General features: G+C 32.4%; 9 protein-coding genes across 15 annotated transcripts; 5 read left to right on the forward strand and 4 right to left on the reverse strand.

The window, feature by feature from the left end:
* Positions 1–15,571: 15,571 nt before the first annotated feature.
* Positions 15,572–21,153, reverse strand: LOC100305907 (uncharacterized). Of its 4 annotated transcripts, none has more exons than XM_041015963.1 (3): positions 21,096–21,153; positions 20,923–20,986; positions 15,572–16,623 (listed from the first exon to the last, which is right to left on the reverse strand). In XM_041015963.1, the coding sequence occupies exons 2-3, from the start codon at positions 20,942–20,944 to the stop codon at positions 15,815–15,817; spliced, it is 831 nt and encodes a 276-aa protein (XP_040871897.1). In that variant the 5' UTR covers positions 20,945–20,986; positions 21,096–21,153; the 3' UTR covers positions 15,572–15,814. The 4 variants fall into 4 exon arrangements, with proteins under 4 accessions (XP_040871897.1, XP_025984462.1, NP_001339485.1 ...); NM_001352556.1 differs by lacking the exon at positions 21,096–21,153 and adding an exon at positions 20,716–20,823 and having other exon boundaries at positions 15,755–16,623; positions 20,923–21,020; XM_026128677.2 differs by lacking the exons at positions 20,923–20,986; positions 21,096–21,153 and adding an exon at positions 17,499–20,393.
* A 17,263-nt stretch (positions 21,154–38,416) lies between these two features.
* On the forward strand, positions 38,417–41,672 carry LOC100803855 (expansin-A12). Its single transcript, XM_003526023.4, has 3 exons — positions 38,417–38,648; positions 39,582–39,891; positions 41,044–41,672. The coding sequence occupies exons 1-3, from the start codon at positions 38,498–38,500 to the stop codon at positions 41,354–41,356; spliced, it is 774 nt and encodes a 257-aa protein (XP_003526071.1). The 5' UTR covers positions 38,417–38,497; the 3' UTR covers positions 41,357–41,672.
* Positions 41,673–43,874: 2,202 nt separating this feature from the next.
* On the forward strand, positions 43,875–47,540 carry LOC100804385 (pentatricopeptide repeat-containing protein At4g21705, mitochondrial). The gene is made up of 2 exons (XM_003526024.5): positions 43,875–44,257; positions 45,722–47,540. Exons 1-2 carry the CDS (start codon positions 44,003–44,005, stop codon positions 46,943–46,945), a joined length of 1,479 nt encoding a protein of 492 aa, XP_003526072.1. The 5' UTR covers positions 43,875–44,002; the 3' UTR covers positions 46,946–47,540.
* Positions 47,541–57,914: 10,374 nt separating this feature from the next.
* Positions 57,915–65,222, forward strand: LOC100803501 (choline transporter protein 1). Its single transcript, XM_003527211.5, has 10 exons — positions 57,915–58,328; positions 58,912–59,270; positions 59,470–59,615; positions 60,159–60,342; positions 61,092–61,165; positions 61,248–61,361; positions 62,004–62,360; positions 63,048–63,308; positions 63,879–64,106; positions 64,791–65,222. Exons 1-10 carry the CDS (start codon positions 58,144–58,146, stop codon positions 64,980–64,982), a joined length of 2,100 nt encoding a protein of 699 aa, XP_003527259.1. The 5' UTR covers positions 57,915–58,143; the 3' UTR covers positions 64,983–65,222.
* Positions 65,223–66,586: 1,364 nt separating this feature from the next.
* On the forward strand, positions 66,587–69,722 carry LOC100804039 (uncharacterized). Of its 2 annotated transcripts, none has more exons than XM_003527212.5 (3): positions 66,587–66,765; positions 69,077–69,181; positions 69,344–69,722. In XM_003527212.5, exons 2-3 carry the CDS (start codon positions 69,106–69,108, stop codon positions 69,448–69,450), a joined length of 183 nt encoding a protein of 60 aa, XP_003527260.1. In that variant the 5' UTR covers positions 66,587–66,765; positions 69,077–69,105; the 3' UTR covers positions 69,451–69,722. The 2 variants fall into 2 exon arrangements, with proteins under 2 accessions (XP_003527260.1, XP_006582179.1); XM_006582116.4 differs by lacking the exon at positions 66,587–66,765 and adding an exon at positions 66,813–68,014.
* Positions 69,723–70,126: 404 nt separating this feature from the next.
* On the reverse strand, positions 70,127–75,526 carry LOC100804916 (MLO-like protein 11). Its single transcript, XM_014776706.3, has 13 exons — positions 75,293–75,526; positions 75,081–75,197; positions 74,666–74,723; positions 73,857–73,951; positions 73,142–73,216; positions 72,628–72,713; positions 72,210–72,259; positions 72,066–72,106; positions 71,647–71,817; positions 71,513–71,548; positions 71,104–71,171; positions 70,956–71,016; positions 70,127–70,637 (listed from the first exon to the last, which is right to left on the reverse strand). Exons 1-13 carry the CDS (start codon positions 75,524–75,526, stop codon positions 70,374–70,376), a joined length of 1,356 nt encoding a protein of 451 aa, XP_014632192.3. The 3' UTR covers positions 70,127–70,373.
* Positions 75,527–98,868: 23,342 nt separating this feature from the next.
* On the reverse strand, positions 98,869–101,943 carry LOC100804565 (protochlorophyllide reductase, chloroplastic). 2 transcript variants are annotated; one of them, XR_005891845.1, is made up of 6 exons: positions 101,783–101,943; positions 101,587–101,685; positions 100,333–100,864; positions 99,617–99,975; positions 98,944–99,281; positions 98,869–98,913 (listed from the first exon to the last, which is right to left on the reverse strand). XR_005891845.1 is itself a non-coding variant. In XM_003527213.5 (5 exons), exons 1-5 carry the CDS (start codon positions 101,834–101,836, stop codon positions 99,126–99,128), a joined length of 1,200 nt encoding a protein of 399 aa, XP_003527261.1. In that variant the 5' UTR covers positions 101,837–101,943; the 3' UTR covers positions 98,869–99,125. The 2 variants fall into 2 exon arrangements, 1 of the variants encoding a protein (XP_003527261.1); XM_003527213.5 differs by having other exon boundaries at positions 98,869–99,281.
* A 5,105-nt stretch (positions 101,944–107,048) lies between these two features.
* Positions 107,049–114,392, reverse strand: LOC100806518 (WD repeat-containing protein 44). 2 transcript variants are annotated; one of them, XM_003526027.5, is made up of 7 exons: positions 112,632–114,391; positions 110,533–110,623; positions 109,504–109,661; positions 109,384–109,435; positions 109,199–109,281; positions 108,941–109,034; positions 107,049–108,121 (listed from the first exon to the last, which is right to left on the reverse strand). In XM_003526027.5, the coding sequence occupies exons 1-7, from the start codon at positions 114,141–114,143 to the stop codon at positions 107,520–107,522; spliced, it is 2,592 nt and encodes an 863-aa protein (XP_003526075.1). In that variant the 5' UTR covers positions 114,144–114,391; the 3' UTR covers positions 107,049–107,519. The 2 variants fall into 2 exon arrangements, with proteins under 2 accessions (XP_003526075.1, XP_006582180.1); XM_006582117.4 differs by having other exon boundaries at positions 109,199–109,435; positions 112,632–114,392.
* A 1,390-nt stretch (positions 114,393–115,782) lies between these two features.
* Positions 115,783–116,564, forward strand: LOC102666140 (aspartate, glycine, lysine and serine-rich protein-like). The gene is made up of 3 exons (XM_006582619.1): positions 115,783–115,811; positions 116,036–116,101; positions 116,318–116,564. Exons 1-3 carry the CDS (start codon positions 115,783–115,785, stop codon positions 116,562–116,564), a joined length of 342 nt encoding a protein of 113 aa, XP_006582682.1.
* Positions 116,565–125,161: the final 8,597 nt, after the last annotated feature.

Consider the following 125,161-nt stretch of genomic DNA (forward strand, 5'->3'; position numbering starts at 1 on the left):
CATTCTCGCAAAACATCGTGACCCTGACTGGTCTCCCTATGATCTTACTTAGTGAAAGTGACCTGACAAACTCATTGTGTGGTGTGTCTTGTTATGTACTCCTAAGCACCCCAAGGTGGTTTTTCACTGACATGGTACCACATTGCATATAGGCTTGAGTCTTAGCATAACTGTCTCATGCGTTTGCTAATTGTTTATTATGAAATTGATGTGTTATTATGTCTTGATCAGAGCGTGTGATTCTTGTGTAATGTGATTGATGATTGAAAAGTGTGATTGATGGATGAAAAGTGAACTTTGAATGACAAAGTGGTGGAATTATGTGAATTACGTGTAAGTAAGTTTTATTTGGTTTATATGATATGCATATCTAGTTATCTTGTTTTTCTATTAGTTAGGAATGTGATAACTCACTCCCCATGTGTTGTTTGTGTTTGGATCCTGTGATGATCTTGAACTTTGTGTTCAGGGGAGCAGATGACTAGGTGAATTGCTTTAAGGAACATTGTGCTGAAGGACGTCGGGACACAACGCTCTGATAGGATGTGACAGTGGGACATAAGTTTTTATATTAATTGCATGATGTTAGTCTATTTTATTTTATTTCACTGATTTAACAAAATATCTACGTAAATTTTGACAGCCTTATTTTGAGCCGAATATGTTTTAATAAGTTTTAATTGATAATAGTGAAGTGAATGTGAACCTTTTACCCGTGTGAATTTGGTTACCGATATTTTTATATATTTTGTTTATTTATATATATGTCGAGGTAGAGGGTGTCACAAAGAATGTACAATAACGTTAGAAAATGTAGCACTTCATCTAGGACTACATGTGCATGGAAAACCAATGACTACACCAACTTATTTTGACTATAAAGACATGTGTCATACTTATCTAGGAGTTGCTCCACTAAGAGGTGATGCAATAGTAGGGTCGGTGATCAAACTAAAATCCTTACATGACAATATGTAACCTTTATCACAACAACTAACACGGCAACAATTAGAAGTTCATTGTAGAGCATACATTCTTGGATTAATTGTGGGGGGTATTGATGTCTGATAAAACAGGTAACAATGTTCACCTAATGTACTTAACTCTTTTAACAAATCTTACGTGTGTTGGCAGATATAGTTGGGGCTCCACTTTTTTAGATACACTGTATAGAGAAATGTGTCGGGCAACAAAAGTCAATGTTAAATGCTTGGTGGGTGTACATCATTTTTATAGTCTTAGGGATGGTATCGCATTCCATTGGTTCATTTAGTTGCATCATAATGCAACAGTCAACCAACGTATCCACTAGTAGTTTAGTGGAGCAGGGGTGAGTTACATTTTGTTGGAACTCCTCACACTGACGTTATTGGTTTGAGAGTAAGAATTGATAACATGAAGCATGATCAGGTATAATTATGACAAATAGTTATAAATTAATATTATAGAAATTAATGAAGTTTCATACATTGTAATAATTTTATTTAATATTATAGTTTCTTTGGATGCCATATCTTCTTTATGTCCAAACAATGCCACCACAAGCATTTAACGATTCACACATATGGACTGCATTGGTTCATTATGCAGTGGTCGTCTACAACAGACAGACCAGGTGAAGCTCTACTGAAAAAACTGGGAAGAAAAACATGCTAAGTGGATAAGGTTTTGGAATAAAAGACAAGAAAAAGTCTTGGTAAGGCAACATGTGCAAGGACTTCTACATCAGACCCCTAAATACCTTCAATGGTACCATATTAATTCGGTACAGCCAAGGAACATAACTCCACAACCCAACAACAATGGTCCGTACGACATGTTGAATGAAGACCTTGAAGCACATCATCATCAACAATAGTGTGCATGAACGTGCAAAGCACGTCCATAACGGAGTACATTTGTGATAGACACCATGCCCAATTATGACATGGAGCCACCTAGTCAATGGTTCGCATTGTCTTCATCTGAACAACAACCATATGCAACACTTGAAAATGATCCAAAATCATTTGCATCCACAACTACAAAATTCTACAATAATTTGTTTGGTGTAAATCTAGGAACCCCTTAGTCAGTTGTTGTATATATGCAAACATTGCATCCGCATAACAAGGGTGGTAATTCATCATTGAATGAGAGATGTGAGTTTTACTCTACCATCATTTAGTTTAAATATCACTCAGGATTTTGGTCAACCTCATGATGAACTTGTTCACAGTGGACTACAACCAGAACATCAACAAAAATAACCCCTCCAACATCAGCATCGTATGAGAAAGCCAAGACATTGTGGACTGGATCCCACTTTAGTGATTAATTATGTATTTTGCTTTTGTTTTTAGCAACTAGTGTATTAAAAAATAATTGTCAGTATTTTGTGTTTATGTAATTTACTTATGTTAATATGATAATTTTTCATTATTCAAAATTTATTGGCAAAGTTTCACAACACTTATTTGAACCATTTGCAGGAAAAAAATCACCTTTGCTTCAAAATTTCATTCCATTAGGATAATTTTTGGCACTTGCGTGATTATGTGTATTAGTTATTTTGGTTCAAATAATGATTCATTCTCGTAGATTCCATATCGATGAAGCCGATAATTCAACTCTCAGAACTCTAATCAACCTAAAAATGCATCAGAAAAATGCTCAAAAACAACAAAAACAATCACCTTTACTTCAAAATTTCATTCCATGAGAGCAACTTTTGACATCTATATGATTATGTGTATCAATTATTTTGGTTCAAATAATTATTAATTCTCATATTTTTCATGTCGATGAAGCCAATAATAAAACTCTCTGGACTCCAATTGGCCTAAAAATGCATCAAAAAGGTGCCCAAAACAAGAAAAAAAAAATCACCATTGCTTCAAAATTCCATTCCATGAGGGAAACTTTTGGTACTTGTCTAGTTATTGTTAAACAAATGGTCTCAGATATCTTAAGAAGGAGGGTTGAATTAAGATATCACAAACTATTCCCTAATTAAAAATTCTATTTTGATTTTAACCCAAATCCCAAGATTCCTTTTAAAATGAATTCCTAAATAATTATTCAAATTAAACTTACTGAATAGAAGCAATAAGCAATAATAAATAAAAGAGTTTAAGGGAAGAGAAAGTGCAAACTCAGTTTTATATTGGTTCGGTCACACCCTTGTGCCTACGTCCAATCCCCAAGCAACCCGCTTGAGAGTTCCACTAACTTGCAAAAACCCTTTACAAGTTCTGAACCACACAAGGACAACCCTTCCTTTGTGTTCATATTGCTTTACAACAAGAGACCCTCGGTCTCTTAATCCATTTTCAGAAGTAAGAAGAAAAGAAGAAGAAATCTCTCTTGAAAGAGATAGATTGAACGATGAAGCACTCAAATAATTCCTTATTGAATTGCAAGTGTATTGGCCAAGGAATTTTTAAGAGGATAAGACAATTTTTGCTTTTGAGAGAATAAGATTTTTTGTTCTGAAAAACTCTAAACAAATTCGTGTTCCAAGTCACATATAAATAGACCTTAGATGGCCATTCAAAAACCATTTGAACAGATATGACTCTTGGAAATTATTTTCTGAAAATCTCCTCTGGTAATCGATTACAGGACTTGTATAATCGATTACAGGCTTTAAAATTTGAATTAAAACGTTCAATAACTGCTGGTAATCGATTACCATCCAAGTGTAATCGATTACACATTGTAAAATTTGAATTCAAATTTATAATAGCTGTTTTAAATAGTTTTAAATCATTTTGGCCACTGGTAATCGATTACATCCTCTGGTAATCGATTACCAGAGAGTAAATCTCTTGTAAAAACATTTTAACTCATATTCTTTGGCCAAACCTCTTGTTGTTTCAACTTGGAATTCCATTCCTAAGTCTCTAGAGATTATCTTCATCATATATCTTGAATTTCTTGGATTCTTGTCTTGAATTAAACTTGAGAAGCGTATGATCCTCTTGAATTAAACTTGAGAAGCGCATGATCCTTTGACATCATCAAAACATCAAAGTCTTTGCTTCTACAGTTATGTGTATCAATTATTTTGATTCAAATAGTAATTCATTCTCATAGTTTTCATATTGATGAAGTCAATCATAGAACTCCGAGGACACCAATCAGTCTAAAAATTCATTAAAAAAGTACCCAAAACAAGAAAAACAAAATCACCATTTGGTTCAAAATCTCATTCCATGAGGGCAACTTTCTAGTATGGTTATGTGTATAAGTTATTTTCATTTAAATAATTATTCATTCTCATAGTTTTCATGTCGATGAAGTTGATAATTCAACACTCGAGATTTCAATCGGCTTAAAAATGCATTAGAAAAGTTCTCAAAAACAAGGAAAAAAACACCTTTGCTTCAAAATTTCATTTTATGAGGACAACTTTTGGCACTTGTCTGGTTATGTGTGTCAGTTATTTTGGTTGAAATAGTAATTCATTCTCATAGTTTTCATATCGATGAAATCAATAATAGAATTCTTGGGACTCCATGAATTAGCCTAAAAATGCATTAAAAATGTACCCAAAACAAGAAGAAAAAAAAACCTTTTGGTTAAAAATCTCATTCCATGAAAGCAACTTATTTGTATGGTTATGTGTATCAGTTATTTTGGTTCAACTAATGATTCATTCTCATATTTTTTATGTCAATAAAGCCGATAATTCAACTCTCAGAACTTCAATCGGCCTAACAATTCATTAGAAAAGTACTCAAAAACAAGAAAAATACACATTTGCTTCAAAATTACATTTCATGAGGGCAACTTTTGACACCTATATGATTATGTGTATCATATTTTTTGTTCAAATAATGATTAATTCTCACATCTTTCATATCGATGAAGCCAATAATAGACCTTTCAAGACTCTAAACGACCTAAAAATGCAACAAAAAAGTACCCAAAACAAGAAAAAATCACCTTTGCTTCAAATTTCATTCAATTAAGGTAAATTTTGGCACTTGTTTGGTTATGCATATCAGTTATTTTGGTTCAAATAGTAATTCATTCTCATAGTTTTCATATCGATGAAGTCAATAATAGAACTCTCAGTACTCCAATCAGCTTAAAAATGCATTTAAAAAGTACCCAAAATAAGAAAAAAAATCACCTTTTGGTTCAAAATCTAATTCCATAAGGGCAACTTACTTGTATGGCTATGTGTATTTGTTATTTTGGTTCAAAGAATGATTCATTCTCATACTTTTCATATAGGTGAAGCCGATAATCTAACTCTCAGGACTACAATTGGCCTAAAAATGCATTAAAAAAGTGCTCGAAAACAAGAAAAAAAACAACTTTGCTTCAAAATAGCAACTTTTGGCACCTATATGATTATGTGTATCAGTTATTTTGGTTCAAATAATGATTAATTCTCATTTTTTTCATGTCGATGAAGCCAATAATGGAACTCTCAAGACTTCGATTGGCCTAAAAATGCATCCAAAAAGTTCCTAAAACAAGAAAAAAAAAATCACCTTTGCTTCAAAATTTCATTCCATGAGGGCAACTTTTGGCACTTGTCTAGTTATGTGTGTCAGTTATTTTGGTTGAAATAGTAATTCATTCTCATAGTTTTCATATCGATGAAATCAATAATAGAATTCTTGGGACTCCATGAATCAGCCCAAAAATGCATTAAAAATGTACCCAAAACAAGAAAAAGTTACCTTTTGGTTCAAAATTTCATTCCATAAGGGCAATTATTTTGGTTCAATTAATGATTCATTCTCATAGTTTTTATGTCGATGAAGCTGATAATTCAACTCTCAGGACTTCAATCGGCCTAAAAATTCATTAGAAAAGTGCTCAAAAACAAGAAAAAAATACTTTTGCTTCAAAAGTTCATTTCATGAGGGCAACTTTTGGCACCTATATTGATGCAAGCTCCATTGGAGCTTGTAGGCCTAGGATCTTCTTCATCAATGGATTCCTTTGCTTCTTCGAAGATGAATGGCAGCGGAATGGAGAAAGGAAGAGAGAGAGGAGACGCCACTTCAAGGAGAAGATGAGTCTAGAAGAAGCTCACCACCATAGGAGGTCATGGATAAGAGCTTGGAGGAAGAAGGAGATGAATGAAGGGAGAGGGAGAGAAGAGCACGAAATTTTGTGCTCTAAATGAGCTTTGAAATCTGAAGTTTAATATTCAAATGATCAAAGTTGAAAAAAATGCACACACATGACCTCTATTTATAGCCTAAGTGTCACACAAAATTGGAGGGAAATTCAAATTTCACTTGAATTTGAAATCGAATTTGTGGAGCCAAAATTTCACTAATTATGATTAGTGAATTTTAGTTATGGTTCATCCCACTAATCCAAGATCAATTCCAAGATTCTCCACTAAGTGTGCTTAGGTGTCATGAGGCATGAAAAGCATGAAGGACATGCACAAAGTGTGACTATATGATGTGGCAATGGGGTGTAGTAAGCAAATGCTCACCTCCCCCTCTAAAATTTAATTGGATTGGGCTTCTACCAATTCAATTAAATTTATTTCCAACCACACACATCAAATATCCACTTAGTGCATGTGAAATTACAAAACTACCCCTAATACAAAAACTAGTCTAGGTGCCCTAAAATACAAGGGCTGAAAAATCCTATATTTCTAGGGTACCCTACCTACATTATGGAGCCCTAAATACAAGGCCCAAAAATAATGAAACCTTAATCTAATATTTACAAAGATAAGTGGGCTCGTACTTAGCCCATCGGCCAGAAATCTACCCTAAGGCTTATAAGAACCCTAGGGCCTTCTCTTGCATCTCTGGCCCAATCTACTTGGAGTTTTCTATCCAATGCCCTTGCGGGGTAGGATTGCATTATATGTATTAGTTTTTTTGGTTCAAATAATGATTAATTCTCATATCTTTCCTATCAATGAATCCAATAATAAAACTCCCAGGACTCCAAATGACCTAAAAATACATCAAAAAAGTGTCCAAAACAAGAAAAAAAAATCACCTTTGCTTCAAAATTTCATTCCATGAGGGTAACTTTTGACACTTGTAAGGTTATATGTATCAGTTATTTTGGTTCAAATAGTAATTGGTTGTGATATATTTCATATCAATGAAGTCAATAATAGAACTCTCACGAGTCCAATCAGCCTAAAATTGCAATAAAAAAAAGTACCCAAAACAAGAAAAAATCACCTTTTGGTTCAAAATCGCATTCCATGAGGGCAACTTACTTGTATGGTTATGTGTATCAGTTATTTTTGTTCAATTAATGATTCATCTTCATAATTTTCATGTCAATGAAGTCAATAATTCCACACTCAAGACTTCAATCGGCTTAAAAATGCATTAGGACAATGTTCAAAAACAAGAAGAAAAAAACACCTTTGCTTCAAAATTTCATTTCATGAGGACAACTTTTGGCACTTATATGATTATGTGTATCGGTTATTTTGGTTCAAATAATAATTAATTATCATAGTTTTCTTTTCGATGAAGCCAATAATAGAACTCTCAGGACTCCAATTGGCCTAAAAATGCATCAAAAAAGTGCCCAAAACAAGAAAAAAAATCATCTTTACTTCAAAATTTCATTCCATGAGGGAAACTTTCGACCCTTGTATGGTTGTGAGTATGAGTTATTTTGGTTCAAATAATTATTCATTCTCGTATTTTTCATGTTGATGAAGTTGATAATAGAACTCTCAGGACTCCAATTGGCCTAAAAATGCATCAAAAAAGTGCCCAAAGCAAAAAAAATATCACCTTTGCTTTGTCTTTTGTGGTAGAAAAGGAGCGATTGAGATAACACTAATGACAATCAACAATTGGTAATGCATTGATGTGAACAAGGTTACAGTTCACCTATCAGAATCCTTCAAAGGTTCATCTTTTGTGGTAGAAAAGGAGCGATCGAGATAGCACTGACAATAATCAATGACTCATAATGCATTGATGTGAACGAGGTTTCTGTTCACCTATCAAGAATCCTGCATAGCTTCGTCTTTTGTGGCAGAAAAGAATCAATTCCTATAACATTGACAACAATCAATGACCATTAATACATTGATTGTGAACGAGATTATTGGTCATCCATCAGGAATCCAGCAGAGCTTCATCTTTTATGGTAGAAAAGTAGTGGCCAAGATAGCATCGACAAAAATCAATAGCCCATAATGCATTGATGTGAACGAGGTTATTGTTCACCTGTCAGGAATCCTACAGAGCTTCGTCTTTATTGGCAAAAAAAGAGCAATCAAGATAGCACCAATGACAGTCAATGACCCATAATGCATTGATGTGAACAAGATTATTGTTCACCCGTTAGGAATCTTGCGTATCTTCAACTTTTGTTCCATAAAAGTAGTGACCAATATAGCATCGACAACAATCAATGATCCATAGCGCATTGATGTAAACGAGGTTACTGTTCACTTATTAAGAATCCTACAGGGCTTCGACTTTTGTCCCACAATAGACGAGTGACTGAGATAGCAATGGAAGAAAATGCTCGACAACATATTTCATTTAATCTATGTTATCTCTTCCATTCAAAGCTCAACTCATTTATTTGTATAAATATGGGTAATGTATGAATGTAAACTTCAATATCTCATCATCTTCAAACTATTTATTTTTCTCACAAAGTCTCATTCATCACAAGGTCATCTACCGTAAAACATTTATTGTATTTGATACACTTAAATCTTCAATTGATTGTTGAATTTGTATGATTGTAGGATTGGTAAATGTTGATGACACACCTCACCATACACTGTTAGGGTCCATTGATTATACTTTTGATTTTGTACCATTAACAATTTTCATTGTCAAAATTTATACCCCCAATGATATGGGAGACATAAGAGTTACCCTCAAGATAGTCAAGTTTAATTTGGTCTCTAATGATTATATTTTTATTTTTGGGTTTAATTTCAGGATCATATAGGAACTATTGATGTCACTATGAAACATACAATCATAGAAGGTCAAGATTTTAGCCCATATATGACGGACATTCACATTGGTTCTGTCTTAGTTTTGCAAGAAATAAGTTTCTTATTCTTGTTAATTTCTTATTTTTTATGTTGTATAGAGTTTATTTTTTTATTGAACTAAATTATATACTCTAGAGGTGGTTATGTTTTGTCCCTTTCTTCCTCACTCTAAATGTTATTTGAATATTACACTACACAATATTTTCAAGGAAATGTTTTTGCATTTTAGGTTACCAATAATTTTGGTATTCACATATTAGCATTGTATGCTCATATGTTGTTAATATGTGACACAAGTGTTTTCAAAGGAGAATTGACCTCATGTTAAGAAGTATGTATTTCATGCATGCAACTTGTCACGAAGTGTGATAAATAATACTCCAACAATATGTTCGGACAATAGCTTTCCCATTTGTTTGTTTTGTATGATCCAAACTATGTTTATTTTAGAAATTTCATATGTAATCTTCTTATTGAAATACAATAATTAAAAATTATTACTAATTACTTAAAAAATTTACAAAATAAAAATAATGAGAACAAAAAGAAAAAATCGTTCAAAATTCTTCGGGTTTGGGATACCAAATTCAAAAACAAGGTCTGTAAAAAGTAAAACAAAAAAGTGTGAATTTTGTGCTGAGGATAATAAATGGGGTCTGCAGAAAGTAAAATTGAAAATAAACAAAAAAAAGAAGTTTTCCATTTAGAATTTGCCTTTGGGTCCGAATTCTAAACGAGAACTAAGAAAATTAAAAATAATATAAGATGTGAATTCGGAATTAAGGCCTGAATCCTCACTATAAATAATAATATGGAATAGTTACGTTAATAATTAAAAAAAAGAAATAATTGGATATATAAAAAAAATCAAAAGGTATAATTGGATAAAAAAAAACCCAACTGTTCACAATTAGTTTCAAGTCTTCTATCAACAATTCAACTTGTCTTTTTTTTTTTTTCAAGTCTTGTCAACATCTCTAGATAGAGGATAATGTTCCCATCGCAACATTGGGGTTCTTATTCTAGGGATCCGTCTGTTTTGAAGTTTTTTTTTTAAAGTTAAGTTGAATCGATTTTTATATAAATTAATTTAAAAGTATACATAATAAAACATGTATTTTTTAATAAAAAAAATAAAATTTCAAGTTTCAACCCAAATAAAAAAACGGTGGCAAGGCTCCATGCGATACACAACCTATACCCAAAGTACCTCTTTTTAAATAAAAAAATAATTAAATGATTGCACGTTACTCGTGTAAGACAATCACACAAGAGTACCCTACGCACGTTCCTACCTATTTATATGTACTTATCTTTGAGTACACAAAGGTGCCAAGGTCATTTACGGGTAAAAGCACCAGTTTGGGTCGTTTTACAAATTATTTATCAAAAGGGAGCCGTTTTGAAACTATTTATCGAGGGTATTTGTTTTTATTTGTATTGCACCAAAGGCAGGGGCATAATTCAACGGGGAGCTGACATGTGACATTGAGTTGTTGTGCCAAAAGTTTTGCGCAATGGATTGCTACAATTGCAGTGGCGTAACCACTTTTGGACAGGCTATGTCAGCGTGTGTTGACTGCCAGTGTTGACTGCTTTCGGCAGCGTGTGACCAGTGAAAAGGTATTGTGCCATGTCAATTGGAGCAACCCTTTGCTCAAATTACCTAAGTACAACGTATTGCGTCATTACTACCGGCGCAATACATGCCTATATAAACCCTCGTTCCCCTTCCATCCAGACACACTTTCTAGTACATTTTTGCATCTCTCCAATTTTCTTTCTCTCTATATTACAACTTTGTTGATATTTCTTCTGTGGGGTGAAAATCAGTAATATATTTATTAATTTGTATTATTTTTTGATGTTATTATTGTTAATGAAAATTATTGATGACATTATTGATTTATTTTGTAGGTTTTATTATAAAAATGAGTTCTTCAATTATTGTTCTGGTTTATTTGAATGGAAGAATATTTCAAAGTGACGACGACATCAGATTTGAAGGCCCTAAAAAGGCTATTCAAATTAAACGTGGTGTAACTTTTGATGGGTTAAAAAAAAGAATTCGTGATAAGGTAAAATTAGATAAAAATAAAAGTATATCTACTATAACTTGTCGATTTTTAGTTGCAGGTAAATATATTGCATTGCAAATTTGTGACGATGAAGATGTTGAAACAATGATTGAAAGTTTTCAACAACAACAAGAAATGGGTGTCATTGAATTGTGTGTTGAAGTAGATGTTGTCGGTGCTTCTGCGTTGAATGTGACAAATTCACTATTATCATGTGGGAATAATATAGCTGGCAATGAATCAAAAGTTCAAAGATTTGCAATAAATTTAGATGACGATTCTAACGATGATGATTACATGATATCTAATTCATATGTTGAGGACTCGTTGGATGAGGAGGAAGATATCGATGATATATCTGACATAGATGAAGAAGGTATATTTAATTAAATAATATTGTAATCTTATAATATTTTAATCTTATAATAAGTTTTCGTAAATAGTATACAGAAGAGGCTCGTATTGGTATATAGTTTTAAACCAGTAATGGACATTAAATAGCACTAAAAGAGGCCTATTTTCATAAATACTTTTGAGAAAAAACCGTATATTAAGATTTATTTGCAGGTGGAAGTGAGACTGCATTTTGGGAATCTGCTTCTAGTTATAGTAACATTAAATGGAGTCATCCGAATGAAGAAGACATTTGTGGTTTCGATATGAGATCAACCTTCAATATTGTCCAAGAATTATTTGTTGGCATGGAATTTGAAAGCAAAAATGCATTAAAAAATGCACTGCAAAAGTATGTTATGAAGGTGCACCAAACTTTTAAAGTTGTTGAATCAAAATCACAAAAATATTTTGTTTGTTGCGTAAATCGAAATGATGACATCCCATGCCCTTTTTATATGAGGGCAATTGTATCTAAAAAAACTTATACATGGAAAGTTATGGAGTGGGGGGGACCGCACACATGTTTGAATATAACACAAAACCATGACAAGCTTGATTCTGATTTGATTGCTACGTGAGTAGTAGGTATGATTTTAACTATTTTAATTATTCGTGTTTGTTTATCATTGATTTGGTTTATGTTGATAATTAATTTTTGTTATAATTATTTTCATAGGGATGATTAAAGAAGATCCGTCATTGAAAATTTCTTTGATTCAAGAAAGGATCAATGGTATGTTTAACTATAAAATTTCATACAGAAAGGCCTGGAAGGCTAAACAAAAGGCCATTATGATTGAGTATGGTGATTGGGATGAATCTTATGGCCAACTTTTGTCATGGCTGACGCACATGCAAAATCATTGTCCAGGATCGTATTATCAAATATGTGACGATGATTTTGTAGTTGGCAATACGGTGAGTCGTGAATACCGTCAGTTCCATCGAGTATTTTGGACTTTCGGTCAATGTAAAGAGTCTTTCAAGTATTGCAAGTCAATCATACAAGTCGACGGTACATTCTTGTATGGAAAATATCGTGGGACGCTGATAATGGCAACAACACAAGATGGAAATGGCCATGTTCTTCCGCTCGCATTTGTTGTGGTTGAGGGAGAAACATTAACAGCATGGTCATGGTTTTTGGCACACTTGCGTGAACATGTCACAGATAAAGATGGTATATGTCTCATTTCTGATCGTCATGCAAGTATAAAGTCAGTCGTTGCTAATGAAGCACTTGGGTGGCAACCTCCCCATGCTTATCATGTTTACTGCGTGCGATATATCACAAGCAATTTCAACCACAAGTTCAAGAATGAGAAACAAAAACAAATGTTGAAAAAATTAGGTAAGATTTGACTTATAATATATCTTTTTTTTTATGATAATTTTACTGAAATTGGTAATGGCTAATGTGCATGATACACTCCTTGCAAGCATATATTCGATAGGAATTTTGATAAATTTTGTGATTTGAGTCCTGCCATAAAAACATGGATCGACAAGATTTCAAAAGAAAAATGGACCATGGCATATGACAGAGGAGGGCGTAGGTACGGTCATATGACAACTAATCTATCTGAATGTGTAAATAAAGTTTTTAGAGGTTGCTGCAACATACCAATAACTGCCCTTGTGAAGTCAACATACAGTAGATGTCGACAATATTTTGTAGACCGCGGTTGTAAAGCTCAAAGAGAATTACAAAGCTGTCAGATTTATTGCTCGAAGGTTATGAAAGAGATTCAGAAAAATCAAGAAAAGGCTTGTTCTCACATTGTCCGCATTTATGATATTCAGAGAACAATGTTTGAAGTTGAGGAGGCTTGCAATCCTATGTCTCAACGAGGTGGACAAAAGTGGTCAGTTAACTTAAACGACAATTACTGCCAATGCGGTCAATTTAGTACTTACCATTATCCATGTTCCCATATTATCGTTGTGTGTGGTGTTGTCAGCATCAACTTCTATCAATACATAGATGTTGTATACACAAATGATCACATCTTACGTGCTTACTCTCCACCATGGTGACCCCTGGGGAACGAGGATGCGATTCCTCCATCTGATGCATCATGGACACTTGTGCCTGATCCAAGTTTTAATCGTATGAAAGGAAGGTCAAGATCAACACAATTAAGGAATGAGATGGATTGGAGGGAACTTTCTCAAACTCGTCAAAAATGTGGTAGATGTGGTGTACAAGGACACAACCGACGCAATTGTCCTCTACAATCTAATCAAGGTAGTTGTTAACGTCATGGTCTGCATGTGACTAGTTATCATTGTCCGATTCAATTCATGATTTTTATTGATGTTGTTTGCTCAATTTTGTTATGCACATCTTCTAATTAATTCAAACAATTTAAAATAAAACTAATCAATCATCATCAACAACAACATCATGTGTGTTATGGCGGGAGGACATCCCACATGGTCGCTCCCATCTCCGAGCTTGTCGGTCTGAATTCCTTCTCCTATCGCCCCTCCTTTCATCAGTCTCAGCAGAAAATTGATTACCTAAATCTACCCCTAATAAATCAGTAATGTTAGAAATGTTTCTCGACACACTCCATGGAGGATCCATTGGGGCATTAGGCATTGATATCTGACAACCATGTGCAAATGAAGGGGTTCCCGCAGGAGAAGGAGACCCAAATAAGTCAGCCATAACATATCCTGGTTGTAGCGGAGGTTGCGTTCCCATAAAATATGCATCTACATATCACAATATATAACATAATAAATAAACAGTAAATTAAATAAAAATACAATATTAATGGACATTATAAATTAAATTAACACAAAAACTGCGTACCTGATGAAGTTCCGCTTTGATATGGGTACGGATACAAGGGCGACATTTGAGACGACTCTTAGGTGAACTGATCAGGTGTGTAATTATTCTGAACACTATCCACTACTCCCTTTTTATCACTTTTTTTCTTCTCATTTTCTATTTATCTTTCTCTTTTATTGTATTTTATTTTATAAAAAATGTAGAGACACAAACGTAATTTTCCCTAGGCTCTCTAGATGTGAAATAAAATTAAAAATAAAGTAAAAACGTGTTATGGGAAATCATGCATGTCATAAGGTAAAATTATATTTAACTTTTAATTTTATAACGTTAGTATTATATCTAATAATAAAAAAAACATTGAAAAAATTGAGGGGGGCTAGCGTGCCCCTGAACATGTCGTACTCATTAAATATTTTAAATATACACATAATATCACATATTTTAATATATGTAAGTGTCATTAGCAATAATAAAAAATATGAAATAAAATTATTGTGAGAGACAGAACAAACTACAAGAGAAAGAGAGCAAGTTGGGATGAAAGGGGCAAAAAATACTTACCGGGAAGAAGGAAGCTACTGGAAGAGGGGGGTCTTTGGTGCAAGTGAGGGAACAACATGTATTTTTAGTTTATAAGTGGGGAAGGAGTAAGGAGTATTACATCAAGAGGGTTGGCGCACCACTGTTCCCTGTGTAGCACCTGCGCCCTACCCTATGTTTATGTTAACCAAAAGTGGTTGCGTCACTGCAACTATAGCAACCTATTGCGCAAAGCTTTTGGCACAACAGTTCAATGCCACATGTTAGCTCTCCGTTGAATTGTGTCCCTGCTTTTGGCGCAATGCAAATAAAAATAGACCCTCTCGATAAATAATTTCAAAACAGTCCCTTTTGATAAATAGTTTGGAAAAGGATGCCAAACTAGTGCCTTTGTCCCATTTACGTGCCTGCTTTGTACTTTTAGAGAGAAAATGTGTTAATAGTGAAGTTTTGTTTGTTTAAACTTTAAAAAAGAATTATAAAAAAATTATTTTTTAAGTATATAGAATTTGTTTAGTAAAACAATAAAAAAAATTATCTTTTAAAGCAAAAATAGTTTGAACAAAAAAAAAACTGTTTATTTTATTTAGAAAAAAAAAAGGTTTTTTTAACAAACAAATTTAAACAAACGGGCCCTAAGTCTCGAGAGTAGTTAAATGGTTAATAAATGATTGTTGGTACAACTCAATAGAGGCAATGTGTTCATAACTTAGATAAGCACATGGATTATAAAATAAGTATCCATCATCCAGTCCAGACTTCTCACTGTAAGAAACAAGGTCATAAAATAAGCACTAATTTCATGTATGTCCTGTTTTCACAATCCATATCACAGGTGGTTTTGTATTAGAGCAGAAGAGGGTCCTATATTGCAAAGATACCTCAGGGCCTCGTCATTGTTCCGAATAAAAATAAATTTAACTAACAAGCAAAAAAGGCTTTTAACTTCTAAATACTAATGCTAATACTTGAAAGTAACATAATTTAACAGAACAATCTTCACCAGAGTTAAAAAATCAGAGAACTCTAGACATTTTTATTTAATGATAAGTCAGCAATGCCAGCAATAAGATCATCGAGTGAGCTATCCTTCAACTTCAATGAATCATCAAAAGATGGTGGCACTGTTTGAAAGGAATTCTCTGATAGGGCTTTGTCCAACTGTTTAACCAGTTCACCTTCCTCAGATTGAATATCAAAATCCCAGATTTTGAAGATATTCTCGGCAAGGTGCTCCATCTCATAAGAGGAAGAATCCAGATTAAGTCCAGAATCAATGGTTTCATTCTCCTCCTTCAGGTGTTCCTTATAAGTTGGCAGAAAAGGATTGATAGATGGCAAAGTACCAGTCTTTTCATCATCTGGAATTTCATCGGTGCTTGTCTCTACTGCCATCAGTAATGAATTAACATTATAAGTTGAAGAAGGCTCAGATAAGTGTTTCCCATCAGAAGTTGAAGATTGCAGAATAAGTTTCTCATCAGAAGTTGAAGATTGCAGAATAATAAGTTTCTCATCAGAAGTTGAAGATTGCAGATTAAGTTTCTCATCAGAAGTTGTTGCAGTATTAGCATATTCAGAACTAATAATGTAGGGAGGAATTTTAACGTCTTCTCCTTCAGTGCTGAAAGATTGAGGTTGGGAGCTGATAATATCTAATAAAGCATTTTTCAAAGGGATCCAATCAGTGTCTGAAATATCAGAATCTTTAACTAGGCAGGATTCAACCCAAGCAAGATCTTCTGGAGAAAGAACTTCATTCTGCCGAGATGCTATCGAATTGAGAATAGCAGATGAAACTGAAACTTCATTCTCTGCATCTTCGACATCCATTGCTACAAGTCCATAGAGATATATACAACCAAAATAAGAAGAAAGAGTAACTCCATGTGTGGATGAAACTCAATCAATGAAAAACAATACAGTAACTTGTTTCATAAATATGGCAATCTAGATCATGCTTTTAAAGTTATGGATGACTAGAAAGATATAAAAAAATATTTTCATGTTCCACATCCAATGCATGCATTCATCAATGCAATCTGGCCAGGAAATCCATAGAACAAACAACCTCACATCACTCCCACAATTGATAAATCACAAACAGGATGCTAGGTTTTCTATTGACTGAACTAGCATTTTAACACGTTGAAGGATAAAAAAATACAAAAAATAAAATAATCCATTGATCTTCATAAATTCACACATATAGCAAAGAAAAAAAGGTCACATGACTGTGCAAGATCTTCCAAAAAGACAAAAAATTATATATAAAAGATATACATGTAATAAAAAAAAGACACTGGTAAGGAAAATCTTGTAATTCATGAACATGGAACTAAACGGAATATTCATATTCATAAATTTATAACAAACAGGTCCAAAACAACTCAAAATCAATCACATAATACAAAACATAAGAAACTATATTAAAAAGACAAAGTAAAACATTTTTACATTTCAATTTCAATACTATATTAAAATGAGAAAGGCAGAACACGAATATCGATAAAAATTTATGATTTTGGGTAGATAGAAAAAGAATTAATAAGTGGTAGAGAACACAGACCATGAAGCTCAACATGACAAACAGAAGCAGAACATGAATTATTTAAATTAAAAATTGGAGAATTTAAAATCAGGGGAACAAAAACGAAAAAGGGGCAAGCTTGAGGGGAACAAGGTCGAATCAAAAAATCGAAAAACTTACTGAGATGAAGAATAGGGCACTTGAGAGTTGAGATCTCAATTTTAGACGAAAAACACAAGAAGCTAGGCAAGACGAAGAACAGGGGAAGAACAAACCCTAGGGATGAAGGAGAGCTGAACAAGAATGACTGAAATCCGAAGTTATGTTTTTTTCTAGGCTTAATTACACTTTTACTTCCAACTTTTTCATTTTTGGCAAATTTTATCCCAACTTTTTAATTTGACACATTTTACTCCCAATTTTAAGAAAATTGCAAATTTCACCCCTAACTATTTTTTCATTAATAAGCACAAAAATTGGGAATAAAATTGGGGGTAAAATTTGCCAAAAAGATAAAAAATTCAGTGTAAAATTTGCAAAAAAATAAAAAATTGAGGATAAAAAGTACAATTATATTAGAAGTAAAATGACAAAGGGTAAAATCTAAAAGTTTCTTAAAAGTTGGAGATAAAATGCACCAAATTAATTTGTTGGGAATAAAATGCGCCAAAAATTAAAAAGTTGTGGGTAAAAAATGTAATTAAACCTTTTTTCAACCTTGCAAACTGGGCCAGATCAGCAAATATGGGTTTTGAACTGAAACCCGACCAAGAAATCCAGCACTCAAACCCACCTCTGAACATTGAAAAACTGCAGAATGGACAAATTTTCAAGCGGAAGATTGCTATTTGATACAATCCGCAACAAGCTATGATCTTCAATGCGAGTCAGCACGGTATTTACTAGACAAATTGCAAGATTATGCGATTATACAATCTTTCTCACAATTTTAGCAACCTTGACTGCTATTCTAAATGTTATAATACAAACTAAATAGTATATACTACGCATAAATACTCAAAAACAAAACCAAATCCCCAAAATAAAAGAAATTTATGATTGTATTAACTCACAATTTACACACAATCGTCACCAATGATCAATCTAGGAGCAATAAGAACATGGTAATGAAGCCAAAAATTGAGATATGATTGTGAAATTAATGAAAAAGAATATAACAAATTAGATTTAAAAAAAAGTGAACTGGGGAAGTCTAAAGGAGGAAGAAAGAGCAGAACACAAAAAAAATCTTATAAAATGTGAAAAAGAGAGCTCCAAATAGAGGTAACTTTTTGTAGAATATTATAGCCAAAAAAACCCAAACAAGTGTTCCAGGGGGTAAAAATTGATTTTTGAAGGCTATATCATGGTAGTTCCACTATAGCCGCAAGAAGCTGCTATTTTGATGGCCACTAGTGAAAACTTCTCCGCTATTTGAATCCTACAGCAGTCTGGCACTGCTCTGATCCGCTATAGAGCACTATTGAATACTATGCATATATCAATAAAAATCATGCACAAAATACATTGTCAAACCAAAATCTCTATTTTTGGATGATGGAATGCAATATGAAACAGGATGAAATAAAGGATTGAACAAGTGCAAATTATACTCTTATTCAAACCCAGATCTCCAATTGAATAAAGAAAGAAATACTAATTATGACCATATAACTACATCATAGGAATAATATCATAGTTCTTCAAAGATATAACCAAAAAGGCTATTGGTTATAAGACATTACAATAGATCAAATTACAATAGTGATCATAAATCAAACCTTCAACAAATCCATTTAGAACAAGGACTTTTTAAATAGAGGCATTACAATCAGCAAACAAAGATAACAGAATTTCACAGTCAAAACTAAATCTTTGGCCTTTCAGATTCATGCTAAGTTGCTAGCCAACTCTGGTTAAATGGAAGCCACAAGAAATCTCCCTTAGAATCTACTATTGCACAAAAACACAATTTGCAGCAGAGTCATTGTCATGAAGTGCCCTGTGGTAGTACCTTTTTTTTTATCAGCCAAAACAAACTCGTATATAATTAAAAAGAAAGCGGTACCAGCAGTACCAACCCAATTACATGAGAAGGAAAGCAAGTTATCTTAAAAGAAAGAAACTACTAGCAGATCCCTTTCCCAATATAACTTGATCATAAAAAAGATATATACGACAGACATGCTACCCCCAAAGAAATGTTCCCCTTCCAGCACTTAAAATCCCCACCACAAACAAACTAAATTGCCTTGTAGCCTATAACATGTTATCAGAAACTCCACAAAACCACAACCTCCCAAATACACAAACATTTAACGATATCAGCACCTATTGAAAGAGAAACAAAACAACAAATCAGTGTACTCCTTTACCCCCACTATGTTGTATATGTACATCCTTCCACTGTCAAAAAACCATTTGTAAATTATAACAGCTAGAATGAAAGCATTCCCCACATTGTTAGCCGCCCTTATATCAACTGTAAACAAGTCGTAGTTGTTCTGTGCCAACAACAGAAAAACATCATCAAGGCAAAAACTGTACCCTCCAATAATGATATAGTTCCTAACAGCATCTCATTACTTCTATCTACCAACATAGTCCAATATACCAGCTTAGATTCAATCCACCCCTACAGGCATCGTAACCACAAACATACACTTCAAACATTTAACATCAAAACATCCTCAAAGACCCAACAAATTCCAGACTGATCCTCAACCCAAAATAGCTTCCATAAGCTTTATACCTGTTAACTTCCCTTCAAACAGTTAGGTAAAAAAATTTGACCATTCATGGACTGAGTATCTAAAAGAACCTAGTTTGGAAGATAGCCAAATCCAGGACTTGAATTTCATAGTCTCAACTACCTTCTCAGCCTCAACATTGTCATGCTTAAACACTACTTCATTGCGGAACAACCAAATTGTCCATATAGTAGCAAACCAAACCACTTGTCATCTGACAAATGAAGAAAGTTTTCTACGCCTTTCAAAAATTCAAAAGGGAATGAGACATCCCCCCTCCCCCAATGCCTAAGCTCAATCTCCTCCATCTTTGTTCCTTATCCTTCACATTATTATCTTAATAAAACAGTAGCTACAACACTTAAAATTTACAGAAAGCAATCTCCCCCCACCCCCCTCCCCTAAAATTGAAAGCACTTCAATGTCACAATTTCTCTAGTAATTCCTATTCAATACCAAATTTCACAAACAAAAATCATCACACAATATAATAAAAAATAAAAATTTAAACATTTGAAGATAAGCAAACTTGAACCCCACCCCACCACCACCACCAAAAGGGGGGTTAAGGGAAATTAAACAAATTTTAAATTCAATTCCAACATTTTATAGAAAAAATAAAGAGGGAAAGAAACATAGAAGCCCACCTCTTACTGTTTTTGTTCTCAATAACACAATAATCAGTAGTAGACGCTAAACCAATTTACGCCAGCAACATTGAAGAAACAGCAAATTACGCACAAAAAATTAAAACTCTGAAACAAAAATTTCAAACACAGATAAAATAAATAAATAAGAAAACATAGAGACACACACAGAAAGAGACAGAGAGAGAGGGAGGGAGGGAGAGAAACCTTTTTCGCCCGTAGAAGCCATTGGCGTCGCAACGAAGAAAGGAAGCAACGAAAACCAGCGAGACTACACGTAAATATGTCAGTATTCTTTTTAGCTTCTTCAACTGAGGTAAAAGCCAAAGCCAACTATGGCAAAATTATACCCAAATTAAATTATTTTTCCTTAATCTTACCTTTTTTTTCGCTGGAAAATAAAAATGATAAAACTGAAAAACACACTCTCGAAGTTGTATTCATTAAGATTTTAAAATTTTCAATCCAAACTTTTAAATGATAAAAATAGGGCATAATATTGACTCAAAACTATTAAGGTTTTGTAAATAACATAATAAAATTTGTTAGATATTCAATTAAGAGTTTTTATAATTTATAAAAAATGTTCTGGTGTTCAAATGTAACATGTGATGAATTATTTTTTAAAGATTGATTTCAATAGATTTTACATAACTTCTTAATAGAAAATATAAAAATCACATCTATATCCAAATACTTAGATTTTCCTAAACTCTTTATTTTTTTGTTGTTAGACTTTTCTTTCTCCCACTCGATGCAATCCCTTCTTTGTTCTGATGCTTTCTCCCATCACACATGATTTTTTCTTTCTTCTATGTTAAACCCTAAAAAATTACACATAACATTAGAGTTGTTCGATCTTATCATTTGTATCATAACAGGGTTAAAGATACTTTTTCCATTGGTGTTTGCAGTTAGTGTTTTTATGCATCTCAGTGCAGGATATGAAAGAACTCAGTGATGCTTGCATATCTGATTATTATAAATTTTGCTTTTGGTTGAAAAAATTGTATTATTACAATAAAATAAAATAAAAAGAGAGAGACTTTTTGTTAATAGTCCTGTATGGATTGTTTAGTCTTTTGTATTTGATTGTGTCGTGCAGTAGCCTGCACTTGTTTTTTCAAGTGATAGAAGGTTATAGGAAAAAAATTTCTTCAAATTGTGCCTTGCGGTAATGGCATATGCTTGTTTCTCTTTATTTTATTATTATTATTATTATTGATTTTTGAAATTTTAAAAGATTTCTAAAAAAAACTTTGAAATTATTTCAAATCTTATAAATTCAGTTTTTTTAAATCTTTTAAAATTTTACTATATAAATCTATTAAAATCCAAATGAATTATAAAAAAATGGTAAAATTGTACTTTTGATCTCCCACTTCCAATTTCGCATATGGTCCCCCGGTAATTTAATTCACAAATTTGGTCCTCCGATTTTATAAAATCCTGCAATGTTAGTCCCGGACACCTCAATTGGGCGTTGACCATTAAGCAGCGACGTTGACTATTACGTGTCAACGTCTGAGAGATTCCTTGAAAATGCTTGCATTTTTTTCCCCAGAGTTCATGTTCTTCTTCATGGCGGCCTCCATGCTCAACGTCGTGGCCACCACCACCAATCCCTTCTATACCGCCGCCGAAATCACAAAGGAACTCACCGCATCCAAGGCCAAGCTCGTAGTCACCCTCTTCGGGGTTGCGCCGCTGGGACGTGGGCGGAGAGGGTGACTACGAGCTTGGCCTTGGAAGCGGCGAGTTGCTTCGTGATTTCGACAGCGTTATAGAAGGGATTGGCGGTGGTGGCCACGGCGCCAAGCATGGAGGCCGCCATGAAGAAGAACACGAACTCCGGGGATAAAATGCAAGCATTTTCAAGGAATCTCTCAGACGTTGACACGTGGCAGTCAACGTTGCTGCTTGACGGTCAACATCCAATTGAGGCGTTCGGGATCAACATTGCAGGATTTTATAAAATCGGAAGACCAAATTTGTGAATTAAATTACCGGGGAACCATATGTGAAATTGGAGCTAAAGTGGGGGACTAAAAGTACAATTTTGCCTAAAAAATTCTAATAATTCATAACATTCTTGAGTAATCTTTTAAAAGATTGTTTTACATCAAAACTAGTTGAATGCCCGTGCAATGCACGGGACGGCATTTTACTGTAAGTGATATAAACACTATGTAGATTGTTTGTAAAAAGGATTGATTGCGTTGTAAACTTTTAAAAATTGCAGGAAATAATATGAAACAAACCTAGAAATTGAATAAATATAAAAAGATATAAAAAAATGTTTCTGGATGTTTAAAGCAAGTTTGAGTGCATATTAAAAGTTCCTGTCATCAATTGTATAGTCAAACAACCCAAAAAAAGCTATAAAAAATTGGAATAAATAGAGGTAAAAAAAAGTTTTTGCTTAGACATATAGTTCTAATCGGAATGAGTTTTTTGGTTTTAAATTAATTTAAGTTATTAAATATATCATGAATTAAGTTAGACATAAATGTATGGAAAGGAAAAAGCAAACAAACTTTTGTTCTAAATTTCGATTGAGACAATTAGGATCATAGAAAAGCGATTAATATAATATAATAATTACAATAATAGAGGTATATAGTGCTATGACAAAATAGACATAAATGTATGGCAAGGAAAAAAAGGGAAATTTTTTTTTCCAAATTTTGATCAAGACAATTAGGATAATAGAAAAGTGATTAATATGATATAATAATTAGAATAATATAGGTATATAGTGTTATCACAAAATAGCAAAACAAAACAAAGAAAAAGAGGGTTAAATAACTAAATGGAGAGGACAAAAGATTAGGATTGAGTTAAGTATGTAACAAAGTTGTTAATATAATTGAATTAAATTGGGAAAAACCAGTACAACAAAATGGCTAATGTGTGATGGTAATCAAGCTTAACATGGATGAAACAGAAGAACTTTGATTGTGTCATATGTGGACATAGATCGAACAGCTACAGAGGCAAACACATAAATTATATACATTTATCTGGTCTATGAATACAACATGCTGGGATAGGATTTATTTTTTTGATCAAGTAAATCTGAAAACAGAACATGGATATTACATTGTCTGTAAAACATAAGCACTCGAATAGGCAACAAATAAATATGAGATGACTACAGCAGGGAATGTCTAAGATGAACAAAGTAGACAACAATATCCCTCCATCAACAATGTTCAGTTCAGCAAACAAAAAATTTGTAGTACAGCAGTTATCAATTACTAATATAGCAGATTAAATTAAACAAACTCATTTCATTCAAATTCAAACCATGAAAACTCAAAACTCACTCATAGATTCCTTAACAATGTCAGATGACAAAACAAAATTTGAAAGCCAATATTTATGTGTAACACACCTCAACTACATCAGAAATACACTCCATGCGCAGAATGCTTAAGTCTGGCTCTACCAATAATATTCATGTAGAAAATAAAATAAAAATAACATGTGCATACAATAGTGATTGTATTGTGAGAAGCTAGGAAACAAAATAAAAATGTTTTATGAACCAATACTCATGCAAGGAAACACGTACCCACAAAGGTCAGCAAAACAAAAAAAAGTCACAAAATAAAAAATAGAATGACACTACGCAGAATGAAAAGGCCAAGAGAAAAGATGCAAGGCAAAATTTTGATGGGTGAAGTAAAAAAGAAGAAAACGAAAGGAACAAAAGGAATGGGTCAAAATGAAAATGCAAACACAAAAAAACAAACCTTGTTTCAATTAAATGACAGCAGAGGAGAAAAACATGGATAGGCACCAGAATATAGAAAAAATAAGAGAATGTCGGAGGTTCCTAAAATGAATACATCTACAGGCACAAAAGGATAGCTAGAAAGAACTTAAATAGAAGGCATTAATAATGTGAACTATTCAGACATCATATATAATTCAGAAAGCTGTGTAAGTACCAACTTAACAGTTATGTTAAGCTGCATCATATTGTACAATGATGATGAGGATGCAGTACATGATTTTGTTATCGGGGATCAGTTCTATTCCCGTGGTTTGCAAAACAGAAATAAAATTTAAGCTAATCTGTAAAATAAAAAAGAGTAAACATTTATAATATATCCGATGTTCAAAGTCATATAAGTAAATAAGAAAGAGACCATGTAGTTGACAAAATGTTAATAAAAGACAAAAAGATAGAAAAATCAAAGTACATAAACTTAATCTAATAGTCCCAATTCTTTCTCCGGCGGATGACAATTTCCCATATTTTGTCAATACTCCTGTAATAGAAGGAGACTTCATCACCGCGGGAGAAATCATTATCTGCAAGGAATTGATACCATGGTTGTACAACATATTTGCGCCCAACTCCATCATCAATCACCACAACATTCTACTATAATGGAGGTCCAAATCTTCTGAGAATGGTCATGTGTTGACCGTAGGCATTAACATGTGTCATGGCACAATTGGGGAGTCTTTGCATGGGAAAAAAACAACATGATATATAAGCATGAATTAATAAGCAGCATTGAAGAGGTTTTCATTGTTACCAGTGGTCCTGGTGCACCAAGCATTGATTGTGTGATTTTCCGCAAGTCTGGCATTCCAGTGAGGGAACGAAATAAAGATCAAACATGGATTTGTTATTGCATGCCAAGAATTTAATGACCACAGATTCAAAAATTGATAAATCTTTTCTAAATTCGTTCAGCCCTTCCACAAAGTAGACTTTTGCCCGATGTTGCCTTAGCCTGATTTGGTTTATTGCTCCATCATATCTAAAGTTCACAAACTTAGGGTACTCTGGTGCCCATTGTCGGTGGCAAAAAGATGGCACTTCTATAATGTCCTGCAAAAAATCATAGCAAGAAAGCAAATATGAATCTACATGAAGAATAAAAACAATTGGTATGTAACATTACCATATCATTGTGGAATACTGCAGTGAACTATAGGATTAATGGATTTGTGTGAATTGGATATTGAATCTGCAGTGAGAGGAAAAGCAAAAATTAAAATCAAGTATGGTACTGAAATAGGAAAGTCTAAAATATATGGAGAATGACAACAATATAATAAAATGAATGAATGTATCATCGAATGACTAAAATGAAAAACTTTTATGTAGATTGTTTGTGACATAAAGGTTTCATTTTGCAGCATTCTTACTGCTGTAAATGTGCTTATAATCATTTGGATCAAACTTTCAGGGTGATGCTCATGCCTAACTTAACAAGTCACATTAAGTCTATTTTGGAATTAAACATTGAGATGAAAACAGAATGCTGACATAAAGTATCTTTCGACTAGAATGTAGATTAACAATCAAAATAGAAAAGCTATAGCCAAGTTTTCGGATTGTTTATGTTTGTCAGAAAGTAAACAAAATTATAATTTGCTGGACTATGTCTGTTTTCTAATATGATAAAATAGAATAGGACTATGAATGTTTTCTAGTTTGCTCTAGAATTACAATGAGCGATTATTGTTGAAGATGAGAGATCAATATAGGTCCAAATTCTGAAATTTAGCAGCATAATTTGCTATCCAGAAACAATTGAGGTAAATAATAAGCATAAAAAAAGGATTTGTAACGTGATAAGATAGTCAAAGTCATGAAGAAACAGAGTAAATAACAATCCTACCAGCAGAATATTATATTTAATTTCTATCTATCAGTGGTATATTCCAAATTATAACCAACATATAGTACTATATTGCAATTTAATATCAATAAACAGAGCAAATAACAAAGGAAATTGGGTATTTGTTGTCTGCTGGTAAAAAGTTAACAAAACAATATTTATAATAGCTGACAATATTAATGAGTCAAAATATATCCGTGCATGCATTCAAAACATAAAGCAAGAAAGAAGGCTTGGTTTGATAGCTAGATCAGAATAGCAGGAGACAAAGAAAACCTAGGTATGAACTGACAAAAGTGGTGCAGAGGTTTTAAACTGGGATTATAATGTTCAAAGTAATTTGAGAAAGTAAGCGAGTAATTGATTTTACATTCACCTTGTTTGTAGCTAATGATGAATCAGAACTGGTATTTGTCTTCGTTGAGTCAGTCGATAACTCTGAAGCCATTCTCTGAGTCATTTCAATTTTTTTTCTTAGAGGAATGAAGACTGAATATCTGCTGAAGAAGTGGTCTATGGAGAATAAATGTTGAAGTGACACAATGGTTGGTGAAAATGTGTAAGTCGCGGAATACGAAGGGGTTTGAGAATTCTCGAGCATTGAATGCAGTATGGCAAGATTGGAGGTGGAGAGTCATCTGAACCATTGTGAATGTATCTGTGGTGGTGTACACAGCCAAAGTGTTTTTTTTTTTTGTTTACTGAATGTCCACAACCAATATTGATATGTATAAAAATGCAGGGAAACAAATATATGAGTAAAAAAAATCAGCATGTATTTAATATGACAGGTGTTAACAAAGTAATGATTTTTAACTCTATATATATATATATGCATGTAAATGTGACTGTCTGTTGTATCTCATGCTGACACCTGTTGAATAAAAAATAATAAATCCAACATAAAATTAATTTAAACACTAACTTTAGTTATCTTAGCATAGGAGTGAAATTTTATTTAAGATATTTAAAGTTAGAAAATATAAGGCCCACAAAATTATTTGATAATTTTGTAGTTATATATAAACAATTATTATTAATTAGCGTCATATTTATTAATTAAACAAAGAAGTCTAAAACTACTATATTCAATAATCTGACCATATAAATAAAGGATGACATATATTTGATGATAAAGATAAGACATAGACAAAGAATGTGATACATGTGATAATAAAGCATGGCATATATTTGTAAATCAAACTGGAAATGTCTAACTGAAAGGGACAGAACAAATAAAAAATTATAACCCATTCAAATAACTTTAGCTAGTGTTAAAGGGGAAAAAAATATAAAGGTAGAACATTGGAAAAAAAAATTAAGCTTTTGGGTTGTGAAAAAAAAGGTTACCCATTGGTACATATATAAACCCAAAATTTTTTTGCAGATAAAATTCAAAGTTTTTTGCAGATAAAAACCAAAGAAAACAAACATGTTGGACATAAAAATTGAAGCTTGTTTGCAGATAAAAATCAAAGTTTTAGTGTCTTCTTCCACCTTCTCTGCATATAAAAGTGATTGTATTGTGTGGAGTTAGAAAACAAAATTACAAAATTTAAGCATTTGTATTGTGAGAAGTCACCAAGAAAAGGAACTTGTACTCATAGAGTTTTGAAAAAAAAAATCACAGCTTTAGTGTGTTCCTCCACCAAGAACACGATATAGAAATCCACTGGGGAGGAAGTAGACATAAAAATCACAGTTTTGGTTTTTAAAATCGCAACTTTAGATGCTTTAAAAAACGTAGAAGACGGGTTTAAGTTTTTGGGCTGCAAAAAATCAATTTAAAAAAATTGACGAATGATATAGATTTAAACCGAAAATGCAACGCAAGGTGTAGAAGGTTCAGGAACAAAAAAAATTTAAACTTTTTGTAGTGCGAGAACTCAGAAAAAATAAAATAAAAGGAGAACACCCAAAAAAATTAAAGCTTTTGTGTTGCGAAAAATCACAAAACCCAAAACTTTTTGACGAAGCCAAAAAAATTTAACCATAAACCAAAAATCAAAGAAAACGAACCTGCACTTGAGGAGTTTCCTAATAAAAACCACACTTGTAGTGTGTTCTTCCACCTGTTGTGCATGCAATAGAAGCTAACGAAAAACATATAAAGCTTTTATACGGTCAGAAATAAAGAAACAAAGAAAATGTAGACTGGAAAAATAAATCAAAATTAGACAAAAAGAAACGGGCAAAAAATAGATAAAAATTGAACACTAATTAATTAAACGTTAATAAATTGACTGATTTGAATAGTATGTTAAAATTGATAGTGTAATATTTAAAATTGATTGTTAAGTACATACTAATCAGGAATAAGTCAATGGCTAAATTATCATCATTTCAATATCCTAATAGAATATGTTTATTAATTTGGAAATTATGATTATTTCTATATCATAACAGAATGTTAAAAATTGATTGTTAAGTACCTAATAACTTGAAATGAAAACCAACAATAATATGAATAAAATAGCCTAACTAATTAAACGTTAATAAATTAGTGCAAAATTAATGTTGAGTTACATATAGTTAAAAAAGTATGATTTTAAGATTGTCATGGAATTTGAGATAAAAATCCCATCCACCTAATCTTATCATCATTCATTACTCTTCTATTTGTTTACCCCGTTGAATATTTGAGTCTTTTCTTATCAACCCCTTTAAAAATTTGATATAACGACATTTATGATTATTGTATTTTTGTTTTTTTTATTAACTTAATGTTATAGAAGAATTGATTAATAAAAAGGATATTAATATAATCATAATAATAGAGTAATAAAAAAGGAAAATGATAATTAATAAGTAAAAATATATATAAAAAATAGAACATTTTTTATACAAATAAAAATATTAATCATATTTTTAGTCAGTTAAAATAAAGAACATAGTTTAATGATTTTCCAAAATCTGACCCACAATTGGTTCTAAATTTGAGAGAGTTTATAATGATGGAACACATCACTTAATTATTCACTTTTCTTATGTATCTATGAATATATATTTATATAAAATATAAAATTAGGATAAGTTATTTTTTTGTTTTTCAAAAAATCAAATATATACATATATATATATATATATATATATATATATATATATATATATATATATATATATATATATGTGTGTGTGTGTGTGTGTGTGTGTGTGTATATATATATATATATATATATTCTAAATTATTTGTCTTACTTAAAAAGGCATAAGTTAAATTTTAATTTTATAATTTTGAATGAAATAAAATTAATAGAATGAGAATTTAGTATAAAAATATTTAATGTCATTAATAATATTTAATGTCCGTTTTAATTATGGCCCGTATAAAGCTTTAGATGACAAAACTAAGCTAATCTTAGACAAAATCAAAGTTATATTTCATATATTTTTCGTGTTTTTAATTTATCATAAAATGGAAAGGTATGTAAAAAAATCACAAAATGGATTTTTTTGTCAATAATTAACACTTGTATTCAGTATCGACATTTTTCTTATACATGATAAAATTAAAAGAAAGATAAACAAAGAAGACCAAAGAATAGATAGCAAAAAAATGCACCAAGAAAATATGCCAAAAAAAACAAAATTCTAAGAACGGGTGAAAAGGTAATCCATAATATTTGCTTGATACACTGAGATGATGTCTAGTATTGGCGAAGTCCATCGTATGAAGTCGTCCTCCTTAGCCATCTTTTTCCCTAAGAGATCTGTACAAAAACTATATTAAAAAACACTTAAAACTTTGCATATAAGTTTTAATGGAGAAAAATGTTTGGTAAATTATAACTTTAAACTGTCAAAATAAAGTAACATAAAAATTTCTTCATTAATCAAATGGGTCATCATCATTCCAATTTTGGTGCTTCCTGATTATCAGGTCTCATACACCTTAAGTAGATAAAAGCTAATTAATGCATAATATTTCACTTATGGACCTATGTTCAGTTTATAAAGATTGTTTGTGGAAGTAAATTACATTGAAATGCATATCGACATAGTAGTTAAAAGAACCAATAACATCATCCTACATAATAAAGTCAGAGATAAAAATAAGGAAAAAAAGCTAATGGTAAAATCAGTTGTTGACTCACCAGGCCTGTCGGTGCTTCATCTAGTGGTTCTCCACAATCGATTACTTCAAGCTTTGCTAGTTCTTTTTTTTCTCTGTTATCTGTGACAAAGAAAAACACACTAAGGTGTCCACACATGCACATTAAAATGTATTTAAAGGGTTGAACTATCTTGATGTTTTTTTTATAAAAAAAACAGCGTATGAAGAACGTATAGAAGAGGGTCATTATATGCAGCCATGCACTTGAATATGTAAAGATGGATGAGGAGCACAAAAAAATTTAAGATGTTGTGTTGTGAGAACTCAGAAAACAAAATAAAGGCAAAATACCCCAAAGGATTCAAAGTTTTGGGTAGGAAAAAATCAAAAAACAAAAAAGAAAAGTTACCCAATGACACAAACATGAACACAAAAAAAATTAATTTTATTGTAGTGCGAGAACTAAGAAAACAAAATAAAGGGAGGACACCCAAAAAAATGAAAGCTTTGTGAGAAACAAAGAAACAAAGAAAACATAGACAGAGAAATAAAAAAAAACCTCTTTGAGATAAAAAGGATTTAAAAACCAAACCTTTTTGGAGTAAAAAATGACAGCTTTAGTGTCTTCTTCCACCTTCTCTGCATACAATAGCGATTCATAAAAAACAATGAACATGCAGTGAGATAAACAAAAATGGAACCAAAACGAAAATAGAAGTAAAACGGAATATGAAGAGGAATGGAGAGGAACGAAAATGGAAGATGGAGAAACAAAGAAGCAAAGAAAACGAACCTATACACACAGAAACAAAGAAAACAAACCTGTTTGAGATAAGAATGAGATAAAAATTGAAACTTTTTGGAGTTAAAAATGGTAGCTTTAGTGTCTTTTTCCACCTTCTCTGCATACAATACTGATTCATAAAAAAAAAAAATCAACATGCAATGAGATAAACAAAAATGGAACCAAAACGAAAATAGAAGTCAAACGGAATTGAAGAGGAATGGAGAGGAACGAAAATGAAAGATGGAGAAACAAAGAAAACGAACCTATAGATAGAGAAACAAAGAAAACAAACCTGTTTGAGAAAAAAATGAGATAAAAATCGAACCTTTTTGGAGTTAAAAATGGCAGCTTTAGTGTCTTCTTCTACCTTCTCTACATACAATAACAATTCATAAAAAACAATCAAGATGTAGTGAGATAAACAAAAATGGAACCAAAACGAAAATAGAAGCAAAACGGAATATGAAGAGGAATGAAGAGGAACGAAAATGAAAGTTGGAGAAACAAAGAAAAAGGAATATGAAGAGGAATGGAGAGGAATGGAGAGGAGCGCAAATGGAAGATGGAGAAACAAAGAAACAAAGAAAACGAATATGTAGACAGAGAAACAAAGGAAACAAACCTGTATGAGATAAAAATCAGATAAAAATCAAAGCTTTTTGGAGTTAAAAATGGCAGCTTTAGTGTCTTCTTCCACCTTCTCTGCATACAATAACGATTCATAAAAAACAATAAACAGACAGTGAGATAAACGAAAATGGAACCAAAACAAAAATAGAAGTAAAACGGAATATGAAGAGGAATGGAGAGGAACGAAGATGGAAGATGGAGAGGATGTAAAAAATTAGCAACAACTCTTATAGAAAAAATGGCAGAAGATAAATTTTTTAAAAAAGGAAATTAGGAAAAAAAATGACACCTTTTTTCTTCAACACCGAACCTGTACTCATGTACAAAACAAAATAAAGGTAGAATACCCAAAAAAATTGAAGCTTTTGTGTTTACGAACCTGTACTCATGAAGTTTTTGAGATAAAAATCGCAACTTTAATGTGTTCTTCCACCTTTTCTGCATACAACATGCCAAAAAATATATTGAACCATTACACCACCAAAAAAGGACGAAAACACAAAAAGCTGGGCATATGAAGCAATGAGCACGTTGGAGAAAGTCCAGGAATACAAAAAAATTTAAACTTTTGTATTGCGAGAAGTCAGAAAACAAAATAAAGGCAGAACACCCCAAAATTTTTAAGCTTTTGTGTTTACGAACCTGTACTCTTGGATTTTTTTTGAGATAAAAATCACAGCTTTAATGTGTTCTTCCACCTTCTCTGCATAAATAAACACATGTCTTCTACCATTGTAGTTCAAGAGGGAAAAAGAGAAGAATAGAAGAAGTGAGAAGTGAGAGAAAGGGGTCAGCGCACAAATGGAAAAAAAACAGAAATGAGGAGTGAGAGAAAAGGATCAAAAGAGAATGGGAATGGGTGAACGGAGTAAGAATAGGAATGGAATGGAAACGGGAAAAGAAGAGATGGAAAAAATCGGGCAAGACACGTGGAGAACGGGAAAGGCTAGACGGAGTGAGAATAGGGATGGGGAAAGAATAGATGAAAAAAACCGGGCTCGAGGGAGGGGCAAAATAATGGGAAGGGGAAAAGAAAACATGCAAAAACGGAGATTTGAGGGTTAATTATTATTTTGTTGGACAGGTGTCACCATGAGAAACAACAGGTAGTCAGAGCCTTCTTTGTATATAAGATAGAGATAATCTTTCAAAATCTCAATCTCCTTAATACTACCGGATAGAGGATAACCGACATGTTGGGGTTGTAGAAATCCTCCTACAGGATTACCTTTTAATTCAACTAGCATAATATTTGTGCATTAATATTAAATTTTATTAATATTTAAAATCTTGTATATATAATTAAAATAATGTTATTATATGAGTATAATATTATAAAATGACATTTTTAAACTTAAAATAATTAGGTTAAATATATTCTAAAATGTATTAATTTAAAACATTAGATAATGTAATAAAAAATTGTAAGTAAAAAAATATTAATGTAAATACCTAACACGTTTTCCTAAAAATAATATAATAAATAATACATTTTTAAGTAATTTTTATGTGATTTATTATAATGTAATAATACTTACATTAGTCCCTAACATATGACTTATTATTATTACTTAGAAGAATCTTCAACACTTATTTGGATAAATTTATAATGTCAAAAGTGATTTGGATAGTTATTTAAATTGTTCATTATTCATAATTGAATAGTTTTTTTTTTTAGACTAGGTACTTAGATGGTGGTTATCCTAGGATTGTTTATTGGTGGGATTTGATTGGATTTAGGGTGAAATCAAATTGGAATCAATCATATTTAATTTATTTGGTTTCATTTTTGAAAAAAATTATGGTTATGTTTAGTCTAATTAACTGAAAAAATTAGCTTAAAGTTGTAAAGCTAACTAATAAGGAAAGTTAAAAGCTAATTTATGAAATTATAAATATTCAGTAAAATTAACTTTTAAATAATTGAAAATGATATAAAAAATAATAAAATCATGGTTTATTTAAAAAAGGTAATCAAGAAATTTGATAAATATATTAAGGATAAAAATGAAAAAAAATAAATAAATAAGTTAAAAACTAATATTTTAAAAAAAATATTATTTCAAGTAGAATTTTAAAAAAATTAAAAATTACTAAAAATTATTTAAAAATTTATTTACTGAACAATTAAATTAATTTTTCAACTAATAAAACCTAGCAGAAATATTTTGTCCAACATAATTTATGCCCAATTCAATTAACACGGCCCTAGTTTAGTCCATACCATGGTTATCCTAAACAAATTATTATATTATTATCTATTCTAAAAGAAAAACTAATTTTATATTAATGACGGTAAAATATTTTGTTTTTTAATAACTAAATATTTATTTATTAAATATTTTGATTCTTTCTATAATTATCACTCTATATCTAGTTAAATTCTTAACTTAAAATATGATAATATATATATATATATATATATATATGATGATATATATATATATATGATGATAAATATAATAAAATTAAGACACTAAATAATATAGTATATAAGATCATAAGAAGAATAAATAAATGAAATAAAAAAGAAAAAAAATCCAAACTGATCATATTTAATTTATTTAGTTTGATTTGTGTTTTAAATTTGTTTATGCTCGATTTAAATTGAACTAATTCGATTAACATCGTTGCACCAACCCTATATATTACAAAACGATTAATTTAATGGGAAAAAAAAAGTTAAAGAAGTAAAGTGGTAAAAACATAAAAGGCCCAAACAAAAATATTAGGGTATTTAAACATTTTGACGGCACCTATATTAATTTTATTTTTTAAGGTATTAATATTTTGAGAGGACTTATATCAATTTTATTTTCTTATGAATTTTTTAACCATTAAGACAATAATAGATAACTATTGTGTATGAAGAAAAGTTGGTTGAAATGGGTCAACGACCACCTTTTAAGTGCTTTCAAATTCTTCAAAAGATATTAGTCTCAACTCTCAATAAACCATAGAAATACCCTTTACAATCATGTGTGTATAAAAAATAATTAACAAAATTATTTTAAGTATTCTAAATTCTAAATCAATCCGTTTTTAGAATTCATAAATTCCCTAGGTTCATCTTTTTCATAGAAATTCCCTAATATAAAAGAAAAATCAACTTTAATCCATTCCAAAAATCCCATAAAGCAAGTATATTTTTATTTGGATCTCATTTGGAAATCACTCAAGAAAAACATTCAAGATCACATATCAAGGCTCTTGAGCCCTAACCATTATCAGTTAAGCCATAGGTCATCACTTAAGCCATAATCATCAACGCTTAAGCCCCACTACTCCCAAAGATCACCTTAACCTTAGTGTTGTCATCGCTTAAGCCACCAATCACAGCTTAAGGCACACATATCCATAGCTTAAGCTCTAGTGCTGATAGAGGTTATTTCATCATGTCACGACTTAAATATGCTCATATCCACTGCTTAACCTCAAGCACTGACAGAAGCTAACAAACCTTGTCACAACTTAAGTTGTGCATATCCACCACTTAAGCTCTAGCACTACTAGAGGTTATTTCACCCTTTATCGACCCCACAATTTAAGCGATATAAACCATGGCTTAAGTCATGTAGGTACAACACAATTCCGAATGAAAAACATGGTTGCCTCTCATGGCTTCCAAACCAACCCAAAGCTTTCTCAACTCTATAAACACAATTTTCTCATCAACCAACACCATAAAAACCATTTCAAACTCAGAATCACACAAACATAGACATCAAGGTGAGGCAAATTAAGTTTCCCTTACCAACTAGGTTTTGGGATTTTCTTGAAGAAGAAAATAAAAATAAAAACTTGGTACTATCTTGGAGATTTCTTTCCTCACTCTTGCTATGGATTCAACTAGAGGAGGCCTATCTCAATGCCAAAACAAGCTTCAATCAAATTTTGGTCCATCCATTAAGATTTTAGATGGAACCCATTTCATGGCTTTTTGAAAAAGAGAAGAAACATGAACCTAGAGACTAAAGAAGCTCTAGGAATTAAAAAAAAATAAGGTCCCCTTTGAGTGAATTCAAGAGTCCTTGCTCTTGAGAGGAGAAGAAAAAGAAGCTTAGAGAGGAAGAAAATATGAGAGAATGAAATCTTCATATTTTAAAACACTTAGGGAGATTGTTAGGATTGCAAAATGGACTTTTACTATGTTGCTATACCCGTTTCCTGAAAAGACATGTGTAAGGACCAAAAACTAAGCCCAACATCAACTAAGCTCACTAAAACACATAAAGCAAAAAAAATATTATTCTTAATTAGTTATTATATCAAATAACATAAATTTAATTCCTATTCAATTTTTTTATCAAATACTTATGGTACATTATGAAGACCAGAGTGTCACATTTTATTTTTTAAATCATAACTTATTGGAAAATAAAGTTAACAATTATACATTATTTTAATCTTGACAAAAAAATACCTATATTATCTTATATTATTAGCAATGAAACAGTTTTTTTTTTACTATTAGCAATGAGACGTTTATAATAAACCATATATTAATAAAAAACATTTAAAAAAAACATATAGTTGACATTTAAATTACTTTTTATTTTCAAATACAAACAACACATTGTAGATTAAAATTTATTAAATACTATAAAATTAGAATAAAGACTCATTACATATAAGATGCGATTCATTAAAATTTATAATTTTTAATAAATTTAAGTCAATAATAAAAAAAACATATTTAACAGTTTGAGTGTAGAAAGTATATTTCTAATATTTATCAGATGTTTAAAAGAATAAACTAAAAGGTGTCTATTAAATATTCTATCAGGACATTCAAATCCTCTACTCATATAATATCATCTTAATTAAATCACCACTTGAGTTCCTGCATGTGTACATGATTGAAGGCTTCTTTGAAGAATCAAATGAATGCATGTCTATATACGTACCTGCCAATTATTACTCATAAGTACGAAATTTAGAAAAATAAATTAGCATACATAAAAAGGAAGATCATAGATAGTTCATTTATAGATAGTTTATTTATATTCTGTTTGGTTTAGGAAAGAAATAAAAAACAAAACTAGTATATATATATATATATATAAAAGCAAAACAAATAAGAAAATTTTTTTATTAGAAAAGTGATTGAAAAATTATTAGATTTTAAGGTCATTGTAGAGAAAGAAAAATAAAATTTTATATCCACGTATTTAGTTGGAAAGAAAAGATATAGATGTTTTTTCAATTAAATAAACAATTATATCCTAAAATAGATATGGGCTGTGAAGTAATATATAATTTATTGTATTTTTTTATACTTTGTATTTACTTTCATTATTTTAAATTTTTGACAGGTTTAAATACATTCTTAGTCGTTATAATTTAGTGTTTTTTGCTTTTCATCCTTGAAAAATTATTATTTTTATTTTTAGTCTTTATAAACTATTTTATTTTATTTATAATTCTTAAAATATTTTAGATAACGCTTTGAACAGTAAAAAAATATTATCTAAAGTGTCATAATAAAAAAAATAAAACAAACATAGTTTGCAATGAGTAAAAATAAATAAATAATTTTGTGAGGATGAAAAATAAAAATTTATTAAATTGAAAGACTAAAAAGATATATGTTTAAGCCTTTTTAATATATTTACTCAAATAAATTTTAAAACCATTACAAATTATACAATATTATTTTATCAAAAGGAAGAGAGCATATGAGTATTATATGACAACTGCTGAGAAATGGGAGACCAATAATATAATTTAAAAGTAAATAAAAAAAAGAAATCTCTTTAATTATTTTTCATTTTGTTTTACTAATTTATATAGAAATATGCATAAGAAGATTTACATTATTGTTTTTTTCTTTCTCAACAATTTCATTGTTAAACCAACTAATAAGGAAAACACACTAACGTAATTATTCTATTTCTCTCCCACCACTTTCTTTTCCTTTTCAATGAAACCAAAAAGAATATTAGCTAGTAATTTTCCCACATGGAACCAACGAAGTACCGAATTAAAATATATAATATCATATTGTTTTCTTGTATTGTCAGTCGTTTGTCTCTATAATATTTCTCATTTTCTTTTTCTAACATGTATATTAATTAGTTTGCCGATAAAAAAACGTATATATATCAACAAATTTTTAGATTTATTTTTCTCAATTTTTTATCATATATTTCTTATTATGTTTTAGATGTTTAAAAGTAAAATCTCACTAAAAGAATGTGCAATTAATTTTTTAAACTGGGATTATTTATCAATAAATTAATAAATATTTTGTAAAAAAAAAGATGTTTAAAAGCTCAAATGAAAAATACGTGTTCATTTCTCCACAAACACACATAGACGTACTAGTTAATTAGAAAGAAAGAAAGAAAGGAGAGAGAGAGAGGAATTGAAGACTTTGCTGGCATTGCATGTGATTGTTTATCTTCTTGTCTCAAAGTTAAATTCCGTCATTCCAACCGTACATGTCGAATGTAAGGAAACGCGTTTTCTAAAGATCAAAATCCCACCAAAGTCGTTAATTAACAGATCCAATTTTAATATAGATATCACCGACAACCGCGTATTCTATCTATAAAACTGGGCACTTTCTTCAAGGATGTACTACACCAGTACCTTCTTGTTTGGGAAAAGAGAGAAAAAAGAAATTAAAGCAAAAGTTGTTTTGTTGGTACGGTGAGAAAAATGGGGCCTCTTGTGATTTCTTCAAGTTTTCTTTGGTATCTTAGCTTTGTTCTAAGTGCTGCAGTTAGAGTAGTCCACGTCCAAGCTAATTACGGTTGGCTTAACGCTCATGCAACGTTCTATGGGGCCAATCAAAATCCCACCACCCTTGGTAAGTCATTTTTAATGTGTAAGAATAATATATATAACTTGTACGTATAACTTTCTTGCATAGATCCACATGTTAATTAGTCTGAAATATAACATGTATATAACCAATATGATTACGTTAAACATTATGTTCACCCTCATTATTCTTGATAGGAAATTAAACTTACTCAAAAATATTGCACTTGAGCGTAAAATGTTCTTCCCTCTTCATAATATTTTCTTTTTTTCTTAAAACAAAAACGATTCTATCACACCCTTTAATTATGAGGTGTGAGATGCGTATGGGAAAAAAAATACAATAAAAATTATAATCATCTACTTACTTTTTCTTTCGTCCCATTTTCTTTATATAATTGTTTTTCTTTTTTATTACATTTCTTATCACATTTACCATTTATTCTCTCCACTTTATTTCTTCATATATTTCCTTCTCATTTTTTCACTAATTAAATCCAACCCATGCCATTAGTTTTTCACACCATATAATAAATGATGTGATGAAATAAGAGAAAAATACAAGAGAAAAAAGAAAAGAAATATTATGAAAGTGATGCAAAGAGAGATGTGATCGAAGTAAAAAAAAAAAATTATATTATTCTTGAAATAAGACATGTATTTTTCTCTACTCGTATATGCATTCCTCTAAAACGTAGTTAAAAAAGTCATTCGCGGTAGCTTTCATGATGCTATTCATACCAAATTAGGAATTACTTAAACAGTACTATTACTGTTTTGCATCAAAGTAAGTGCAAGACAACTATATATATAAAAGAAACACAACATTAATAACACATGCAATACAATTACAAACATTATAAAATTGAGTTCTCCATCAATTATTTCTCCCTTAGAACGAAGCAAACGTTTGTTGTCCACATTATTTATGGATCAATCAAGCATTGAATGAATTTTGTAACAATATATTAATTTGCAGGGGGAGCATGTGGCTACGATGATACCTTTCATGCGGGGTTTGGTGTGAACACCGCAGCGGTGAGCACTATGCTGTTCAGAGACGGTGAGGTTTGTGGTGCATGCTACCAAGTGATGTGTGACTTTAGGGCAGACCCAAAATGGTGCCTTATTAGCCGCGGCGTGACAGTAACCGCCACAAACTTTTGCCCTCCGAATAACCATGGAGGGTGGTGTGACCCACCTTACCATCACTTCGACATGTCCATGCCTGCTTTCTTTCGCATTGCACGACAAGGCAATGAAGGCATTGTTCCTGTCCTTTATAGAAGGTATATATGTAGTAGGAAACACTTCCATCTTCAATACATCATTAAATTAATCATTATATTAGGAGGACTGATAACGAAATTAACACTCTTTAATACATATTATATTTGTTAAAAAATATTCAAGCCTAAAAAAATAAGAAGAAAATTCATCAAATAAAATGTGTAATATAATCCACTAAAAATTGTAATTTCTAAACAAATACAGTCAACATTAAAAAATATTTTTTAAAAAAGTGGGTTAAAAAATTTGTTATTAGCTTTTTTATATTAAAATCCCACCAACAAAACTATAAAAAAAATGCGAAAGAATAGCTTGATTGATGACACATTAACACTTTTTATCTCTAAAGAGAAATTAATATAATTTTAGACTTCCAGATTAATTAATTAATTAATATGAAACAGCAAGTGGAGGGATATTAGAACATCAACTTGATCCTCATTCAACTTTTAAAACTGAATTATGATTGTTTTACATTTTTTATTCCGATCTTTACATTATTGATAAAGAGCATTCTTTGTTTGCCATGCCTTTTATCCCGAATCTTGATTTATTTTTCAAACATTTCCTTTTTATGTTTAATATCTATTTGGTTAACTTACTATAAAAAAAATTGTGCTTGATAAAGTTTTTTAAAAGAAAACTATTTCACAAGAACTAATCGTTTTTAATAAGCAAGTGTTTTCTTTATTACCTCTATTTCTTCTATTTCTTTCCATTACATGTCTCATCATAGTTTTGTAATGCAACTCATTATTTATATGAATATTGTAAATGAGATCTAACAAGTGTAACAAATATTTAATAAATAAAGTAAATTGAGTGTATAAAAAAGAAGACATGGAACCAATATTTTTCTTAATTGATCTACATACAGCAATGCAATAGGCTTTTTTTTTATCAAAATGGATTAAAAATAAAAATTAATTATTATAATAAGTTGGTTAAGAAAATATCTATCTGGGTGATTTTTACCACGTAATAAACAAAACAGCATCACTTATTATCTGTAGTAAAAGAAACATGGTAATATACTACGAGGTGAGGAAAGGGGAGGGTTAAAAACGAACTATTGTGAGTACATTTGATCATTCATTCACTAACATTGACATACAATTAATTCCCATTTCATGTGCTTGATCTGAATGAAGGGTGACATGCAAGAGAAGAGGGGGAGTGAGGTTCACACTGAAGGGTCAATCCAACTTCAACATGGTGATGATATCAAATGTGGGTGGAAGTGGGGATGTGAAGGCTGTGTGGATCAGAGGATCAAGAAGTGGAGCATGGCTGCCAATGCACAGGAACTGGGGTGCCAACTGGCAGAGCAGTGCAGATCTAAGAAACCAAAGACTCTCATTCAAGATGACATTGGTTGATGGCAAGACACTGGTGTTCCTTAATGTTGTGCCTTCCACTTGGAGCTTTGGACAAACATTTTCATCCAAGAGTCAGTTCTTTTAGCTGCTCCTTGTGATGATATATGATAAAGAGAGACAACATTACACCAAATTAATTAACATGTCCCCAACCAACCATGCTGTTTTTGAAAAGGTTGGAATGGAGGATATACATGATCTCAATTCTCACATCATACTTCATATATACATACAGTTTCTTTTGGTCTTCTTTTCTTGATTGATATTGTTTAAGAGAATTCAATAATTAATGCAGTAGTGCAATAGTGCTGAGGATGTATTCTGCACAAGCAGAGTCAAATGTGTGCTTGTAGAATCAAAATACTCCAATTTTTGGGAGTGTTGAGTGTTTTTTATTTCAATATTTACATAAGAATAAGAAAATGATGATGGCATGATGTTAAGAAAAACTAACCGAAGTAACACTCTCTGTTTACTTTTCTTTTTATAAAATAATTAATTACATTTTATAATGCATATTTTTATATTTTATAACATTTATAACATTCATGAATAATTTAATGTATATATTAGTAGGAATATACTAAATTATTTATGAATATTTTTAAATTAATAAATTGATATATACTGTAAACTAATAATCTGATTAATAAAAAAACTAATCATAAATTATTTTTAATATAACTTTTAAAATAGTTAATATAAAAGAGAACTCTTATCATACATCAATTTATAATTTGGTTATAGTGTAAAAAAATGTTTAATTCTTTAGTGCATATATTATTTATTAAATTTTTATCATAATTATTTTAATATTATTTTAAAATTTTAATTAATTATACTCATGTACTCATACATAAATTACTATAGGTAATTGTAAAAACCAAAGAAGAAAATTACTATTTTTCATAGAGATGCTCTTCCTTGAGCTTTGAGCTTCCTCTAAGGTGGCGTGTTTGGTTTAAAGAAAAGAAATAAACATAAAAAAATAAATGATAAATTTTTTAATTACAATAGATGATAAGAGGTGTAAATGTATAAAATTTGTTGCATACATTATTTCTCTCGTTTAAAACAAACTGTCCTTTGAGTTGAAACATGACTTTTTCATCCTGCACCCCCTTTTTTCTACCAGTACTTCCTATATTTTGAAAATCCCTAACTTAACTTTATTGACTTAAATATGTTTCTTATTCTTATAAGATAGCTTTTTTTTCATTTTTAGTTCCTATAAGTTCATTTTTCTAATTTTAGATCTTATAAGTTTGCGTTTTTCAACTTTCATTTCTGTAAGTGCGAACTTATGAGAATTATGAATGAAAAAATTGAATCTTAAAGGGATTAAAATTGAAAAAAATATAAATTTATAAGGACTAAAAATGAATACAAAAACTTACAGTGACCAAAATTGAAAATGCATCAACTTACAAGGACTAAAATTAGAAAAATGAACTTACAGGAATCAAAAATAAATAAAATGCTAACATATAGGGATAAAAAAACATATTTAAAATAACTTTATTTCTACATTTGTTTCTCCTTTCTCCATCATTGACACATTCTAGAGGTGCAAAAGTTGCATATATATTTTAGGTGAAGTGAATATTATTTTTATTTGCATATATTACTGGACAGCTAAATTTGTAAGATGCCCAAAAAATTCCCCTTCTAGAAAAGCATTTCTAAAATTATGCTAACATAATTCTGTAAATTCTTTTCTGGAAGGGGTGCTTGATGAGTGTGAAAGAATTTTTTGTTTGTTTGGATCTTTTTGCTTTCCTATGAGATACAAGAAGCAAAAAAAAAAAAAAAAAGAGATGTAGGAAGTAAAGGAGTTGCTATTGGCCCCTGCCACGGGTTGAAACCTTTTTTCCCCCCTAAAAATACCCTTGTCATGGAAATACAATTTTGTTATATAGTTATACAACAAAATTGTGTTTGTTGTTTGTGGAGGGATGAGAAAAAATAAATAACGAAGACATGACTCTGTTGTATAGTTATACAATAAAATTGTGTTTTTGTTATATTTTCCCTCCAAAACTTAGCAAAACAAACTACACTTTAGTTGAATAGTTTTTTTTTACACACTGTTTTCTTATATCTCTTTTCTAGTCGATTTCTTCTTCCAATCACCTAAGCCACTACCAAACTGCACCGCATGCCGCCATCACATCATCCCAACAACATCATCACACCTCACCATACCAACAACATCATTGTACACAACACCATCCCAATAGTCAATAATAAAAAATAGAAGAAGAACAAGAATGGAAGAGAGGGGAAGGGGAGGGGTTTGATGTAGGTCAGCACGATGTCGATCTTGATTGATGTTAGGTGGCTAACGTGATTTAGATCTTAACCGGCACGATCTGTGGGGTGGTTTGGGTCTCTAGGTGATGAGCTCAATGCACAATAGTGATGTTTTTTGGGGGCACAAGGAAGGTGAATGGGAAGAGGGAGGGGTGTGGTTTGAACTGAGGGGTAAAGAGGTATTTTCTCGGATTTGTAGGGGCCATTAGCAAATGGAGTTGGGGCCAATAGCAACCCCAAAGAGGTAATTGCTTTGAAAGATTGGGCCTTCACAGCCCAGCCCAATAGTCAACTCTCCCAACTGGGTTTTATGCGCGCCTTTGCTCTGCTGTTCAGTTCGCAACTTTTCTCCTCATTTCCCAACTCCTCGTCGCAGCGTTCATAAACATTTCAACAAACACTTGGTCTGCGTTCGGCAATGCCGTTAGCGCCGTTATTCTCCGCGTCTCGGAGCCTCGCCGCTGCAGCAGCATTTCTGCGCCACTGCTCCACCGCCGCCACGACGAACCGAAGAAACCTCTATTCCCGAATCAGCCCCCTCGGAGACCCTTCCATCAGCGTGGTTCCCGTTCTCGACGAGTGGATCGAAGAGGGTAACGCCGTCGACGGGCCCCACCTCCATCACATCATCAAAATCCTGCGTACCCGCAATCGCAACACCCAAGCACTCGAGGTTCTTTAACTTCTCTCTGTTTCGTTGCTGAGCAAAACAAATGAGTTTAATTGAATTAAAAATTGTTGTCCTTTGAAAAATACATGCCAGTGCTTGTTCTTAAGTTTAGGGTGGGTAAGCTAATCCAGAAACACTTTTAGGAGAAGAAAATAAGAATAAAAAAACATGAAATGAGCTTCTCCATAAGCTCAAATTGGCTCATGCATATGTTAATTTGTAGAAGCTCTCATCTTTTAGAGGAGCTATATGAGAAATATTCTACAAATTAGCTTATGTATAAGTTAATTATAGCTTATGAAGGAGCTCATTCCATTTTTTTTTCTTTTTTTTTTTCTTCTCCTAGAAGTGCTTCTTCTAGATAAGCTTACTCAAACAAATTAGTCCTTAGTAGAAATGCTTACTCAAACAAATTAGTCCTTAGTAGAAATGGATAAACGGGAATGAATTCTATACTTAAATTAGGGTATTTGGTTTTAGGAAAGGTTTTATGTTTTTATTTTGAGTACATTGTTAGGCATGTAGTATTATTATTTTTTTAATTTTATATTTTCAACTTGAACACTTCCAAACAATCAGAAATGGTAAGAATAACTTTTAAAATAGCTATTATAAAATTCGACAAACTTAGCATTTAAATGACAATGACAAGCTGTGCTAGGAATCATAGAATGTCAATGTAGAAACTAGAAACCCTTTAGACACTTCCTCTGTTTACTCTTTAATTATGACAAGATCACCTTATTTTTAATTTTGTTTTAAAAAATTGTATAAGAAATAGTATTATTTTTTATTGAGTTTAATTTTCACATAATTTCAATTTAAATACTTTATATCATTAATTAATTAAAAATTTCCCTAATAACCAACAAAGTCCAGCAGAGTTGATTGATAGCTTGAGTTCCCTAAACATGTTGTCAAGAGTTCCATTCCTCATAATGTGTATGGAAAAGACTTTATTGAGATAGGTAAAATCCACTTTGGTGACAAATTAACACAAAAGTCAATAATATTATGATAAATTGAAATTTATAATTAGATGATAGTGCAAAAACTATTTATACTGTTATGTAACAAAAAAAAAAAGACTTTATAGTGTAGGAGCATTTTGTTTTTCATTGTTTGTTATATAAACTTCTGAGAGGAGGAAATAAGGTGAAGAGAAATGCTACTAATATACTTTGTAAAACTTACTTTCTGACACATTCTTTCTTGTTAGATAAAATTCATGTAAGTTTAACTAAATATGTGAATTTCATTTCCAAACTAGGGAGACTCACATAAATTTTAACTAAAGATACGGTGTGCTACAAAGACGATGCTAAGGTGTTGCTAGCACTCTTGAGTGAAGAGAAATGAAAACTGAAAATGAAAAAATTGAATGCTAGTAAAGTGAGGGTTTTCTTTTTCTAATTGTTCCTGGTTATGTAGCAATTACTGAGATATATCCAATCTTAACATTTTCAGGTTTCTGAGTGGATGAGTAGCAAAGGGCTCCCAATTTCCTCACGTGACCAAGCAGTGCAGCTGGATCTCATTGGTAGAGTTCATGGAGTGGAGAGTGCAGAGAGGTATCTTCAGAGTTTGAGTGATGGAGACAAAACTTGGAAGGTTCATGGTGCTCTTTTGAATTGTTATGTGAGAGAAGGGTTGGTTGATAAGTCACTCTCCCTGATGCAGAAAATGAAGGACATGGGTTTTGTTTCCTTTCTCAATTACAACAACATAATGTCCCTGTACACGCAAACCCAACAATATGAGAAAGTCCCTGGTGTTCTGGAACAGATGAAGAAGGATGGTGTTCCTCCAAACATTTTCAGCTACAGGATATGCATAAACTCATATTGCGTGAGAGGTGACCTCGCAAATGTGGAGAAACTGTTGGAGGAGATGGAGAGGGAACCCCATATTGGCATAGATTGGATTACATACTCTATGGTGACCAATTTCTACATAAAAGCAGACATGAGGGAGAAGGCTCTGGTGTGCCTAATGAAGTGTGAGAAAAAGACACACAGGGGCAATACAGTTGCCTACAACCATCTGATTTCACACAATGCAGCTCTTAGGAGCAAGGGGGGCATGATGAGAGCTTGGAAGCTCCAGAAGGCCAACTGCAAGAAGCAGCTTAATAGGGAGTATATAACAATGTTGGGTTGCTTGGTGAAGCTGGGGGAGCTTGATAAAGCTGAAAAAGTACTCGGTGAGTGGGAGTTATCTGGTAACACTTGTGATTTCAGAGTGCCTAACATCCTTCTGATTGGGTATTGCCAAAGGGGATTGGTTGAGAAGGCAGAAGCACTTCTCCGAAAAATGGTTGCGGAAGGGAAGACGCCAATTCCCAACAGTTGGAGCATCGTTGCATCTGGGTATGTGGCCAAGGAGAACATGGAGAAGGCATTTCAGTGCATGAAGGAAGCTGTGGCTGTGCATGCACAGAATAAACGGTGGAGACCAAAAGTTGATGTCATTTCCAGCATATTCAGTTGGGTCACTAATAACAGAGATATAGAGGAAGCGGAAGATTTTGTCAATTCATGGAAGTCTGTGAATGCAATGAATAGGGGCATGTATCTGTCTTTGATGAAGATGTGTATTAGATATGGGAAGCATGTAGATGGGATTTTAGAAAGTATGAAAGCTGATAATATAGAGATCGATGAAGAGATAAAGGAAACTCTTAACTCATAATCAAGGTTTTAAAAAATGGTTTACAACTGCAATTGTGGTCCCATCGTCAAAGTTTCTGGAGTCTCTGCAATTATACATCATGACTGTAATTGTGGCTGCATTTGTCCACATTTCCCACAATATCAAGGACTCACATGTGCGACCTCAACCACAATTGAAAACCTTCCTCCTGATTGCAGGAATGTTAGATATTTTTTCCTCCCTCCAATTTTTTGGTCTTACAAATGAGGTACATAACGTACGAGGTCCTAAAATAGCATTGTCTGTGTTTCGATGTATTCAAAATGCTATAGGCTAATGCTGCAATCCAAAGAAAGATAAGACTCGGAATCTGATGCTGCAATATTGGATGCAATTTACTGTGAATTAAAGAATTAGGTGGTAAGGTCATGGTGAACACTTTAAAAGGATAGAAGTTTCACTTCCAGCTACTAGAAATAAATAATGGCATTGCGTTTATCTTTACTGTTTAAAAGAATATCTGCAAAATACTTCCGAATACATGTAATTCATGAGCTATCTAATAGTATCTTAGAAGATTTTTTATATATCATGTAATTCATGAGCTATCTAATTGGAGAAATTTTATGAGTTATTCCGTATTTAAGTTTTCTTATTTAATTAAAAGTATTGATGTTAATGTTATTGAGCTTGAGCTTGAACTTGAACTTGTACTATTAGTATTTCGACGGTCATGTAGGAGCACTAAGCTACTAATAGAACGAGTTTAAACTTTACTATTAGTATTTCGACGGTCATGTAGGAGCACTAAGCTACTAATAGAACGAGTTTAAACTTTAAACTCAAAAATATTAAAATTATAATTTAGCAAAAAAAAAACAAATGGGACAAAAAAGAAACCAGTGAATCCGTACCATGTGGTCCTCGAATTTTCACGCGATCCTTGTCAATTTTTACATGATACGGAAGTACATTTTTTAATTTATAAAATAAAGTTAAGTATAAGATTAATAATTTCTCCAGAATATGACTGTTTAGTTTTTGAATAAATTCAGTTTTGACATTTAATTTTTTTTATTCTAAAAAGTTTAAAAGAATTAGTTCCTAGAAACTTGTCAAAGTCAAAACAGGTGTCAATTTAAAAAGATATTTAAAGATTATTCATTAATAAAATTTTCACAACAATCTTAGAAATTAAATTTATATTCTTTTAAAATGAGTTCATTTTTTATCTCAAAGTTTAAAGAAATATTTTTAAATTATTTACCAACAAAATTTTCACATTAATTTTGGAAATTAAATTTATGTCGTTTTAGGGTATGAGTTCATTTTTTATGAACTGCATCAACTTTTTTCGTTATTATTAAAAATACACATGCACATAATGAATTTATTTATAAAAGAAAGACTTGAACATGCAATGGGTCTCTTTCGTGGAATGGAGGCAAATGAAAGGGGGGCGGCACACATGGGGGAAACACTTCTCTCTGCCAACTGCCATACAACGAATCGCACCAGTGGAGGGAAGGAATATTTTGTGTGGGCCTCACTGTCAGATATTTCTCTTCTTGTTGTATGATAAAATTAATTTCAAAATAATAAAACATTATGCTAATTATGTTTTTAGTGGAAAAAAATATTAACATAAAAAATTAATTCTATAAAAAATTTAATATATATATAGAGAGAGAGAGAGATAAACATAAAAATGATAAAAAAAAAATACTAAGCTAAAGTTTAATAATAGTTAATAAAAAATCATAATTATCAATTACTTGGATATCTTATATTCTCCTTTATTAATTATAAAATTTTTCAATTTATTCATATTTTTAAATAAAATTAATTATTGCATTAAATTTGTCAAATATTTTTACTATAATTCCAAAATTATCCTTTTATTCATTTACTTGTTTCTCATCAATATTTAGAGAAAATAATTAATGGCATTTTAGGAAAAATAATTAATGTATCTAGAAATTAGAAAAATATTATATAAAAAAGATAAATAAATTTTTTAAAAGAGTCTTAAGAAGTATCATATTTTAACTTAAAAGTTTATTCCATGATTTTTAAATTCAAGTAATTTTTACAAAAACTGTTAATTTTGTATCTTATACATTAAGGGTATAGGTTAATTAAACAAAAATCTATTTTTATTCTTATATAAAAAATTATTTAAAATATTTATTATATTTTAAAATATTTAATATTTATTATATTTTAAGCAATTAAAAGTATTTAAAAATATATATTTAGTTCCCTTTATTTAACTTATATAATAAATACATAAGACTAAAAAATGTATGTATTCAATTATATTAATTATACTTTTATCTATATATCTAATAAACTGCTTTCCCTTTTCACATATTCAAATGATGGTGATATTTAAAATTATATATGTGTAGTAAATATTAACTTTTCCAATAATTTCACTTGATTAAATTCTATGATGTAATCATACGCACATGATGTTTAATTTGAATTACTCAAGTATGGTTTTATTTCACAATCCATCTGACAATCACATTTATACAATACATATAACGAATAATTGCTTTTTTATATAAATTGAATAATTGCTTTCAAACATTGGTAGTTATGTAAATATAATATTTATGATATATAGTTTGATTAGTTATTAATATTCAAGCTTTCATATCTTTTAGTCATTTTATTAAAAAATATATCCATTAAAATAATTCAACATTAGTTAAATATTTAAAATATAAAAATTTATCTAATCGTGCATACATTATATAGCATTTCTATTTGATGTATTTATCTTAGTATAAATTTCTAAAAACTTGACATACAAGATTAAACATATTATGAAATAAATATTCAAATTTAAATAAATAAATATTATTTCAAATATTTTTAAAATTTATAATAATGAGATTAAAGATAGTAAAACTTATAAATATTGTAACGAAAATTTATATCAATTATTTTATAAATATTATGTTTTTTTTTTAAGTCATTATGCTTGGACATTTTTTTATTTTACTTCAGAATTTTTTCAAAATCATTGCTAAAAATATTGAAAATAAAACCATAATATTAATATATATATATATATATAATTAAAACGAAAATTTATTAATAATTTTGTGAATAATATTTATTTCAATGTAAGATAAATATCTTATTAAATTCTTAAAATTTCCTCTTATGTATTTAAATATGAATTTATTTTTGTTATACAAATAAAATAAATAAATATAATATCAATGTTTAACTGTTAAGGAAAAATTTAAATCTAAGGAAGTTTTAGAAAAATATTTTTCACATTTTTAATTATATATATTTTGTTAGGGAAGAAAAAGATAGGAAGAGAAATACATGATATATCGGATAAAGGACTCGGTTAGGTCAAGGGGATACCTGACACACCCAAACTAAATACCACCTCGACCACATATCCATCCAAATCGAGTACCCCCTTAGTCACATATTCACATATTTCGTACAACATATCTCGATCCTCAACATATGCAAATGACGAGTACCATTCGAACATGATTATCACCAATAAACCCACTTAAGGGTAGTCACTTGATTAGAAGTGTCTAAGCATGATTAAAAGGTGTATTACTCAACTGGTAATTAGGACGTGCAGGCCCATAGACCCCAGGTCCAGTAAGGTCAATATAAAAAAGGGGTGAAGCCCCCAAGTAAGGGGACTGATTCATTCTGGAACATTTATTATACGTCATCTACAACTTTGAGTCAAACCCTCACTTAAGTGTTGGAGTGCCTTTTGCAAGTACCCCCCCCCCCCCCCCCCTCCTCACTCTTGGACTCACACACACTAGGAGATTCAACAAGGAACCACCAAACCAGACTCTTTGGCACCACAAAAGACTTTTTGGCGTAAGGGTAAGTGTCTAGTCCATTTGTGATAGGAATATTTTGGCGCCCACCGTGGGACTCTGTAAGATATATCCTAACCCTAAGAATTCATGGCAATAACAAGAACTAGAACAAACACAATAGCAATGGAGCAATCAACTAATCACCACAACGAAGACATCCACGTAGAAGACCAAACTGACTTATCCTTGATAGTTCGAAGACTACAAGCTCAGGTCTCTGAAATGCAAAGGCACCACGCCGAAGAAGTCATCGCCTTTCAACCTTAGAATGCCCACCTACAGGAAGCTCGCAAGTCATGGCAACTTGAGGCTAACCCGCATGAGGGAAGAAAAGCCGAGTCATCTGCTGTTACCTTACCCAGAGCTACTAATTTAAGCGCACGTCAGGACATTATTCCCCCATCCCTCAACACTTTGGGGAGACATTTGTTGCAGTTTTAAAACCCCTTTGTACCTAGCATCATGGAGGCAATTCTTCCTTCCAACTAGAAGAACTTGACTATTGAGAAGTATAATGGTACCACAGACCTGGACGAACATTTGGATGTGTACATCACCTAAGTGAGCCTGTAAACCATGGATGATGCAATCCTCTGCCGATTATTTTCGACGTCGTTGAAGGGGTAGGCCCTTCATTGGTTCACAAAGTTACTCCCTAACTTCGTGGATTCATTTGACATCCTGGTCGCTTGCTTTGGAACACAGTTTGCCATTAGTCGGTCTCACCACCTAACATTTGTGGTTCTTGTGAAATGTTTCAAAAATGTCGCATTGAATATCTAAAACATCAACCCAACAATGGCTATGCATCATTTGATAACGGCGTTATGCCTAGGACCTTTTGTCAATAGCCTACACAAGAAACTAGCATCTGATCTCGACGAACTGCAAATGATAGCAGCTAAGTATATGCAGATTGAGGAGTTAGGCGAATACCAAAATTAGGTGCAAGTCAATGCGGTGTTGGCCAAGAAAGATAATGACAAGCCTAGCTCTAACAAAGCTCATGACGACGGGAGGAGGGATCGGTCGCCTCGAGAGCCACGTTATACCCAATACACTCCTTTTACCACCTATAGATCCTATATTAGGGATCGGGCCTTGGCCATCAACATTTTGACCATGCCCAAAAGAGCTAACACCCCACCAAAGGCCAATTACTCAAAATGTTGCATGTATCACCACAATTGTGGCCACTCGATGGAGGAATGCAGTGCCCTAAAGGACAAGATAGAAGAACTTGTTAAGCTTAACCACTTAAAGGAATTCATCCACAAGTCATGGTCGTATAGACTCAAGGGAAAGAGTAGACTAGAGTCTAGCCAGGGGAGGGACCGAGAACATGTAGGCCAATCAGAAAGGGGGAGGAGTCGGAGTCGCTCGAGGGAGAGGGAAGAAAAACCTCTCGACCAACAAGGTAGGTTATAAACACCATTGTTAGAGGTTTCATTGGGAGTGGGGCCCCTGCCTTTGCATGAAAAAGATACCTTCAGTAGATCCCATCTATCAACATGATCTCCCGACACTGAGTACCTAATATGTCACCCATAACCTTCACAACAGATGACTTCAAGGCATCTATCCTGGTGTAGGACGACCTTGTGGTTATCATTCTTGAGATAGCCAACTGCACAGTCAAGAAGACCCATGTAGACCAAGGAAGCTGGACCGACATATTGTTTTGTTACTCCTTCAAACAGATGGATATACCCAAGTCCAAAATCCTCCCACATGATGACCCCTTGTTCGATTCTACAAGGGAACAAGTAGGGATGAAGGGTTATATTTGGCCTTACACCAAGTTTGGGCATAAGGGGCCATTATAGGAAAGACTAAAGATACGATACGCGATAGTGCATACTCACACGTCGTACAACATACTCCTCAGTCTTCCCTCGGTCAGTGCCCTCAGCACAATTATTTCAACCCCTCACCTCATGATGAAGTTCTTGTAGGGCATTGAGACCATCATAATTGTGCACGCTGACTAGAAGACGATCAGAAAATGCTACATGGCCAGCCTTAGGTTATGCCTTCATATGAGGGAGGGCCCCCCAAAAGATGTCCAATGTGCAAAGGTTAGGACAGAAGCCGAGAAGGTAGAAGGACTAGAGCTCGACCCCCAAACTAATGATAACAACCGAGTGAAGTTGGTAGTAGAGACGTCCGCTTTCCAGCTCAGACCTAATGAAGGGCAGATCACTCAGTTGGGAAACCAACTACCCAATGACGATAACTGCCAAATATAACAAGTTATCCAAGAGCATGCTGACTTGTTTGGGCGGTTTATGGCAGACATGCCTAACATCTATCTGAGCTTTCATTATCATAAGTTAGCCATATGTAAAGATGCTAAGCCAATTTCCTAGACGAAAAGAAAAATGGGGGAAGAGAAGTGTCAGACAATACGACAAGAAGTGGCCAAGTTGATGGCTGCCCGGTTCATCAGAGAGTTTGACTACTCGACTTGGCTCTCCAACGTGATCATGGTTAAGAAACCAAATAAGAAGTAGAGGACGTGTATGGACTACACATATCTAAATCAAGCATGCCTGAAAGATGCATACCCACTCTTGAACATCGACTGCTTGGTTGATGGAGCAGCCGTACATAGGTTACTGAATTTTCTGGATGCATATTTCGGCTACAATCAAATAAGGATGGATCCCAGGAATGAGGAGAAGATGACATTCATCACCAAATCCGCAAACTTTGGTTACAAAGTCAAGCCCTTTGGATTGAAAAACGCTAAAGCAACGTATCAGCGTTTGATGGACAAAGTGTTCCAAGGCCAACTTGGACGAAAACTGGAAATTTACGTGAATGACATGGTAGTCAAATTTGATGACTTGACAACCCACTTGACGGCCTTAGAGAAATTTTTCGGCCAACTTAGAAAGTATAACATGAGGCTGAACCTTGAAAAGTATGTCTTTGGGGTAGAAAGAGGGAATTTTTGGGGTTTCATGCTTACCCACCAGGGAATACATGCTAACTTAGACAAATGTCAAGCCATCTTAGAGATGAAGAGTCACTGAAATGTGAAGGAGGCTCAAAGACTAGCCGACAAGATAGCCTCTTTGTTAAGGTTTTTGCCAAGAATTATCGAAAGGGCTAGACCCATTATGAAGCTCCTCAAGAAGGCCAAAAAATTTGTTTGGGATGAAAAATGCAAAGAAGCCTTTCGGCAACTGAAAGTAACATTAGTGACACTTCTCGTCTTGTCGAAACTGGATACTAGGAACATTAGTGACACTTCTCACTAACTATCTATTGTCTTATAAGATAGATGTACAAACGTAAGCACTAGTTTTCACACTAAGAGAAATACAACTTATTATAGTATAGTTCAGAGTTTAAGTGTGACCACTAGGGCATTTTACAATGAAATATGTTTTTGAATCTTGTATAAGTTTTCTTTGATATTTATAGGAGCTTCTTTATCTCTTTCTTCGTTTACCTTCTTACATGGAGAGAAAATAGTCATTGAAGCGTTAAATGTTGCATTTAATGCCTTTCACTAACTAATAACTTTGATAAGATAAAACATTCTACATTTCTTTTTTTTTTCATACTCAAAGTCGTCTGGTAGGGAGGGTATTTGCTTGTGTTAAAAAGTGTATTGTTATTCTTTTTTCTTGGCAAAATTGCACTTTTGGTCCCCCTCTTTTGTTCCAATTTCGCATTTAGTCCCCCGATAATTTAATTCACAAATTTGGTCCCCCTTTTTTAAAAATTTGTGCAATGTTAGTCCCGGATGCATCAATTGGACGTTGACTGTTAACCTCAAACGTTGACTGCCACGTGTCAACGTCTGAGAGGTTCCTTGGAAATACTTGCATTTTTTTTTACCCAGCGCCACCCGGACAAGCTCATGAATCAGTTTATTTTCGATTACTCTCCCTAAAACCAAGCAAAAGCATGAAACTCCCAATACAAACTAACTGAGAATGATGCTTTCAACAGAGCATGTTAGCTCAACCAAGCACAAGCAGCCATAGAGAACAATTCTTGACGTTGAATATAAAACGAAACAAAGAATTAGAAATAGGTTAAGCTTTCCGATGCAAAGGGTCCAACCAATGAAAAATATCACAACAGTGGGGCATTTCATTGAACAACATTAGTGCACCACAAAACATGTTCTCCTGGGAACCATAACCCCACAAATGCAAAATCAAAATCAGACCCAAATCACATGTGAACACAATCTCCATATCCCATAAACTAAAACATAAAATTTGGAGAAATGTTGTAAAAATGTGAAACTGCGAGAATGAGAGAAGAAGTGTTACAACGAAATTATTGAGGTTGAGAAGGGAGGAGCAAGCAGAAGCTAAAGCTGAAGCCTTTCTAGACACCAATCATTGTGCCTGCCGGGAATTGCAAGCTATGGATTGAAGATGACACTTAGCCCTCCAAAAGATTGAATAAACCTTTTGAAAGCTATGGAATTGCAAGCTATGACTTCCACCTTTGAAAGCTGTTCTCCATCAACCAACCATTTTATTAAGGTGTTGGCATATGCTTTATTAGGGGCACGTAATGGCACCTTCCCATATTTGAAATTTTCAATATCAAGAAGTGAACACCTGGTTAAGGTCACATAATATCATGCGGTGTCGGTGTCAGTGTAGCCGAAATAGACGGTGTTGGAAAAGAAGGAGAAGAAGTCGGGGACGAAGGAGTTGGAGATGGTGTGGGGTCGGAGAAGAGGATTTGGGAGCAGTGAGAGTCATACCAGGCACGTTCCTTGGGGTTGGAGAGGACTTTGTAAGCATGTTGGAGTTCCTGGAACTGCACAGTGACTTCTTCTTGGGAGAGACCCGATTTCACGAGCTTGTCTGGGTGGCGCTGGTAAAAAAAAAATGCAAGCCTTTTCAGGGAACCTCTCAGACGTTGACACGTGATATTCAACGTCAGAGGTTAATGGTCAACGTCCAATTGACGCGTCCGGGATCAACATTGCACAAATTTATAAAAAGGTGGACCGAATTTGTGAATTAAATTATCGGGGGACCAAATGTGAAATTGAAGCAAAAATAGAAGACCAAAAATGTAATTTTATCCTTTTTTCTTGCTTATAGGCACATCTTTTGAGAAATAAAATAGAACTTTTTGTTGATTTTTTTTTTTGCACTTTCATGAATGATCCCTATATTATAACACTTTGCAAGTTTCACAAATATCCCTGCATATAAGACTAGCTAACCAACACATATATGTAAATATATATGATCAAGTCACTTTGTTTAATCGTAAGATAATATCTTAGTTTGTTGTATGTTTAACTTCAAAACTTCTTATAAAAGATGTTCTATTTAAGAAAAAACATTTTAGTTTGTAGAATAAAACTCTTTACTAAATCAAAATAATTGAGGGTGCATTGTTGGTCTTTTGTCCTAACAACACTAAAACATATAAAATGAAAAATGTTTCTGTGTAAATTTTAAGAATTAATAGAAATAAAATTAAAACTAAGGTGTCTATGTGTGAAAAGAGGTAAAAAAAAATGAGATTCGAAACAATATGGTAATTAAATTAATTCATATGCTGCTACTCTATGTATATGTCCAATGTGTGAAATGTCAATTGATGAATGTTCATAGCGACGAATCAATCAAGCCAAAAAGTATGGGGAAAAAGAAAAAGGTAAAAATATAGTAAAGACTAAAGAGATACGAGATGTGTATAGCAAAGCAAAGAGACCTTTCAAAGAAGGAAAGAGGGAATTGAGGCAGTAGTGGGGCCCACCAATTTGCGGGTAATTTGCAATCCTTTGCATTTGAAGCTCCTGTATTATAATGACCAATCTCTGTCCGTATGATAATAATGCTCAACACCATCCAACTGTTTTTTTTTTGTATGAAATGTCCGTAATAAAATATCTATTGATTTTTATCAGAAATTATAAGTTAGATAAGATAAATATTTTTCTTTCAAACATAATTTATTATATACACAATGATAAATTAAGATTGATCCAACTGTTAATTATTGGTCCATAGATTTGGATTTTTTTTTTATTTTAACTTAATCACTGTCCTTTCCTAAGTCTCAAAGCGGCGAAATCACCCAATTTAAAAAATTAACTCAAATTTCATATAGTTTTTAAGGACTTCCCATAATGGCTTGTCTCTCCAGGCTTCGGCTATAACGGCTCATTCTTCAGTCTGAACTCACTACTGAGAAAAAAAATAATAAAAATTTATTGGGAGTTAAAATGTTCATCCAACAAATTGTGTATTTATAAAGAAATTAAATTAGTTGTGTAAGTAGTATGAAACAATTATTAAACATTAAGCATTACAAATTGACGGTTGAGTTTTTCAATGAAATAATAACTAGACAGTTTTGTACGAGAAGAAAAGGACTGGACTGTTTAAGTTTTTTCTTCAATTCCAGCTTTCACAATGATGCAGGCTACTATTTACCTTAAGGATTAATAATAATAATAATAATAAATAAATAAATAAATAAATAAATAAATAAAATAAAATAAAACTTTACTTGTCATTGACTAAATAATTTGATGTAATTATTTCGTGAATTCAATTAAGTAATTATAGCTTATATAAAACTTAGTAATTATAAGCAATTATATATAAGAGATAATTACTTAATTAATTAAGATTTAAAAAATAATTAATTTAGTTGATAATAATAAATTTATCTTAAATTTATAATTTAAAGGCTATCAATATATTTTTTCTTGTTGAAATGAGAAATATTTTTAATTTAAAAATAATTAATATAACATTATAAATTAAGTCTTATAAAAAAAATAAAAATTATTTTAAATTCAAGTCTTATAAATTAAAATAGAAGAAATATGACTCATCCATATAAATGAAATAAACACACATTTATTAGAATTTAACTTTATAAAAAAGTGCTAAGTCAAAAACTGTTAATCTTAATTAAAGTAACCTTAAATTTAATGCACTTTGAATTAAAAACAAATACATTCTTTCTCACTTCATTAAAAGATTTTTCTTAGTAATGTTGGAGACACTATTGTTATGCAGTTAAGCCGAGCACAAGCTAGTAACAACTAGCAAGCACACTCCGAGTTTGGTCTTGGAGAAGCCACAAAACATGCACTTAAAAAAAAAACACACCCACTTTAGAAAATCTCTGTCTTAACATGTCATAAACTTTTCATTATTATATAAACGCAAATCTAAACACACTTGCTTTTTCACACTGGCTTTCACGCTCCCCTAGCTTTTGTTTGTGTTTCTGCTTTGCCCCTTCTCCTTCTTCAGTTGTTCTTCTTCCTTTTCACTCTGCTCTCTCTGAATGCTAAATTGAACCAAAGCTTGCAACTTGGTAAAGACAAAAACACTTGCAAAAATGAGGGGTCCTTTGGGTGCAGTAATAGGAAGGTACCCATCAAGTGATGGAGTTACCCAAATGGGTGGAATCATAAGGCACAACAGGAAATGCAGGGACATCATTGTTCTTGTGATCTTCATAGCTTTTTGGATAGCAATGATTGTCAACTCCAGCTTTGGTTTCAACCAAGGAAACCCACTGAGGTGAGCAATCTTAAAGTTTCCAACTTTTTTTTTATCTGTGTTGGAGCTGTGAGTGGAGTTTCTGCAATTGCCAAGTTGTGGTTTTGAATGCAGGGTTTGACACGTGGGGTGTTGTCTCTCAATGGAGTTCTTTTATAGAGCTTATTGTTTGGTGAAATTTGTGATGGATGCATTTTTGTAGCTAGTTTTTTATGATTATCTACTTTTCCTTTTTTGTTTTTGAGGCTTTGAGTAGCTTACTTAATTAGGAATTTATAAAAAAAATATTTTTTCTTAGTAAATGGGTTTTCTCATTTTTGTGTAAGGCATGGTTAGGATTTTACATGAAATTCTGATTCAAGGTAACATGTGGGTCTAATCATTCAATTATGATTTTGGCAAATGTTTGCTTACTGAGTTTGTCACAACATGTTCTTTTTCAACTGGGGATCAAATTTTGTTGTTTGTTTGGCTGCTGAAGAACTTAAAAGCAGGAGGGGGCATTTGATTGTGTAGCTGTAGCAGCATGAAGTTCATAACTTTTATTCTCCATTTTGCTGCTATCTTTATGTAACTTGTGATTACTGTCACTATGACTTACCAGGCTTACTTATGGACTTGACTACAAAGGGAATGTGTGTGGGGACAAGCATGCACACCCTGGCCTTAGTGAATTAGAGCTCAGATATTGGCAAAATCCTAATCAGGTTTATCAGAGTGGATTGAAGGATAGCCAATTCAAACTGGCTGATGCCCGCAGTATATGCTTGTCGGAGTGCCCTATGCCTTCAGAAGATTCCCTTAATTGGGTGTGTGATTATCCTGAAGGAGATATTCGTCTTTCGATGAAAGATTGGATTAATAGGAACTATGATTATTTTGAGTTCCTTACACCAGAAATGAGAAACTCGTCTCTTCAACTACAGGGTCCTTGTTATCCTGTCATATTTCCCACTGTAAATGGTGAGCAAACTGTTCCCTTCTGATGCATTCATAAATTCATATTTTTTTGTATGCTTGCAAATGGTTATGTGAATGCATTGCTTTGATTTTTGAGCACGGTTGCATGTTGTTCTTTGGGAGGCTTTCGTAGAGAACTTTCAATCTCCTTAATATTACGAGTTTTGTTGTACCCGGTTCCTAATGCATATTTTTTGTCTAGTTTATTGGAGTTGCCAATTTATTGCTCGGGCGTCAAATACATCTTTGAAGCATTGGCAGCAGATGGGTGGAGTTAACATCAACGAAGACATTGTTATTGACAAGTCAATTCACAAGTCTATTAATTCTCGGTCAGCTGTCTTAGAGGTTAAAAATTTTCAACTTCCTACTTTTTTTATTTATTAGTATAATGATTGGAATTTATCCAGGGAAAGCATAACCACTCAAAATCAATATTCTTTCTGTGTGTATATTGTATTATTGGCATGTTAGTGTTAATAAAAGAGATGAGCAATTGAAGTAAGTAAGAAGATCTTGGAAAAGACCTTATACCTATTTTCTCCAAACATTTTAGATGACAACTGATTTGTGTAGTTCATTGATTGCAATATCATCTCTCTTTGTCCATATTAGACAGATGGCTAATACTTAAAAGAAAGGTTCTTGGTCAGATTGAAAATGCTAATAGTTTAGTGAAGGAGTAAACATAATTGATGGTTTTTGAGATGCATTATGTCTTGAATCTTGATCCCATATCTATTTCCACCTCTCCTATCTTTATCAAATTTATACTCTTACTAAGTGCACCTGCACCATACTTTTCTTACCTGTATTTTGTTTGTTGCGCCATTCAGTGTCCTGCATATTACTTGCCATGGAATTTCAATGTGACTTGATTTGTATTTGCAGAGATACATGGCAGACATAGGAAAGGCATGGCCTGTGCTGATTGTCTGCGGAGGGATTTTGCCTCTTTTTCTGTCTGTGATTTGGCTGATGATGATTCGACATTTTGTTGCTGCTATGCCTTGGATAACAGTTGTTCTCTTTAATGTTCTAATAATATCTGTCACAATGTTCTACTACCTAAAAGGTTGGGAACTCTGCTTGGCTGTTTCAATTTTATTTATTTTTTAAAACAAATACGGGTGTTTTCATGAAAATATCATTATACGAATGCCAACATGAAATCTGAATACTCATTTTTGATTAGTGTCCTTTTTGTTCCTCCTTTGTCCATTCTATTATTTAATGCTTTGCTCCTTCCAGCAGCATGGCCTCTTTTATCTTTTGAGATTACTGTTCACATGAAGACCTTGTATCAACTGTACTGTATATCCTAGTTGATATATCCTATCAAATAGAAACACACCTCATTGCTGGATTTTGTATTAAGACAGAGGAAAAACCATTGTTTGTCACTTAATACTGATATTTTGTTTTACAACTTACAATAAAACCAGAAAATGGATTCCCAGGACAGACACAAGCTAGACTCATTCTACACATGTTTTGGTAAAATATTTAGCATACTACTTGAAAGAAACAACATTTTGAGATTTATTTCTTATGAATATTGGATTAGTGAGAAATGAAAATTCTAGATTATTGAGTTTTTTTCTTGGAGATTGTATTTTGACAGAAGAATTATTGATTTAGATCTTATAATATACTATTCTTTCTATAACTTTATATTTGTTAGTGATTCTAGTTGATCTCTATTCTCATATTACTGTGTTGAATTGTCTAGCCAAATAATATTCTTAATTTTAGTTTTTTTATCTGGTTGTTGGACAAACATCTGTCAACAATGCTGAATTATTTTTTCTTCCTAATTTTCAGCTGGATGGATTGGAAATGATGCGATTTCTCCCATCATTGGTGAGCATGACCCATACATTAGTGTATATGGGAGGGTAAGTACCATTGGGATTGAGTTTTCTTTGTCTCTCAATTATTATTGCATATAGATCTAATGAAAAGATTTCACACTTTTAGGAGCTGACTCATATACGAGTTGTCACTATACTTATGACCTTTATCATGGTTGTTGCCATTCTTACATCAATTGCCATTGTTCGCCGCATCCTTATGGCAACATCTGTCCTGAAAGTAAGCATCACTTTATGATATGCAATTATTTAATTATTATTACATTGTTTATTTTTATTCATTGGGTTGATATCTGATAGCCATCATATGTAACTTTTGGACCTTATCAAGTACTACTACACTATGGGTAACCGGCTACTGAGGACTAGGCAGTTGGGGTAAATGTATAGATCTGTTCAGGGAAAATAATACTTCAAAGCCAGTGCTCATTTTGCTTATTTTACGTCTGGCAATGGAAGTACTACTCACAGCTTTATCCAACTATTGCCATGTAGATTTAACTTGTCATTCCTCTTATTTTAACAATGAATGAATGCTGAAGCTTTTTTCCTCCTCTCTGACAAGTGACAACTGTACTTTCACAAACCGTAACATGTTTTGTGTTGATATATAATATATCTCATCCTCATTGAATGATCTCCACCCAGTGTGCACACACACAAATGCGTGTGCACACTTCTGTAACTTTTACCCCCATATAATGTGTAGTGTTTGCACATCCTCTTGTCACAATGTCAAACATAACTTTTTGACAAACTTGTTGCACTTATGCTAGAATCACTAATAACTAAAACTATAATTTTCATTATTTCCGTTACCCCAAGTCAGTCGATTTTATTGATTTCATGCAATTTTTAACAGGTTGCTGCAAAAGTGATAGGAGAAGTTCAAGCCCTCATTATTTTCCCTCTCATACCATATACTGTCCTTGCAGTCTTTTACATGTTCTGGATTTCAGCTGCTCTCCATTTGTTCAGCTCTGGCCAGGTTGTTCAGAATAATTGCAACTCTAACTGCTGCACATATGATCTTATTGCAAAACGGGTAAACTGTGATCGTTGTTGTGGTTATAGCATTCATTACACACCACATATTGGAGTTGCCATCCTTTTCCACCTATTTGGGTGTTATTGGGCTACACAATTTTTCATAGCTTGCTCCTCAACAGTGATTGCTGGGTCTGTCGCCTCATATTACTGGGCACGCGGTGAAACATCTGTAAGTCATGTGCCTAATTCAAAATGTATAAGGCAATTTAGGAATTTCATTGATTGTTTCATGCATTGGAGTAAGTAGAACTCCATTTTTATTAGAATGAACAATTTGTGGTTCCTGCCTAAGCAGTCATAGTTTATTATTTGAGTTCAGAGGTGGTTTGCTGATCAGTATAAGTAGCATTATGAATTATTCAAATATGACTTGTTCTATCAATTATAAGGATAATATGGTGCACAATTGTGTTTAACTACTTGTGTCAAATGGTCCTATCTGGATAAACTTCTCAACAAGAACCTAAAGTGATTTAAGTTTCTTCCAGAAGTTAAAATTAACTTATGCATAAGTTAAAATAAGCTTTTGAAAAAGTTAAATACTAAAACTTCTATAAATTAACTTATGCAAAAACTAATTTTAACTTATGGAAAAAACTTAATTCATTTTATCTTTTTTTTTCTCTCCCTATAAGCGCTTATTGTTTAGTTTATCTAAACAGAGCCAATGTCAAGGACTTAAGGCAGATTTGCACCTACATAAAAAAGCCAAATTCAGACCTAACTTGCAAACTGCTAGTACTTGCTTGGTTTAATTATTTCAATTTGATAATCTATTAATTAAGCATATTGTTTTGACACGTACAAAAATTCTTTTATCCATTTTACTAAATATGATTCATATTTCTCCATGCAGCCAGAAATTCCTTTTCTTTCTGTCTTTTCCTCCATGAAGAGGCTTATGCGTTACAGTCTTGGGTCTGTGGCTCTTGGCTCTCTGATTGTATCATTCGTAGAATCAATCCGCTTTCTGCTTGAAGCTATTCGTCGTAAACTGAAAGTCTCAAGTCATGGGCATGACAGCTGCTTAGGCAAGGCTGCATACCAATTTTCTCAATGTTTTCTCAGGTGTATTGAATGGACCATCAAGTCAGTAAACCGAAATGGTTACATCATGGTAAATTTTATAAATCTACAGTATCTACCGCAAAGAAGTTTTTTATGCACGCATCATGTGATAGCATGTGTTTGGCTATTGTGGTGCAATACTTATTCTAAAGATTAGGGATATAGTAAGGGCCAATAGAATGAAAGCTGATTCTCTTGTACTTGTTGCATTGTGGTTGATGTGTTCCTTAGAGGCTGAAATTCATTTCCCTGCTTTGGTTGTGTATTCATAGAGAGCAAAACATGTCCCAGAGCTGTATTCTAGTAAGTTGCTTAGAGAAAATGTTGGTTTAGTTCTATGAAAAAGAGTAAAAGAGATGATGATAAGTATGCTTAGTTAAAAGTTATTTACCTCAGATTGTCTTATCTGCCACTGCCACATACTTGTAGCATTAAAATGTTTCTAATTGACATGACAATGCATCTTGCTTTAGACTTATTCTGATTTAAAATCTTTAATTTCTCAAGTATCTTCTTGATGCCTGTTGATTGCTATAATGGGAAAAAGTTTCTTTAGACATCGTTACTTTATTTTTTGTTTACTTTGTTTTGAACTTGAGTATCTTTTTGGCACCTGCAGATTGCTATAACTGGCAAAAGTTTCTTTAGCGCTTCTTTTATTGCAACAGAACTGATCATGAATAACATTCTAAAGATTGGCCGGCTTAACGTGATAGGAGATGTCATTTTGTTCCTTGGAAAACTGTGTGTCAGCCTCTCATGTGCTTTGTTTGCGTTCCTCATGTTGGACACACACAAGTACAACTCTGCTCATAACAAGACCTCATCTCCACTCTTACCTGTTGTGGTATGTTTTTTATAATCTAATTATGTGATTAGATGGCAAGAATCAGTTTCCATTTAACAAAAGCCCAAAGAAAAAGGCAATTCAGTATTTGAATGTGCTATTATTGAACTTCATAGCTTTCATCTCCAATAAAATGGTTGTTATATAGAATTTTCAAATAAATTCATATCACAATTATTTTTTCCTACATTAGTCCATGTGTTGCAGCCTATAGCTGTTTACAGAACTTGCCATTTATAATATGTTTGGATACGCGCTGGACTCACTAGTCTCGCGTTCCAAAGCACAAATTTGTGACACAACAAATTGTTGCTTTTACTTGAACATCCATTTTCTGGATTGAGTACGGATAAACAAGGACTAACTTTTGCATTTAACGTTTCCATAATGGATAAAATGCTATAGAAGGACCAAGAGCTGGAAAATACTTGCCAAAATGAAAGTCTAGTAATTGAACAATAATTATCAAAAGAGTTTAATGCCTATGCACTCACAGTGTAAAATAATTTTATACTTTTATCCAATCACAAATCACCTTTTGAATTACTTTAAGATAATTATTTTAAAAGTCAACAAACTTACAATACATGATGGATTGTGATTAGATAACTGTGTAAAACATTTTACACTATCAGTGCATAACCCTTTTTCCCTTATCAGAATCTTATTTTGTCTACCATGCAGGTTTGCTGGGCTCTTGGATACATTGTTGCAACCCTTTTCTTTGCAGTTGTGGAGATGTCAATTGATACCATAGTTCTCTCATTCTGCCAGGATTCTGAAGAGCACCAAGGGACAGCACAGTATGCTCCACCCCTTCTCGTTGAGACACTCAGTGACCAAAATGAGATGCAGAGACTCACACAAGGACCCTAATGAAACTTGTCCTTGTGTAATTTTCGCTAAATATGACAACATTTATATATTTTTATTAAGGTGCATATTTTTGCCACCGTAGTTCTGTTCTTACATCACTTGTATATATATTATACTGTTACAATGGTGGACTAAGGTGGGTTGGCGAGGTTACCTTTTGACAAATGGGTTATCATGGGCGCAAAGATAGCACATTCATTATTATCCTTTCCTTATATTATTAAAATATTTTTCTCAAAAGTGCATCTTCTGATGAAATAGTGAAGTTTACAAGTTGAGGCTTGTTTGTTCCTTTCCAACTTATACTGCAAAATTCCAATTTTTTTTTACCAAATGTGCCGGTTTAAAAAACTATTGTGATAAAATTGTGTACTCTTTTTTTCGTGAGGAGCAAGGTTTTAAGATATAAGGTTATCTAGTGTAACTTGTATTGATGTGTATGATAAGTATGTTGATTTTTATATAGTTAATATTAATAGTCATTTATTATGATTTTTGGTTGATTAATACAGTATTTGTTTTTATATTTGTGCACAACAATTAGTTAACAAGTGTAGAGATTATAAAGAGGTAAAGTAGTTTATGTTAGGTTTAAATGCAATTTTTTTGTGTTCATTGTGTCCATTTAAACCTAACATAAACTACTTTAAGTTAATGTTGCAGTTATATGGTTGTCCATTGGGGTAAAACAAATAGGCTTTTGCTATTGCACTCCTCCCAGTTATATGGTTGTCCATTGGGGTAAAATCAATAGTCTTGTGCTGTTGCACCCCTTCCATCCATTTTTATTTATTAAACATATAATTTAGGTCGGCAGCTTGAAAAGTTGTTCGGTCCTTGATTGAGTTGGCCTAATGTTTTTATTTAAACCAAGATGCATATAAAGGCATCAAGCCAACACAATCTAGGTTTGAATAAGCCATCGACCTAGACTTTATGTTTAATAAAAAAATAAAAGGGGAAAGTGCATTTAATAAATGGGAGAAGTGCAATAGCAAAAACCCATTGGTCTTATCCCAATGGACAGCCCTATAAACATGAGAATAATTCATTTTTGTCCCTCTTTCTCCTTCACCTTATTTTCACCCCACACAACCCATCTCCATCGCACCAATGCCGCGCGCCATCACCTTCGTCCAGATCTGAACCCAATGATCCCAATGTCATTGCAACAATGGCCATTCACACTGCGCGTTCTCATTGCCCCCTTGAGCAAACACTTCCAATTTGCATCAATATAGACCCATCAAGCCAAATCTTCACTATGATCTGTTCTCAAAGTGCAGAGGAAAAAGAGGGAAACGAGAAATGAAAGCATATTTTGTTTTTGGGTCGAAATAAACGATAATTTCATTATTCTTTTTACACTGCATTCACAAAGTAACAAAAATAGGATGTTGTTGTACAATGTGCAATAAAGTCAAATTTTTATTGTTTCTTTTTTTCCACAATCTTTCATAAAATAAGGGAAACACAATTCTATTATACAATTATACAACAAAATAAGATTGTGTGTTGTTTTTTCTTTTTGAACCCCTCACAGACTATAAAAATATGATTCTATTATACAATTATAAAATAAAATCGGATTCACATGAAAAGAGTATTTTTGGAAGAAAAAAAAAAAAGAAGAAGAAAAGTGTCAGCCCTTGGTAGTAGGGCCAATAGGAACTCCCTTAACATAAAACGATGCAGTGTGTAATGAGAACAATACTCAACGCTGTTTCTTGCATCTGTTGCAACAGTGAGCAATACTTTGCAAATTGTAGGCAAAGGTTCTAAGGTATACACTCTTTTTCCCCTTTTCTCTTTTCATGGAATGGTGGGGATGGTTTCAAATGATTTAAAATAAGATGGGTCTTGAGGATTTTGTCTTGTTAATTTTGTTTTAATGTATTTGAATTTTGTTATTTATTTATTTTATCCAAATTCCGTGACATTTTTCTCGTATTTTCTTTTTCACTGGGCTGAAAATTTGGAATTTGTTGTGCTTTGGCTATAGATGGTAGATTTCTCATCCTTCCAATTGTGATGATTACATTTTTTGTTTTGCTTAAATTTTATCCGCAAGTGAAGGCAGAAGCTCACCTTCTTCCGCATTGTTCTGAAGATTTTATTGACTTTGTTAATTGGTAATGAGTTTTGGAGAAAATGAACTTCTAAGATAGTTCCTATTGCTTCATTGTTTTATGTACACTGTAAGACAGGATTGTTTTAGGGTTCAACTGTATGGGAAATAATATTAATTAAGATACTGAGTTCAATTTATATACACTATTAATGTAGAAGTTTTATACAGATATCCAATAAGATTTGACCGCTTTACAATATAATCTTATTCATTAATATAATGTGGCGATAAGGTAAATTTCTATTCTTAAAAGTATATAATTTGCGGGGAAGTGGGGATGGGGTGGACAGGTCCAGGTTTTCGGTAGCTAGGGTGCTGAGAATCGCCTGCAAGGTGGAGTATGTATTTCAAGCATGCTAAGCTTGGAATGCAGATTATGGAGGAGATAAACATTAAGCAGTTTTGTATGGAAGCACAGATACAATATGACATATGGATATGTATGAACATGGGGATACTGGAAAATTTATTAATTATAAGACAATACAGTTTGGGGGATGCAGCACAACACTTGTTTTTCAGTTGCAGGGTCTCTTATGCAATGTGGAATAGATGCTATCTTTGGGTGGTACTAAATTCTGTCCTGCATAATGAGGCCAATAGCCACTTCTTACAACACTCAATCTGGGGGATCAACAAAAAATCAAATTACAAGTGGAAACTTACCTGATATGCTGTCATATGGGGTATTTGGCTTCATCGAAATGCTATTGCATTTAATGAGGAGCTACTGGATGAGGGGAAGCTGTGGGGCCTTATTAAAACAAGATCCTGGCTGTGGTTGAAATCAAAAGTGAAGAAATTGCTCCTTTTCGTGGTATACTTGGTCAACAGATCCGACGTTATGTCTAAAAGAAATGGCACAGTAAGCTACGTGGGACTGCAACAGATATATGGAAAGGTGCAAGCGTGGTTTCTGTTATTTGGATCTCAAGTTTTTTTTTGCCTAATACAAGTAGGGAAGTAATATTATACATTTCTCCTGGTTTGTTGGGTTGGTTATGTTCCTATCAGTTACCCAGATAGTGTTTTAACATGTGTTGGTGGATTTAGTTTATACACGGCTTTTGGTGGGGGAATACGGGATTAACACATAGGCTGTTACTTGTTATTACAATTTATAGTAGTATCTTGTGAGGCTGAGTTATGGTGGGAATGAAACAGCTTAGGTGTCTTTCCTATTTGTAACTTGGTCAATCAAGTGCTCTTGTATTTGATAGGGTACCTCTGGACTCTGGTACCTCTTTTCTTTAATATATATCCTTTTTGGTTGATAAAAATAAAAAAGAATAAAATAAGACATGGCACAAATATATTACCATGTATAAAAATAGTGTAAAATTAGCATCTATATTACCATGTATAAAATAAGACACGGCACAAATATATTACCATGTATAAAAATAGTGTAAAATTAGCATGAAAGCACAAAGCTCAAAATAGAGAAGAGAGTGAATGTTTTTAAAACCTAGTGTTAGTTGATTAAATTTTTCATCATATATCTAGTTATTGTATTTATGTTTGTATTCGTATAAATTTTAAAAAAGTATAAGTATAAAAATAGCAAAATGTAACTTAAAATATCCCAAGTGTTAATGAAGTTTGTAACACAAGTACTTGTTTGACATGGGTATAGAGACTATGTTAGTATCCATGTTTCCTAGACAGGGTTGGTGTTTGTTTCTTAGATTGCTGAAAAATTAGAAATCAGACAAGAAAGCTGCTATGCACAGTGATGAATTTGCAGTCTGAATGCTTTGAGATGTAACTGTTAGCTTTCGTGGTAACAAAGAAAATTCTATTTTGTTATTTGAGTTTCTAAATTGAAAAAATAGAAATAAAGTATGATTTAAACAAATTGTTTGCTTGTGTCAAATGGGATGGGATACTTATCGACAGTTCAACAAATTATGCTAGTTTCTCTTTTGCTAAGCTTGTAGTATAATCTTATCCTTCATTTCAGAGCATAGTTTCTGGCCTATACTACATACCATGGGAAGCAGAGGAATAGTTCCGGACAAGTGGTCCATGAGAATTCTTTGGGCTTGTGCTATTGGAAGTGCCGTCAGTAAGTATTCTTTACCTATTTTCATTGGTGTCATGTCTTCTTTCCCCTTATCTTGTTATCAAAATCATACTTTTAATATGTCTCCAAGTGTGCTCCTTTTCTCACAAAACTTAATTCAATTACAATCTTACTTTTCTACTTTTGATAACTACAATTGTCTAGGCTTGTATATGGTTGCTGTAGAAAGACAAGCACAGAACAGACAGAGGATGCTTGCTGAAGAATTGAAAGCAATGGAGTCAGGGGAAAGCAACGGCGAAGATGGCTGAATGTTATGCTATAATTTTATGAAAAGTATGTAGTATCAAATAGGAGATGCAGAGTTTCAGATTTTCTGAAACTTCTCCGAATGATGTAAAAGCTTTCTGTGTTCATCTTTTGTCAATTTGCTAACAGTACAATTTCTAAAGGTTTGAGCATTTTCCAGTGGGAAAATAATGAAGTAGATTTTCATTTCAAATGTGTTACCGAAAGGATTGAAATGAGCTTTGCAACCTAATTTTTAACATATGAGCAAATAAATTTGTTAAGTTACTTTTAAGTTGTACGTTCTTTGATGATTTTATTTTTGCCTACTTGAAATAGTTTCCCATGCTGTTGCTAGCATGTTGAAAAGCATGTGCCACCCCATTCACACGGGGTTAGGACCATGTGCCTACTGCAAATAATGTCTTGCATCAATTGCAAGAGCTTGTGCCATGTAAGTTACACATTTTGAGCTGACTTATTACGTGCTTGGTTTGAAAAAATAGTTAGGTAACATAAAATAGTTAGGTACTGCACTATTTTGGCACTGCACTATTGCACTGCACCTTAGAGGCAAGGTTCCAAAATTAAACCTCAACACTACTTTTTATTTTCGTTGGTGTCTATTCAAGTTTAACTCCTTAGCATTTTAAAGGGGGTTCATTACAACTAAAGTGCATTATATATATATACTTGGTCCATGGTTGAGTTTAAAAGGACACTAATGTCTCCCATCTTATTATTTGTATCATTGATAAATCAGTAATGGCAAAAGCTTTACCATATCCAGTAACCATCTAAATTGGAATTTGGTTTGTCAAGGAAAGGAGCCAAAAGTATTCACCTCATAACTTAAAAAATCATACAAAATTCAACCTCATCAATGTACCATTCAGCTTGTTTTGTTTTCATCTTTGACATCATTTTCTTTTGTGCATTATCTTTCTTATGGCATAGAATAAGATCTTAGCATTTTTTCTGCTCTATAATGGAATGCTACTGCTGAAGGATCTGAAGCAGAGTGTTGAAGGAGGGGGGTAACAGGGCTATTTGAAAATCTATTTGCTGATGATTCTGCTCTTAGTGGTTGTAATTCAAAACCATCAGTGAACTTGCCATGCCTTCTCTTTCTTCTTGCTGCCTTCCCCCAGTAATCAATTGTGTCCCTTACATGCTCTGGAATTAATGCAGCCTTAAAGTTTGTTCCCATCTGAAACAAAAATAGGAAAGCTGTTACTGTATCTGACATGAAACAGGCAAAATTCCTTTAGTATAATAAAAAATTACTTAATGTAATTCTTGTGCAGGAACATATATGTTAGTAGTATCACATCTAAGTGAAACCTGGGAGCAAGGTATATGCTATTCACATCACTTGGGACTTAAAATGAAAAATAATGCCATGTAGTTAGACCTTATTAAAAGAAACTTGATCATTCAGAGAAAATTAACACTTCAAGTAATCATGTAGTCTTTTATTCACAAACTATGTCCTGAGGGAAAAAAAATCATTTGTACAAGATATCACCTGTGTAACAAGTGCATAGAGTGGCAAAGTACTGTAGCTGCAGAGAAACTGTCCAGCGAACCTATCATGTTGTAAACAAGGAGTTAAAAGGAATTGTTTTAACATCCTAAGTAGTTAAGGACTTAAGGCTGCAATGATTTCTGCATACCCCAGGATTAACTTTAAATACAGGAGGACATGATTCCTGATAATGCAATAGTTGTAGCCAAACTGCCACTGCGGATGAAAAATTCATTTTGGTTAAATGCAGAAGGAACAGAAAAAAGTAGATATTTATCATTCTTCTTGGGGTTCATTAGCTTGCTCTGTGGAGTGGTTTATCATATCTAAGGTAAACTAGTAGCCATCATTGACCAAAAAGTTTAAAAGTTGCAGTATGGAGATAATGATAACTAATCACAAGTATAGTTGTACCTTATTTGATTACTCTCAAATATGATTTCTTACTGTACATTATTGTTTTATACAATTTATGATTTATGATTCAAGCAGAACTTGAAATTTTTTTTCTTTACTGAAAAGTATAATTCTCTTTCTTAAGATCTAGAAGGAAGTACCCAGAACCAGAAGAATGAAGCCAATTCAAATGCATTCTGCAGAGAAGAAAACCAATAAGCATGCGTCAGAAGTTTGTAAGAAAATAAATATAAGTACAACAGTTATAGCACATGATGTAACAACTGTCGCCAACCTGGAAGAGAATGAAATGGATCAAGGAAAGCAATAGTTCAGGCTTATTAAACCAGAAAAGTTCATCACGAGGTGTCAACTTTGCTTCAGAGAAGAAACCAGTTATTTCAGCATTCTCCAATACCAAGGTTGCAATAACATGCTGTAGCTTTGTTCCAATTAAAAGAACAAGCTGCGCAGGAGCAAATAATAGAAATAAAATGAGAGTTGAATAAAATATACCCATCCAAGAAATTCAACACAAGGCAACATTTTAGATAATCATCTACTGTAATTCTCCTTACCATAGCACATTCATTCACTGCAATACATATAAACTTTGTATGCTAATGATTGATTCATCAAGTCATGGAAAAGAAAAATGAGACTGATACATACAAAAAAAAAATTAAAAGGTAGGAAATGACAAAGCTAACTTACAGAATTAGGAATGAAAGCTATCCATAAATAGAGATTTGATCCTGTTATATACCAAAGAAACTAATTGTAAGCTTGGATAGTGTGCAAAAAGATTTAGGTAATCTAATAGAAAAATAGGACTTCAAGTGGAAGCTAAAAGCATACCTTTAATGTTGAATAGCATGAAAGCTACAACAAATACCCAGAGTGGAACACTACAAGAGATTTTCAAGCAGTCATTTTTAGCTTTTAATATGCGCTTGAGAATTTTTTTTTATAAAAAAAACAGCGATAATATAAAAGATAATATGTTACATGTGTCTTAGGCCAAAATCAAGACAACATATATTCTTTCCTCAGTATAATGATTATTCAAATTGCCTGTTAAAATACTTCATAGATGAAATGATGACTTTTTGTTCAACAATTTATAGAAATACTGGTCATCCTAGAATTTATGATTGTTCTTAATACATAAAAGCACACGAGATATTATTACACTAGATGAACAAAATAATAACTGCAAAGGTGCTAGTCATGAAACAACTGTAATTTGTAACAGCTAAATTTCAACTATACTAACCTCACACCAACTATCATTTGGAAATCCTCTTCCATAGATTGAACCATGTAACTATGAAAATCATATTTCAATGTGAGGTTGTGATTCTGTCATGAATAGGGAAAACAGACTGAGTAAGACATTCACAAAGTAGTGCACACGCACACTTCATAGTGCATACTAGTATACTACCAATAAACCTGACATACAAGTGCTATGGTGGATTGTTACTTCAACCAAATTAAGGTAGAAACATAAAATCAGAAAGAAGAGAGCTGAAATTAGGAAAATTCATGAAGCATCCATCTTTTCAATAAGAACATTTCCGTTTCTCCTATAAGCACTTTGTAGTTGTGATTGTGACCTCTTAGGCCATAGTTTATCTCCAAATATTATATGGTGAGGAAAGTGTTTACATAACAACCATATCCTTGACTTAAACAAAGTGACCTTAATGTACAAAATGAGGTAAGAACCATATTAGGTTGCTTTTGAATAAGAAACATTTAGAATTCAGACAAATTCTATTGGATACCATGATGAAGCCTTTGCGAAGTGTAAGATAGTCGGTGCGGCCCACAGAATTCCAAAATTGTCGTAGAAAACTTGTCTGCAATTCAATTAAATTTGAAATTAGATAGCTGTAGAATTACATTATAAGGGAATGCAGGGTCCTAAATAGAACCTATATATGGTATCACGTTGATGACAAGTCAAAGCCATTTTTTAATATAATCTCTTTTAACTCAGAAATAGATGGAAACACTAACAAGACATTATATACAAAATCAGGAGGAAAAACCATAAGTTAACAAAACATTGAAACAATATTCATATCAAGAAAGTTTGGCTTCAAACAATACTGAAAGATAGGAGAGATTCATGGTATCTATCATCTCCAATGAATTATTTTAGTGATTGGATTACCGAAAACATAAATTCTTTTATATTTTATCAAAGATTCAAAGTAAAACAATAATCATTCAACTTTTGATTTTGTTTTACTGATCATACTTCAATGCAGGATTCATTTTCTAAGGTTATGACCAATTTCATAAAACATTGCAATTAACTCCTTCCGATTTTTGATTAAAAGTCTAGCCCTTGTTTAGAATAATCTGTTAAACTCTCTTATGGACTGTTTGATTTCAAACTAAAATAATGCTTTTTTTTTTAATAGACATGCTGAAAATACAAATGAAATTTAACTAAATGGAAAAGAAGAAATAAAATGGAGGTTCTGTTATTACCACCCAACTGAGGAAAGTGTTTCTGACCAATGGATTTGATCTATGAAACATAACTAAATTTGATTGATTTTGCATTGCAAAGTGTCTTGTGATTCCTGTTCCAACACAAGAATAGTCAATCCATTTCAGAAGATGAATTTAATATAAACTACATGACCACACGTTTCCCTATATCATAAAACATTTAACAATTCATTTCTGGAAGGGCTAAATGTTCAATGCTGAAAATGATTGTTTTGTACATTTAATTGAACTTCAATGGTCATCAAGAGTCTTTTTAAATGAAATGGCACATAAGAACATAAAAAGCTTTAAATAGCCTCAGAAAAAGAACTAAGGAAATGATTTCTAGATCAAGAGAACTTGTTTTTTTTTTTTTTTTTTTTTTTTTTTTTTTTATTGTAGATCAGCACTACTTGATGTTAATATGAGTAAAATTCTTTCTGTTTAAGGAAGAAATCTCACAATTATATTTTTTGATGATAAGCTAATTTATTAACAAAATAAAGAGAAGTAGACAACAAGGCATGATGATATAAGTGCAACATAATTTCTTGGCAGATTCAGTAAAGTGAATCAGAAGAGAGCGAGAGATCAGAACGAAACATGGATATTAATTTGGATTTTACATAAATGACAGAGATTATATTACATATGGATTATAAATTAGAAGTACAAACAGACAACTGCATTATTTTTACAGTCCATCATTGAAGTAGCTACTTACAAAGGACAAAATGGGATTACAGAATACATAAACATGAATGACCACTTATCTAGAGAAGGAAAGTGACATATTTTGAGCTTACCAGAAAATGAATGCCGATCCTTGTGAGCCTCATTCTCCCACATTCTCCAACTGTGAATCTGGTTTGAATTATTACAGTGCTACTATATCAAACAAGAATTCAAAATAATAGAAGATTGAAGTTTGGACAATTTCTGAATGAGATTGCTTCGTATTCCTATGATTATGTTTCATGGAATGTAATAATCCTCCCGTGATAGCACAACGAAATTACAGGTTGGATCGATTTCCACATTTAGAATGAATAACTCAGTAATTTACATTGTTGCCATGTTTTCAGCATAGAAAAGAACGTGAACATGAAGATTCAACATTTAATAATGATAAACGGAACACATTAAGTTATGATCATTTATTCAATAATGATAAATAAATGTGTGGCAGCCAGATCTTGTCTCTAAAAGAAAACATCTCACCTTCACAATGGCTAACAGCATTGTTAGACAACTGTAAGATATGTGTGTTACAGCCATAACAAAAATGAAACGGTGCAATTGCTCTAGACCTTCATATGAAACAAAAGGTTCATAACCCTGAGCAACAGAAAATTCCAAGTTGGCTTATATTTTTTCGTAGCAATAAAAGCAAATGATAGTCAAACTTACAACATTTAAGGTATTAGTCATACCTCATTGCAGGAGTTTCTATTTATACCCTCCAATATCCTCCTATTTAAGTGTGGGTAAGTGGAAACCATTAACAATTTATGCTCTTTTGAGCCATTCTTTTCCATCGCTTCTTCAATCTCAGATCGAGTACATGGAGCAAAATCACTATTGTAGAATTTCAATGGAATGCAAATATTGGCTATCAAGTCTGAGGTAGCTGTCAATAGAAGTGATATAAATCCGAGCAGCATCATCTCTGAGGATGGAATTGCAAACTTGTGAGAGTTGATAAATAGGAAAAAATAAATGTTAAATAGAATTAGCTTATTGTAGAAAAGTCAGTAAGCACTATGTACCAAGAAATCAAACTTAATTATAAAAAAGTATTGCAGTAGAACTTAATTAATGCATGATACCTTCTTGCATTTTTTCCAAAGCTGCAAGCAAGGACTTCTGATTACTTTTCCTCAACCACTACAACCATAATAAAACCATGTACTTCAGTATTGTGATCAAGTATTAACAAATTAAACATGTGCGGTTAAACTTTATAGAGCATGAGTTATTTTGGGACCTGATCAACATAGTTACTTCTGATCTTAGATTAGTGTGAAAATAAAGTAAGGTCAACATGGCACTTTGGTCACCAGAAAAGGGATAGAGATAAAGAGGCACTTTATTCATAAATACATTCATTTTCACTTCTGTTGATGATTTATTGGCATCACAAGTAAAACAAAAGGCAAAAGCTAAATCAAGATACTAGGAATCTTACACTGCTTAGATAGTGAAGGGCGCGCTCCACAAGCAAAGAAACACCAACGAAGATTGACAAGATAGAAGCAATAGAAAATGTTGGTGTAAAAGACAATGGTCGTGACTCTTGTTCATTCTCCTCCATTGAGAAGTATCCTAATCCCAAACCAAATCTTAAATATGACGAAGGCTTAAAAAAATGAATCTAAAATATAGGTCTCATTGATGATAAACTACATACAGATTGCACAACAAGAAGTCACACTACAGCAACATCTAACTTTGATGATACAGAATTGTTTGAATAGAAGTCCTTAGTGTGATATGTTTCATCAACAAATATATGCATTCAGTAGGTCTTCCTGATTCCAGTATACAGACTTAGCAGAAGGCCTAAAAGGAAGCTTCCAGTATTTTCAATCTGTTCATATGATCTAACAAAATTCATACCCAGGTTTGAGCACAAGAAACATACCAATAACACTTGTTAAGATTTGAAATTGCGGTCACGGTTGTAGATTCATCTCAATCTTTGTTATTGTGAGAAATTGCGGACAAATGTGACTGCAAATGCACTTGTGTTGTGATCATGCAGACTTCAAAAATCTTGATGTTGTAGCTGAAATCACTGTCACAGACCCTTTTTTTAGAACCTAGACACTTGCACAAAAAAATTGGCTAAACTACAAGCCCCAAAATGAACCTAATCATTTCTCCGTGCGTATCAAATCTTTTAAAAAAGTTTCTACCAAAGATAGTGGGAAGAAATTTTTTTGGCTTGTTTTCTTGTCTTTCTCCATAGATACTTTATATGCAAATTTAGACCAAACCCATTTTCAAATCAACATTACGATTTCCTAGTTTCCACAGACACGTTCCAAACTCTGAAAAGAACCTCATTTCCAATATTTACAGCATCAATAGAGCCAAGCAGATTTAGACATCCTAAATAAAATACGAGGAAAGGTCTAATGTTACTTTTTTCCCAATATCCAACACTGCACAATAAACAACCACTTTGAACAAAGTCATGAATCTAGGAATCTCAGAGTGAAAATTGTTTCTATCTGTTACAATTCACAAGTGAACCAGAAGAGGGAAGAGATCTAATCTCTCTATCAGTCACATGTTTCAGAGTTCAGACCCGAAAACTTTTAACAGCCTGACACGTATTGAATGAATACTTAGAGCCAAAATCAAGATTGTGGTAATTTCCATACGAATTGCGCAATTGTTGTACACTGTCTTCTCTTCATATCTTCCATGCCCATATGTCAAATCTCTTGTACCATTTTTTTTCACAAAATGCATGCTGGAAAAATAAAACAAACCAAAACCAATTTTTCATGCAGCAAACACGTGTTTCTTATTATTTTCCTCTCTAATATCACACATGTAAATGTACTGGATCCTTGGTCTCTATAGTAATTGTCCTATGACAACGCTTATAAGGGACTGGGTTTGAGTCCGATATATGTCTATACATGTTGTCTACTACTATCAAGTATCAACGATTTTATCAATGACACTTATGCAGAGTAAATATACAATTTTGTCCTTGGAAGTAGTGATTTTTATCAATTTCATCCTCAAGATTTTTTTTGGACGGATTTCTTCCTGAAGAGATTGTGTATATATAGTTATTACAAATTAGTCCTTCCGTAGCAAAGTTAAATTTTTAATGACATGATTAAGTTAGCATGTCAATGACCAACATTTATGTTGATGCAAGTATAGGATTTAAGTCTTGCAGATGAAAAATATATGATTCATAGGGGAGACTCTGTTGAAGATGGTCTGTTAATAAATTCTTTAACAATGATTAATCATCCATAAATACTTTATCCCTATAACGTAGTAACCAAAACAAAATTAGCATGTTAATAGTATACATGATGCCACATGAAACACACTTGGGTAGATGTGGAACAATTTTATTACAATTTAGTCCTTCAACAAAAATTGCAAAACATCATGCTTAGGTTTTCTTCCTCCTTTTGTAAAAGAAAAAAAAATGGTCCTCTGATATCTACATCCTGTTGTAGTGCTTGGTCGTGCAAGTGTTAATACACGTTGCTTGGAGGTCTAAGTGTTAGTACGCTAACCATCCTCAAATTAAGCATGGCTTGAAGTTCTGCAGAAATCCTCTTAAATAAAGCCTATAAAAAGTATTATTAATGTTTGATTGTCTTTCAATACATGGGTATGCTTATTTCAGAGATTTTTAGGGCTGACGATGAAACAATACGACTTGTGAAAGAATATAATCTATAGATAAAGTTTCAACCTTTTGTCATGATAAATAATAGTGAGACTTGTGAAAGAATATCTAGATTGAATTTACGGCAAAGGTCATGATGTTGTTGTGTTTTTTAGTCTCTTATATTTTAAAAAATCAAACATGCATGTTTTAAAGGTCATAAATAAATGAATAGGGCAAGTTTTGACTTGGATCGACATAACGGGATTAAAAATAATCTATCAATTCATTTATATTTATTAAAATTTCATTAAAACATACAATCTATCTATAATTTATTAATGATTTAATTATTTATTTAATCCTTATAGTTATATAATTTTTACTTTTTAGTTCTTCTATGATTAAAAATCATCTCTTTTATTCTTTATATATATATATATATATATATATATATATATATATATATATATATATTATCTTTAATTAATTCTTATAAGTTTATATCGTAGAAACTAAAATAATTTTCTTTTAAATTCATATTGACGCAATGGTGTAAGGTCTTGTTGAATTTACATGTGAGAGAACAATGTATGGGAGAATCCCTATTCGATTACTTTCATGTGTAAAATTTTCTTTAGGCAGTGACAATCACACACATCGAGCTAGATAATTTTTTGATCCAATGGGTTGATGGATAATCCTAATCTTTGACTTAGGACAAAAAAAGAATTGATAACTAAAAAGTTTGTACAATTATATAGACTAACTAAGTAATTAAACCTATATTAAATAAAATCTATCTAACTCCTCCATTAGTAATTTTTATAAATGGGCTTTTTTAAAAGATTTATAAATATGGATACAATGAATCTATCTATATTTTTTAAAAAAATAAAAAATTTCAAAAATTATAACCGTCAAGTCACAATTTCCTTTTTTTGGGTACACTCAAGTGGCGTTGATGAAACAAACCAGCCCCCACTTCATTAATTTTAAGGGTTCCCACTTTGTCATTATTATAAATACAACTCAACCCTAACCCTAAATGAGAACAAAAACCTTAAAGGGTAGAGTTGATAATGATATTAATTTTCTTTAGTTTCTCACCCTCACCACAGGCACACACTTGTGATTGCTTGCTTGCCATGGAGGAGATGTTGGAAACAAATTAAAATAAAATGAAAGAAATAAATAAGAAGAAGATGCACAATCTTGAATTAAATAACAAAATAACAGTAGCGAAATAATTTGATTGACACCACATAAATCAACAATGCAATATATATCATACAATAAGAACAATGAAAATAAATTAGGGGAAGAAAGATATAGTCTGGGTTAAAGCGCGTAAACGTTATCCTTTAAGAGAAAACGCCCCACTTGGTAGGAAAATTTGATTGCGCTCCTCTTCCAAGATACGATAACCCGTTGGTTCCGATCGTGTGTAGCGAAAGAATTCCCAAACCTTCTGAACACCAATGCTCTTGTTCTAAAAAATAAGTTTTATAGGAAAAGAAAGAGAAGATATTTGGGAGAAAGGAACGAAGTTATCTGCTTGTGTTGTTCTTTTTTTAGAAAAAAAGAAAGAGATATGTATAGGCACAGATCACCTTGTGCAGCAAACAAAAATATGACTGTTGGAAAAATGACCGCTGAAAACCAACCTACAATTGCCAAAACAAACGTAATAAACTAGTTGTCTCATTAAAACAAACTCTTAAGAAAATCTAAAATAAATATTTTATTTTATAAAATAGAATTAATATAATTAATATATATTTATAAATTTTAAATTAATACACAAATATTTACCAACAGGAAACGCATGAGTTGTTCAACACGTTTGACAAGGACAATGATGGAAAGATGTGGATATCCAATCCGAAGGACATGCACCTCTTGGTCGATGTAAAGCCGACTCGCGAGTAGCTGCAAGACATGTTGGAGGAGTTCAACCTTAGCCACGACGACTACATTGACATCAAGAAGATATTATTAGATGGTCTAGGACTATCATGTTATCCATAATGTCAACCAATAATCATGTGACACGTGAACAATTAAAGATATATTTACTAAATTAAAGATATATTCAGTAAGTATCTAACAAAAATTAATTGTGTTATGAGAAGGAGTTCATGGATTGTTACCAGAAGAACACCAACTTGAAGGAGCTTCAAGACGTGTTGATGTCTTAAATACACGGGAGATGTTTCTGGTGGGTTCTTGCATGTTTTGGGAAGTGCTTTGGTGGGAGTATTCAAAGAAGTTTACCTCCCCAAAGACATAGACAAATTCACGGCTTTCCTCATAGGGTTCATCATTAACCAAGTGCGCAGAGGCTGTGGTCTTCAAAGGAGTTGGAGAATTATTAGCATTGGATTCATAGCGTTGACTTCCAAGAATTCAACGAGGGTCCTCTTCCAGGGAATAGTTAAACGAGTCTCATCATCATCTTCCAAAAATTCAACAACATGAGGTGACTAAACAAACTTTTCATAATTAGGTTAATTAATCAATGGCTCCGTTATTCGCTGGATAATGGATGATTAAATAAATGGATGGATGTTCTGAATTGATCTTTTGTTTACTTTTTTCATGCAAATTAAATCATCAACAGGATAATATGATAGGTTATCTGCAATCTGCAGTTTGGAACCAAAAATTAATTCAGAAACTAACAAGTTGTTTAATTAATCACTGATGGGAAATGCAAAATTATAAATAGAACGCATGTGGTTGGCTTAATTTGGAACGGCAGAAGACTATATATATGAAAGTAATTAACAATATATTCATCATTAATATAAATTTATTAATTTTATTAGTTATGCGTGTGAATAGTTAAAATAAGGTTGTCAAGATGTTTTTTTATATACTAGACTCGTAAAAACTATAAAAACTCTTTTTAAGAAAGAAAAAATTTAAAATATTAAAATAATTATTTCAAAATAATTTAAATGATGATTTGTTATTGTCATGTATAAAACTCTAATGTATTTTATTTATTATGTATTGAATATTAAAAATATGACCCATCATTGAAGATATATATATATCAGAAGACATTTTAGATTTTTTTTATATAAAAAAGATATATGAACGAAGCAAGATAATAAAGAATGATTAATCCAGCGACGCACACGAATGAGGCGATTTGCAGTGGACTTTATTTAAGCAGTAAAAAAAATTTATAAAAAAATTACCTTTTTTTTTTATAAAAAAACAGAATATTAGTTTGTTCAATATATAAATAAATTTTTATTTTGAAGGTATTACCTCTCGCGTTTCTTATCCATTCTACTTCTCATGTATTTCCAATTCGCATTATGTATTAGTTACAATAGTTCTTTATATACGTGTTACAACAATCTTATTATATCATGTTATATATTTTAAATTCATATTATCTTTCAATTGCAACAACTTTATTGTATCATATATTCCAAATTTACATGATTGACTAGTTAGTGTGCTTATTTCGTATTTTGAATCCTCATAAAATATAATAATAATGTAAATTACATTAAGATAAATAATATTAAAAAAAATATTTTAATAAATTTTATATTATTATACTTGTGTTGTCCATTGTTAATCAAATAATGCATATAATAAAAAATTATTTTCTAACTAAGAATTTGTGTTGTGTTGTTCTCTTTGTCTTGTACCCTATTGCGTAACAAATGCAACTTTATAGTTTCAAAATTCACAACAAGAAAAATACTATTTCTGAATTTATAAATTATATTTTAAATTTATGCTAAATAATATATAATATTGTGATTTAAATTTATTTTTAAAATTATTAAAATTCAATGTAAAAAAATTTAGATTGGAAGAGATAACTAATTAAGAAAAACTAGTATATATATACATAAAGCTAAAAAGTTTATGCATGGTTTGAAATGATTAAAAAATATTTTTTTACAAGGTTTGGGGTGATGTGTGAATTACGCTCATATTGTTTTAGCATAAAAGAAGCAGGAAAAAAGAAGAAAATTAAAAAATTACTCACTTTGAATAGATGATGTATTTTTTTCTGAATAGAGAAGTGAATTTGGTGATACAAAACTGAGAGTACCCCATCCTATTTATAGAGTCTGTCCATCACAGAGCTCAACCAATTTTTTATCAAAACGTGAGATAAAAGTTATCAGAACGTGAGATAGAAATTATCAGTACGTGAGATAGAGGATGAGAATAAAATAAAAATAGAGCGTGGAATGTGACCCTGAACGTGGGTCATTCCAACATTCTCTCACTTCGTCCATTTAACTCAATATCAACCATAACAAGAAACATAATATATATATGAGTCATGGCGATAGGTCCTCTGATGATGAGTAATATCTTTCATGTACCGCAATATATCAAGTCTCTCAACACTAGCTCTCAACTTAATGAATAAACCATATGTTTATTCTATATCTAAACCGAATGATTTTTCTCAAAATAAATAAATATGTGCACAAAATCATATCATAATATATCTAACTGAATAAGATTTTCATTGAAAATAACAAATGTACGTACAATAAAATTACATCATGGAACCAAGTCTCATTCGTACTACATGATCCTTAAAATTCTTTGGTGGCATGCCTTTAGTTAAAGGATTAGCAATCATCAACTCAGTGTTAACGTGTTCAATGACCACTTACTTTTCTTTAACACGTTCTCTTATGACTAAGTACTTGATGTCGATGTGCTTACTTCAACTTCCACTTTTGTTGTTTTTAGACATAAACACCACAACAAAGTTGTCACAATACAACTTTAATGGCCTAGAAATAGAGTCCACAACTCTAAGGCCAGACATGAAACTCTTCAACCATACACCATGCAAGGTAGCCTCAAAACAGGAAACGAACTCAGACTCCATAGTGGAAGTAGTAGTTAAGGTTTGCTTGACACTTCTCCAAGATACAGCTCCACCGGCTAACATAAAAATATAACCAGATGTTGATCTTCGTAAATCAACGCAACCAGCAAAATCTGAGTCGGAGTAGCCAATCACTTTCAGACAATCAGTTTGTCTGTACATGAGCATGTAATCCTTTGTTCCTTAAAGATATCTCATCACTTTCTTTGCAGCTTTCCAGTGGTCAATACCTGGATTACTTTGATATCTTCCCAAGACTCCAATAGCGAACGCAATATCAGGTCTAGTGCAAACCTGAGCATACATAAGGCTTCCAACTGCTGAAGCATACGAAATATTTTTCATGTGTTCCCGCTCAAAATCATTTTTGGGGCACTGACTCAAAGCGAGTTTGTCACCCTTCACAATGAGAGCTACACTTGGTGAACAATATTTCATGTTAAATCTCTCTAAAACTTTGTTGATATAGGTTTCTTGAGACAAGCCTAAAATGCCTCGAGATCTTTCTCTATGGATCTTTATGCCTATGACATAAGATGCCTCTCCCATATCCTTCATATCAAAGTTCTTTTAGAGAAATTGTTTCACCTCATATAGCATACCCTTATCATTAGTCGCAAGCAGAATATCATCTATGTATAATACAAGGAAACAAATCTTACTCCCACTGACCTTCTAGTATATACAGTGATCCATGACATTCTCTTCAAAGCTGAATGAAGAAATGATCTCATGAAATTTTAAATACCATTAACGGGAGGTTTGTTTCAATCCATAGATGGACTTATTAAGCTTGCAGACTAAGTGTTCACCAACACTAGATAAGAATCCCTCAGGTTGTTTCATGTGAACCTCTTATTCAAGATCACCATTCAGGAACGCTGTTTTCACATCCATTTGATGCAACTAAAGATCAAAATGAGCTACTAATGCCAAAATTACTTGAAGAGAGTCTTTCTTAAATACAGGGGAAAAGGTCTCTCTGTAATCGATTCTTTCTCTTTGAGCGAATCCTTTAGCAACAAGTCTTGCCTTATGTCTTTCAATGTTGTCTTCTGAGTCTTTCTTTGTTTTGAAGACCCATCTACATCCGATGGCTTTTACACCAACAGGAAACTCAACGAGATCCCAAACTTGGTTAGATGCCATAGAATCCATTTCATCCTTCATAGCATTATACCACAAATTTGATTCCTTAGAACTCATGGCTTGTGAAAACGTCTCAGGATCATTTTTGGCTCCAATGATGTAGTCTAATTCTTGTAGGTACACTACATAATCACTAGGAATTGCTGTCTTTTTTACTCTAGTAGATCTTCTTAATGCTGCTTGGTCATCATACTGAGGAACTTGTTCAACCGGTTCTTCACCAGTTTGTTCAATATCATCATGTTGTTCCTCACAAACAACTTGATCTACATGATCACTTTCAACAGCTTGTGAAACTTCAATCACTGGTTGTCTAACACCCATTTTAACTTAAGGGGTGGGAATGACTACCAACCTATTACTTGTCCCAGAAGGTTCAACTTCATAGTGATCCCTTTCAAAAGAAATGTTCTGAAATTGATCACTCTCATTGATCAAGTCATTTTCAAGAAACTTTGCATTCCTTGATTCCACAATCCTAGTGTTGTGGGATGGGCAATAGAACCTATACCCTTTAGACCTTTCAGCATATCCAATGAAATACCCAGTAATAGTCCTAGGGTCTAGTTTCTTCTTTTGTGGATTATAAATTCTTACTTCAAACGTGCATCCCCAAACGCGTATATGTCGCAAACTTGGTTTCCAACCCTTGAATAACTCAAAAGGTGTCTTTGAGACAGCCTTGGTTGGAACTCGGTTTAATATATACGCAGTCGTCTTAAGTGCATCAATCCACAAAAATTGAGGAAGCTTTACATTACTCATCATGCTTCTCACCATGTCTAATAAGGTTCGATTTCTTCGTTATGTCACACCATTTTGATATGGAGAACCAGGCATAGTGTATTGGGCAACAATCCCATGTTCTTGAAGAAATTTTGCAAATGAACTTGGTGCTTGTCCATCCTCTGTGTATCTACCATAGTACTCCCCACCTCTATCTGATTTCACGATCTTAATTTTTTTTCCACATTGTTTCTCAACTTCAACCTTAAAAACTTTAAAGGCATCTAAAGCTTCATTCTTTGAATGAAGTAAGTAGAGATACATATATCGTGAATAATCATCTATAAAGGTTATGAAGTATTTCAGACTATTTGCATCCATGTCTGGACAACATATGTCTGTATGTATAGTTTCTAATAAATTAGAACTCCTCTTTGCACCCTTTTTAGACTTGTTAGTTTGCTTACCCTTAATGCAATCTACACAAGTCTCAAAATCAGCGAAATCCAAAGTACTAAGTACTCCTTCATTTACTAATCGCATGATTCTCTCAATAGAGATATGTCCTAATCTCCGGTGCCACAACATAGAGGATTCTTCATTCACAATACATTGTTTTAACCCAACATAAATGTGCATAGAATTATAAGTAGTGTCGCTTTTCAATTCAATCGAATAAAGACCATCAATCAATTGACCATAACCAATAATTTCATATTTATTCAGTAAATTAAAACCAAAGTCTGTAAAATTAAAATAGAATCCCAAAGATGCAAGTTTAGAAATAGAAATTAAGTTTTTACCAAAACTAGGAACATAAAAAACTTTCTCCAAATGTAATTTAAAGCCACTACTTAAAACTAAGACGCACGTTCCAATGAGCTCTATATGCGAGCTCATCCTACTCCCTGAGTAGATACACTACTCACTTCCCACTGGCTTCCTTAGGCTTTCCATACCCTGCAAGGTATTAGAAACATGGATTGTAGAACCAGAGTCAATCCACCATGTATTATGATTCACATTAATCATATTAGATTCATAACAAACGAAAGTAAATGGTGTACCTTTCTTCTCAAACCAACTTTTAAATTTGGGGTAGTCCTTCTTTATGTGTCATTTCTTTTTACAAAAGAAACACTTTGACTCCTTTTTAATTGTTGGTTGAGTCATAATCCTTCCTTTATTGGTGCCTACAGACTTCTTCCTATCCTTTCCAAAAGTAAAAGTAGTCAAATTTACCTTCTCACCCTCTTCCATTATCAATCTCTCCTTTTCTTAAACACACATGGTCATCAGTTCATCAATAGACCATTTATCCTTATGTGTGTTATAGGAGATTTTAAAGGGTGTATACTTTTGAGGTAGGGTGCACAAAATGAAATGTACCAGGAAGGATTCAGACATGGTAACTTCTAGGGTTTTCAATAGAGTCACTATGTCCCTTAAGCGCATGATATGTTCACGCACACCTTTTGTTCCAGTAAGCTTAATGGAAGAGAATTGCATAATGAGTGTGCTAGCAAGCGACTTCTCAAAGGTCATAAACTACTCATCAATGGCTTTCAACAGATCTCTAACCTTATTATGCTGGTCAACTGAACCCCGGATACTAGCAGATATGTTGGTTTTTATGAACATAACGGAGAGACGATTAGATCTCTCTCACTTTTCATAAAGGTCAACAACATCATGTTCGCTAGTTTCAGTAATAGCTGGTGCTCATCCTTCCTTATAGCATAGTCAATATCCATCCAACCCTAATGAAGGAGAATTCTTTCCTTCCAAACCTTATAATTATCACCTTTCAATATGGGAAGGTCACAAGAAATATTCATAGATTGTGAAACTGCAAACCAACACACATGCTCATGAAGAAAATTTGAGACTAAACAAATGTCATGTTTGCCAATGCAAATCATGTCTCAATATATGAATCTAGTGACACAAAACTTGCTTGTGGGCTAAAGTCCTACTCAATTAGATTCATCATGCAACTTTACGATAAAACTATTAAATCATGTTCTTTTCCTTAATTCTTGTGGGTAAATTAAGAAATATAATCTAATATTTTATCCTAATTAATCATACAAATACAACAAAATTCTTGTGGATAAATCTCATCACATTATATATGATTAATCACAATTAATATTTCTAATGTGATTATAAATTTAGCATATAATTTTACTCAATTAAAGATGTTGTGACTATTCTCTAATTTAATAAAATTATATTAATCACTTAACATTCAATCTTAATAGGAGCTAAATATTTACATAATATTCTAAATAATGTAAATAAACCAAATAATATTGCATAAAATATTCAAGATAATTTTGCATGTATAAAATCATGAATCATACACACAAAACTTCAAAATTAAATAAATATTATATGCATATGATTATCCAATATTTAAAACACATAAGCTCTTGATCATTAAATTTAATGTGCATAAATTATTTAGCTTAATATTGTATGCTTAAATACCAAAATAAAATACAATTAATTTTAATAAATAATTCAAGCACAGCAACATGTTTACGCTTTCTAAAGGTTAATCTTAATAAATAACACAGTAACGTAACTTTACGCTTTAAAAGTTCAAGCTTTAGAATGTTAAACTCAACTTTCAAGAATGAGAGGATGTTACTGTGCGTTTTTCAAAGGCTTCAGGCCTTTTTTTTTATAATTTTATCACGGATGAAAAACTTGGCCATATTAAGTTTTATATATATATACACACACACACATAAAAGCAGCGCGTCTTCTTCCTGCTATAGTATATTATTTTAATATATAAAAATTTAAGCTTTCAGACTTCCCTTTTACGCTTTCGATACCGTATACCTCATTAAAAAAAATTTAAAAAAATATTGTTCATCTTTCTTCTCTATTGAACAAAAGAGAATAGAAGTATGGCATAAACACTGGAATGGCTCTGATACCAAATGTAAATTAAACAGGTACTGATCTAAACATTCAAATCAATTTAAATGACATATTCAGATCAAACAGCGAAAACTAAATATTACGAGCGTACCTCCAGTCATTGTAGATCGAACGCGAAGCGGCGCATACACGAACCTGAAGACAGTTTTGTTCTTCCAGACCCTTAGTCACTCTAAATAAATGGTGTATTATTTTCTGAATAGAGAAGTGGATTTGGTGATACAAAACTGAGAGCACCCCATCCAATTTATAGAATCTATCCATCACAGAGCTCAAGATTATTTTTTGAATAGAGAACGTGAGATAGAAGTTATCAGTACGTGAGATAGAGGATGTGTACGTGATTTGTTAATGAAGGTGGTTGCAAATATGTTGCAAAGATATGGATTGAATGTGGAAGGAAAATGGACCAGATTCAGAAATAACAAAATTTTCCAAAATAATGTAATGTGAATAAAATAAAAATAGAACGTGGAATGTGACCCTGAACATGGGCCATGCCAACATAAAACTCACTTCAAACATTCTATCTCCTATACATAGCTTAAATTTCATTTATTTCCATTTTTTATTTTAGTTATATACAGTATATAGGGACATGTATGCGCATTCTCATGCACTTAAATAGGGACATGTACACACAAAATTGTCACTTTATTATATCTAGCACTTGAATTGGTGAGCAAATTATTCACATTATCTTTTGTGTGAACAAATATATGCATGGTATTAATCAATGTGATAGATAGGTAAATGCAAAATTGGAAGAATGACAAGATTCATAAACTTTACATGAGTTGAACACCACACGAGCAAATTACTTACTCTCTGTTGTGTGATTGAATACATGGGATACGTATATACATATGAGTTCTGATTTGAATGACAATTGTTTTTTTAGGTACTTTATCTAAGAATTCTAATGAATAATAGGTTTTATTCATTTGCACATAAATTTTTTGTTATAAAACTTGAATTTACTCCATTTTTTAGCCACCAAATTATAAACTCGTTGCATATATTCTTCCAATAAGACTCCAATGAGTCACAACATGCACAGTTCTTTAGTAAACAATTGTGCTCCATTTTCTTTAATTAACACTTCATCATTGTAAAATAGATTATAATTGTTTCTTCCATCTCTCAGTGCATATTTCGTGAAAATCTTATGAATCAAATAACAATTGTATACTTCTATATTAAAGCATATTGCAGAATAATTTCACCAATAGTTCAAAAGGCTATAAACTGACTACTACAATAAACATTTGTTGTTATATGATTCTCAACCAAAGTAAACAATTTACTAATTGCTAAACATTTCTCCAACAAAACTTAAACTAGATTCTAAACAGAAAAACACATTCCTCCTCAATAAAAACCTTGTCAATGAAATAGTCTTTCATAATCATAGACCTGTAAAAATACCACTGATTAGTTATGATAATGAATAAAACGCAAGTTAAAGATTTGAAAGAATGCCATAAAGCTTACATTATTAATCATTTAGATTTTTTTCTTGCAAGTCCTGCTGTTGTGACCATGCTCTCCACACTCATGGCATGCTTTCCTTTTAACCAAGACTTATTAAGTGATACTTCAAGCCCACTCTTCAATCTATTATTATGAGACACTTTTTCCCCATCCTTTTTTCTCCCCTTTGTTTGTGATATGTGTGGGTCTCCAAGAATCAAACGTGGCACTTCACTCACTTGTTATGGCATGCAGAGTTTGTTCCCAATGGTGAGACTTGACTCCAAAAGTGGTATGTTGTCACCAGTAGGTAAACTTGTTTTCATTACAATTGCTAACTTGTGAGTTTGACCCAACTCCAAAACAATGAACCTATATATCTCTTCCAATTCTTCAGCAAGATCAACTAATATGTTTGCTTGTTGTTGTGTGTGCATCCTTCTTAAAATCCTAGATGTAGTGGACTGACCATCAAAGTTATTTCCAATATCACTAACCTCAATACATTTGTTTGCATCCTTCGTCCAAAGTTGCAAAACAAAATGATCAGGAATTTGAACAACCCCTTTTTCTTGAAAAATTACTAATATGTGTCTCCACAATATCCCCATAAATTCAAAAAGTTGGCCGTCACATTTAGCAACCTTTGAGTCTAAATCTACATTAACAATAAATGTATCTCGAGCATCATACCAACTAGACACTTGATAGGCATAACTAGGCCCATCTCTTGTAATCCTTTTCTTAGTAAACTTGTTGATCTTCCTAAGCTCATCTTGAAATTTTCCAAAAACATTTCTTGTATAAACAAATGCAGCATGATGTTCAAGTTTGGAGCCAATACTCAAAATACGAGTTTTATGCCTAGATTCATAACCTTTCCTTTTTTCTACTTCTAAGTGACAATCAACTACCTCTTCAAACTTCACCACAAATTCTTGTAATGTTGTTCTCGAGTGTACAAAAGAATAAAAAAAAGGCATTAATGCCCACACTTCTTTGAGTAGTATTCATACCAGCAAAAAATATACTCCTATTGAAAATAGGTATCCATGATTCTTTAATCCTGTATAAGCCCTTAAACCATTCATTTCCTTCCAAGTTATACTCTTTCATTAGGTGCTTCCATTCTTCTTCAACAATATCAATACAAGGTGACTCTCGGATGCATCTTTTAAACTCACACTTGAAAGTAGATCTTTTATGGTATACATGAGCTAACTTTTCAGGAAACTTCTTCCTAATGTGCCACAAGCAAAGGCGATGTCTTGTTTCTGGAAATACTTTTTTTATAGCAGCTCCAATTGCTAAATCTTGATCAGTTATGATAGAATAAGTTTTTTCCCACCCATTGCCTCTAGCCAAGTCTGAAATAACCAAGTAAAAGAATTCTCTGATTCATCTTGTAACAATGCACAACCAAACAAAATTGATTAATAATGATTATTCACTCCAGTAAATGGTGCAAACGACGTACTATACTTATTATTTTTAAAGGTGGTGTCATACCCTAATTTCGTTCGAGTACTATCGTTTGATGATCTTTTGATCCTTGCTAGTCGACTTACGGTGTTGAACGCCAGTTACAGTGCAAAACAGGTGATCATTCGATGTTTTGATCAAGAATGCAAAAAATACCCAAAGGGGAGGGCAAAAGGGTCATTCTAAGCTTTTTCCTGAACCCCGACAAAAGGACCCCTAAATAGCTTAGGGGTGAAGTAACCAGCTCGCCTGGGTGAGTTGAGCTCACCTGGGCGAGCAAGGCTACTTCAGGGTGAAGCAACAGCTCGCCTGGGCGAGCTGCCATGACCCCTAATGCCATCTTTTGCTATAAATAGGTGTGAGGGAGGCTGAGTAAACAGTTCCAAGGTCCAGCATTGAGAGAAATCAGAGAGGAGAAGAAGAAAGAAGAGAAAAATGAGCCCGAAGCGCTAGCAAATTACGATCATGATCGACTTCTACATCGGTCTTTGTTCGTCATCCGGTTAGTTTTTGTTTTAAGGATTTGAATGCGATCTATGCACCCTTAGGGGTCCTCTTTGTTGCTTTGTGCATCTTCATCTCCTTTTTCTATCATCAGTAATCTCATTTTCTTCTTTTAAAGTAAGTTTTAACCGATCAATAATGTCGCAAGTTATCTTTAAAAAAACTTGAAGGTTAATAAGCAAAACCAAAATAAAACCAACTCATAAACTTCTTTATTTCATCAAATATCGTTTGATATTGTTTCCTGATCCAATGCCTTAACGATTCTCTCCATTTTTCAAACTTGAGAAGATCGTTTCAAGGTCCAACGCCTTAACGACTCTCTCCGCTTTTCAAAATTTAAAGCATCGTTTCAAGGTCCAAACTCCTTAGACAACTTTTGTTTGCAATTAAAATCAATCTTTCAAGAAACATAAAATCAATGTAACACACAAACTTTCAGAATTAAAGAACTATGTACGTCTGAATTCCTCATCACACCTGAGAATACGTAAGAGCAAGGACAACACCCTTGTCGACCCCAAAAAAATAATAAACATAAAGAGGGAAAATACATAATTTTGAAGTCATGTTTTGCACACTCGATTAAAGGTTGTCATCCATTGCGACGGGCGCGTGAGGTGCTAATACCTTTCCCGTGCGTAAACAAATCCCGAACCCTTATTTTCAAAATTCGTAGACCTTCGTCTTTTTGGTTTTTCTAACGTTTTCTTCCAATAAACGTTGGTGGGGACTCCGCTTGTTTTCTCCCTTGGAGACAAATGCTTTGACCTATCAATTTTGGCCTTGTTGCCCTCCCGCCGAAGGATAGGTTGCGAAAGGTGGTATCAAAAGTTATAACATCTCCAAATTGCTAGTAAGCTACCCTTGATCTAGCATCTACCCAAAAAAATTTACCATCCAAGAGTCATCATCACATTGGATTGCATAGAAAAAATTAGGATTTTCAACTTGTTTTCGTTTGCAATAATTGAAAACAGCTTTAGCATCTTCCAATATCTAAATTCTTTCTTCGAAGATTTCTGATATGATTCCAGCAATCCTTATTGGAGAAAGATGAGTCACCATTGTTGAAAATTGAAGCAACCTTCCTTGTAGGCAACCCTTCTTCCTCAAATTTTTCCACAAGACTCTGTGCAGGAACACTCATCTTTTTATGACACCTCATATAACACACACTTTTGGGGTTAAGCATTACATGGTTGTCATCATTGCTAAATGATTTTATAACCCAATTGCTTGCTATGTCACCTCTTGAAATAGTAAGTGAAGCTTGACAACTGGTTTGGAGAGTTAAGCAATTTCTTTTACTTTGACAAATGTTATCATGAGTATCTTTATCTACTAAACTTTTTACTTTGTGTTGACCTTCACAAAAAAATATCAAGAATACCATCTTTGGTTTACTTGATTGAATCCGTATTCCAAAACCATTCTTCTTAGCAAATGAATTATAAAATTCTATAACCTTTTCAAGAGACTCAAACTCCAACCCAAGACAAGGCTGGATATTCATTTCTTCAGCATCATTTGAAGCATCTCCGGGCATAACCTCCTCAAACGAAATTGGTGTATCCATGGGCATGACATTAATGGACTCAATTTCTTGTGTTTCTATATTACTAAGAGTATCTGCCATCACTGCACTAGACAAGTCTTCATATTTTCAATAATCAAAATTTGTTAAAATCCAAATTTATGAAATGATTAGTTGTAGCACGGAGTATTTGCCATCATTGTACTTAATAAGAAAATTAAAATTAACAGAGCAAGTTTACAAAAAAGATAATTGAAGCACAGAGGAAGTTTACTAAATGGATTATTGAATTATATAGACAAGGTCCAAGAAGTGGGTAATTGAATTAATAAAAAAAAAATAGAATAGTCAAAATTTGTCAAATTTAAATAAAATGCATAGTTGGCATAAGAAGCAAGAACATACGCAATGGAAATCAACTTACACCGTTCACTTGTACGATCTCAAGCTTGTGGCAACTTAGATTTTCGTTTCTATAATCAAAGCATTAAAATGGAAATCAACGAAATGCAAGCTAGGTGCAGGAAGAGAAAATAGAGTGAGCTTCCTAGTGTTAAAAAGGAAAGATAAAAGGACGTATAGGAATTACAAAGGGAACACATACAAGGTAAGTGTGCATAGGATTTTAGTTGTTAAATATAACTGAAATAAAAAATGGAAATAAATGAAATTTAAGCTATGTACAGGAGATAGAATGTTTTAAGTGAGTTTTATAGTTACCGAGAAAAATAATAAATGGTCATTAGCGAATTGGGAGGAAGAGGGATAGAGGTCTGATACGTGTGTAGTGTGTAAAAGATTTAATTGCTAGATTTTATAGGAAAATGAAATGATAAACTAGGTGCGGAAAAAGAGAATGGAGTGAGCTTGCTAGTGTTAGAAAGGAAAGATCGACAGACGTTTATGAATTGCAAATGGAACACATAAAAGGTAAGTGTGCGTAGGATAAATCTCATCCGCTCATTCAAATTAAAATTAAGGGTCTAGATTGAGAGTAAGACTTTACACTTACTCTTGGAGTAAGTGAATCTCTTCCCATATATATATATATATATATATATATATATATATATATATATAAGGCAGAGCAGTGTACTAGAAGGATAAACTTTGACAAAATGTCTCTAAAAATTCTCATCCTTAAAAAAATATTTAAGTACAACTAGTTCAACATTTCATTATATGTCTAAAACAAGAAATTGAATTTTTACAATCTTTTGCACATTTTTTAATAGGAGATAATTATGTGAAAATTTGAGTCATGAAAGAAAAATATTAATTTTAATCATATAATATTTTAATCATGACTAATTAGACAACAATATCTACATAATACACAAGTAGTGATCAGGTGTTAGCATTAAAATATCTACTCTAGCATCAGATGCTTACAAAGTAACATAAACTTATAAGCAAAGTGAAGTGAAAAGAAAAAAGATTTTCCCCATGCACATAGATCTCAAGTAGAAAAAAAGGAATCTTTGAAAGACTAAGTTAATGATAAATTAAATCTTTTAAAGATTAATTTTGGTGATAAAATCTTAGGAGGACAATAGGTGTGACAACAAGAACATGAGAGATTAATCTAGTAACTAAATTTTTTGAAAGACTAACTGGATGATGCATGTAATTGACTTTCAAAAATACCACATTGAAGATTTTCTCCTAATTTTGATGGTATACTAAACCATTTTCCTTCCTTTAGTTTTAAGGCATCATTTGAATAAATATTCATATTGATGGAAATTGGACCAAATTATAAGGGGGGAAAAAGAAGCTTCTATTAACCAAAAATAGTACAAATGATTCGTAGGACTTTCAAGAGAGACCTGGAATGACATTATGACAACTGAATCAAAAAAATATGCCTGAAATTGATGGAACCAAAAACTTCATTAACTAGCATTTTTATTAATGTTATTTTCTCCTTTGCATTTTTTTCTGTGGCTTCTTTAAAGTTAATAGCAACATAAAAAGAAATAAATTATACAAGATGGATGCAAATGCAATGCAAATATAGAAGATAGAGATTGGGGACGTGCCAATGACGTCAGCAATGGGGGCAATGCTACAGAGGGCGTGGCTTAGGACAACGAAGAGGGGCTTAGAAGGACAGCAACGGCAATGAGAGGCGATGACATTGACAATGGCAGTGACATCGAACAGGATTTGAGACATTTGGGTGTGAGTTTGACAAAACTGTTATTAATTAGAAAATTACATCAATTTTATTAAAAACTGATGTTAACTTACCCCTTACAACATTAATTTTTAATAATTAAACTAATGTTAAGGAAAAAATAACAACATTGATTTTATTAAAAATCGATGTTAACTTACCACTCACAACATCAATTTTTAATAAAATTGATGTTAACAAAAGCACTTTATTTACAAAAAATTTCACCATGCTTTTGTTAGCATCAGTTTTATTAAAATTGATGTTAACTGGCTGACCATAATTCCATTTTTTTTAGTAGTGTTGATTGATTGTATGTCTTCACTATCACTCTATCATACTTGAAACTAGAAAATTTGTTGGAGCCAATTATGATGATTGGTATCATAACTTGAGAATTTTTCTCTTGCGTGAGAAGTTTATCGACATCATTAATAAGCCTCTTATGGAAGCACTCGACCTAAATGATGTTGAGATAAAACAATACTTATCAGAAGTATTGGGATCAATCCTTAAGTGTCAAATGCATTATTTTGGCATCAATGGGTTCAATTCTTAAGAAGATGTATGGTGGTCATAGCAAGAGGACTAGATACAAGCTATCTGAGGCTTTGTTCAAGTCCACAATGACTATAAATGCTCAAGTTAGACCGCATGTTTTGAAGATTTTTTATCTAATAGAACAACTTGAGATGTCAAAATGCAAGCTTTGGACGCTTTCTCAAGACTTGATTTTGCAGTCATGCAATTATTCCCAAATATATTTTCGTAGTTCATTGTGAATACCAACTCGAATATGATTTGCATCAAATGATTAATTTGTTGATTGATTATAAGAATCAAATTTCTTTTGAAAAGAAAAAAGGAACAATCATGGTGGTTGGCAAGAACTCCAACAAGAAAGGCAAAGGAAAATATGTACTGAAAAGGAAGCTTCTTTGACCTAAGGGTGATATGACCAAACCCAAGCACAACAAGGTCAAGGTTGACCAAACTAATGTTGAATGTTTCTTTTGTAAGGAGAAAGGACACTAGAAAAATTTGCAAGAAGTATCTTGATTCTTTGAAAAACAAGAAACAAGGTGAGACATTAATCAAAATTGTTTTCATAATTTTTTTTTAATTGTAATGTACTAATTCTTCAATCTGTATTAGATACAGACAATAGTTTTAACATTTGTAATATACTACATGGGATGTAAGAGTAAATGGTTGAAGAAAGGAGGGATCAATCTTTAAGTAGGGAATGGAGAAAATGTTGCCGCCTTAGCTTTAGGATTTATTTCTTTAACAATGCCCACCAACAAAACACTAGTGTTAAATGATTGTTATTATGTTCCGAAATTTGTTTCAAACATTTAAATTTCTATATTGGAAAAACAAGGTTTTCACATTATTTTTTATAATAACATTTGTTCAATTTATCATGGTGATACATGTTTCTTCTAGTTTTAAAAGAGAAAGGAATATCCTATCTCCTTTTCTTCTAAAACTAGAAGAAACATGTACAATCGAGTTGTGGTTCATATGAGGTAATACATAAATGTTGCATTGGAGATAACCATTCACATACAAATCATCATCATGATAAATTAAACAAATGTTATTATTAAAAATATTGCAAAAATCTCACTTGTCCAACATAGAAATCGAAATAATGTCTGAAACAAATTTCGGTACATAATAACAATCCTTTAACACTAGTACTTTGATACTAGGCATTGTTAAAGAAACACATCCTAAAGCTAAGATGACAACATTTTCTCCATTCCTTACTTAAAGATTGATCTCTCCTTTCTTCAACCATCTACTTATCTACATCCCCTACAATGTATTGCAAATGTTAAAAATACTGCTTGTATCTAATAACCACATTGAATAATTAGTATGTGTCAATCAAAGAGATCATTGAAACATGTTTCATTAATGTCTCGCCTTATTTCTTGATTTTCAAATAATTCAGATACTTCTTACAATTTTTTTAGTATCCTTTCTCTTTACAAAAGAAATATCCAACATCAATTTGGCCAACATCGGCCCTATTTTCTTGGGTTTGATCATATCACCCTTGGGTCCAAGAGGCTTTCTTTTTGGTGCATATTTTCCTTTGCCTTTGTTGTTGGAGTTCTTGCCAACCACCATGGTTGTTCCTTTTTCTTTTCATAAGCAATTTTATTTTCATAATCAATAACCAAACTAAAATAAAATAATAAGGACCAAAACCAAAAACAAATATTTTATAAGGGTCATTTAAAAAAAATATTTTGTAAGGACTAAAAACCAAATGATATTATAAGCACAAAACTAAAAATGAATATATTACAAGATCTAAAAATAAAACAATAGGGACCAAAACCAAAAACAAAAGTTTTATAAGAACCATTTAAAAAATATTTTATAAAAACCAAAATAATATATATATATATATATATATATATATATATATATATATATATATTACAAAGAACAAAAACATATTTAAATCTAATAATTTTTTATTTGTTCGTATTTGTTAAGTATATAAGTACCATATATTATTTTTATCTATGTTTTTAGCAACCATTCCTTTAATAATTTTTCTTACAATATAATATTATACGTTTTATATCTTTAATCTTGTTCTTGCAAATTCTAATGGGGAAAAATCATAGTATTTATTAATTTTAATTTTAACGGATTAATTAATAACATACTTTAGTTTTACGTCATAGATTTTATAAATATATAGTCAAGATAATTCATTGAATAGGAATCTTAACGTGTGTGTGAAAAATATTTTATAATAAAAAATTAAATATTAATTAAACTATATATTTGTATATTACTTATTCGTACACTTTTTCTCCCATTATGTTCTCTCATTTAAATGTATCACAAAAGTTACATTTGAAAACTCCTTAAGGTTGGTGAAGTGGAAGACGAAAGACTGTCGGCACTTGATAGGTTATAAATTATTTGAGTCTCCGTCAGTCCGTGTATCCTTAAAGTAAGGTAAATGTAAAAGAATTATTAGAAGAAAAATATTAGGAATACATTTTTTTGACATTCTTAGAGTTATAAGGTTTAACCATAGTGAAGAAAAAAAAAAGATCGTGAGTTTGATATCTAACAAAAACTAATAAATTAGTAATTAATATTGACGGATAAAAAAAATATTCTTACATATTCTTTTTAAGGCACACTCTTATTGATTTTTAGTTTAAAAAGAAAAACCCAATTAGAGAGAGTGTTTTCCTACAACCCTATTCTTTGAATTGAAAAACATTTCAAGCCTTAAACAGGGAGACCATCCCCTACCCATAAAATTTTATAAATTAAAAAGATGTCGCATTGAAAGCACTGTGACATTATATTTCTTTAGTAGGTTTTCTCTCAGTACTTGAATGAGATTAATGATCATTCATTTGTTAAGAATATATCTCTCCATACAAGTGTTTTTAGCTGACCGCCGAATGTCATCAATGTCATCAATCATTGACTCAAACTTGCTTACCATTTGAATTATTCCTTTTGGGTCAAAGCTTCCTAATTTGGCTTAAACATTAGATTATATGTTGATTAAATTGTCTAATTTGATGGAGTTGCTTTGTTAAACATAAGATTTACTACTCTCTGCACTATAGTGTATGAAGTTTCTGTGTTGAACTTGTTATGAGGCAAGCTTTCAAAATTAAATTATGGTTAAATTATAGCCAATTCACTCTGGAGTTCACATAAATGACTATTAACATAAGATAGGCAATGGCATTGATCATAGTCAATGTGCACAATTATTATTTCTCTATAGTTCATGTGCACAATTATTATTTCTCTATAGTTCATGTGCACTTGGCCTCAGGTGAAGGATTCATCGACAGTAGTTATCAGACCAAGAGGAGTTAGCAGCTAGAAAAAGAATCTAACAAACTCATCAGAAGAGGGTCTAAACTCTTCTGAGATGTTATTGAACTCCATGACAAATGTCCCTAAATCAAGATGGATATTGGAAGCTGCCAAAGTACCACTTAAGCCAAACCAGTAAGTTTCTCACTAATCTCCCAAACCTTGCGAGCCTTATCTGCATCGCTGGCTTCTTGGGACAATTGGTTTTCAAACGAAGCAGAGGCCGCGTTCCAGCTCCAGTAAACACCTGATTTTGTTAGGCTTGGATCACTCACAACCTACACAAGAACAGTTCAAACATGAGAAACAAGGATTCTTCAAAAACACGTTGCTAACAACATACATGGCCTGTTTGAATAAACTGCTTAATTAAGGGATTGTTGAATTAGTACTTATCATGTAAGTTGTAAGCTGTTTTCGTAAGAGCTTAATGAAATAAGCTAAAAACAACCTATGGACATATAAAAAAAAATTATTTTTATAAACTCTTCCAAACACTTACACTTACACTGTTACACATGTGATTATGTCATAAGATAAGTCCAAATAAACTATAAATAATCTTTTTCATATGGACCCAAAATATTTAATCATCTCCATTGTGCTATATTACCTGTGCAAGTCTCTTTCCTGATTCATCTTCTGAGACAAAGCCCTTGGTTATGTACTTTTGGAATGGAGGGAAGAGAAGTCTGAACAAGGGAATGTGCTCTCTGAACAAGCCTGTTGTGGCGATGCAACCTGGGTAAAGGGAAGCAAATGTGATCCCAGTTTCATCATGGTATCTTCTGTGGAATTCTTGCATTGTAAGCATGTTGCAGACTTTGCTGTCCTTGTATGCCTTAGCGCCGTCAAAGGATCCTCCATCTATCATGGCTGAAGTGTTTAGCCCATTCAAGCCTCCAGCTAGTCCCCTCATGTCACCAAGGTTAGCCTTGGGTGGCACATTTCCAGCCAATGTGTTGGTGTTTCCTGTTTGATATTTACAAAATCATCAGCACCTATATGAATCCTAAAAACCTTCAATACAAATAAAGGTTCACTATAAAAAGAATTACTAACAATGCATTATCTAACACATTCTTTATTATTGGTGAAAAATTCATCATGTGATGGATCCTATGTGAATTACATCTAATAATAGTATGTCAAAAAGTATATTATTGCTAGCTATTTTCTCACAAGGAATTCCAGAAATATACTCCATAAACCACTCTTTAAGGATTCACTATTTAGAACTATGAATCATAGGGCAATGAAATGAATGCATCAGATAATGTGTTGCTAGCATTTCTCTTAAATCTTAATAAACATCCTAATGAGTTATACCTGTGATTGAGCCTACAATGATCAACCGCTTCGAAGGGTAGTCAGATTTGTTCAAGTCGTCAAGCAAAAGGCGCGAAAGGAGGAAATGCCCGAGATGGTTGGTTCCAACACTGAGTTCAAAGCCATCAGCAGTATATGTAGGTTCCCTGGCAGTTGGCAAGTAAACCGCAGCATTGCAAACAAGCACATCCAGTGGCCGGCCTGATTGCCTAAAGTTATCAACAAATTGCCTCACACTATCAAGAGATGCAAGGTCCAAATGCATAATAGTGTAGTTTTCCTTAGCAATGCCGGCAGATTTCGCAGCCCTTTCGGCTTTGAGGAAATCCCGGCAGGCCATTATCACATGCCACTTTCCTGTCTCAGCCAAAGCCTTAGCAGTGGCCAGGCCTAATCCAGAGGAAGCCCCAGTGATAATAACACTGCCTTTCCTCAAAGTTTTCTTGCCTTCTGGTGAAGCCTTGGTGACTCCTGGAGTTGTTGTTGCCACTGACTGAACCCTCAAAGGGCCAAATTTTTGTTGGAATTCCCTCTGATCAAAGAGATGGTAAAAAAAAGAAATTAGATTGTGCATTTGTGCTTGTGGCTTGACTAAGTATGTGAAATGTAATCAAATTAGGAAGAATGTGATTAATAGAGATCATGCAGAGTAATCAAATGTAATAAAAGGAAATTAGGAAGAATGTGGCTTGACTAAGTATATGAAAATGTAATCAAATTAGGGACATTATGCATGAGAAACAATGACATCATGCAGAGTCCAAGAAAATTAAAACAGAAGGGAAAAGAAAATTTATGTGAAATGTAATCAAATTAGGAAGAATTCCATAAACACATTTTTTTTTCTTCCAAAACATCAGTACATAAATTGAGTAATAAGAAGAGTTATATGAAATTCACACAATAATAGTAAAGAATAAGATTTTCAATAATACTTATATGAAGTTCGTACGATAATAAAAAATATGTTAAAATCATAAAAAATTATATAATAAGATTATCAATAATACTTACATGAAGTTCGTAGGCTAATAAAGAATATGTTAAAATCATAAAAAATTATATCAAAGGGTGTGTTTATGTGGCATTCACATGATAATGAAGAACATGGTGAACAGATTATGTTAAAAGGTAGGTTAGTCACATTTCTCCAGAAGTCCTATACTGAATTGAATTAATATCCTCAGAAATATGTAAAAACTATAAAATGGAAAATTATGAATAATAAAGCAAAATTTATGTTGCAGTAGTTACTTTGCAAGTCGATGAGGGAGAGCTGAAGTCAGATTTGAGAGTATCCGACAATGAAACACCAAACATTGTGGTGTCCCTGAGAGATACACCAGACTTTCCCTGAAAACACAAAAGACATTTCCCAAAACTTGAGTTATGTTATCACTTTAATGTTGACATCAAGAAGATGTGTTAATGTGACAAAAATGAAGCAAACCTCTTTAGCAATAGAAAAAGAAGCAGAAACCAAGGAAGCAGCCTGAAGAGCCATTGGAACTCAGGAACAAAAAAAAATGTAAAACTGGGTCCTTTGTTTTAGAATGTTTCACTAAATTGGTTGAAGTGGTAATGTCAATGTAATGAATTTATACACTGAAATGTTGCTTAGGATATGAGAGGATAAGATAGTTTGCAGGATGTGCACATGCCAGGTAACTTCAAACCAACCAATGAGGCTTTGAATTTTAGATTTCTTGTGATATATTTTAATAATCTTTGTGCTTGGACTTAGGAAGTAAGAGATATTTTGATCCGTAGCAGGTATCAACACTGAAACATAGATAATGAAAGGGACTAGGAATGGAAGCACATCTCGAGTAGAAGGCAATGAAGACAAAGCCTTCTTTTGTCAGCTACTTTGGATAGAAAGGATATTTGTTCACCAACCAAGGTCCGACAAATTTTGGAAAGTACAATAATTGGATATAGTTCTTTTAACTATAATTTTGATGTTTTCCTTCAATTAGAATTAAAATTTTATTTTAGTATTCTACATAATAAATATTTGGTTAAACTTATTTATTTGATATGGTTGTTTTTAGGTTTAAACATGTTTAAGTTTTTTTAAAAAATAATTGAATTTTATTTTGGATTCTTCATAAAAAAAAATTATTATATTTAAATTTTTGATATATTAAAACTTTTTTATTTTGATTTTTTGTGGTTAATAAAATGATAACATGATAATGTCACAATAGCAAATAATATTATATTGATTTATAATCTGTCATGTCATCACTTCACCTATCACATAAACTCAAAATATAAGTTTTAATATATTACAGACTCAAAACAATAATAAGAAAATCTTTAAAACTCAGAACAAAATTCAATTATTTATCATCAACCCTAACCATTTAAGCTTTTTTATTTTAAATTTTAGTTTCTATACGAGAAAACTGTAAGATTTAATTTCCTACGTGTATAAATGTTAAGTTTTGGTGCCCACACATTAATACTGGAGAAATTTTTTTGACAGTATAAATTATTAGAATAACTTTTTAGCAGTGATAAACTACTACAAAGAAATTGTCAAGGAGTTAAAACTTACAATTTTCTTATACAGGACTAAAACTTGTAATTTGTCTTTCTCATACAGAGACTATATATAATAATTGAGAAATTTTTTTGAAGTAAATGAATAGTTTAACCTAAATGTTTAAATTACCAAAATGAAATTTAATTATGATTCAAGAATATTATAAAAAAATTATCTCAAAATTTGGGTGTAATTTTGTATCTTGGGAAAATTTTGTATCAAAATTAAAGTTTCAATATATCGGAAATCAAAGCAATAAAAAAATTTCTTTGAAACCCAGAACAAAATTTTATTATGATTGAAGAACATTATAAGAAATATCTAAAAATTGGGTGTAATTTTGTATCTTGGAAAAACCTTGCTAGTGTTTCTGTGCAAGTTGGAGTGGTCATTTTTTTGTATTATTCATAAGGGGGGTATGTCGGGGTGGTCCAGGCCTGAGCGGCCTATTCATATCAAAAACCAATTAGCACAATGAGATTTTGTAAGGCTGGGCCTGGAGTAAACAACGGGCCAGTTGGTTTTGTAAGGGGCTGTTCCTTCCTACACTTCTTTTGGGATTTTCTTCATACATCCAGCACAATTTTTTCTATACCCAACATACGAAGTAAAAAAATCAATTTTGTCCCTCATTCAATGATGCTTAAAATGTGAAATATGGATTGGGAATCCATCTGCACCATTCATTCATGCGTATTTGTTTTCTCCTCCCAAATTCTCTCATATTCTTCTCTTTAGTCCGTGCTTGATCTTCATCAATCTTTGGTTCATCTTCATCAATCCTTGTGTTCTTCTCATTGGTGTCCGTCATCGTCCCGCTATCATCGCTGTGAGTTCCATTGTTACCCTCTTTTTTTTTTGTTGTGCATTAAATGTATATGGATTGGCAATTCGTATGATCAACATGGATTGTCAATATGTATTTTTGTTAATTTTATATATTTTTTATTTAATAAATAATTTATTTAATAAAATTGTTTATTTAAAATTTCATGTTTAAATTTTGTTGTTATTTAATTATTTTATAAATAACTATTTTTGTAAATTTTATATATTTTTTAATTTAATAAATAATTTTTGCTTATTTTAATTTAATCAACAATTTATTTAATAATTTTTTATTTAAAAATCTATGTATAAATTGTTTTTTATTTAATTATTTTATAAAAAAAACTATTTTAATACTTTTATATATTTAAAATAGTTAAATAAAAAAATCCAAATTTTTATAATTTATATATTCTAAAATTCAGTTAAACAAAAATAGGTAATATTGTATAAGAAAAGTTTTTTTTTATTAATATATTTGTAAAAATATTATCTATTTAATAGTATTGAATATTTATATAAATATGTTTTTGAAGTAAAAAAATATAAAAATTAATTTCTTCATTCATTTATAAATATTTAAAAGTATTAAAATAGTTACTTATAAAATAATAAAGTAGTCATTTATTAGAAATAAAAAAAAGTACTTTGATTTTGATGATATATTTTAGTTTGCTAGAACTAGTGATTTCAACTATAAAAATTAAGAAAATGAATTTCTACATTGATTTATGAACATATAAATGTATTAAAATAATTATTTATAAAATAATTAAATATTTATTTATGAATAATTAAATTGTAATTTATAAAATATTTAAAATATAATTGTAGTTTGATTTTGATGATGTATTTTAGTTTGCTAGATTAATCACTTAATGTTAATTTATATTTTTTTTTGTTACATTTGTTAAAATGTACTACATTTAATAATACAGTCAGATTTTAGAAGATTTTTTAGTTAATTTGCTAGGTTTTGAGTAATAGAATGAAAAAAAATTGTTTAGAAATATGAAAGTCAACTATTATTTGAACGATGACATTACTTGATATTAATGTGCAAATTTGTAGATTATGGTTAGAACTATTGTGTCGGACTTTAGGTAGAGTTTTAAGAAGAGTCTTAGGTAGACAGGTTGCTGGTGATAAAGAAGAAACTCCTCAGCGTCGAATGCCGACAACATATGCACGTAGACAACGGGCAACTGTAGGTGTTACTGAGGATGTTAACCATGTTGATCATGTTGCTAACGAGGTTCATATAAGGAGTCTCAGAAGCCAGTTACGGGTCATGTAGGTATTGATACAAAGGATTTTTTAGGCGGGTCCCATAACACATTAGTGTTGAATAACTATTTATCATTTTATTTTAACTAATTAATTTTAATTATTTGCAAGAATGTACCGAGTTGAAGTTGGCCTCTCATGTGAGGAAGGTAGAGAAATTTGGAAGACATGCACCTGAGATTGAAGGCATAGTAGCTACTACAGGATTAACTTCTCTGATTACATGTTTGTTGGAGACAGGTAACATGGGACTTTTATTTGCTTTTGCATATAGGTGACACAGAAATTAGTAGTTTTCATATGCTGATAGGAGAGCTAACTATAACCCTCGATGATGTGGCATCCTTATTACATATGTCAATTACAGGTGTCTTCCATACCTTTGATGCTATTGATGTAGAGGAAGTTCTTGACTTGTTAGTTGAGTTACTTGAAATCAGTACACAAAAAGTAAAAGATGGGACTGAGCAATGCAGATGGACATATTTACACAAATATTATAAAAAGTATAACTAAATTTATAAAAAAAACATTCCAAATATTTTTTATAAAAAAATATTTAGGTTATACAGATTGACAATTCATATAACTTATACAAATTGATAATTTGTAAGTTTCATACAAATTGACAATCCGTAAGAACCGTATAGATTGACAGTCCGTAAGAACCTAATTCGTATGTTCTTACGGATGGTCAATCCATATAAATCATATGGATTGTTAATTCGTATGAAACTTATGGATTGTTAATTCGTAAGTTTATTATGACACATATCCCAATTGAAGTTGCAGAAGAAAAAAACTTACCTCCTCTATCGTTGCAATGCAACACCTACCATGACGACAATCACATACTACGAACGACCATCGTGACAGTTCACCTCAACCAAACCAGCCAAAAGACCGAAGGAGAAACTTGACCAAAAGGATATGAGAATGGTCTCTGAAGAAAAAAAAAACCAACAAACGTAAAAGTTAATAGGGGCAATTTTCGAATCTTCAAAAAATTGTTAGATATAGAAGAATTATCTATCATGTAAGAAGAAAATCCCACTTTTTTTTTAGCTTCTAGAACGATCAATCCAGAATGTGAAATTACATTATGAAGTGCACTCCCTTTTTTTCCTTTCTGAAATGGCTAATCCGAAAGGTAAAATAAACATTATGAAAAGGAAGCAATCGCCTTTGTAAGGTTACCACCTGTTCATGAGCATGACTAATAAATTTCTTTTAATTCAGAAGGAATTGAACAATTAAAGTGGAGTTCGAATTTCTATTTGCTCACGTTGAGCTCCAATGACTCCTGAGTCCTGAGAGTTGAATATGCGTTAAACTTGCCTTAAAGTATGAGATTGACAAGAAACAAACATACTCTAAGTGTGGTATCAACCTAACTTACCCAACCCAATTACCCAATAATGATGATGAGAGTAGAAGTGAAATGTAAGAGTTCAAATCCCGAAATCGTTACAAGAAAGAAAATTTTACCTAATCTCTTTACCTGATCACTGTCATGGACCCACGTGACCTTTTTATTTATCAGCTTTAGCCAAACTCCACGTGACCTTTTTATGTGTCGAGTTCAAATGAGTTGTGATCAGTACACAGAAGAATCCTAAAAGAACAGGAACCAGTAGTTTTAACAGTTAAAGCATTTGATATGCCAGCATACTTACATGTTGGTGTACTAGATTTAACTACATTTTTTAAATTTCTATACTTAGAAATTCTGGTATCACAAGAATGTACCACACTAATAAATCCAAGGTATACACAATTTTCAGGTCAGCATCGCAAGTGTTGATGCCCACCAAAGTCATGTAACATTTAATTTTCCACCTCGGCTATGAATACGCTAGATTAAACAGCAATAGTCGAGCCTCAGCCATTAAAACATACGGGAAACTGAGCATGTTAAGTCAGAAAAGTAATCAATTTTAGACAAGTTTCGAGTTTTTATCTGTTATAAAAATAACCCTCTGAAGTGTTCCACGTATAATTTTCTAGAATGAACATGCCCTAGTCGCACAAGCACTTGTAGCCATGCAGCTTTATTGAAATTAATTTCACTGAACCAGAAATTGAATTACATAGCAAGACTACTATTAACAAATGTAAAAGAATCACCATTTGTAATTCAACAAGCTTTTCCCATGCCCGTTAATTTCTACATTTTCCCATTACAATAAATCCACTGGTTTCCAAATTCCAGGTGTACCTTCTTTTTCTTTTCTCTTTTGTTCACTTCTTTTTTTCCCAATTTTTTTTCCTTCTTTTTCTGTCCCCCCAAATACTTGATTGGAATGGCAACATATCTCATCAGATAAGCAAAAGAACAAGAAACAAATGGAACTCCCTTTATACTATATTTCCCCCAACACCTCTGTACAAGTCCTCACCAACTAATGGAGAATGTGGAAGTCGACAACACAACACAACAGCCTCACCCCTTTACTTTTTCTTTTGAGTTCATGTTTAACTCATTCTCCCATGCTCATAGGCACAATTTTTCTATCACCTCTTATATACCAAGTGGCAATCCAAAATTTTGGAAAATCTTAATTTCCCCTTGAAGGCTGGCAGTTACAATCACCATACCCCAGGCTGACATGTTTTGATTCACCCCATTAGATAAATCCACACTTACCCGAGGGCTTCGGTCCCTTGTTGTTAGAAGTTTTTCCTCAGGCCATGTGGCAGAAATTCTATCAAGAAAATAACTATCCGTTGCACTTGCAATGGTTCCATGAAGTGGACTGTTGTTGCAACCTGAAGCAAATTGTGAACCCTCAGAACCTAGATTTTCCTCTACAGGAGTAGGAGGATGATTGGCCGATGAGACCTCATCCTCATCCCCATCATCATCAAGCTCAGGTTCTTCTGCAAAATATGAATCATGCATCTCCCATGTATCATCCATACCTGACCAAGGAATGGCCACTGACACATCTTTACAGTGAAAATGTTCATATGTGCTTGTCACAGTGACACCTTTACTCCTGCTAGGTCTGCAATCAGCTTCATTTTTCCAGATGTATACATGAGAATCCTCACTTGCTGAGACAACATATTTACCATTTGCTGTGAGGCAGGCAGAAATTTGGCTATTTGCATTCCGAAACCCTGGAAAAAACTTGCATCATTTTACTCTGATATGGAAACCAGGTGCAAAGAAATATTCGGGAGACCTTACATTCCATCAAAGACCAAGAACTAAATGACCACAATTTTCCATTCCACGTATCATTCAAATAAATTTACGAAATCCTACCAAAATATCAAAAAGAAATATTCATTCCAAAACAAAAAAGTGTGTGGAGAATATCAGGTGAGAATATGAGAAGAACAAAGCTTAATGATTTAGGACCTACTAAAGCTTCTTTATAAACACTTTTAGAAGAAGAAAATAAGAAGAAAAAAATGAAATGAGTTTCTCCACAAGTTAAAATTAGTTCTCCATTAGCTAACCATTAATTAATTTGTAGATGTTCTATCATCTTTTGAAAAAGCTATAAGAGAGAGCTTCTACAAATTAGCTAATTTTAACTTTATGGAGAAGCACATTTCATTTTTTTCTTCTTATTTTCTTCTTTTAGAAGTTCTTCTAAAGAAGCTTACCCAAACAAGCCCTTAGTCTTACACGGATGGTTTTAAAGTAAAATTGGTCTTGACCATTTATGTGTATTGTGAAAATTAAATTCTCTTGGGCTCTCACTTAATACACACCCTACACAGACACACGTATGTCGGTCACTTGTTCTCATTATTTTTTGACAGAAATCGTCTTCATATGTTTCAGAGCATTTATCATCTCAATAATAATTTTACTTTTATCATTGACAGCAGCAAAAATTCTCATCAGGTACCCAACAATGTTTACATATATTCACTTGTTATGATATCATTAATAAATTCATTTGATATAGAACTAAATTTACCTACCTTTAAACTTATGAACTAATTCAATACCATCAACAAGTCGAATCCGAGAATCAGAAGAAGTGATAAGTACTTCTGATGAACTTCCAGGCACAAACTGTTCATGAAAATCAGTAGGAAACCAGGCACAAGCATTATTACCAGTCAAAGAAAAATTAAAATAGTTGTCAAGCCTTCAATAATTTGCCTTTATTTTTTTTTCCATATTAGCCCTTCAGATGTGCGGAAATCTAACAACCCAGCAGTTAAACCATTAACTACCTGGAAGCCAGTAATTTTCTTGTGGTTAGATCTCTTTTTCCTGTTCTGCAAATTTATCTGACTTTTCTGTTGCAACTTATTTTCTGAATGAAATGGGGAAAAAATGATAATAATAACAATAATCAGTGGCCCTGCAATCATAAGAATCGTGTATATACAGGTAAAGAGAATCTCGCTGATGATACCAGATGTATTATATAAATGGCAGCGACCCTTGTATGTACCAACTAGCGCACCCTGCAGGGACCAGAAAATATTATTGAATTGCGACCTGAAAATCAAACTCTTATAAATTTTCAACCAACCTGACCATCAGGTGTATAACAAGCAGCAGTGACCATCTCATGTAAATCAGCCCAATCTACAACTTGTCGATCAGGAATGCTCCATATACGAACCTTAGCATCCAAAGATCCACTAATGAAGTATCTATCATCAACAGGATTAAACTGGATGCAAGTTACTGTGGCAGACAGAGAACAAATTGAAGCAAAGGTATAATTAGCAAGGGGGAAAAAGGGTTTGGGTGAGGTGGATGGAGTACAGGAATGTTTTTTTATTGCTAAATTTAAGTGACAACTGACATGTAAAAGATGTCAAAGAACTCGGGTATAATAAGTTCTATACGTAGCAACAGAGAATTTTGATAAAAATCATGCCTCTGTCCATTAATATGGGTACCAATCCATGCACAGGCGCTGAATAGGACTAGAATTAGATTGTATAAGGGCCAGTTTGGGTAAGCTTCTCTAGAAACACTTCTAGGAGAAAAGAATAAGAAGAAAAAAATGAAATGAGTTTCTCCATATGTTAAAATGAGCTCTTCATTAGTTAACCATTAGCTAAATTATAGATGTCCTCTCATCTTTTAGAGAAACTATATGAGAGAGCTTCTACAAATTAGCTAATGGAGAGCTCCTTTTAGCTTATGGAGAAGCTCATCTCAGTTTTTTTCTTATTTTCTTCTCTTAGAAGTTAGAAGTACTTCTAAAGAAACTTACCCAAACAGGCCTTAAGGATAGTCATGCTGTGAATCTAATTCAAATTTGAGAAATGACTAGCATCACACTTCCAAATACATTATTTCCAACAAACTATTTGCTATTAGCTGAAATTTATTGAAATTCACAAGATGATAAATTTCAACCAATAATCATGTGTTGAAAAGTACAATAATAAGAGTGTAAAGTGTATTGCTAACACAATTGCATGTACTCTGACAATTATTTAATATTATTGTGCCAAAAGGAGTCAAGTGTAGTCTATAAACTCTATTGAGAATAGGGAAAAGCAAAGAGGAGAGCATGCAAGATGTGATAGATGGATGTGCTCACCATAGTCACTGTGGGAAAAAACTTTCAGACAAGACTTGCTAGACAAATGCCACAGTCGCACTGTTTTGTCCATTGAAGATGAGAGCAAGCGCTGACCAAACAGAAAAACAAATGCATTGAAGATAAACATATATATGGTTTAGTTTATATTTTTAAAACACACAGCATCATCATTACAAATGTTTCAATTTTAGATAGTCTCTAAATAACCATATAACCAATTCAAAGACATCTTCGTAGCTTGCAATAACATCTGTCACAAATTTATTTTTCGCATTTAAATCACCCTGCATGGTGCTCAAATCCAAATCCCAATACTAGAATATGAGGAGAACTTAGCAAATTAGAAACTGGTTAAAAAATATTTAAATTCAAAATAGTAAAAATTAATATAAATTAGAACAAGTTTCTATTTTTTTATAATTTGTCTAATAAATATATTTAGAATTTTTTATGAAACAATTATACTGTGTAACTCTTTTTTATTCATAATTTAAAATCCTTTAGAAAGGATTATTTTATTTCAATAAAATCTCTCAAATTTTTCTTGCTCCTCACTACAAATCATACTTCAAAGCCTGGTCCCTCAATTTTTTCTCTATTCATGCCTAATGGTAGCTCCTCCAAGATGATAAAGGGTGAGGACTGTAAGCAGTGAGCTCGATGACAGTAATTCCCCAGTGAAGTTCCTGGTAATTCACTTCACTCACTGCAGAAAAAAGTTGTCAGATCTTGCCTTGACACTGTTGATACTATGTACTAACCATGTTTAAGTTCTAAGAGTTTTAAATTGTTATTGTAACTTCAACAGCAGGGTGTAATAAAAATGTCATATTTTAGCATGACCAAGTTACCTCCCAACATAACAGCACCTTAAGCAAGTTACTGACCTGCATATATTATTTCGGCTTCTTAGGCAGCAAAGCTAAATTCCCTTTACCTTACACTAAAGCTATTATCTCTACATCCCTTTCATTATAGTAATTTCTGGAAAATTTGGATGTATATTTATGGGATATTTCACCATCAAAAAACAGACCATTGCAAAGAAATCATAACACATGTCATCCAGTTCTTCACAAGTTACCACTTTAAATTGTTCGTCAGCAAATTCCTTTCCAAGGAAATCCTAGAATAACAATGAAACTCAGAAAATAAATAATTGTAGACCTACTACAATAAACTTGAGAAGAAATTGAAAATTTAACATCAATTTTCTAGGAATTAGGGAAAATCAATTCAGAAATCTTCTCACAGAACTTTATCTAGTTCCTAAAATTCATATTGTAATATTATGAGTTTATGTTTATGACTACAGTAAGTAATCCCAAAACCTAGAGTTAACAAAATTAGCAGTGTTCTAGTAGAGTCCACTAATACCTTCCATGATATAATAAACAAACGACTAAATGCATATTCAACAAAAATAGTATCAGTCCATCTAATATCAAAAATTTTGTTCAATTAAATGCATATTCAACAAAACAGTAAGTTTATAACACTGAATAATATATTCTAATGCAATTTAGAATCCTTTGTCAGTTGTCACACGATGCCTATTCTGCCAATTAAAAACTGTACTATATATAATATGATCTAAGTCTTATCCCACTAGGTAAGGTCAACTAAATAGATCAATAGACACTATTGAGCTCTATAAAAGTCATCAAATTTTCAGTACAATCATTTAGAGTAATATCTTTTTAATGGTTTCTATAGGTTTTCGTAGTAGGTGTTACAATACCCCTTTTAATCTAACTATGTTTGATTAGGATCCACTTTCTCACTAGAGCCTCTACTTAGTGCTTGTTTGATTAGGACTCAGAATCAATTTCTCACACCATGGCACACATTCAAAGCTCAATAATTTAACCAATAAGTTGAAAAGTCCAGCTGTTTCCTCTAAGTGATTTTATCTGTTAACAGAACAATATAGAAAAACTAATAACATTTTAATGCATAGTTGCATTCGAGTGTTGTGAACATCCAACCAACTAATGTCAACATATTCACTCGTATTAAACTTTATAAGTGCAATCAGACATAGAACACACAAGTGGAATTACAGAATAACACCTATCTTCAAAATAGCAGCTAACCTGAGACTTGGACCAAGAAAGGTCAAGCACATCATGGAGATGACCCTTAAAGGAGCAAACAGGTTTTTCAGTGAGTGCAAACACAGTTTCTGGCACCACTAACTGGTCCAAGCTCAATGATTTTCTGCTAACAGACAACCTCCCCCTTCTCTTCTTCTCCGAATTATTGTCCATGCCAGGAGAAGAAGGCTCTGGCGACCCATTCACAAGAAACATGATGTTCAAATTCCCATCTTCTGGTTTCTCCACCAGCAACTCGCCCTTCCTCTCTGACTCCACAACCTGCCAAACATGGATCACGCAATCCTCACCCGCACTAGCAAGATACCTCCCATCCAAACTAAACTTAATGCACCAAATGGAACCCTCATGAGCCTGAATCTCCGGGCTCCTATAAAGGCCCGTAACCTCCTTAAATGACTTCCCATACTGCCTAACCCTCACTCTCTCACCCCCATGAACCAAACCACCACCATCCTGGCTATCATCCGTGGCCGAACTCGACCTCTGGCCACCCCCCTTCTCCGACAAAGACGTATCCTTCTCGTCCCCACTCCGCCTCTCCTTCTGACCCACCACAACACTCTTCAAACTCATAAACTTAAACCACCCTCCTTTCCTCTTCACCTTGCCACCATCCCCCTCATCATCATCACCACCAACACCACCATCCCCATCCCGATCACCATCCACACCCTCCCCATTACCACCTTCCTCCACATTCTGCCTTCTCATGAGCTCCTGAACAATTGGCGAATGCCCCACTGTCATCTCGAACTCCTCCACAGTCAAACGCCTCCCAGTCCCCACCTCCTTCACCTCATTCCACACCCCATCCTCCTTCACCACAAACTCCTTTCCATTATCCAAATCCCTAATCGTACACGCTTGCACAGTTTCATCCACCACATTACTGACATTAACATTACCCTCCCCAATTCCACCACCACCGTCGTCATCATCCTCATACACACTCACACAAATCCTATTATTATTCACACAAACAGAACCACCACCACCACGATTATTACTATTATTTACGAGAAAACCGTCGTCATTGTCGTGGATTGGAACAACAGAAGACTTGCAATGCTTGGTGCCGCGATCCGAGGTGTTGTCGGATTTCGATCGGGGAATCGAGGCGGCGGTGGAGGAAGTGTCGGTGCAATGGTGAGAGGAGGCTGATCGGGGGATTGCGGCGGAGGAAGGCGGCGGCGCGGGGAGGCCGAACTGGCGGAGGAGGCGGGAGCGGCGTTCGGAGAGGGAGGAGGGTTCGGAGATCCAAGCGTCGTACTTGCACATAGTTGGAAAAGGGAATTGTGGGAGGGCATTGATGGAGGCGTCGTTTCGGTGAGTGAGGGTGTCGTTTTGGGTAGTGGGAGTGTCGTCGTCGGAGGTGGAAGTGGAGCAGGAGGAAGAAGAGGAGAGTAAACGGTCGTTGGAGTCGTGGAAAAAGCAAGACTCGGTGTCGTCGTCTTGTTGGTGGTCGTGGTCCACGGTTTCTTGGGTCATGGCTTACGGGGCATTCCCATTTGGATCAACCAACCCGAAGAAGGAGAGAGGAGAATGGGTTTTGTTTTGGTCTGAGTCAGATCCAATGAATGGTGCAGTGAGAATGTGACGAAGATTTTGGTGAAGGAATGGGTTCTGCTGTTGTGTTGTGGTGGGTTGGAGTGAGTGAGTGAGTGAGTGAGTGAGCAGTGATTTTTTTTTTTGTTGGGAGCCCGACTGGAGAGAGAAGATGCGTTTGGGAAGGAAGAAAGGGAACGACCTTTTTCTTTGAATTTATAAATAAACCAAAATAAAATTAAAAACAACTTCATCAAGTAAATGTTAGTAGTGATTTTAATTAATAAAAAATTTAACTAATTATAGACGGATTTTTATAAATACTAAATGGTTTGAGAGGGAATAGTCTATTCGAAAGTTTAATGACCTTTCTCAACACGTCTAACTTTGTCTAACCATGAACCTTAGGAGGATCTCTGTACACACAATCTTACCAATTTTATACCGGATACATGTGCATTATTGTGTCCTTGACATGTAAGAGACATAGTGTAATGTTGGCGCCATGTCCTAATGATTTTGGGGAGATACACACTTAATAGTAGTACTGAATTTGTCCTTGACGAATCACCCGATTATTGAGGTGGGTGATTGACCCAGGTTAACGACCGACACTCCAAATAAAAAAGGATATTAATATGTCAATTAATCCTTTGTAGAGTCAAGTCCGACACACAATATATAACTTACTAACATTAAACATGTGGCGTAGATACTTGTAAATTTATATGTGCAAGGAGATCTTTTGAATAATTGAATTAGTTGAATGTTCCACTAATGATATTAAGTTAATTTGGACATAAGGGACCAAATTGACTTGATTTTAAACATTATGAGATCTAGTTGAACTTTAAATTAATAATGGACCGAAATTGAACAAAATAAATAAACAGTGGGATAAAAAAATAATTAAGCCAAAATATTTAAATAAATGTTTGGTCTCTAAATCCTATTTTTACTAATTAATCTTATTGTTATTAACTAAATATTTTCTAAAATCATATTTTTATATTTAGATCTGAATTTAATTCGTTATCTTCTTTTTCTAACTACATTGTGGTCCCTTTTCAAGTTCTTAATTTTAGCATACGTTACAAAAATAATTTATGACCATCAAAACCAGAGTAATCAATAGAAAAATGACAACGTTTAAATTTCAAAAGAAATAAAGAATTAAATAGAAGAAAAAAAAAACTAAAACTTAATAATATATTAATTATACAGACTTGAACCTATACGCATATTTTAGGATTGTTTAAATAGAAAATGAAGTTAAAGTTTTAATGAAATCTAGATAAAAATGACAAGTGAATATAATATTGAAATTAAAGTACAATATTCAAATTTCAGTGAAAATTATAATTAATAAGTTTAGTTCAGTTCGTTCAATAATATGTGAGTTATTTTAAATATTTTATTTATGGACGGAACTCTCTATCCCAAAAGGTATCGCCCCCCTACCCTAGAATAGTTAAATCACTTTACATTCACACTTACAAAATATAATTGTCCCCATTCCCCAGCAACTAATATTAGGCCTTAATGCTAATAGTAAGAGACAAATTCCGCTTGCCTTTGTCCAATGGCAACAACCTCTTTTCAAACTTTAAGGTACTTTATGACATCAACTGAAATTTTAAACAACACTTAATTATATAATTTTATGGTATTCTCCATGTATTATTCTTATGCCTACGCAATGACATCTTAGTATAATAATAATAGTTGGTTTGAAACATGTGGCATATCTTAATGAATCTTGGCTTAGTATTATCTACGCTAGTGATATTGAAAGTACAGATAATGTTCTTAATGAAATTTATGACTATTTTTAGGGACAATGGTGAGGCAATGAAACTTTCTAAACTGCCCATTAGCTCATGGTTTGATGTGTTGGACTGGTCCATCTTTTTCAAGGAAAAAAAATTAGAACTTAAAGATCTTGTTTGGGGTAGTTCTTAGTTTTGAGTTTAAATTTTTTAAAAAATAATAATTAATTTTTAGTTTTAGTTTTAAAAATTTATAAATTAGTTTTAAAATATGGTTAGTTTCAAAATAAACTTGTTTTGAAAGTTTCATAGCGTATTAAAATTAGTTTAAGAGTATGTTTTGTGTAGTGATGACAACAATGTTGATGGTAATAATGTTAGCAATAATGACGACGGTAAAGATATCACTGGTGGAAGTGGCGATAGTGGCAATGACGGTGGTGGAGGTGACATTGGTGGTGGTGGTGATGTTGATGGTGGTGGTAGTGATGGTGACGTTGGTGATGGCGGTGGTATTAGTGGTGATGGTAGCAATGTCAGTGGTATCAGTGATGATGGTGGTGACAATGATGGTGGTAGCGATTTGTTGTGGTGATGGTGGTGGTGGTGACAGAGGTGGTATTGTTGGTAGTGGTGATGGTGGTGGTGGTGGTAATAACAATATAAATGACAACGATGGTGGTAGTGACGATGACGATAACACCTAGTGGTGGCAATGTGGTGGTTATGACGATGTTGGTGGTGATGGTGATGATGACATTGATGGTGATAGCAATGACGATGGTGCATGGTGGCAATGATGATGTGAGAGTAGCAGTGTTGGTGTTTGTGGTGGTGACAAACAGTAATGACGATGATAAAGATGATGATGATGGTGACAATGACAAAAGTGGTATTAGTGGTAGTGACGTTGGCAGGCAATGACGATGGAGGTGGTTGCGATAGTGGCATCAAAATGTGTCATTGTCAAATGTGGGAAATATGTGTATGATTTCTAAACTAAAATCCAAATCCACAAAACTTTCTTTATTGATTTTGGAAATGAGTGAAAAAGTGTTTTGAAAATGACTTAAAACTCATTTCAACTCCATTTTTGCCAAATATGTATTGTTTTCAAAATTGCATTTGAAAACTAAAAACACAAAACCCACAATCACCCCAAATGTAAATCGCATTGAAGTCAATTTCCATATGTTGATACACACAAAGCTTTTTACCTTAGAGCCAAACTTTTAGCAAGTCAATTAAGCTCTAAGTAAATTATGAATTTGATTAGTAACTAAAAAAATCTCATGTGATAAGTTTTTGTATTTTTGTCCCTTCCCCCCCCCCCCCCCCCATTATTTTATAGTTTCGTCCCTAGTTGCACAGGTTATAGCTAATTAATTACCCATTTTTAACTAATTTTAATTACATATCGATTATGATTATTTGAAGAAGAAAAATTATTTATTATCTATTTTATTTTATGGGTTTACCTCTTTATAATTTCTTTCTTCCCACCAAAATATAATAACTAATTATGCAAGAGTTATATTATTCCGAATCCAAATATAAGAAGAAGAAAAAAATTTAATTTCACACTAATTAGTTTGCATAGGGTTGGTCCCTACACCTAATCATGCCACTTGTTATTGTCATGAATTTGTTCTAGAATTTTTCTATAATTCAAGGTGCCTTAGGTCATTGTACCAAGCATCATGTTTGTTATACAATTATTGTGCATAAAACTTTTTCTTTTTTTGTGAAACTTGTACTTTATTCTAAGGCTAAACAATTTTGGAGCTCCTTGGGGGTAAAAGTCAATTTTCTTCAAGAATTGGGGGATACTCCAAAGGAATTTGAATTCTCTCTTGTAAGGATGACATTTATCTTTGAGATTGTTCACACTATGCAACAATTAGTCATCATTCTTTAAAAGTTTCAAAAATTTCTCCTGAAGAGGACTCATGGATCATAAATCTATTATTGGCCATTTGCATGAAAATAACTCAACATGGAGGTTATGTGAGGAAAAAAACTTGATCGTGGCATGGCCAACACTAACCAACAGATTCTTTTGTAGCATCCCTTTTTGGAAGTCCTTAACCCTCACAATTTCAATCTTAACCCCTTTATAATGAATTGCTTTGCATATGCTAGTACAAGATCTCCATTCGCATTCAAGCGGCCTAGACTACCCACCCACAATATAGAGATCTTGTTTCTAGAACTTGCAGGGAAACAAAAGGTAATTCCATATCTAAACTTAAAAGGGCCATGATTCAAATAGAACTAAGAATTAGAAGTATGCATCATTAACTTTACACCCATCTATTATCTATCATGATTCAACTTAAAAAAATTACTACAACGACAATATGCTAAGGTGTTTGCCTAAAAAGGTATAGGACACAGGTATAGGACAATAGGTATAGGACAATAGGTCTTTTCATTAATGAAACCTAGTGTTCTAATGCGTCCATTCTAAACATTAAAGCTCAATTTTTTTTTTATTTTTAAAAAAAAAACTCATCCAATAATGTCAAGCATTGTCCCCTCAACCCAACTTCAAGTAATTAATAGGATTAAAGACAAGCTTTATGATTTGCTCACCAAACTTGTTAAGGTGAAGAAGGTTAGAAATGCAATGTTTTATATGAATCTTTATAAAGCTTAAGGTCTAGAAGGGTTCTAACTCATCTTATTCCAGAAATTTTGACTAATTATTTATAATGAAATGAATGATCTTGTAGCTAATGCTTTCTTTATAGGATTTATTATCCCATAATTGTTAGGAAAAATTCGAGAAATTCTATTTAGATTGGAAATTAAGTTTAGAATATGGAAGAAGAAGAGATATTGCACAAATGGTTAAGTTTATTATGAATAACAAAAATTATAATGAAGGGGTTCAAAGCACTCTCAAACTCACTGAACTCAGAACATAAAGCTCCTTATAAATGAAACAACAACCAACTATCTAACTAAAAATAGTTATAATAGAAAAATAAAAATAGTTACGGTTACAACACAACCTCATATCTAAAGTGTTAGTTCATTGTATTCGTCTACATCTAGATTCTATCATTTGCCCCCTCCCAAACAACTCTATCCTTAATTATGGGACATATGATAATGGCAAAATGATACTCGTTCACCTTATTTTACGGTGGATTGGGGTGGATGGAAGAGAGAGATATATAGAGAGAAAAAGAAAAAAAAAGTAGATAAAGAAAATGATAAACATGATATATGATTTGATGGAAAAGGTAAAGAGAGACACAGAGAAAAATGAGGTGAAAATGAGTTGTAAGATAATGAGATGTATGACTATTAATACTTTTAAATAATGCCCTTATTGCTAAAAAGATTATTCACGACAAGCTTGAGAAAAAAAGGTAAATCTATTTACATTTTATTAAAGATCAATTTTAAAAAAGCTTATATACTTGAGTCGATCAGGAGTTCCTATGTCCCACCTTGACTGAATTTGGCCTTCCCCACAAGTCAATGATCTTATCTTGAATTGTACCACTTCTACAAATTTATCCTTGAAATGGAACAATGAAAGGCTTCACAGTTTTGTTCCCCACAGAGGCTTATATATACTAAGGTGATTTAATGTCGTCTTGCTTTTTCAAGTTATGCATGGAAAAGCTAACCCTTCTCATATAGAGGAAGTTTAGGAAGGCAAATGGCAACTGGTTAAAATGTTCAAAAATAGGTATACGGTCTCACATATTTGTTGGTTTCTTGACAATTTTATTCTTCTAACTAAAGTTAGTTATGCTCAAGTCAAGTTAATGAAGGAGGTACTCCAAAATTTTGTCTTGCATCTAGTTCAAAGGTAAACCTACACAAATCTTAGTTTTTTGCTTCCAAGAATGTCAACTGATAGAAGCTAGTCAAATTTTCCTTAATCATTGGTTTCAGACACACTTGTAATTTAGGAAACTATATAGGATTTCCCCTTTTTTGCCCGGGAGAGTTTGAAATTAAATAATGACTTCCCTTATATTCTTGATAGAATTAATTTAGGGGGGGTAACTAGGTGGAAGACTAATTAAGCTTTTAAACCATGTAGGTAGGGTCATCCTAGCCAATTAAGTAGTTTCTTCAAGTTCTATTTATACAATGTAGAATTTATGACCACCAAAGGGAGTTTGTGATCATATTGATACCACTATTAGGAGCTTTATTTGAGATAGACCTTTTTGTCACTAGGTGGGTTGGAAAACTATTGTGAAGGCAAAAATGCATGGTGTCTTAATCATCTATACCGCTTGAAATACAAATATTGCTTTACTTGGCAAACATATTTGGACAATTATGCATGAGTTGCAAAAGCTTTGGGTACAACTATTATTCTCTAAATTCCTTTAGAACAATTTTGTCATGAATGCAATACTAACTCTAGGTAGAGCTTCTATTCAAAACTTTATTATGAGAGGTTTGATATTATTTATCTAGGTTTATAAATAAGAATAGAAAATTTCCATGTATTGGTTTGGAATGATAATTGGTTGAAAGAGGGTCAGCTATGTAGTTTGGTGAATTATGTGCTTTTTCATGATAGTAATCTTCAAATTAAGGATGTTCTTTTAAATGGGAGTTGGTAGTGGCACTACTAGAAAATAAACTTTTTACATCAGTTATTAAGGACTTTTAACATTGGTTATTAATCGATGTTGAAACTACCGATGTGAAGGTATCAACGCTAACATCGGTTGCTTGAAAATCGATGTTGTTTTAACAAAAAAAACAACATCAATTTTTACAAAATCTGATATTGTTTTCTTCTCACCAACATCGATGTTGTCAGTAAACAACAACATATGCTTTCCTAAAAACTAATGATGTTTTCTGCTCTAAAACAACATTATTATTCGAAAAACCAATGTTGTTTACTAACAACATCGATTTTTTAAAACCGATGTTGTTTATCAACCTGTAATTAATTCATATCACAACTTATCATTCAAAGTTATAAAAAAACACACAAAATAAGCCATGCACCAAAAGTTATAAACAAAGTATATCATGGACCAAAAGTAGTTATAAACATTTATAAACAATATATACCACAAATGTGCTCTGGATTTTCCAATATTTTTCACAAAATATATCGCCAAGACTTACAAAAAATTACAAATTTATAATAGTAGAGTAGTAATGTACTTTAATTACAAACAAATACAAAATAAATACAAAGTTAGAAGTTGTATCTGGGAACTCAAATAATTTGAGTTCTAGTAAACAAATTCTGTAATTGTGCAAAATTCTTCCATCCATTTCCAATTTTTGCCATCTTCCTATAATGAATATAAATTATCCTACACTCAGTAGTCTCTTCCAAGTTCAGATGGGTGAATCTTGCAGCTTTCATAAATGAGTACATGGTATTCGACACATCCTAAAATTAACATGAAATTCATATTAGATATGTATATGATTTTAAAATTTGATATACATAGGAGTGTTTAATTACTCATCAAATTGTTGTAAGTCACTTAGTACTCAACCAACAGGACTTTAAAAGTGACTGAGTTAGAAACTTGGTGGTTCAAAGAGTGTCATTTAAGGTAAACTTTTGGTTCAGAGTTGCTTTTGAGATGGTGAGAAAAACACTCTATTCAAAGTGGGTCGAGGTCACCTGATGATTTCCAGTGAGCCCATAAAACTCTCTGAGTTTTGTCTATTCAGCTAGTAGAGCTGGACTTACTAGATTTTGGTTATATATAACAGAGTGCATGTTACCACTAGAGTGTAGCAGATGCCAAGTAGGTTCTAGTTCATCCTTCCATCTTATAGCAAATGACCTACTGACTTCACCATAAGATTACATTTAACAAGCAAAGTAATATAAGCAAATGTGTAATATCATGCCATGTTTATTTGAGAACAATGTTAAAATTTCTAACATGATCCATAACATGAACAATGTTGAACATTTCTTCTATTTTTTTTGTTAATATTCATCATTGTATTTGGTATTTTCTTCCAATTATGTTGATCTTCATCCATCGTTTCTAAATTACATTTACAATATAAACATGACATTAAGTAGATTTTGTTAAACTATATAAATTCATTAACTGATCCATACACAAACAGACTATGCATCATACTTATCTAGGAGTTTATTCCATGCAACTAATATAATGAGGAGGAATCAAAATCATGCAAAATAGAACCTAAGTAAATCTGCAACCAAAACTAATATAATGAACATGAAGTTGAAAATGATGACATTAATTCTAGATAAAACCCTAAATGATGATACTACCATTTGGAGTTTTTGCCACTTCAGCCTCTCTAGAACTAAATTTGCCATCACTGAATTAATCGTGAACATATTACTAATTTTTTCTCCACTAAAACTTGGGCCTGAGTTTGAAAACTTTGATTGCCACAAAACATCAAACACTTCTTATGGTTAATCAATCAGGCATGCCTTCATACGAAGTACTAACCTTTTAACGCCTAATGATATGTTTCTTCATACTGTTCTTATTGCAAGTGTGAAGCTTAGCATGAGAGTTTACTACATATTTTGAGACATTATCCTAAAAGCAAGACAAATTTAGACCATGTTGCAATGGATAATTCTTATGACTTCTCAAATTTAAACTACAAAACTTGGTTACAAGCACAAGTAAATCTTTAACTTTCCAATTGATAAAAAAAATTGTTAGTTAACTTTATTTAATATTTTCAATCTCATTTAAAAAATAATAATTTCATTCCCTAAACGTGCTAATTGATGGAAGATTTCAATTTTATTGGAACTTGTTTCAAATGTAAATATTTTAATTCCATTTTTAGGGTCGTTTGGTTGATATCACGACAACCAAATAATCATTAAAAAAATTAAATTAAATAAAGGATATTTTGATAATAATTTTATTAAATAAGATGAAATAAGTTAATATTTGCTTGTGATTTTTTTTTCATTTTATATTTCATAAGTGTATGGAGAATTGTGCTCAAATACTCATTAAAAAGGTATTTTTAGCAAATGAAAGTATAATAGTTTTCTACTATGATATATTAAAAAATAATTTTTTGAAAAGAGTCACAATATCAAGACTTGGTTAATAAATTGGCTTAAAAAGGTAGGAATCAAATAGTACTTTTTTTTTTTGGAAAGAGAGATTATTGGGATGAGGTGAATCTATAAAACCAATAAGAAGATAATTATTTTTTCCCAAAGAATCGATAAACAAAATTGTTTAATTAAGAACTCTATTAAAGAACAAACACTTGTTTCTTCAAAAAATCAATTAAATCAAGCATGCATACACTTCCTCTAAATGAAAATGTGTATATGTAGGTGTTTATTTTGCTTACCATGTGATGATATCTTTATAATTAATTAAACTCACTGGGGCATGGCTTCATGATGATTAGGATCTTTGTTAAAGGAAACAGTGCAGTGGATCTCTAACCAACAACAGTTTTGATGTTTTACAGTTTGTCCCTAGTACCTAGTTATGTTTCTCATCGAGTGATACAATTTAGTTAGGGATTATCATTATGTCTCTCAGATTAGATTAGCACTTGGCAACACATTTGTCATCTCATTGGCAATTCAAAGTAATCATCATAACACAAATGTTAAAGATAAGGATTTCATAGATACTTGATCGTGCTAATTGGAGACAAATCAGAGGGCAGTGAGCCCCATACTTGTCCATTCATTTTCTATTTACATTTCACACTTCCTTTTGGAAAGTTCATCTCACTTTCTAGGTTCTTTTTTTAAAATGAAAAATCTCAATATATATACATATATATAATTGTGCGACGTGGATGGATATATTTACGTGTGGAAACAATTTTCATTTTTAGGTAAGAGCCTACTCAAAACCGATGTATATTTATGGTATGATCAATATAAAGGAGGTCTAAAATCGACGAATTAAACATCTGTTTGGTAAAAACACTTAATAAATTGATTAGGAGTTGAAAGTCATATTGTTTTTTTTTATCATACAATACAATGGTTGTACTAAAGTTAAAATTTATAACAAATGTCGATTGTTACAAATAGTTAAAGATCTTGAAAAGATTTTTCATCTTTTTTATGAATATGGGTTTGAATCTGTATAATAATCCTCTAGGAGGATCTATACTGATAGTCCCAGCTTGTCAATATTGAAAGTGTCTTTTTATTCTCATTTTTTATTTTTATATTAAAAAAATTATAACTTCGTACATATTATCCAAATTTATCTATCAATGGATTGTTTAAAAATAAATTTTAATTAAAATTTATTAAGTTAGATAAAAAAAACATCTCCCTAGCTCTTTTCATTATATTTTTTCTCCATATTTTTCTCTTTATTTAAAGAAAATATAAATGTTAACCATTCCTTTTCAATTTTTGGATGCCAGTGGTAGTGGCTTCTCCTACTCAAATTTGCGGAAAATAATTAGTCTATTCCAATTATAGGAGAAACATAGCTTATTAATTGTATTAAGAAAGATGTCCACGTAGCCCCAGCAATTTAGTGGTGGAAAAAGAAAACACCAAGTTATTAGACGTGAAAGAAAAGTAGTAAAAGACAAGCAAAAAAAAAAAAAGTATGTAAAAGAGTGTTATACACCATCTTCGTGCCTTGAGGTGTGAGCCTTCTATCCAAATATGTCGTTTACATGCTTGCTCATCCTTTTGGTCATTATATAACGAAAAATTATTACAACACATCATTATTTTGATATATTTTTACGATATCAAATAAAAAAAAACGTTGTAATATGTGTGTTTTCGTTTATTAAAAAAATGTGTGTTTTTGTTTTATTATTTTAAAAGTAGTATGAAAATGGTGTAATACAAATAAAATATAAAATGTTATCGTGTAAAAGTGAATTTAATTTGTAACAAAAAGAAATGAAATTGAATCGATTTTATATGCATTGTCCAGCTAGAAAAGACAAGATGACATGAAAAGAAAAAAATTTCAACATGCTTGTGACTGAAGTTTTGCCAACCTTTTGCCACATTATTTTAATTATGTTCCTTGTGAAGAGGAAGAAGCAAGGAAAGAACAAGGGCAGTGAGAGTAGCCGGAAGTGGCCGAAAGATGCACCAAATTCTAACTAGAAGGGAAATGAAGGAAGCCAAAAGTATTTAATTTGTAGCGTGTTGCGAAAAAAAAGGATCCGGCGTTTTTAACATTTATGGTATTGGTTTCCCTTAAAAAGAAA

Source organism: Glycine max, chromosome 6, assembly GCF_000004515.6.
Source record: "Glycine max cultivar Williams 82 chromosome 6, Glycine_max_v4.0, whole genome shotgun sequence".
Classification (NCBI taxonomy): Eukaryota; Viridiplantae; Streptophyta; class Magnoliopsida; order Fabales; family Fabaceae; genus Glycine; species Glycine max.

What these genes read in the sequence shown, in the direction of transcription:
- LOC100305907 (XM_041015963.1), bottom strand. Translation starts at nt 20,944, where the DNA reads ATGGCTTCTACGGGCGAAAAAG. An exon ending in GGCTTCTACGGGCGAAAAAG is followed by an intron (nt 16,624 to 20,922) that starts GTTTCTCTCCCT and finishes ATGGACTTGTAG; the next exon opens with CAATGGATGTCGAAGATGCA.
- LOC100803855 (XM_003526023.4), top strand. Translation starts at nt 38,498, where the DNA reads ATGGGGCCTCTTGTGATTTCTTCAAGTTTTCTTTGGTATCTTAGCTTT. An exon ending in TCAAAATCCCACCACCCTTG is followed by an intron (nt 38,649 to 39,581) that starts GTAAGTCATTTT and finishes ATTAATTTGCAG; the next exon opens with GGGGAGCATGTGGCTACGAT. An exon ending in GTTCCTGTCCTTTATAGAAG is followed by an intron (nt 39,892 to 41,043) that starts GTATATATGTAG and finishes ATCTGAATGAAG; the next exon opens with GGTGACATGCAAGAGAAGAG.
- LOC100804385 (XM_003526024.5), top strand. Translation starts at nt 44,003, where the DNA reads ATGCCGTTAGCGCCGTTATTCTCCGCGTCTCGGAGCCTCGCCGCTGCA. An exon ending in GCAACACCCAAGCACTCGAG is followed by an intron (nt 44,258 to 45,721) that starts GTTCTTTAACTT and finishes TAACATTTTCAG; the next exon opens with GTTTCTGAGTGGATGAGTAG.
- LOC100803501 (XM_003527211.5), top strand. Translation starts at nt 58,144, where the DNA reads ATGAGGGGTCCTTTGGGTGCAGTAATAGGAAGGTACCCATCAAGTGAT. An exon ending in CTCGGTCAGCTGTCTTAGAG is followed by an intron (nt 59,616 to 60,158) that starts GTTAAAAATTTT and finishes TTGTATTTGCAG; the next exon opens with AGATACATGGCAGACATAGG. An exon ending in GGGCACGCGGTGAAACATCT is followed by an intron (nt 62,361 to 63,047) that starts GTAAGTCATGTG and finishes TTCTCCATGCAG; the next exon opens with CCAGAAATTCCTTTTCTTTC.
- LOC100804039 (XM_003527212.5), top strand. Translation starts at nt 69,106, where the DNA reads ATGGGAAGCAGAGGAATAGTTCCGGACAAGTGGTCCATGAGAATTCTT. An exon ending in TGCTATTGGAAGTGCCGTCA is followed by an intron (nt 69,182 to 69,343) that starts GTAAGTATTCTT and finishes ACAATTGTCTAG; the next exon opens with GCTTGTATATGGTTGCTGTA.
- LOC100804916 (XM_014776706.3), bottom strand. Translation starts at nt 75,526, where the DNA reads ATGATGCTGCTCGGATTTATATCACTTCTATTGACAGCTACCTCAGAC. An exon ending in CAAATGATAGTTGGTGTGAG is followed by an intron (nt 72,260 to 72,627) that starts GTTAGTATAGTT and finishes AATCTCTTGTAG; the next exon opens with TGTTCCACTCTGGGTATTTG. An exon ending in CTTCATTCTTCTGGTTCTGG is followed by an intron (nt 71,172 to 71,512) that starts GTACTTCCTTCT and finishes TTTCATCCGCAG; the next exon opens with TGGCAGTTTGGCTACAACTA.
- LOC100804565 (XM_003527213.5), bottom strand. Translation starts at nt 101,836, where the DNA reads ATGGCTCTTCAGGCTGCTTCCTTGGTTTCTGCTTCTTTTTCTATTGCT. An exon ending in CTTTTTCTATTGCTAAAGAG is followed by an intron (nt 101,686 to 101,782) that starts GTTTGCTTCATT and finishes TTGTGTTTTCAG; the next exon opens with GGAAAGTCTGGTGTATCTCT. An exon ending in CTCCCTCATCGACTTGCAAA is followed by an intron (nt 100,865 to 101,586) that starts GTAACTACTGCA and finishes CTCTTTGATCAG; the next exon opens with AGGGAATTCCAACAAAAATT.
- LOC100806518 (XM_006582117.4), bottom strand. Translation starts at nt 114,143, where the DNA reads ATGACCCAAGAAACCGTGGACCACGACCACCAACAAGACGACGACACC. An exon ending in TTTCTTGGTCCAAGTCTCAG is followed by an intron (nt 110,624 to 112,631) that starts GTTAGCTGCTAT and finishes CTGTTTGGTCAG; the next exon opens with CGCTTGCTCTCATCTTCAAT. An exon ending in TTTTTCCCACAGTGACTATG is followed by an intron (nt 109,662 to 110,532) that starts GTGAGCACATCC and finishes TGTCTGCCACAG; the next exon opens with TAACTTGCATCCAGTTTAAT.
- LOC102666140 (XM_006582619.1), top strand. Translation starts at nt 115,783, where the DNA reads ATGGCAACAACCTCTTTTCAAACTTTAAG. An exon ending in ACCTCTTTTCAAACTTTAAG is followed by an intron (nt 115,812 to 116,035) that starts GTACTTTATGAC and finishes GACTATTTTTAG; the next exon opens with GGACAATGGTGAGGCAATGA. An exon ending in TGGTTTGATGTGTTGGACTG is followed by an intron (nt 116,102 to 116,317) that starts GTCCATCTTTTT and finishes TGTTTTGTGTAG; the next exon opens with TGATGACAACAATGTTGATG.